Here is a 143419-nt window from a genome sequence, read left to right on the forward strand (position 1 = left end):
ATTTTCTAATGGGGGTCCTTGGTGTATATTTTCTAATGGGGGTCCTTGGTGTATATCTTCTAATGGGGGTCCTTGGTGTATATTTTCTAATGGGGGTCCTTGGTGTATATCTTCTAATGAGGGTCCTTGGTGTATATCTTCTAATGGGGGTCCTTGGTGTATATCTTCTAATGGGGGTCCTTGGTGTATATTTTCTAATGGGGGTCCTTGGTGTATATCTTCTAATGGGGGTCCTTGGTGTATATCTTCTAATGGGGGTCCTTGGTGTATATTTTCTAATGGGGGTCCTTGGTGTATATCTTCTAATGGGGGTCCTTGGTGTATATCTTCTAATGAGGGTCCTTGGTGTATATTTTCTAATGGGGGTCCTTGGTGTATATCTTCTAATGGGGGTCCTTGGTGTATATCTTCTAATGGGGGTCCTTGGTGTATATTTTCTAATGGGGGTCCTTGGTGTATATTTTCTAATGAGGGTCCTTGGTGTATATTTTCTAATGGGGGTCCTTGGTGTATATCTTCTAATGGGGGTCCTTGGTGTATATTTTCTAATGGGGGTCCTTGGTGTATATCTTCTAATGAGGGTCCTTGGTGTATATTTTCTAATGGGGGTCCTTGGTGTATATCTTCTAATGGGGGTCCTTGGTGTATATCTTCTAATGGGGGTCCTTGGTGTATATCTTCTAATGAGGGTCCTTGGTGTATATTTTCTAATGAGGGTCCTTGGTGTATATCTTCTAATGGGGGTCCTTGGTGTATATCTTCTAATGGGGGTCCTTGGTGTATATCTTCTAATGAGGGTCCTTGGTGTATATCTTCTAATGGGGGTCCTTGGTGTATATCTTCTAATGGGGGTCCTTGGTGTATATCTTCTAATGGGGGTCCTTGGTGTATATCTTCTAATGGGGGTCCTTGGTGTATATTTTCTAATGGGGGTCCTTGGTGTATATCTTCTAATGAGGGTCCTTGGTGTATATCTTCTAATGGGGGTCCTTGGTGTATATCTTCTAATGGGGGTCCTTGGTGTATATTTTCTAATAGGGGTCCTTGGTGTATATCTTCTAATGGGGGTCCTTGGTGTATATCTTCTAATGGGGGTCCTTGGTGTATATCTTCTAATGGGGGTCCTTGGTGTATATTTTCTAATGGGGGTCCTTGGTGTATATCTTCTAATGAGGGTCCTTGGTGTATATCTTCTAATGAGGGTCCTTGGTGTATATCTTCTAATGGGGGTCCTTGGTGTATATCTTCTAATGGGGGTCCTTGGTGTATATCTTCTAATGGGGGTCCTTGGTGTATATCTTCTAATGGGGGTCCTTGGTGTATATTTTCTAATGGGGGTCCTTGGTGTATATTTTCTAATGAGGGTCCTTGGTGTATATTTTCTAATGGGGGTCCTTGGTGTATATTTTCTAATGGGGGTCCTTGGTGTATATCTTCTAATAGGGGTCCTTGGTGTATATCTTCTAATGGGGGTCCTTGGTGTATATCTTCTAATGGGGGTCCTTGGTGTATATCTTCTAATGGGGGTCCTTGGTGTATATCTTCTAATGGGGGTCCTTGGTGTATATCTTCTAATGGGGGTCCTTGGTGTATATCTTCTAATGGGGGTCCTTGGTGTATATCTTCTAATGAGGGTCCTTGGTGTATATCTTCTAATGGGGGTCCTTGGTGTATATCTTCTAATGGGGGTCCTTGGTGTATATCTTCTAATGAGGGTCCTTGGTGTATATCTTCTAATGGGGGTCCTTGGTGTATATCTTCTAATGGGGGTCCTTGGTGTATATCTTCTAATGAGGGTCCTTGGTGTATATTTTCTAATGGGGGTCCTTGGTGTATATCTTCTAATGGGGGTCCTTGGTGTATATTTTCTAATGGGGGTCCTTGGTGTATATCTTCTAATGGGGGTCCTTGGTGTATATCTTCTAATGGGGGTCCTTGGTGTATATTTTCTAATGGGGGTCCTTGGTGTATATTTTCTAATGGGGGTCCTTGGTGTATATCTTCTAATGGGGGTCCTTGGTGTATATCTTCTAATGGAGGTCCTTGGTGTATATTTTCTAATGGGGGTCCTTGGTGTATATCTTCTAATGGGGGTCCTTGGTGTATATCTTCTAATGGGGGTCCTTGGTGTATATTTTCTAATGGGGGTCCTTGGTGTATATCTTCTAATGGGGGTCCTTGGTGTATATCTTCTAATGGGGGTCCTTGGTGTATATCTTCTAATGGGGGTCCTTGGTGTATATCTTCTAATGGGGGTCCTTGGTGTATATTTTCTAATGGGGGTCCTTGGTGTATATCTTCTAATGAGGGTCCTTGGTGTATATTTTCTAATGGGGGTCCTTGGTGTATATCTTCTAATGGGGGTCCTTGGTGTATATCTTCTAATGGGGGTCCTTGGTGTATATTTTCTAATGGGGGTCCTTGGTGTATATCTTCTAATGGGGGTCCTTGGTGTATATTTTCTAATGAGGGTCCTTGGTGTATATCTTCTAATGGGGGTCCTTGGTGTATATCTTCTAATGGGGGTCCTTGGTGTATATTTTCTAATGGGGGTCCTTGGTGTATATCTTCTAATGGGGGTCCTTGGTGTATATCTTCTAATGGGGGTCCTTGGTGTATATTTTCTAATGGGGGTCCTTGGTGTATATCTTCTAATGGGGGTCCTTGGTGTATATTTTCTAATGGGGGTCCTTGGTGTATATTTTCTAATAGGGGTCCTTGGTGTATATCTTCTAATGGGGGTCCTTGGTGTATATTTTCTAATGGGGGTCCTTGGTGTATATTTTCTAATGGGGGTCCTTGGTGTATATCTTCTAATGGAGGTCCTTGGTGTATATTTTCTAATGGGGGTCCTTGGTGTATATCTTCTAATGGGGGTCCTTGGTGTATATCTTCTAATGGGGGTCCTTGGTGTATATTTTCTAATGGGGGTCCTTGGTGTATATCTTCTATTGGGGGTCCTTGGTGTATATCTTCTAATGGGGGTCCTTGGTGTATATTTTCTAATGGGGGTCCTTGGTGTATATTTTCTAATGGGGGTCCTTGGTGTATATTTTCTAATGGGGGTCCTTGGTGTATATCTTCTAATGAGGGTCCTTGGTGTATATCTTCTAATGGGGGTCCTTGGTGTATATCTTCTATTGGGGGTCCTTGGTGTATATCTTCTAATGGGGGTCCTTGGTGTATATCTTCTAATGGGGGTCCTTGGTGTATATCTTCTAATGAGGGTCCTTGGTGTATATTTTCTAATGGGGGTCCTTGGTGTATATCTTCTAATGAGGGTCCTTGGTGTATATCTTCTAATGGGGGTCCTTGGTGTATATCTTCTAATGGGGGTCCTTGGTGTATATCTTCTAATGGGGGTCCTTGGTGTATATCTTCTAATGAGGGTCCTTGGTGTATATCTTCTAATGGGGGTCCTTGGTGTATATCTTCTATTGGGGGTCCTTGGTGTATATTTTCTAATGGGGGTCCTTGGTGTATATCTTCTAATGGGGGTCCTTGGTGTATATCTTCTAATGGGGGTCCTTGGTGTATATCTTCTATTGGGGGTCCTTGGTGTATATTTTCTAATGGGGGTCCTTGGTGTATATCTTCTAATGGGGGTCCTTGGTGTATATCTTCTAATGGGGGTCCTTGGTGTATATTTTCTAATGGGGGTCCTTGGTGTATATCTTCTAATGGGGGTCCTTGGTGTATATTTTCTAATGGGGGTCCTTGGTGTATATCTTCTATACTACAACAGGTCATTTCGAGGAAGCAATCTGATTGGTTGAAACTAGGGCCGGGACTAATTGCGATTAATTTAGATTAATTAACTACAGAAAAATTAATCGCGATTAACTACAGATAAATTAATCGCACCTTTTTTTTCACCGCGGAACGTTTCTCACTGGGCGCTTTTCTATAGTACTGAAAACTGGAAATAATAAAAAGTCACCCCATTTTGTGTTGCCTAGAACTGGAGGTCTGACAAAAAACATATGAGTCACTCACTGAGATGTACTTGTTACTGTTACTAATTATTTTTCAGACCTCCAGTTCTAGGCAACACAGAATGGGGTGACTTTTATTATTATTTCCACAACGGGTATATTAATGACAGTAAAATGTTGAAAATGAGTGGTATTCTGTAGTCACTATTCATTGATTCACTGGGATACCAAAAAACATTTAAAAAAAAGGTTTCTCGCTGTTCTCGGGTTGAATATTGATATGCGATTAAAATGCGATTAATCTAGATTAATTAATCGCAAAGCCTCTGATTAATTAGATTTTTTTTTTAATCGAGTCCCAGCTCTAGTTGAAACGGCTTCTAGCCGTGGGTTAAACCAGCACCATTCACCACCTAATCAAAACAAAGAATTCAGCCGCTCTGTTCTCCCAGAGCGCTAGCAAACTCGGTGGCTAGGCTAGCTAGCTTCTTGGGACATGTGTGGTCGTAGTGACTACATCCGTCATTAAAAAAAATTAACTGTTGCAGAATTGCAATATGATCCTTGCGGAACTCGACTTCGTCTCGTTCCTGACCGCATCACTGTCGTGGCAATAATCACGTTAACCCACAACCCTCTTGTGTAATATTGCTTAAATGGGGGTCCTTGGTGTATATCTTCTAATGGGGGTCCTTGGTGTATATCTTCTAATGGGGGTCCTTGGTGTATATCTTCTAATGGGGGTCCTTGGTGTATATCTTCTAATGGGGGTCCTTGGTGTATATCTTCTAATGGGGGGTCCGCAGGCTAATGAGTGTCAATTGGGGTTCCTGGACATGAAAACGTTTGAGAACCAGCCTGCATTAAAGGGATTGTGACATTTAAAAAAAGGTTTTGGAATTGTTCTTATTTTTTTTAGGTTTTCTAATCTCAATTGCACCCAAAAAACATGAACTTTTAACATTCAGTAGATTTTCTGTGATCTGGGGTTTTCTGGCTCAAACAGGTGCTCTGATTTTCCGGCAGATTGTGATGTAAGATCCTGCAAATCCCATATATGTCAATGGGATTTGCCAGCAGATGTCACTGTTTTCACTGTGTTGCCTGTTTTCATTGTAGCTCAAAAGGCTTCCAAACCCCAAAGAAAACTTCAGACCACAGAAAATCCACTGAATGTTCAAAGTTCAGGTTTTTTGGGTGTAATTGAGGTCATAAAACCTAAAAGAAAAAAGAAAAAGAAAAATAAATGAAAATGAATGTCATAAAACCTTTAAACAACACATTATGATATTCACGTCATGCCGACCAACCTGCATGCAGTTGGTGAACATGAAGCAGATGGACATGAGCCTCTGGAAGATCTTCAGCAGCTCAGGGTTGGTCAGCATGCAGTCCTTCAGACAGTTATCCAGGAAGCTGGTGTGGTGGCACAGGACGTCGTCGATGTTGGACGCCTGCAGTGGTGGGGGGAAAAGTACTACTACTTTAAGTTAACCCATTCTGACCTGAGATCAGATTCATACGAGGTTTCCACTGGACACACACTGGTCTGATTAACCCATTCTGACCTGAGATCAGATTCTAAAAAATGTCAGTCGTTCTTCGATAAAAAAAAAAATAGCAGACCTACAAGCTCGTATCGCGCCACTCGGTGGCGCGATATGAGCTTGTAGATCTGCTATTTTTCAATAGCTAAAGCATAACATGATGCTGACACCAAAATGGGTGCCCGGTCAGAATGGGTTAAGTTAAAGTATCAACACTGCAATATAGAATTAGAAGTACTCTGTTACAAGTAAAATAAAAAAAATAAAAATAAAAAGAGTCCAGGATTCAAGATTCAGGATTCAAACCTAACCTAAAACCTTTGAGCTTGTGGTAGATTGGCTATTTTTGCTCATTTTGTGTGACACTGTAATATGACGTTAGGGCATTGATTTACAAAAAAATAAATAAACATAAAAAGTTGAAATGTGGAGATACAAGGATACAATCATTACAATCTAACAATTTCCACTGTATTTAAATGATTTTATTCCTAGTGTTTTTTTTCTTAGAAAAGCGCTATATAAGTCTGAGATATTATTATTATTATTATTATTATTAATAATAATAAATAAATAATAACCCATTTTGGGCGGGAACCCCTTTTGGTGTTAGCATCATGTTATGCTTTAGCTATTGAAAAATAGCAGATCTACCAGCTCATAGCGCGCCACCGAGTGGCGCGCTACGAGCTTGTAGGTCTGCTATTTTTGAAAAATCGTAAAAAATGTGGCGCAAATCTTTGAATATTATTTCAAAGTGAACTCAAAATGGGTTAATCCGGAACTCACCGATTTCAGGTTGTTCTCCATGATGTGCCACGTGGGCTCCATCACCTCAAACATCATGTAGTACTGGATGTTCTGCACAAAGTTCAGCATGCGCTGTCGCAGGGCAAACGCCCCGGCAAACCTACACGCCCCAAAGCGAGGTCAGAATAAAATGGTGCAGAGGTACGATTTGCTCAAATGAACGAACACTCAATAAGAAACTGGGGATGCTAACAAGTAAGACGCGCAAACGCGGGAAGCGAACACAGTGTGTGTGTGTGTGCTACAGCTGCGCCCTCTGGTGTGTGTGTGTGTGTGTGCTACAGCTGCGCCCTCTGGTGGCGGGCGGGTGGTGTCACAGCGGGACAGACAGACAGAGACAGACACACAGACAGACACACAGACAGACATGATCTGCAGGATCTCATAGTTAGTGCTGATTGCATTCGCAATAAAAGGCACAGTTTACTCACCATTTAGCAGAATGTAAGGAGTATTGCTTTGCATCTTTGTTGGTGATCCACACATTACACAGCAGTCTCTCCACATGTTTGCAGTAAAAGATGTGCCTGAACAGCATCTGGTATCTAGTGAGCGCTTTCCTGTGAAGAGGTGAAGGCACAACATGATCACTGATTTGCAGTAAAATACGGTAAAACGGTATCTGGTATTGAGTCAGAACTTTATGTGTTTATAAACAAACGAAATTAAATGAATTCAACAATTTATTCCACTGAATCCCTTCGCGGTTCATACATTTTTATTTATGTTGCGAGCACTTTATGGTGAAACTGATTGACTAAAATTCATGATAACAATTTCGGCGACAACGTAATAGTTTTAACGTGGGTGCGATCCTGTGAAATTGACGCGCACATGCTCGTTTCGTGCACACACACGCACGCGACTGACTAGACCTGGATTGTGTTGATTTTTTTTTTTTTTAAGCTTGCGCTGTCACACTCCTCCTGGAGCAGACCTGCCGTTGATGCAGGCGACAACATCTGCGAAGCGCTGCCAATCTGAAAGGACCTTTACAGTGGCAATCCTGTTTCACTTACTGGTATATAGCTCAGTTGATATTGTCAGTTGCTATTGTCATTGTTTTGTTTTTTGAAAACCACTTGAAAAGCAGGGGAAGAAATCCCCTCGATCCACAAAATGGAACAAATAAACAAACAATGTGGTCACTTGAGAACTATTCCACACAGAAACAAGACTTTAATATGTGGTTATTCTAGCAGTGGTTCCTAAAGCTCTCAGGTCGAGACCCAAAAACAGAGATTAGACAGACTGTGACAGTGGGTTACAGGCTGGCCACAGTGCAGTGCCTTTGCAAAGTGTCAGTGGTGGAAGTACTGTACTTAACTTAAATAAATTATAAGTTAATTGTACTTAAGTTTAATGGGCCTGGGTCCATTAATAAAATGTGCCCATCGTCAGCAAGCGCCTCTAGGCTGTAGAGCGATGCAATGAGTTTTCATTGCACTAATTTGACGGAGATTATGAATCTCCGTCTCGGGCACATGACCGTGCACTTGAAGTTGATGGTGATCTACGTCATGGGCCCCGATGGTGTTAAACAAAGTATTTCTTCTCTTTTCTCATTTCTATATTGCCCTCGGTGCACTGACCAAATACCTGACTAACTACCTCAAAAACGTAAGCGACACCCACAGCCACAATACCAGAGGGTAAAGAAGAGAACAACGATCTGGTACCACCAACTTTCAAAACAAATATGGGTAAATGTTCCTTCTACAACACTGCCACCCAAGCGTGGAATGCCCTGACTCCCTGTGATAATAGTTTCTGTGTTTTTTTTATTATTATTATTTCTGTTTTACCTGTGATCATATTGAATTTTGTTGATATTGTTTATGTCATGTCTATGAATTGATTGCATAGGGCCTAAATGGAAACAAGGAGACCACAAGGACCTTTTTTTTTTGGTGCTATCCCTTTTGGACTGTACTCTGTTGCTGTTTTTACATTTCTGTCTAATAAACTATTTCCAGTCAGGACAACTCAAGAATGGATGGAATACATATTTGTTATGGTTTCCGGTCTCAGCTGCCTGACTCAGACGACACATAGCTGCATAAGCATATTGATAAACATGACATGATGATTGTCTACTACTGTATCAGCGGGACCGACTGCATGTACGATACGATATGAGATGCAAGCGTGGTCCTGCTCATTCTGAAGTATATTACACACACAGAGTAATATATACAGTAGGACAGTAGATCTATGACGTCCCTAGTAGATTATGGAAACTATGATAACAGAAAATATGCTTATGCATCTATGTGTCGTCTGAGTCAGGCAGCTGAGGCCCGGGAAACCATAACAATATTTATGAGCAACATATTTATTATGGTTTGGCGATGAATTGGATCTGCTTTTAGGTACTGGGATCAAGCGCATCAGTCCCAACCATATGGACTCCGAATCCACCGTACCTACAAACAGCAGATCCAAAAAGACAGGTGGTTGCTGGGGTGGAGGAGGGTGAGCAGCAAATGCTTTAAGCAGGCAGCAGCGCAGCAGTAATAGTATCAGTGTGCAGCAGCAAGTAAGCAAGCAGATTGAGCAGTGCAAACTTCCAGTTTAAATAGGGACCAATCAGAAGGCTGACAAAGGGTGAATTACAGGACTGGCAGCAACTGCACTGAGGTTTCCTGACTGAACTTGCTCCGTCTGTGACAACGCTCATTAACCCATTCTGAACGGGAACCCATTTTCGTGTTAGCATCATGCTATGCTTTAGCTATTGAAAAATAGCAGATCTACAAGCTCATAGCGCGCCACCGAGTGGCGCGCTACGAGCTTGTAGGTCTGCTATTTTTTTTTTAAATCGAAGAACGACTGACATTTTTAGAATCTGATCTCAGGTCAGAATGGGTTAATCAGACCAGTGTGTGTCCAGTTGAAACCTCGTATGAATCTGATCTCAGGTCAGAATGGGTTAATCAATCAATCAATCAATATACCTGCTGATGATGAGTGAGAGTGGCCATTTGACGATGTAGTCGAAGGAGAAGGCCTCCAGGCCGCTGAGGGGAGCCTCGGGGGCGTCTGTGTTGATGATGGACTTCTCCTGCTTGGTCTCGATGGCCAGCACCCTCAGCAGCTGGGTGATGACGTCATGAGGCATGAGGTCGATCTGTGGGCAAACGGGCAGTGTTGATTTCGTCGACTAAAAACTAAGACGAAAAATGTACATTTTTTATTAGGATACTTTTTAGGATACTTTTACTTAAGTAAAACCAGTATGACGCCTGCGGAGGAGAAGCGTAAAGGGTGAGGTCTCGTGCACGCATCCACCTGGGTGACAGCAGACTGCTGGGCGAGTGCTGGCACTTTGGCATGGGGGGTAAGATCTTAATTTCCGGGCCTGTTAAGAACTCTAGTTATCGCTGGCTTCCGGGCGCGGCTGCACTAATAACTTTGGTCAGTCAAAAGGGAGACATCGAAGAGGAAGGGCGGGTTGGGAAGGATCAACCTATGGAATGTCAGAACAGGTCAACTCCATATATAGAGATCTATGGGTTTGAGGTCAGATATAGAGTTCCATATATGCAGATCTCTGTGACGATCCAGTCTTCACCATGTATGGCTGTCCAGGGTTTTTAAAATGTTTATCACAAAATTGTTTTGATAAGTAAATAACAATATATACACTCAAAAGGTGATGGGGACATTTGGCAATAGCACCAGTGTTGTACAGAGCTTGTTATAGTCTTATTTCAAATAGCAAATACCATGAACTTGAACTACAACTGGCATTGTATTTCTGACCAGCAGATGGAGCAGTTGAAACAAACACAACAGCAATGACATGCTGTGAGGCATGTACCTTGTACTTTACTTTAGTATGTCCACATTTCTAATACTTTTACTTCTACACCACTACATCTCAGAGGCTAATATTGTACTTTTACTTCACTACATTTATTTGAAAACTTTAGTTACTAGCTACTTTGTAAACTTTTATTATTATTACAAAACATAAACATAAACCACTATAGACATTTCAGCCATCTACAGGATGTATAGATATGCCATTTTCAAAAGATATTTAAACATTTGAAAACTTGAAATGGGACATTCGGTATAATGAGTAATTTCTACTGTTGGTACTTTAACCCATTCTGGGCGGGAACCCCTTTTGGTGTTAGCATTATGTTATGCTTTAGCTATTGAAAAATAGCAGATCTACAAGCTCGTACGAGCTTGTAGGTCTGCTATTTTTTGAGTGGTGCAACCACTCCTACAACCAGCTTGCAATGTCCTCGTACCTGTTTGTTTGTTTGTTTGTTTGTGTGTGTGTCTGTCTGTCTGTGTAAGCATGAGTATGTGACTTAATAATAGCAGTAGGGGGCGCCAGAAACAGTGAGAGGGGTAGTGACTCTAATGAGAGAGAGTGAGAGAGAGAGAGAGAGAGGGGGGGGGGGGGGGGAATTGCACCACTCAGTTCACATGTGTGTGATTTTTTTTAATTGACGAACCACTGACACAAACATAGCTTTTTCAGAAAACTGTCAGGCTGTAGAAGACATTTTTAGAATCTGTTCTCATGTCAAAATGGGTTAAGTACATTTTGATACCAACACTTTTGTACTTTGTAGTATTGATACTTTGACTTAACACAAAAACTGCTCGTGACGGAATGTTCCGCCAATTAGAATCCAACCGGCAACGCTCCATCATATAAGCTTCATTATTGATATCAAACGGGATCACTGATTTTTTTTCTCTTTTTTTTTTACTAGATCGGGTTCGTGCATGTGCAGTTGTGCACTGCCGTTCACTTCTTGTATACTGCGGACTAAAAAGCCATTTTGACTAAATGCGCGACCACCGATCCTGCAGGCCTTCTACAAGTCCTTTGTAGAATCCATAATGACCTTCAACATCACATCATGGTTTGGTGTGATGCGTGCCATCAACCGGAACCCTCTCCACAGGGTGGTTAGGATCAGCAGCGGCAAGATCATTGGGAGGGACCAGGAGTCACTCAGCAGCATCCATAAAAAACGGACAATAAAGAAGGCCTCTAAAATAGTTGAGGACAACACACCCACCCTCCATAACCACTACCAACTAATGCCCTCAGGCCGGCGATACAGAGCATCAAAACTCACTAACAGGGGCTCAGCTAGCTTTGTGCCCACCTCCATCAGACTCTAGGACCTAGGCTGAACCCCCCCTCCTAGTTGGAATCCCTAACAAACAACCCCCCCTTTCCACCTGATGGACTACTATAGTGAACGCATAGGTTGCATACAGTAAATATTTAGATTTTAAAATGATTAGTACTTATAGAACAGATTTTTTATATATTATGCTTTTAAGTAGTCTCTCTTAAAAAGTCGTTTTTATGATCTTTTATATAGTAACTGTTTGTGTGTACTGTGATTCCACTGCACAAAATAAGTTTCCGAAAGGAAAAATAAAGTTCTTTGAAGTGAAGTTCGGAGGTCTGATCCCGATTGGAACATTGGCGTCTTCTAGAGCAAGGATGGCCTGAATTTTAGCTCACTAGAATCGACGCTAATATTTTAGCATCTAAAATGACACACTCACACTAAAAACCAAGTAGATCTTGTTCGGCAGTTAATCAGACCAAGTGTGTGTCCAGTGGAAACCTCGTATGAATCTGATCTCAGGTCAGAATGGGTTAAACATTATGTTATAATTTAGCTATTGAAAAAAAAGCAGATCTACAAGCTCATAGCGCGCCACCGAGTGGCGCGCTACGAGCTTGTAGGTCTGCTATTTTTTTAAAGTCGTGAAAATATTTATTTCAGAAAACTGGAGGATTTAGAAGATTTTCTTTTTTAATTTCGACGTCAGGCCTGAATGGGTTGGCACACAAAGTGTGAGTTTTTTCCCCACCACAGGCCTGACTTGCACCAACCTTCAGGTCGTCTTTGAAGGGGTCGGTGTTGGCCGTGCTCATCCTCAGCGCCAGCTCCAGCAGAGCCTCCAGCCGGGGAGGAACAATGTCGTCCACCGGCTTCTTCAGTTCCTCTTCCGTCAGGTCCATGAAGTGGACGAAGAAATCCCCTTTGTCCATTAGGAAGTAGTGTTTGATTGATCTAGGAGGGAAAGGAGAAAAGAAAAAACACAGCCTAGTAACACATTTGTATGTATTTATTGGAATGTAAACGGCACAAATACAAATAGGGAAAGACTTTCCGATATGTCTATGTATATCGTGTAATCTGTAATGTATTGTACAGTATACTTCCGATTGTATACTTTTATGAACCTGTGCTCCAAACCATGTGATCATGGTCGTGAGTTAACCCATTCTGAACGGGAACCCATTTTGGTGTTAGCATCATGTCGTGCTTTAGCTATTGAAAAATAGCAGATCTACAAGCTCATATCGCGCCACCGAGTGGCGCGATACGAGCTTGTAGGTCTGCTATTTTTGAAAAACCTAAGACACTTTTAGAATCTGATCTCGGGTCAGAATGGGTTAATAATGAAACTGTCAGGATGTAGAGGACATTTTTAGAATCTGATCTCAGGTCAGAATGGGTTAAATAAATGATGATGATGATGATGATGACATAAAATTGTCATTTACGATATATCAGAATTAGTTTAAGTGTAGTTTAAGTGTTAACATCATTCTTCCTCGGTACTAGGGATGTCCTGATCAAGTAATTTCGCTCCTGATCCGCTTCCGATCATTTCATTTTGAGTATCTGCCGATACTGATTTTCCCCGATATTTATATTTTATAGAACACTTATGCCATGATATCACAATAGTACAATATCCAAGATCGCAGACAATATGCAGTCTAATATCATGATATGGATATAATATTCATACTATAGGGATGTCCCGGTCACGTTTTGTTTCTTCCGATCATTTCCACGTGTTCGGGACAACCCTACTCGGTCGGTACGTCTTTCATTCCTCAGATATAAGTCTGTAAAGATGAGAAAGGGGAGAGCTAGGCGAATAACATTAATCTATATAGTTTCTTATAATTAATTCATGATTTACCCAATTTTCCCTTGGGGATCAATCAAATTGAATTCTGTGTTTGCGCTTGCCTATGAACCCAGTTATACCTGAGGCTATATCGGTGTCGACCTTATAGCTTTTAACCACTTTAACCCATTCTGACCTGAGATCAGATTCATACGAGGTTTCCACTGGACACACATTGGTCTGATTAACCATTATTTTAAACTTTAGCTGTTGAAAAATAGCAGATCTACAAGCTCATAGCACGGCACAAAGAAAGCTCGTAGATCTGCTATTTTTTTTTAATCGTGAAAATGTGTGTAAATCTTTGAATATATATTCTTTCACAGTGAACATTTTTTTAGTTCAAATATTTGCTTCTGGGGAGGTCCCTGGAACAACATATTTTCAGATGGCGGTCCGCAGCCAAATACAGATCATTCTGGGGGTCCTTGACGTGTAAAAGGTTGAGAACCACTGACATAAAACATAGGTTTTTCCGAAAACTGTCAAAAAAAACTGTCATTTGTAGAAATCAGTTCCCAGGTCTAAATGGGTCAACAGAGAATGTCTATATTTCAGTATTGATACTTTTACTTAAAGTATATAAAAAAAAGTTTAAAAAGAAAATTCACCACTGTCTGGCAGCCCTACCTGAGACGTGACACCAGCTCCATTTCCTCCATAAGGAAGTCCAGGAGGACCTTGCTGGCATAGTTGTAGGCCTTCTCGATCTGCTCCACGTAGGCTCGCTCCTTCAGCGTGTACAGGACCTCCTTGGCGTCGGGACACGTCACATCGCGGCCACACTCTCGCACCACGTTGAGGTATTTCCCTGCGGAACCACGGAGGATGAAACAGAAAAACAAATCTCGTATTCTCGTATGTATAGAATGGCTGGTTTTGTTCGAGTGCTGAAGAAGCAACAAAAATAATAAGACGATACACACAATAACATAACCATAGACATACAGTATAAAAGGTAGACGCCCTTTCCGGCTCCTGGAGCATATATGTGCTCAAGGGCGGGGGAAATATTCCAGAGACTCCTTGCGAAGCACCGCGGAAGCATGAGCGTACGTCACAGAGCGCATGTTCGGGGTCTGATAAGTCCCGGAAAAGATGTGCTGTGATTGGCCAGTAATCACTTGAGTGACAGCGTGACGTAACGTGCCGTCCACACCTCCGGCGTACTTCCTCCCCCAGTGTGAATTGCTCCGCCCCTCCTTCAACACACATGGCTCCATCGAACAGCAGCGGCCAATGAGGCATCTATTTTTTAAAATATCTATGAACATAACTGCCTGCATCCTGGTGCATGCTGGGAAATCCTCCTTTTTCAAGCCAGAGCCATTAGGGCTTGCGTAGCTAAAATATAACAAGACATTAAACCTAATCTTTGATTTAACCCCAAGGTTAAACCTGCAGAAGACATCACGCAGAGTTGTAACCAAAGACTGGACAAAGCGTTCTCCGGGTCTGATATGGACGTAAGGGCCCAGCTGGCCATTGGCTAATCTGAGTTCCCAGAAGTTTTATTTTTCGGCGGGCGTGAAAGACTTCTGTGAAAAAAGGACTGTATCCCTGTGAGGGAAGTACGTTGCGCTCAGAATCTGAGCGGACACTCCCCTTTACGGTCTGAAGCACTGTGCATACCATGAAAATAGTCCGAAGGGAATCCAATTCCAAATTGAATTGTAGTAGGCCACCACCGCTCAAGGAGCAATTGTTTCCCTTCCGTCTTATTTAGATGTAGCGCCCACTCCATGTGGAACCCGCTCCTGTCTTTTGATTCGCATTTCATTTGAAACGCAACGCACTGGGCCACGCCCCTGCTGCACAGGATCTGAGGCCAATTTTCCTAGACTAGCCATTGGCTGGCCCAGACAACAAGGCGGGACTTCCCCCCTTCTTCTTCGTTGGTTTTTATTTTGACTCGAGCGGGGGGGTGGTCCCGATCATAGACTGCAACGGTAGCCACGCCCCTCAGAACATACTCGACTTTATGGTCATTATTTTAATAAATGGGACCATAATTTTCCAAAAAGAATATTATGACATGTGAAATGAGACCTTAAACTAGTGACTGGAAGCAGAAAGTATTCATGACCATGTTTATTAAGGTAATACAGTCTAGGTGAAGTTGGGCCCAAATACATGGACCTCTATGGAGCTATGGGGTTATTTTGGGGCCAATGACAGCGCCACAACAGGCCATTGAACTTTCAGGAAGTCAGGATTTCCTACTGGCTTTAAACACTATTGGCTTCACTGCCCCCCTGGTTGTAACTTCCAAGGTGAGGATTTTCTTTTTCCTGTGTTAATAAACTGATTAAGAGGTTTATGAATGAATGGGTGTGTATGGGGCGGATGCATGCTGCACGTGAATGTGTGACTGCGGCCTTACAAGAAGTTACCCACCCCTCTTACCTGTGCTTAATATTTTGTCCGCCATTTTCTGCAGATAGGACGGAATGCGATGCTGTACAACGGTGTATCTCTGATCCCAGTACTTGTCATTGTAGTCTTCCTGAATGTTCTCTTTCTGCAGCTCATGTTCCTCCACCATGAACTCACTGCAGGGAAAGGTTATTGAAGCACAACATATTTATGTAGATGCAAATGCATTGCTGGCCGATTAATAATTGACAGCCAAGCAATTGGCAGGTGCAGGTGGTCACACACCCGTAAGTGGAAGCAAACATATGTTTTTTGTCGTTATTCTACACCGTTTTTCTTGTAGTATTATGTATTTACTTTATGCTGTTATTATTTAGTCCTTTAGTTTGGACCAGTGTTGATTTAGTCGACTAATACTAAGACGAAGAATGTTCGTCGACTGCCTTTTTTCACCGACAAAGACTAAATGGAAACTAAATTAAAACTAAGCCATGATGACTATAACTAAGACTAAATATATTTAAAATTTCGTCAACAAATAAAAACTAGACAAAAATGTTAGTGAGGGACTAGTGGACAAGAGATCCAGTATAAGTAATTTTACAGTTGGTTGCATGCTGAAAATAGCAGATCTACAAGCTCACAATGTGTCGCGCTGCGACACGTGAAGCTTGCAGATCGGCTATTTTCAGCAAGTGTAAAATCAGTCATTATGATGGCATCAAGGCCCGCCAAAATACACCAAAATACACAACATTCCAGGTGACTAAAATGTGACTAAAACTAAATTAGGTTTCACTCCAAAGACTATGGACTAAACTAAAATTGAAATGTGCTGCCAAAAAGCAACACTGGTTTGGAGTGGACCACTGTACCTGTATGGGTCCTTGATGATGCCCCTGTAGATCCACTTTTCCAGTATTTCAAAGTAGGGCACGCTGGCTGCTTTGGTGAGGTAGAGACACAGCTCCTGGGCTTGGCTGTCACCGGTGTAGTTGAAGGTGCGGTCGTGGAGAAGGCTCAGTGTTGAGCCTCCCATGCAGTCCCCTTTGTCCACCGAGGACGCTGTGGGGGGGGGGGGGGCATGAACACAGTAAACCGTTTAGACACAACGACGATGAAACCCTTCAAAAACGCCAGCAACTCTTTCCGTATCTCTGCCAACAAATGGCATCACATTTCATTCCTTTTAAGTGATAAGTTGTCTAATTTGGCACAATAGCGGCTCTTAATGGACAGGAACGGTATTTAGTAGGTGCTCTCCATCAGCTTTCAACCCATTTCCCACTTCCTCGGAGGCTAGCACAAATCCCTATCCCTCTAGGGTTGCCGTACCAAATGCCAACCATGGCCCTAAGATAACTATCTCTAACATAAACCTAAAGATAACCATTTGATTAGTGGTGCTTGTTGGGTGGAGCACTCGCAGCCTGGGAGGATATTCTGCCTGGGAGACTAAATAGTCTGGTTGCAAATAATGCATCAGAATTAATTGCCACAGGGATCAATGTGATATGTACAAGTGCTTATTGTGTAGCCTTAAAGGACCACTTCACCACTTTTCAACCTCTCTTCATATAATTGGTCCTCACTAATTTGTAATGTTCATGATAAATTACCACAATTTTTTCCTACACAGTCTGTGTCTCATTATCAGAAACCTGTCCACCAGTGACATCATTGTTTTTTTTCACTACATTTTTATTGAAGGAAGAACAGAAAAGAAAAACACAACTGACAAGACTATACGGAAAGAAAAAGAAAAGAAAAAGACAAAAAGTAAAAGAAAAAAAGGCTGCATTTTTCATATTACAAAAAACATTCAATGAAATCCTATTGCAATATCGCTAGGCTGAGAGAAGAGAGTGACATCATTGTTAAGCAGATATTTTGGCTACCATTAACACATTGCAACTTTTCAAGGAATAGAAAGCCTGCCGTTTATATTGGCTTGGTTTCCCCATCAATGATGTCACTGGTGGACGGGGTTTCTGAACTGCCCACAGCCGTCCCATGAGATACAGACCGAGTAGAAAATAATTGTTTAATAATTTATCATGAACATTAGTGAGGACCGATAATATGAAGAGATGTTGAAAAGTGGTAAAATGGTCCTTTAAGTAGCCGTCTTTTTGACTTGTGCAAACAGTAGAGACTTTACTATATGACCTGTTTGGCCTGCATGTAAAAGAGAATGGTTAGAACTAGGGATGCACCGAAAGGGAAATTCTTGGCTGAAACCGAATATAGGAAACAGTTGGCCGAAAACCGAATATGATTAATATTATACATATTTTTTCCTACCATTGCAGTCATGGCCGTACCTGATTTATGGCAAAATAAATGGTTTTGGCTAAACTTAACTTAAATAATAATCACTATTATGGGTCCATAAAACATTTATTCAGCTCTTTTGAATGCATTAATTGCATACACTATTCGGTGATATATTTTCGGCCTATTCGGGCCGAAACCGAAAAGGCAGAAAATGCATTTTTAGCCATTTTCTGCCGAATATTTTCTGCGGATGAATATTCGGTGCATCACTAGTTAGAACTGCAGTAGAGAGTAGACCAAAACTAAATGAGTCAAAAGTCTAACCTATGGAGGCCAATATCTCCATGGTGCGCATGGTAGGCTGGATGTAGAACCAGAGCTTCTGCAGGGACAGCATCCCCTGCCTGTGGAGATGCTCCAGCTGATTGACCAGGATCAGGTACTCCTTCATCAGGGTCCTCATGGCCGCGGTCAGAGCATGGTTCACCAGGCCGTACTCGAAGGACGATTTCTCCTCTGTGAAACTGTGGGGGGAAAAGATTAAGTCAATTGTGAATTGGGTCATAGTGTGGTGGCTCAGCCTGTTGGCACGTTTAACCACATAATGACATTTGTCTTGAATATAGAATTTGCCATTATTGCCATAAAAGTGTGGCATTTCTCTCCATTAACCCATTTTGGGCGGGAACCCCTTTTGGTATTAGCATTATGTTATGCTTTAGCTATTGAAGAATAGCAGATCTACAAGCTCATAGCGCGCCACCCGGTGGCGCGCTATGAGCTTGTAGGTCTGCTATTTTTGAAAGATCGAAGAACCACTGACATAGAAACATAGCTTTTTCAGAAAACTGAAATCTTTAGAATCTGATCTCAGGTCAAAATGGGGTAATAAACGGTATGAATTCTACTTCAGACCTGGTTGATAGAACTTGCCCATGACTTGAGTGCCACAAAAGGTGGTGACATCCCCTTGCAAGATGAGTCAATGGTAGTTATTTCAGATATTTCAATCATGTCAACCTGTGATACTTTGACTTGAGATGAAGCACAATTTACTCTTCGTTCTCCGCTCACCGTGTTATGGTGGAGTAATAGGAGGCAACTGGTAATATCCGGTTGACCAGCTCCTTGATGGACATGTCGAGTGTGGGGTCGACGATGAAGGAGCGGTTCTGCCTCCCCAGCACGGGCTGGGCTATGACGTCTCTCCCGTCCACTCCGACCAGCACAAACAGCAGGTCCTCCACAAGGGCCTGTTCCTGAGCCGGCAGGGGCATGGTGCCTGGAGAGAGATGTGGGCTACGTCACTGGTGTCAACAGCAATAATGGAGAAGTGAGAACAGTTAGACACTATGGGCTATATCTTGCGCCTTCCCTTACCCCTTATCCCTAGACTTATTTGCCATTCTTTTACTATTTTGAAAAACCTATTAAGAGCCATAAACGTCAAGACGTCTAATTGCCAATTATGTACTGGATGCCACGGACGACAAGACGTGATCGCTTGGGAATTAAAAAAAAGTTTATATATATATATATATATATATATATATATAATGGGAGAATTGGCACTCAAAGCCTAGCCTGAGCTAACGTGTTAGGTTTCTGGTCTAGAGGGGCGGGTCGCGGCTCAGATTTGCGCACGCCCTGATTGGATCTCATCGATCTGTCCGTCACCCCCGGCCCCTCCTCTCCCCCCTAGTGCAGCGCTACGTCACATCATTTGGAGCGACGCCCACCCGGAAGGGTTGACTCCCACTTTTAGACCAGAGCGGCCAATGCGTTCCTCCAGGCTTTACATTTTTGCACCAACAAAAATGAAAGCCTGGTACCAAGGCTACTCAAAGCCTAAACTGGTGACCACCAGGAGGCGCTGAAGGAGTTAAAAAATTGTTCAAATAGCCAATCTACAAGCTCACAACGTGTCGATCTAAAAAGGAAAAAAAGGAAAATAAGTTTAGGAATATGGGGTAAGGGGTGGCGCAAGATAAGATAGGGCCTATGTCACTAAGCATTTCAATACTTGAGTTAAATGGTACACACTTAAATAATTGAAGGAATTCAACTTTTGACAGCATCTAGTCAAATGGAACACCACTTGTGTTATCAAGTTACGATAATGTTTTCATAAAATGTCTTGTCGACACATTTTCATAATTAAGTGAGGCAATAATGAAAATGTGTGAATGGAAGAGTCCTCTCCACATGTGAAGCCTACCGATAGCCACAATGGGGTCTGGCACGGACGTGGAGGTGGTGATGAAATCTCCTATCAGAGCAGGTCGGTCATAGACCCAATTAGGATACACAGGGTTTGGCTGCGTCGGGTTCTTTTTGTTGTGTCTGTCCCTCAGCATCTTCCGTGTGACCTCAGCAGACTGCAAGCAAATTCCAAAAGAGATGTGGATTTCATCACAGTATTCTACATGTTCCCTTTTTAATTAATACACTAGCTTCAAATATGAGACCTATACATAACCAACTTTTAGCATCGCGCAATAATTCAAAATATATTTATATAGGCTGCCATTATGACTCTATTGGTCTATTATATATATATCAGTACAAATTGCCAACCTGAGGAACGTTGGAGCTGGCTGCGACGTTTCCAAGCTTCTTACGCAACTCATCCAGTTCCTGCATGGACATCTTTGTGGTGGTTGTTGGAAGAGTGTAGCTGGTGGTTGTAGTTGAAGTTGTGTTGGCACAGGACTCCGACCTCTCTTTGGCATTCTGCTGCAGACATTGAAGTGTCTAGGGAAATACCACCACCACAAGTAAAAACTATTATGTTTTTTGAGAAAAACATACCTCAAAACACTGTTTTGGGGAGAACCAGTAGCTGACCGGATAGCGGCTCGACCACATAAACCCCATTCATTTCCATTCAATTCCAAAAATATCTCTGGTGATACCTCAAGACAAGGCAATTAGCCCTTTGTTAAGCGATGGCAAGCTGTCCTTCTCACCCATTGAGATGCATGTTAAATTACGGGATTTCTCCATATAAATAATTGATCATTTCAGTATCAAGAGCTTCAAAATGTCTCCTAAATCTAGTCAACTAGCCCAGCAGTAGGAAGGCTCTGCACTGGACAACGTGCATGACATTATTTAAATAAACTAGAAATACGAGGAAATGTTAAGAGGGAGAAACAGCATCCAACTCAATCAACTTACAACACCATCCGAAAGGAGTTTTCATGTAATGCACGGTAAGACTATATGGTGAATAGTATTAGTGCCATCACCTGGGTGGGTCAGTCATGTAACCTTCCCGACGTTAAGCTATGTATGTGTTCAACAACACAGCCATGCAAAATAACACTGACGGCTATGAGGTGACGAAAGCTTGCCATCCTTAGCAACGATTGCTAAACTATTTGGATTGGACAATCACTTTTGGGGTGGGGTTGTGACACTGTGGTCTTGGGAAGCTGAGACAGGCAATATAGGCTTAGAAATAAAATAATAATACCTCTTTGTCCTCACTGAGCTTGGACAGTACATAGACCAGAGGGTCCAGACTGCGGACATTTTTTGACTTGACCTCATCATATTTCCTTAAGAAGTCTTCAGGAGTTTTCGAGAACTCTGCGATTTTCACCTGTAAACAACAACAGTGTCACATCAATCACAGCAACATCTCAAGATTCATCCAAACCCGACATTCTTCAACATTTTCCCACTTGGACCCGAGTTTAGACTTTGCACTGGAAGCAGCCAAGTTCATAAACACAGAGATCACAAAAGTAATAGGAGCAGCAAGCAACCCATTCTAAGTAAGTGTTCCATGATCCATAATTAAGCCATCAAGACCTGGAACGCATCTGTGTCACCTTATAGCTTTTAACCACTTTCAGTGATGTAAATAGGTTTCCAATGTTATGGGTCCAAGGACCCAGCACCAGGGGTGGTCTTTTAGATCGGACATTATATGAGTCCCACTTCAACGACTAGGAGTCATATTTTTATTTCTTTTTTTAATTGCAGCGTTTAACTCTCATTTCATCTTTACGGTTATAATATGGTTATATTCAGAGATGATACTGTGGTGGTGACATAGGGAGTCCTACCGTAGCACTATGAGATAACACCGTTGTGGTGACATAGGGAGTCCTACCTTAGCACTATGAGATGACACCGTTGTGGTGACATAGGGAGTCCTACCTTAGCACTATGAGATGACACCGTGGTGGTGACATAGGGAGTCCTACCTTAGCACTATGAGACGACACCGTTGTGGTGACATAGGGAGTCCTACCTTAGCACTATGAGATGACACCGTGGTGGTGACATAGGGAGTCCTACCGTAGCACTATGAGACGACACCGTTGTGGTGACATAGGGAGTCCTACCTTAGCACTATGAGATGACACCGTGGTGGTGACATAGGGAGTCCTACCTTAGCACTATGAGATGACACCGTTGTGGTGACATAGGGAGTCCTACCTTAGCACAAGTAAGACGCGCAAACGCAGCTCGTAAATTGCAATAACAACTTCTTTTTAGTTAGTAATTTTTTTAAGTTTTCTACTGTGTGTGTGTGTGTGTGTGTGTGTGTGTGTGTGTGTGTGTGTGTGTGTGTGTGTGTGTGTGTGTGTGTGTGTGTGTGTGTGTGCGTGTGCTACAGCTGCGCCCTCTGGTGGCGGGCGGGTGGTGTCACAGCGGGACAGACACAGACACACAGACAGACAGACACGATCTGCAGGGTCTCATAGTTAGTGCTCATTGCATTCGCCTCTATGAGATGACACCGTTGTGGTGACATAGGGAGTCCTACCTTAGCACTATGAGATGACACCGTTGTGGTGACATAGGGAGTCCTACCGTAGCACTATGAGATGACACCGTTGTGGTGACATAGGGAGTCCTACCTTAGCACTATGAGATGACACCGTTGTGGTGACATAGGGAGTCCTACCGTAGCACTATGAGATGACACCGTTGTGGTGACATAGGGAGTCCTACCTTAGCACTATGAGATGACACCGTTGTGGTGACATAGGGAGTCCTACCGTAGCACTATGAGATGACACCGTTGTGGTGACATAGGGAGTCCTACCTTAGCACTATGAGATGACACCGTTGTGGTGACATAGGGAGTCCTACCTTAGCACTATGAGATGACACCGTGGTGGTGACATAGGGAGTCCTACCTTAGCACTATGAGATGACACTGTTGTGGTGACATAGGGGGCTGTATTTTGCGTGTCTTAAGTACCAGGTCTTATTCCCTAACTTGAGTAAACTAAAGACCTGGAGGCGTGATCAATGCCATTTGGCTATTCTGAGTGGTCAAAGAGCATTGATCACGCCTCCAGGTCTTTAGTTTACTCAAGTTTGGGAATAAGACCTGGTACTTAAGACACGCAAAATACAGCCCAGGGAGTCCTACCTTAGCACTATGAGATGACACCGTTGTGGTGACATAGGCAGTCCTACCTTAGCACTATGAGATGACACAGTTGTGGTGACATAGGGAGTCCTACCTTAGCACTATGAGATAACACCGTTGTGGTGACATAGGGAGTCCTACCTTAGCACTATGAGACGACACCGTGGTGGTGACATAGGGAGTCCTACCTTAGCACTATGAGACGACACCGTGGTGGTGACATAGGGAGTCCTGTGCTTCTGCAGCAGGTCTATGTAGCCCTCTGCTCCCTCACCTCCACGGACATGAAGCAAACTGAGGAGCTCATTGACGTCGTGGTGGATCCTGAACTCACTCATGGCTCAGACAGCTGAAAAGACAACGATGCTGCAAACATTATACGGACAAACACATCATCATCATCTCCTGTTTCTCTAGCGTGAGGCAGCTTGATGTACAAGTGCACCCCCTGGACATGTCTCTAGTATGTCGCAGGGACTTACCCCCAATCCAACCCATGATGCTGAGTGCCAAGCAAGGCAGTGCAAAGCATTGCATGGGTCCCATTTTTCGGAGTCTTTGGTATGACCCGGCCAGGGATCGAACCCCGACCTCCCAGTGGACACTCAAACCACAAAGTCCACTGAGCTGGTCATACAAACACATTAGTACATCTCTCTCTCTCTCTCTCTCTCTCTCTCTCACAAGCAAGTCTGAGTATAAGCCCTTATGGCAAATAGGTTGTTGTTTTGTTGGTTCACTTGGTTGTTCATTGTGTTGATGTAAAGCGTGAGTTTGATTGATTGATTGATTGATTGATTGAAATATTTATTAACAGTTTGCAGAATTACAGTACATTTCAAGCACAAACTCAATACAAAGACTGTTAACTGTGAGTGGACGACAATTAAGCATTACACTTGTTTACAAGAGGGTCCACCATGTTCAATTCATCAAAACATTTAAGAGACGTACAAATAGACACTTCTATATAGTTAAAGAACAGAACAAGAATTAATCATAAAGGAAGCAAAAAGGCAAAAGAAACATATACAGTGAGGGGAAAAAAGGGGGGAAAGGGATGTCTGAAGTGGGATTCGAACCCACGCCTCCAGGGGAGACTCAGCGCCTTAGACCAGTGGTTCCCAAAGTGGGGTCCGGGGACCCCCAGGGGTACCTAAGGGAAATGATAGTTTGGAACCAAATGGACCCTTATGGGTCTGGAACTCTCTGAGAGTGTACAAATGGAACCAACCCTTGAAGGGTCCATTAAATGGGGGTCCGTAGCCTAATGCATGTCAAACTGGGGGTCCTTGAAATTATACTGGTTGAGAATCACTGCTAGAGCCGTAAAAATCTTCTCTTATGGGGGTCCCTGGCATATCTTTTCAAATGGGGGTCCGCGGGCTAAGTAGTGTCAATGTGGGGGTCCTTTGACATGAAAAAGTTTGGGAACCCCTGCCTTAGACCGCTCGGCCATCCAGACTTTCAGTGTCATGAAAGACGCTATTCAAGCTATTGTTATCTCAGGAGCTATAATAACTAAGATGATCAAGTAAATCCTACAGAAACATTAGAATGAGGCTAAAAGCATGGAATTGTGGACAAAATTATAAATCTTATCCAACGACGATATTAACGATATTCTAAGTTTTGGGTCTGAGAGGCTAAATCTCCATGACTAAAATGCTGAATAAAATAACGGACCTTGATATGAAAACGGTTGAAAACCACTGGTCTATAGCTAGCCAGTGAGCTAATGTTCACTTGCCAGCTAAAAATGAATGAGACCAAAGACAGCAGATCTGCTGCAGATTCCACCACAATGCAACTATAAACGCTCAAACTCTAGGATAGTAACAAAAGTATTGATATTACATCGGTCGCCGGTCGTATTCCACATCCAGTGTTCGTAACGTAGAGTAGATAGAGAGACACAGGCAAGCGCGCCGCGCATCTGACTGACTAAAGTTACCAATGGATGCGACTGAACGTTACTATAGCAGTAACCTCGCCTCACCAGGCTTTTGCTCTCGGCCTTCAAAATAAAAGTTTATTGACAACGTCTGTTCACTGCATGATAGCCTACTTTCCTGGAAAGTAGGAAGTAGGAAGTACCGTATATAAATACACCATACAGTTGCAGCGTGTAAAGTTTTGCCTTTTTGATTGATTGATTGAAATATTTATTAACAGTTTGTAGAATTTACAGTACATTTTAAGCACAAACTCAATACAAAGACTGTCAACTGTGAGTGGACGACCCAATTAAGCATTACACTTGTTTACAACAGGGTCCACATTGTTCAATTCATCAAAACATTTAAAGACATACAAACATTTAGAGACATACAAATAGACATATCTATGTAGCTAAAGAACAGAACAGGAATTCATCATAATGGGAAGCAAAAAAGGGAAAAGATACAATATACAGTGAGGGAAAATGGGGGGGGGGGGGGGGGGGGATTCAGATTTTACAGAGGCCAGTTTCGAATTGCAGCCATCCGTAGGTGCCCTTTGAGAGTGGTTTTGAAGGAGTCAAGGGATTCACATGTCTTAATGACTGTTGGTAGGGCGTTCCACATTTTGGTGGCATAGGAGCGAAAAGAATTTAGTCCCTTGTTTGTGCCGAATCTGGGTTGTACATGGTTTGTTGCACTCCCTCTGGTGTTGTGGGTGTGGACTTCGTTTACATTAAGGAAGTATTTAGACAGGTACATGGGTATCTTGGTGGTGTATCGAATCTTGTGGACCAGACCCATTGCAAGATGCTGTACTCTGTCGTCGACCCTAAGCCATCCCAGCCTGTCAAAGTGGGCAGGGGTGAGGTGGGTTCGGGGGTGAGGCCAAGTAGGAGCCTTACCAGTTTGTTTTGGGAGGTCTGGAGCCTTGTTTTAAGGGCCTTTGAGGTGCTGTGGTACCAAGAGGTGGATGCATAGTCAAAGAAACCTTGTACGAGGGCTCCTGTTAAGGTCTTCAAGGTGTTTTTGCTGACCAGTGAGGAGATCCTGTAAAGGAATCTTGTTCTTTGATTGACTTTTTTGATTACGTTGGTGGCCATTTTATCACCGGAAAGATTGGCCTCCAGGATGGAACAGGATGGTAATTTGATCTTTTCGTGTGATAATATTGTCACCCACTCTAACCAAGAAGCCATCTGCCTTGCTGAGTTTACTATTTGATCCGAAGAGGATGGATTCAGTTTTTCCCAGGTGTAAGGATAGTTTGTTATCAGCGAGCCAGGTGCAGATTCTACCGAGTTCAGAGCTGAGGGTCTTTTCAACCTGCAGTTTGTTCCTGTCCGAGACCAGCAGTGCTGAGTCATCTGCGAACAGGAACAAGTTGCAGTCACAAGCTGAAGTCATGTCGTTAACATAAATTAGGAACAGTAAAGGCCCTAGTATGCTTCCTTGTGGGACGCCACAGCTCACTGGGAGGGGAGGGGACAGTGTTCCGTTCACCTCCACCATCTGTTCTCTCCCCTCCAGGTAGGATTGCATCCAGCTCACTGATGTGCTATCAAAACCAATAGCTTTAAGCTTGTTAACCAGTATGGAGTGGTTCACGGTGTCAAAAGCCTTTTGGAGGTCCAGCATGACCATGCCGCAGTATTTTCCAGCATCCACCTCGTGTTTGATGTGATCGCTCAAATAGAGGAGGCATGTGTCAGTGGAGTGGGATGTTCTGAAACCATTGTTGTATATTCAATTCCGGACTGGAGGAGCATTGTATGTATATATATATATATATATATATATATATATATATATATATCTGGGACGGTGGGACCCCCAATATAATATATATATATATATATATATATATATATATTTTACAATATTATTGTAAAATCAATGTTGATTTAACTCTGAGAGTGTACAAAAGGAACCTATGGACTCTCTGAGTTACAGACCCATAAGGGTCCATTTGGTTCATATAGCTATCTATCATCTAGCTAGGGAGTGAGGGACCCCCTGAAACTCCCTCAAGGACCCCTAGGGGTCCCCGGACCCCACTTTGGGGGTCAAGTCATATATAGATTATGACTTATTCTGAAAAAGGGGGATGACAACGGAAGTAAATAGCAATCACGTTACAACAACCCGGAAGAATTGCCCCGTCTCTGATTAACGTTTGAATAAACAAGAATGACCAGTTTGTTGTTTTAGGGTGCAGATCAAACGCGATGTGGCTCACACGGTTTACATTTCCTCGGGCATAACCATCGGGTGTCTGTCTTTCTTCTCGGCGGGGTTCGTTCGGGACAGAGGAGATCGAGTGGTGTGTGTGTGTGTTGTGTGTGTAGCAGCAACGCCCTAATGCCAGCCACCTTGTCGAAGAATAATAGCTCTGCTGTGCTCTGTTTACAAATCGGGTAAATAAATCGTTTCGCTGCAGTGTAGCTAATCGTGTGTTGTTTTTTGTTTTTTTTAGACGATCGGGGGGGTGGGTTAAATATGGCCGAACTGCATGTCGTGGAATCGTGTGGCACCACCAGCACTATAGAGAAAACCGAGCAGCACCGTGGTGATGTGCGGGCGTCCGTGCGGCTGGCGTCGCCCACTCTCGTGATCCCGCCGCGGAACAACCAGCCGTCGAGTCCCGGGGCTTCGAGCGGCGTGAGCCGGTCATCGGTGTTCGGTTTCCCGGCGAAGAGCAACCCGAGCTCCCCGTCGGAGCCCGTGGACAAGCCGGGATCTCGCTGGGTTCGCCTGAATGTCGGGGGCACCTATTTCATCACGACCAAACAAACGTTGTGCAGGGACCCCAAATCGTTCCTGTACCGTTTGTGCCAAGAGGACCCTGATTTAGACTCGGACAAAGTGAGCAAAATGCGTTGTCCTCTAATGTATCTTATTAATGTCCCTTTAAATCTCTTTTCCCAGACAAAGCAGATATCACATATATTATATTAAACCACACTTGGTTTATTCAATAAACTTTATTGTGTTTCATAATAGGATGAGACGGGAGCTTACCTGATTGACAGAGACCCCACATACTTTGGCCCCATCCTGAATTATCTTCGGCATGGAAAACTAATCATGGATAAGAATCTGGCAGAGGATGGTAACTAAAAAAAAACATGTCCATATCTTTGAGTACATACTGTGAAATACTATCAATTTAAGGTTTTTTAGAAATAAACATGGCATGCAAGCAGAATTAACAGAGGTTCATTAACACTATACTATTGTAGCTGCACAATTTATTTTTTTTATTTTTAATAGGTGTTCTTGAGGAAGCAGAGTTCTACAACATAGCATCGCTAGTGAGGTTGGTTAAGGAGAGGATCCGGGACAATGAGAACCGAACATCTCAGGTAGGCCTATAATAGGTCTGGGAATAATGTTAGCGTCGCTCAGGTCCATGGCTTTAAAATAGCTCTGTCTAGTGCTATGGACCAGAGCTAATGTTAGTGGATTAATCTGTAATTACAAATGTACATGGTGTCCCAAAATTACTCTAATCTGCTGTGTGTGTGTGTGTGTGTGTGTGTGTGTGTGTGTGTGTGTGTGTGTGTGTGTGTGTGTGTGTGTGTGTGTGTGTGTGTGTGCGCGTCCCACAGGGCCCTGTGAAACATGTGTATCGAGTATTGCAGTGCCAAGAGGAGGAACTCACACAGATGGTCTCAACCATGTCAGATGGCTGGAAGTTTGAGCAGGTGGGGGAAAACGGGCCTTTAAAAAAAAAAAAAAATTGACTTTGCACTTAATGGCTTGTTTACAGGGTTTTATATCAAGCTTGTGTTTTCAGATGGGTTAATACCGTGGTCCTCAAAGTCTGTTTCTCTAATGTCATAGCATTCCTAAAGATATATTCTCTGGTTAACTTCAATATATTATATCTATATATTATATATTTTTAAACATGGTTTATTCCATCACCAGCTTTTTCTACCCTTTCCTTAATCCTTACATTTTTAAGGCAACTAAATACCACTACTGCCACATTTCACAGGAGTATACAACATTGTGAAATGTAGCATACTAGCCAATTCCATGAAATAGTTTGAAGATGGTGAGCTTTAACATTTCTCCAAGGTTGACAGCCTCATAACATCACACCCACCTTTTCTTGTCTGTCTGTCTGTCTCCCCCCCCCCCCCCCCCTTCAGCTCATAAGCATTGGCTCCTCTTATAACTATGGCAACGAGGACCAGGCTGAATTTCTATGTGTGGTTTCCCGGGAGCTTAACAACTCCACCAACGGCATTGTCATCGAGCCCACCGAGAAGGCCAAGGTGAGCTATCCACAATGTGACTCACTGATGTCAGGAGGAGACAGAGGATTTCAGATGGTGTGTATATCCCAGACAATATTGGCTTCTATTCCGACTTTTTTTCTCCCCCCCCTTGTTTCCTTGTAGATCCTCCAGGAGAGAGGTTCACGGATGTGAAGAGATTAGACCAGATCAGACCAGAATCCTGAGCTAAAACAACACTTTACGAAGAAAGAAAAAAAAGAAGAACCCTTGACATTTTCTGCAGTTCCAGCCATGGTCCACATGAGTTCAACCCCAAACCTCCTTTCCTCTTACAAGCCCCAACCCTGCCCGGTCCTCTGGTGTGCCTTTCCACAATGGGGGTTCTCCATCTCCGGCGTCCCCCTTCCCTGCAGTGCTGCAACACAACACCCTGCCTGCATCCTCATTAAGCTATGGAACATTCATGGGGGGGATTTGAAACAAAAAATAGATTATGGTCGTTTTTGGTGTGAGAGCTAGGGCTTCTAAGGGTCATAACCACAGTAATTCAGGCTCATATGATCTTATGATAGTCTTGTGTTGTTATCAGTGGATGGACCCTAGACACAGCTAAATAATCATCATCCTCATCACCACATGCATCATTGCAACCTAACTGGACCACCACCCCCCCCCCCCCATAAGTCTGGATCCATGTGGCAGAAATCTGTGATCGTCTCCTCAGGACTCTGAAAGGGCACAAGAAAAGAACGAATACAACTGCTCTGACTGAGCCACTGTTTTAACCCCCTGACAGTTACCAGCAGGGTGACCCATAACAGCCTCTCACCCCTTTACCCTCCCTCTCCCCCTCTGACCTCCCAAAGACGGGGGAGGAGGACGACAGATGGAGAGGCGAAAGGGAAAGTGTGGCCAGTGGCCACCTCATCACCACGTCACAGAACACCAAGATTAAGGAGACGGGAGGTCCAGCAGCAAAACGGAGGAGCTACAGCAGGCAGGATGATGACTGTCTCTGCATGCTCTCTCTCTCTCTCACGGTATACACTATACAGTGCCACTCCCTCACATTCTTTAAACTGAGGACAGAGGGCCCAATCCTTCATCTTGCAGAGGCTACAACTTTGTTCAGTTCAAAGGAGATTGTGTATCACTCCTCACCATCTAGCTTGATTTGCTCCATTTTCAGACGGAGAGCACTCCTTTTGCTTGTGTTGCAGCCGCAATGAGGATAATTTAAACACAAGAGAAAACAAATGACTCAAAAGACTAAACTACACCTGTGTACAATTTGTCAAGGCATGTGAAGAATCTATATGAATCTATATAGGCTACATGATGAAATTATATGAAAATTTGAATGCAAGTGGTGTAATTATTGACTTTCTGTATCATAGTTGTCATATATTTGTGTATTATGGTGAGTAATTCTATTTAAATGAGGGCAAATTATCAGTCTTCACAAACAGTTTAGCTGAGGGGTTTTCCACCCCTGAATGATAAGGGTGTGTGAGTTTGCTGTATGCACTATGCAGTACCTCTCTGGCATTCTGTCTGTGGCTGAAATATCAGATCTGCTGATCCACCGTGTTTTTCAGGTTTTTCTGTGGTGTTCCTAAAAGAAAAAAAAACAATACATTTATCTTTAGCATCCTATTTTGTTCTGTTGCACATCCTAAAAAATATCTAAAATTGTAACTTGAGCTAAAAGATCTCGAAAGGCCCATTTTCCTTTTGGAAATTGTTGGACCATGGCCAATCGGTACGCTGCCTCAAAACCTGAAATGTCCTTTCTCTCCTTGTCTTAGGCCATTTTCCCAATTTTCATTCGCTCTTGCCTAAACGTGTTCCCGGTTTTAACTCCATCTCACAATCATATGAAGATTGGAAACAAGTGAACTACTGGCAAAAAGTTTCTAACCAAAAGTACAGGATGTACAAGGCGAGATGTCCAGAACTTCCGGTTAGACTTAGGGCAGATTCATACTCTTATTTTAGAGCCGAATAAAAGTCGGTTCGGCTCTGTAGTGCCTACAATGTGACATCATTTGAGGTTCGGGGGGGGTGGGTACTGTCCTAAAGTCGGCTCTTCGGTGCTACTAAAAATTGCTGACGAGCCGAAATCATTTCGGCACTACAGCGGTAAAATAGGAGTATGAATCGGACACTTTTGGCAGTAGTTCTTGTCCAGCTTACTGTAACTCTTGCCTCTATTTCAAATTCATAACAACCAGTTGACTGCATTGTCTGATTTTGCAGTGAAGTGTAGCACTGTGGCATGGGCTGAAAGTACATGTTCACAACTCATGCTCTGATTATGTTATTTCATTCAATGTGTCACATTTTCTGAGCTAAAGTGGAAATTGTAAAAAAAGAAAACATCTTTATTCCAGACTTCACTCAACATCTTTCTTTGTGGCAGTAGATGGGTACCAATTTGTATCTTTCTCTTAGCACGTGTTAACTTGCTATTTTATCTAAACAAAAGTCCTGTTTTTATGCCGTTTTTATTCTCTTAACATAGGACCAACATTCAGTTGCATATCTATTCAAATAATTTGTAAAAGATTTGCAGGAGAATTCAGTAATCTTTATTATATATATATATATAAATAAAATAGCCTTTGGTGCAATGACCAAGATAACAATTCTGTGTTAGCAATAGTACAACATACCACAATATATTCTAAGAACAAGATGCAGCAGAATGTTGTTACTAATGTAATTGAAGGCGTAAGAGTAACTTCATATGTGAAGTTAGAACCACACACATATCAACTGTAGACTATGAAAGATTGAACTTATTCTCTCTTGACTTTGTATTTATATGCTAAGAGGTATATCCTCGTTTATTTCACTGGTGTTGCTTTACTTTGATATACTATCCCCTGTACAAAAAAGTGGTGTAATTGGGTTATATCGGCATGAACAAGAATGCATTTTAACAAAGAAAAAGAAAATACTGTCTTGTACCCTTTGCTGTGTTCAGTCAGGCGTCAGAGCTTAAACTCTCTGTGATTTATTTTCCCCCTCCTAAGTCTGTACTGTGTTAGTGTTGTGTGCCGTTCTATTCTGAAGACAACGCTCCAGCTGCTAAGAATGCCCACCATCTTGACGAGGGGGTACTTTTGAGCTTAAATTATAGTTTGTCATATGCCAGTGTCGCTTGTTGAAAATAATAGACTGTCAAACCCAAAAATAATACCATTTTTGGTAAACAACACTAACGACAGTATAAATTAGGCTTCATTCCTCTCTGGGACCTTTTCAAAGCACCTGAGAGTTTTTGTTTCCCTTTGTCTGTGTCTGTGTCGTGACCTTTGACCTGTGTTGTGCACAGTTGTCCCTTTGTCCTGATAGGCTCCTTTCATAATACCTTTTAAAAAGCCAGGAGACAAACTGAGGTTCCTGTGTAATTTGGCAACAGCTCAGTCTTCATGGTTAAGCCTGATTTATACTCTGTTGCATGCCATGTGTCAGCTGAAAATTGCAGATCTAGAATGGCTATTTTCATGATGCGACACTGCACGTAACAAACTATACGTCAGGCATTAGTGTTTCACTGAGAGGTCAGAGGGATTAGATTTATGCAAGTCTCGTAATGTTTGTTTTTTTTCTTTTGCCCAATGTACTGCTTGATTGAAGACAATTCGGTTTAATTCCTGTTTCCCTGTTGAAAAATCTCTACTGCCATTCCTGATGCTTCAAGTCTGTCTGCATTCCACTGTTTCAGGGTCTTTCGTGTATGCCCATGGTGGTGCTGTTATGTCTACTCTACAGTGCAGTGAAAGAAGCATGAAGCAGTTGATAGCAGGGACATTAAAAAAGAGCAGTTTCACCCTTTGCATATCTTAGTAAAAACTAGCACTTTTTTGTTAGAGAAAAAGACAGCTTTACTTTCTATATTGGGTTTTTGTGGCTGCTTTGAGACAACTACATCTGCAGTGTTCCCTTTCTTAGATGGATTGAATCAACTCTCAAAGCACTTAGTGTATCACATTTGTAAACCTCAATAGACCTTCTGCTGTAGAGTAATTAATATTTGATCTATCGACCTGTTATTTTAAAGCCCAAAACAAGGTAAGCTCAAAACATAGCTTTTCACTGTAACCTACACAATACAATGTACAAAAAAAAAAAAAAAGATTTGGCACGTGAGAACATGTGAGCATGCATTGTTCTAGAGATTCTGATGTTGTATTGCTGGAATTTGTCTGACCTCTGTGTTAGTGCAAAGTGTCTGTGATGCATGGTTGGAAAGGGAGGGAGGCATGGCTCTGTGGTAGGTGTAGATTTCTTGTGTGGGTCTACAACTAGATGTTTTCTGTATTCTCTAATCACATGTTCAGTTTTCTGTGTTCTTTTATGTATCCTGTTAACTTAACAGTAGATAGTTTTGCACTTGACTTAACAAAAATGAATCGGTCATACTGCAGAATCCCGTAAGGCCCTTACAATGGACATAGCATTTATTCAGACCACAGGTTCACACACAAATAAAGAAGGCCTTTAAATTAATTGGCCGCTGTTATCTGTTAGAAAACACCTGCATGCATTTGTGGACATAGCCTACACACTATATACACACGTTTAGACGTAATTGGAGATATCTTCTAATAATTTTGAGTGTATTCATTTATCAACAGTATTGATGTCAAATGTGAATATTCTTGATGGAGATGGCCTGGAGAACTGTTGGGGAGCTGACAAAAAACACCTTTGTCTTATTGTCCTTTCACTTTTATTTATTTCATATTTTGGAATTTTGTCTACCAATGTTGTTTCTTTACATGTAACAACTTTAACAAAACCCAGTCTGGTTTTTAATCATAAAATGTGTATGTGTTTTAAAGTGTGTGTGATTCGTTTGTTAATAGGCTAGACTTTTCTTTCTTTTTTTTTACTTAATAGTCTAGCTAGTACACAGTCAGTATTAACCAGATGCATCATGGTGAGCTACCAAGATCCATCTAATGAATATACAGTATGTTAATGTAACCTTCCTGTTATCACAGGCGTTTCCTGAAATGACCGTGTCCTTGTATAACTTCTGTTTGCTGTTGTAGGCCTAATAATTCACCCACTGGTTCCTCGGGTTCCTCTTGTTTACACGTGGTTAATCTGGCTCATTTAGCTGTTCTTCAGCATACTGGTCCCTCTCGTTACACTGGTCAATTTTGGCTCACATTTGTTCCGTTTTAAGCCATCTGTCCTGTTCCAGACTATAGCCTACTTTTATGTGCCCCATATTTAGAATTCAGAAACACTTTATTGCCTATAGGTATTTATATCTAACAAATAGGTCTACAGGCATTGTCGTTTTGGTCAACGACCGGTGCAAGAATATTCGACAATGAAATAGAAAGGACAACAACAACAACAACAACAATATTAATAAGAAATTGGGGCATTATTACAATTAAGTAAAGCTTGTGTAACGGTTAGTGGGCCTACTTATAGTGTTTGGTTACAAACTGGTATGCTATCCTAATCCTATCCTGTCATATGTTGCAGGGCCACCACGTACAGACCGTATAGTAAAGTAGGCTACAAGCTACATACACCCAGTCCCAGTAGGCTACTGCTTGCCTGGGGCCGGCCCCCTCCTGCACTGCCTGCCGTGGCCATGACCATGGTCCATGACCGACAGACACACACGGGCCTATACACGTAACAAACACACCCCACAAAATACCTAATGTATGCATGCCATCGAGTAGCCTATAGTGCGACGTCGCGCACCGAAAATAGCCGATCTGCAAGCAGCACAGCGCGTCGCATCGCTGTGAGCTTGCAGATCGGCTATTTTCACCCACCACTGAGCAAGGAAAGGATCCGCTTTTAAGCCCTCCGAAGTTCTGCCTCCGCCCACCACCGCGCGAACACGTTATTTATTGTGTCTTGTCTTCGAGGCAAAGAAAAAGGCAAGAACGGACATCATCACAGCCAGTCAGTCACACGACACGGATCGCTTGCTGTGTATAAGCCTAGTAATAATATATGTGTTGACTGAGCTGAGCATGGATGGATGCAGCATGCGGGCGTCGTTGGGGCGGAGGAGACACGTTTAACGACGGAAGACGCGACGCATAATAATTTATGGAAATGGTCACACACAATACATAACGCAAGGTGAGGGAATTTTAACTGTACTACAGTAGTAGTAGTAGTAGCAGCCAGCCAGCCTCATGTGAATGATGGTTTCTGCCGTTTCCTAGCTGTTCGTAATGTTTGAGTGTTTTCCCTCTAGCGCTGATATTTGATCATCACAGTAGTTCAGAATAGATCTTACACACCAGGCTGTTGGTGGTGATATGTTATAACTTATGTTTTACAAAGCTATACGAAAAACAGAAGCAATTAAGTAAAACTATAGCAAACAGAGTGTTCACTATTGTATGTGTATGTAGGCTACTACAGTAGGCTACAAGTACACCGCAGTATACAGTAGATTTTACCGTTTTACTATTTTCCATTCGGGGTCCTCCTGGACCTCCTCCCTCCATACTGTAGGCTACATGTTTTTCCCTTTTTTTCCTTTGTTTTACTTTCATAGAAGTGTATATTTGTACGTCTTTAAATGTTCTGATTAATTGCAAATGGAGTAGCCTACCCTGATGTATAAACAAGTCTTAATTAGTGCTTTTCATGGTTTCGTCCTCCTCGTTTTTGTATTGACTTCATTCATTCAATCAATCCGGGGCTAGTGGGCTTAATTGGTTCTAACCCGGCTTTAACCCATCATGACAATGACAAGTTTATCACTTATCACTTAATATACATTAATTCAAGATACACGTCCACTGACAAGTATAGCCTAAGTCAGTGGTTCCCAAACTTTTTCATGTCAGGGACCCCCAAATTGACACTAATTATCCCTCGGACCCCCATTTGAAAAGATATGCCATGAGGGAGTGATTCTCAACCCGTTTAATTTCAAGGACCACCCAGTTTGACCCCCCGCATGTAATGGCATTTCTATCTCTGGGACCCCAATTTATACTGTAAAATCAATGGTTCTATTTGTACACTCTCAGAGTTACAGACCCATGGCCTGGGCCGTGGCTCAGCGGTCCAGGCACCTTGGCTGCAGGAAATCCAGTCTGGTCAGTGTGCTGTGGGTTCGACTCCAGATTCCGACGGCCTTTACTGCATGTCCCCCCCCCCCGTCTCTCTCCCCATTTCCTGTCAGCCTATCCCTGCATATAAAAAGAAATGGCGAAAGCAAAAAAAAAAAAAAAACTATCATTTAGCTGGGAACTCCCTCAAGGACCCCTGGGGGTCCCCCCAGGAACCCCTGGCCTATAAGTGCTTGTGGTAATGTGGCAACATTTATTTATTGGCAGCTCCAGTGTGGATCTGACAGATGAAAATAGGAGAGTATGACATAAGCCCTAGCGGGCTGTTCTGTTCTGGTCATGTCACTGTGTTGACCAATATATGCTGCTGAAAAGATTCCAGACTCCACACAGAGGGCCATTCATTTCAGGACTTTCCCAAGTACTTGCAAGTTTCATACTAGACAAGTACTGTATTATTATTGCTACACTCCTCTATAGTCTTGGGTCAGAGCCAGGCAGAAACAGACTAAGATATACACCTGTAGGCTATAGTGCTAACCTAAGACCTAAACTCTCATAGATGTATTTACATGTATTAATTCAGGTAGTTTTTTATAAATCAAATTCAAAATAGTTTATATTTGGTAGTTGACAACAAGCAACAAGTATGAGAAATCAGGTGAACTTAAGAAATAGGTTACATGGCACTCGGCTCAGTTAAGTATTAAGGAAGTCATTTATTTCAGATTCAGCTTGGCAAAGAGAGCCTTCATCGGGGTCCAATGACAGGACATTGGACCCTGATGAAAGCTCTTGAAATATGTTGGTCGTTTTTTCTTTTTTTACTTTGCCATGGATAAAAGCCAAGGGCTTTTTAATACTCAACTGAGCCTACCACTACAAAGGAAGGAACTTAAATGTGTTTACTTTTGAACCCTCTACAATGAGCACCTGTTTTTCAGGTTCTGATCACTACGGACCCATGCAGTGATTCCTCAATCCAATGTAAATAATATGCGTTTGGTTACAAGTTGAGTTGACTATGTCCTCTTTTTTTGTCACGTTTTCTTGAAGGTTGCAGAAGTCAATAAGGTGACATGGATATCAGTGACTGTAGTGCCACTACAGGGACTTGAGCAGAAGAATGACTTGTAGGAATGGGCACAGAGGGACAAGTGACCACTGCTTCCAGATGGACCCCACCACCACCAGGGTCCCTGAGCAGGCGAATGGTGTGGAGATGGTGGCAGAAGCCATCAGCTATGACTCTGAGGAGGGGCCAAAGTGCAACCGTGAGACCAGAGACTCCGTGCCCATGCAGGGGGCAGTCACAGCACCCGATGGGGGCTGGGGCTGGGTGGTGCTGGTTGCCACCATCCTTGTCCTGGCTCTGACCCTCGCCTTCCCCTCCTGTGTGGGGATCTTCTACACAGACCTCCAGAACGAATTCCAGGCCACCAATAGCGAGACGTCCTGGGTGCCTTCCATTATGACATCGGTGCTTCATGCTGGAGGTACTGTACTTCCTAAGTGGGTCGCATGAATGAATGAATTTTATTTGTATAGCACCTTTCATATAGTTACAAAGTGCTTTACAGACAGGTTATAAAACAGTAATCATAAAAACATAAAAACAACAAAGCATCAAAACATCAGAGACAATAAAACATGAAGAAAATAACAGGTCAATCTGGCTTACAGATGTGTTTTTCAAAGCGTTTTAAAAGAAGGCACTGATTCTGCTAATCTAAGAGCCTAGGGCAGGGAGTTCCAGAGCAAAGGTGCCCGAGCCGCAAAGGCCCGGCCACCCCGAGTGACCAGACGCGTTGCAGGAGGAACTAGGAGGGCCCTATATCCGATGACCTAAGGCAGCGCACAGGGTTATGGGGTTGCAGCAAAGCTGTTATATAAATGGGAGCTAGACCATGTAGAGCTTTAAAAGTAATCAATCAAATCTAAAAAACAATTCTGTAGCTCACAGGGAGCCAGTGAAGACTAGCTAAAATACAGTAGGTGTGATATGTTCACGTTTTCTCGTGTTGGTGAGAAGGCGAGAGGGCGTGAGCAGCACCACCATTCACTGTGAGGACGTTGTGACACCCCCCCTCTCACAGATAGCTGATTTCATCCCCCCACTTTTGACCACCCGACTGACTTTTGTTCAGTGTTGGTCAGTAACTAGTAATATATTACTGTAATATTATTACTTTTGCCAGTAACGAGTAAAGTAAGGTATTACTCTGACAAAACGGTAATTTATTTACATTGTAAAATTAGCACAATAATACATTTTTTTATTATTACATATTACTTTAATGTTTTTATTGTTTTGTTGGCTGTTGGCTTGAAAACATTTCATTTAAAAGGTCGAGAGAGAGATTGATGCTTTATTTTATAACCTTTTAGGGTGATTTGTGACTCTTCTTCTTAATAGTATTGTTCAAAACAATTGGATTCAGTTCGAAACAGATTGTGTTGTTGTATACATCCCTTTTTTGCGGGTGTGGCGGGCGCAAAAGTAATATATAATATAATATGTAAAATATTAGTCTTGATTCCAAGTAATAAGTAATGTAATATTATAACTTTTTCTAAGGAGTAATTAGTTATAAGTAACGTAATATTGCCCAACACTGTTTTTGTCCACTTGGACGTCAGCAACAACTCCGTTTCCCCATTTTGAACGTTGACTGTGCCATGTTTGGCTGTGGCTTGATGGCCTGTTGCCTAATGCCTCACATACTTGCAGAATGTCTTGAATCAGCCAAATGAGTTCTACCTACAGTATAGGCGCTAAGCAGTAAAGCTGAGACTTTGTCATACAAGATTTATTGGAGAATCAAAATGAGAGTACTAAATGAAAGTTAGAAATCTCCAGGTTTTCATACAGAATAGCATAAAACACCAATGAACAACAGAAAAAAAACTGATTTCTTTTTCTCTTTTCATTTTTTGACCTACTGACCCACAAACACAAACCTTTGTTCAATAACAGCTATACAGCTTTACCTTGAACCTAATTGCGAGTATTTCAAAAGGGGTGTCAGGATAAGAACACACTTTGTGTTACTGTAGTGTGTAGCTCTTTGTCCTCTAATGTGTATTTAACTAAAGCCCATTTCATTATCTACAGGTCCTTTCTGCAGTGTGCTGGTGGCAAGGTTTGGTTGCCGAGCAACAGTTATGATGGGCGGAGTCCTGAGTGGATTTGGAATGATCGCTAGCTCATTCACCCATTCCATCGTTGAGCTCTACGTCACTGCTGGGATCATTACAGGTCAGCCACCTTTGACAGAGATGCCATCAAAACACAGCTGATTGACTTGTTTTAGTTGTTTTCACTAGACTAAACAACAGTTACAGTATACCAGTCTGGTGAATTAGCCATTATTTGACCAGTATCAATCAACCTGGTGTCCCTATTTATGTTTTAAAATAGCAGCTCACAGCACCTTACAACGTGTTTGGGTTGTGACGTGTTGCTATATCTTTGAATAGGGCGTAAGTGGTCAAATAATTTGAAGTTGTTTTATCTATCAAAAAGTTATTTGTGCAGATTTTTATTAGAATCCTTTGCTAATATTGCTCCCAAATACAAACTTTGATGGAGTCTACGTTTTTCAAATTGATTAGAAAAAAACTGCACTTTCATTGGCCAAATCATCAATAATTGGTGGTCAAGGTCTTTCCAAAATCAGCATCAGCATCGGTCGGGCTCTCGGGTTCAATGTTAGAAAGGTCCAACATCTCAAGGAGGTGCTGTATTTTACTCTGGGCCTTTAACCCATTCTGACCTGAGATCAGATTCATACGAGGTTTCCGCCGGACACACACTGGTCTGATGAACCCATTCTGACCTGAGATCAGATTCTAAAAATGTCAGTCGCTCTTCGATTTTTCAAAAATAGCAGACCTACAAGCTCGTATCGCGCCACTCGGTGGCGCGATATGAGCTTGTAGATCTGCTATTTTTAAATAGCTAAAGCATAACATGATGCTGACACCAAAATGGGTGCCCGTTCAGAATGGGTTAAAAGAAGCAAATTATAATTACCACTATTCTGTATGGTATAAACTAATTTTCACAGTATGACGTAAGAGCAAAATGTCCTCCAGGTGAATGTGGTCAATATTGTCCATTGTGTCAGTTAGTTGTCACTCTCATTATTCCAGGTCTGGGGTTCTGCTTCAGCTTCCAGCCCGCTGTGACCATTCTTGGACATTACTTTGTACGTCGGCGCACGTTCGCCAACGCCATGTCCTCCACGGGCACGGCGCTCGGCCTGTGCACGCTGCCAATCCTGGGTAACTACCTCCACGCGGAGCTGGGTTGGCGCGGAAGCTTCCTGGTCCTGGGCGCCCTCCTACTCAACTGCTGCGTCTGTGGAGCCGTGATGAGACCCCTGGCGCCCCCCAAGCGCCGCGGCCAGCCCCTCATGACGAACCACGAGCCCCCTAAGCTCGAGGAGAAGGAGAAGGTCGGAGCGAGGACAATGACGAGCTACGTTCTGACCGTCCTGGGCAAGCACATGGCCTTCGACCTGTTCCGCAATAACCTGCCGTACCGCGCGTTCACCATCGGCATCACCTGGATGATGCTGGGCTTCGTGGTGCCCCTGATCTACCTGGTGCCGTACGCCACGGCCTACGGCATGGAGCAGGGCCGCGCCGCGCTGCTCCTCTCCATCCTGGGCGTGGTCAACATCGTGGTGAGGCCGCCCGTCGGCATCCTCTTCAACCTGCCCGTCTTCAAGGGCTGGCACGTCTACGTGTTCTCCGCGGCCCTGCTGGTGAACGGGCTCAGCAACCTCATCTGCTGCATCGGGCCCAGCTTCCCCGTCCTGCTGGCCTACGTGCTGACGTACGGCCTGTCCATGAGCCTGGTGGGCTCCCTGATGTTCACCGTGCTCATGGACACGGTGGAGATGAGCCGCTTCCCCTCGGCGCTGGGCCTGCTGGCCATCATGGAGAGCGTCACTCTGCTCATCGGCCCCCCACTGGCAGGTACTGTAGACACACAGACTGAGAAGATCTTAGGCCGGGGCTTAACCCATTTTGACCTGAGATCAGATTCTTAAAAATGTCTTCTACATTGATTTTTCAAAAATAGCAGACCTACAAGCTCGTAGCACGCCACTCGGTGGCGCGCTATGACGAGCTTGTAGATCTGCTATTTTTCAATAGCTAAAGCATAACATAACACTAAAAGGGGTTCCCGCCAAAATGGGTTAAATGTACTTCATCGGCTGAAGTTCTATAATTATGAAAATCAAAGCTCTTTTGTAGGCTATATAATGTAATGTATTAAATACAATAAAGCCAGCGGCTTGTTTTGAATCTCTTTAGTTAAATGTAGGTTACTGTGTGAAGCTTCAACAAATGGAGAGAAACCTTGCTTTTCTAGTTTAAAATGGGTTAGTCAAGTGCACAGTCACACACATTTCCCTGAAGAGAGCGGACTTTGAAGTAGCGCTATTTTAAAGTCAAAAGAATGTGTAGACCATTCTCCCTCCAGACCCCCAAATGCCTGAGGAAGGTCCGGAGGGACCGAAACGTTGCTTCATTAAATAAGAGAATACTCATGTACCGAGCAAATACACAGTGTGCGGGTGTACCTTATTGCTTTCATTACAGTCTTCATCAGCAAAATAAAATAAAACCTATGTGCACACTGGACAGAAATTTGCTGTGCACATAAAAGGCTGCACAAGAAGTCTAGAGTGCTCAGCAGTCCGCTCAGGGGAACTACTGAACAGGGTCTGAAGGGGGGGCAGGGCTGGGGCGGTATTAGTTGCATTCAAAAGGGCAGACTCTCCTGTTTCACTGCAAATGTCATCTGTGCTTCCCTCACGTTCACACGGCCCATGAGAGTTCACCTATCGACCGAACGACAGTGCTTCAAGTCAAAGTGTGATATTCACGTATTGTATGTTATTTGAATCATGGCACTTTTTGTTTGAGTATAAGTGGTAAAGGGGAAAATGTTGAAAACGGGTGAGACACAGATGAAGAAGGGAACAAGCGATTCTCCCTTGCGTGTGACTTTCTTTTCTCCTGTTGTTATACTAGTAATATTAATTACTATCCCTGTGGTTGTTTCTTTTAGGTGTCCTGGTGGACAGGACAGGGCAGTACTTCCATATGTTTACTATCCCTCTGGTTGTTTCTTTTAGGTGTCCTGGTGGACAGGACAGGGCAGTACTTCCATATGTTTACTATCCCTGTGGTTGTTTCTTTTAGGTGTCCTGGTGGACAGGACAGGGCAGTACTTCCATATGTTTACTATCCCTGTGGTTGTTTTTCTTTTAGGTGTCCAGGGGCCTATTTCACGAAACTTGGATTAACTAATCCAGGATTTAGGCCAAAGCCAGGCTTTTTAAATCCTGATCTTTACAGCCTGGTTTATTCCGTTCCACTAAAGCCAAGCGAGGCTCAGAATTGGTGGATTTGGCGAGCCGGGATCAGCAAGCCAGGCTTAATAGACAGTCTGGCTTTTTGTCTCTAGACCCCTTATGTGGATCACAGATTTACTGATCCTTCTTCTTCATGGGGTATTAAGGCAGTTTGCATCCTTAATAGTTGCATTATAGCCCCCTTCTGTATATCTCATTATCTTTACTAATCTATTCAAGACTTACTGATACAAGGACTTAAGCTTCTAAAATAAATACTGCTGCTGTAATTAAAGAGAGAACATACTCTCAATAGTGGATAGACTGAATGATTAACTACCCCAAAAATATAGTTTACATTTTACCACTACTATTAACTTAAAACAGAATTCTTAATATTGTAAGCATAATGATATTGTCGCATTGTGATATTTGGCCATAACTCCCTCCTCTGAGGGAGCTACCTTTGGAGAAGGGGGTTGTGGTCCAGACAGGGCCGGGTCATGGTTCATGTAGCATGCCAAAGTTTGTGCTATTGCCATTGAGAATGCATTGGGCGTTTAAGTTAAATAACTCAGAAACTACAAAAAATTTCAAAGTAAAAAGTTCCAGCATGTGTCTCCACAGTAAGCTGAATTTTACAAAGTGTGAATGGAGTTTCTAGGTGAAAGTGATTTTTTTGAAGTGCCACTATCTGCCTATAAATGTCTCAAATTTGAAAGCACTATATTTCTAAAACTATGAAACATTTCAAAGATTCCTTTTCAGGCACACATGTCCACCGTAGGATGAACCTAAATAGGTTTGAATGGGGTTTCTAGGTGTAAGTATGTAGGACTAGTAGTGGGTGAAACGTTACAATGGTAATATGTTGTAAAACAATGAGTAATGGTAATATTTAGTGGTTTTCACTTTTACAAAAAAAATATAATATAATATAATAATTCTTCTTAACCGTGCACTTGCACGACAGCAAACCTATTCATGGGGAACATTCACCAAAAGCAGCTGATCTACAAGCTCACAAGCTGTCATGATGTTGTGCAGCCTGTATATTTTGGTTATTTGATTTTATATAGTGCTTAAATTAGTCCTTTAATGCAGACCGATACAAATAAGGCAACATAAAACCATAATAATTGAATAAATCTGGAAAACATCATTGGTTTGTGATCAGTTTGACTGCTTAATGAACAGTAAAGACATCAGGATTAGGTTAAACCTGGCTGTTAGCCTGGTCCGGAGCAGGCTAAGTCCAAAGCATTAGTTTCCATGGTAACTTATGTAGCATCACTTTCATGAAACCGAATCAAGCCTCAACATATCCAGGTTAACTGGTTGAGTTAATCTGGCAAGATCAACCAGCTTTCATGAAACCGGTTCAGCACTGATCCAGGATATATTAAGCCAGGATATGTGTTAAAGCCCGGCTTAATCTCTAATCCAAGTTTCGTGAAATACCCCCCTGGTGGACAGGACAGGGCAGTACTTCCATATGTTTACTATCCCTGTGGTTGTTTTTCTTTTAGGTGTCCTGGTGGACAGGACAGGGCAGTACTTCCATATGTTTACTATCCCTGTGGTTGTTTCTTTTAGGTGTCCTGGGGCCTATTTCACGAAACTTGGATTAGAGATTAAGCCGGGCTTTAACACATATCCTGGTTTAATATATCCTGGATCAGTGCTTAACCGGTTTCATGAAAGCTGGTTGATCTTGCCAGATTAACTTAACCAGTTAACCTGGATATGTTGAGGCTTGATTCGGTTTCATGAAAGTGATGCTACATAAGTTACCATGGAAACTAATGCTTTGGACTTAGCCTGCTCCGGACCAGGCTAACAGCCTGGTTTAACCTAATCCTGATGTCTTTACTGTTCATTAAGCAGTCAAACTGATCACAAACCAATGATGTTTTCCAGATGTATTCAATTATTATGGGTTTATGTTGCCTTATTTGTATCGGTCTGCATTAAAGGACTAATTTAAGCACTATATAAAATCAAATAACCAAAATATATAGGCTGCACAACATCATGACAGCTTGTGAGCTTGTAGATCAGCTGCTTTTGGTGAATGTTCCCCATGAATAGGTTTGCTGTCGTGCAAGTGCACGGTTAAGAAGAATTATTATATTATATTATATTATTATAATTTTTTTTTGTAAAAGTGAAAACCACTAAATATTACCATTACTCATTGTTTTACAACATATTACCATTGTAACGTTTCACCCACTACTAGTCCTACATACTTACACCTAGAAACCCCATTCAAACCTATTTAGGTTCATCCTACGGTGGACATGTGTGCCTGAAAAGGAATCTTTGAAATGTTTCATCTTTTTAGAAATATAGTGCTTTCAAATTTGAGACATTTATAGGCAGATAGTGGCACTTAAAAAAATCACTTTCACCTAGAAACTCCATTCACACTTTGTAAAATTCAGCTTACTGTGGAGACACATGCTGGAACTTTTTACTTTGAAATGTTTTGTAGTTTCTGAGTTATTTAACTTAAACGCCCAATGCATTCTCAATGGCAATAGCACAAACTTTGGCATGCTACATGAACCCATGACCCGGACCTGTCTGGACAACAACCCCCTTCCCCAAAGGTAGCTCCCTCAGAGGAGGGAGTTATGGCCAAATATCACAATGCGACAATATCATTATGCTTACAATATTAAGAATTCTGTTTTAAGTTAATAGTAGTGGTAAAATGTAAACTATATATTTGGGGTAGTTAATCATTCAGTCTATCCACTATTGAGAGTATGTTCAGCAGCAGTATTTATTTTAGAAGCTTAAGTCCTTGTATCAGTAAGTCTTGAATAGATTAGTAAAGATAATGAGATATACAGAAGGGGGCTGTAATGCAACTATTAAGGATGCAAACTGCCATAATACCGCATGAAGAAGAAGGATCAGTAAATCTGTGATCCACATAAGGGGTCTAGAGACAAAAAGCCAGACTGTCTATTAAGCCAGGCTTGCTGATCCCGGCTCGCCAAATCCACCAATTCTGAGCCTCGCTTGGCTTTAGTGGAACGGAATAAACCAGGCTGTAAAGATCAGGATTTAAAAAGCCTGGCTTTGGCCTAAATCCTGGATTAGTTAATCCAAGTTTCGTGAAATAGGCCCCTGGTGGACAGGACAGGGCAGTACTTCCATATGTTTACTATCCCTGTGGTTGTTTCTTTTAGGTGTCCTGGTGGACAGGACAGGGCAGTACTTCCATATGTTTACTATCCCTGTGGTTGTTTTTCTTTTAGGTGTCCTGGTGGACAGGACAGGGCAGTACTTCCATATGTTTACTATCGCTGGTTGTTTCTTTTAGGTGTCCTGGTGGACAGGACAGGGCAGTACTTCCATATGTTTACTATCCCTGTGGTTGTTTTTCTTTTAGGTGTCCTGGTGGACAGGACAGGGCAGTACTTCCATATGTTCGCAGTCTGCAGTGCCGTCGTGGCCTCGTCTGCCGTGTTCCTCATGGTGTCATTTTACTGTCTGCGCAAGAGGGAAGAGCGGGCTTCGGAGCAGGGCGGGGAGCCCGCGGCCCTGACCGAACCCTCCAAACCAGCAGCCGACAACACTGCTTCACACTGCGAGTATAGCAGTGTTCCCACAGAGGGGGACAAAGAGCAGGACTCTCAAGCGGAGCGCGTCACCACCAGCAGCAGCATCTGAACGTGATCATCTTATATTACCTCACTCCCCCCTACCAGGCTACCACGCAGCATCAAACACTGTTACCAAACTGTTCACTTCATCCGTGTTTCAACTCCCTTCACACACACACACACACACACCATAACAAGGATGGCGCTCGGTACAACGTACGTACACTGTAGTATATGTAGTACTGCACTGTATGCGAGCGTTTGAACGTTTGAGTATCACTTGTGATTAGGGTGACCAGATGTCTCCCTTTGCATGGGACAGACCCTCACGACCAAGACTTTTCAGGTCGGTGTCCCACAAATTGAGCCCCTATCCCACATTGTGACCGGCAGGCATCAGTGTTCAAATAGTGCCCTAATAGTTAGTCCCCTAATAGTCTGTTATTTCTGTTGTAAAGCTCCCTCAATTGTCTCTTTTCCTGCAAGATGTGTTTGTAAGCCTGTTAACATGAGAATAGGCTACAGTACCAAGTTGGCCATACCACCCATGACCAAAATTAATGTTAGATGCCAGAGGGGTTTAATAACAAAATTATAGGCAATACTAGACCCATGGTCGAATATGACATACGGCATTTTTAATAGCAACTTAAGTAATAAGTTATAAGCTATAACCCCGACCTGTCCCACTTGTCCCACACAAGCGATACTTCTGTCCCTCAAATGAACAGTTTGACTCTGGTCACCCTACTTGTGAATGACAACAGAGTACCAGAATAATTGTCCCCCATCCCTGGCCATTTGGTACTCCAAAGATGTTGAAACAAATGCTGCAAGTATAATTATAAATCTGAGCCAACACTACACACCAAAACAAACAGCGCTGTACGTTATAGTATGATATTATATATGTGCTTATAGTACTGTATCATAATATGCTGCTAACCATGTGGATATGATGTCACAGTCCATTATTGAGTGGTGCAACCACTCCTAGAACCAGCAATGTCTGTCTGTCCCTATGTTTAGGGTACCAACAGGGGGCGCTGTTGCACCACTCACTTCAGACAAGGTCTGATCTATACAACACACACTGTATGAAACGAAGCCATATCTTTAATTCAGTCACTCAAGTCAGAGGAAAATAAGTCTACTTTCCTCTGACTTTAACCAATAAGCTGAACATGGCATTGTGTTTACAAGTTTCACCCAGTATAAGTGGGCAGTTTTAACTAACTCATACACTGTAGAGCAGATGATAAAGAAAAGGAATGCTAATACTAAGTAGTAACTAAAAACATACATGTTTATCTATCTGCATGCTTCAAGTTCTCACCCTTCATGACAGTGCCTTTTTCTGTATACGCGCTTATGAGTTGCGTTTATACTTGAAAACAATCATTGGATACTAGGTTTTATTACTCAGAACCTCTGCATTTGTGTTTAAATAAGCATAAATGTCGTCATATTGCAATACAGTTTACATAGGGTTTGACCCATACTTCACGGTATTCTATGCTTGCTTTTTGATGTGACATATGACTGAAATAAAGTGGACATCGCTTAGTTTTTAATGACACAACATAGAAAACTGAACATACAATATACTGTATACCTGTGTTTTAGCTGGTATGCCTGCGTATTCCAGGTAGGCCTAGAAGTGAATATTACAACGTGAATGATTAAAGGACCACTTCACCACTTTTCAAAATCTCTTTATATAATTGGTCCTCACTAATGTTCATGATAAAATACCAAAATTATTTTCTACTCGGTCTGTGTCTCATATAGGAGGGGCTGTGGGAAGTTCAGAAACCCGTCCACCAGTGACATCATTAGGCACAAAAAACAAAAATATTTAGATTTGTATTATCGTGAGAACGTTCGATGGCTTCCATTTTCGCATTGCAACTTTTCAGGAATAGAAAGCCTGCGGTTTCCATTAGCTTGAATTCCCCATCGATGATGTCAGTGGTGGACGGGTTTCTGAACTGCCCACAGCCCTCCCATGAGACACAGACCGAGTAGGAAAAAAGAATCGTGGCATTTGATCATGAACATTAGTGAGGACCAATTATATGAAGGTAGGTTGAAAAGTGGTGAAGTGGTCCTTTAAGGAGGAATACAATTCCTCGTTATGAAGTACATGATGGTGTAACAGTGTCTTCTCTGCAATGAAGTATTTTTGTATGGGCTAATATTACTTGGGCCAAATTATACCTTTCATATGAATGCATTATTTATACACTATGCAAAAATAAAGTACATGCGTTTATAAAAACATGTTTTCTTTGTATCACCAATTCACCATGCATTATGTTATGTGAGCTTTTCATCATTATGACCTATTCTAGTGCATGTCGCCCCCAAGTGGTCATACACAAAGCCTCCAAAGAATTCATAACTATATTTAACTAATATTTCTCAGACCTTTATTCACTGACATTGTTGATCTTGAATTTCCAAAATTTTCCTCCCAGCACTTTAGTTAGTACTCAAAGAATAAAAATAATAATAATAAGGATAAACATTATAAACAACATTCCAAATTAAAATAAAGCATGTTTAAAAATAAGGCATACAATGGTAACCTTAGATGGGAATAAATATTCCTTTTTGGTCTGTATTACAGTAAAGTGACAATTTAACAAATGTTATGACATTCTTTATACCTTGATTTATTACCATTAATGCATCAAAAGTAATCAACAAGCAATACTATAAAAACTGGTCAAACATTGGCCAAATTGTCAAATAATATAAGAAAGAGGCAAGCTAAATGTAATGCCTCAACGCCTATAACTCCAAATGCTTGGCATGGTGGGAGGTCCCCAGTTCAAATATAATTATTTTAGGGCGGTGACGGCCTGAGAAGGTTGAGAACCACTGCCCTGGCCTGACCAACCTGTATTTGTAGCTTGCTCTCACCGCCCTGCACCTTCCCACACGTGAGCAGCACGCTGTTTGTTTGAGGACCAAAACAAGCTAAATGCACGTGGAGGATTCTAACTCCTGGTCTACAGGAGTATTGTATTAGTGCAGTTGACTTTCCCCCAATATGGGGAAAAGTCCACTGCTGCTTGGGAAAAGCTGTGAATATTTTACAGTAAAGTGACAATTTAACGACTTTGAAGACATGTTTAATTCCTTGAAAAATAAATAAATAATAATTAAAATACTCTTATTACTGCAGTTGACTGGGTAATGGCAAAGGCACAGGGGAATAAATCACACCTAGGCCCTATAACCTATACATCTAAAACTTTGATTCCCTGGTGTTACAATGGTTCCGTGACCTGGATCGGATTTCCCCGTGGGAGGAGGTGGGGTGTGTGTGTGTGTCTGTGTGTGTGTGTGTGTGTAGCAGAGTGACTCACAGCCTCAACCTGATAGCCTCAAACGTCTAAATATCTCCCCCGAGTCACAGGAATATCATATCCCTTTGGCTTAGTGGTTTAGTGGTTAAGATGTTGGCTTTCCACACGGGAGACCCGGGTTGGATTCCTGGGTGTTACATAATTATTGCAAACAGGAGGGGTAGACGACGAGGGTCAGATCTTCATCCTTCAGCTGGTATATCCTTCGATGCATTAGTGTATGCATCCTGGGTGGGCATTGCTGCAGCATCCACTACTACTCACTCGGGACAAGCTGTGAATGTCAAACTACACTCGTGCCCGACAGTGATGCCCGTTTGTACCGTAGCTGCCAAACCTGTGCATGGCTGACAGCAGCAGGGAGTGGTTCCCCATCACCATGTCTAAGGTCTTCATCATGTCTAAGGCTCCTCCTTGAAGTTCTTCATTGTTCAGCACTGTTTCCTTAAACTTCTCTATGGTGGAGCAGAACTTTTCTCTGTCAAAAACATCTGGAAAAAAAAGGCGAACAATACATATTATGTCTTTTTTGTAGTCTACATATGTCTAATTAGTTAGGTAGTCATGATAGTTTATTACCTTATAGAGAACCTTTTTTCCTGTACGCTTCTTTGCAGGTGACCCTCCATGTCATGGGGTGCAGTGTGTGCGAATGGTCAGTGTTTTCCATCTCTCTTCAGTTCCCCCAGCCTACACTGAATATCAAAACCATATGAAATGTACATGGCTTAACCTTGATGGAAAGCAAACAGCATTTCTAACTAAAACTACTTGTGCACTAAACCTACCTACAAATAAATCAAATGTAAACGGAAATGAATAAACCCAGTAATGCACACTGTGACTGACCTGTAGGGCAGGACATTGAGAAAGTTCAACATCTCCACATGGACTTCTGAAATGGTACTGTGAAGACAGATGAGAAACACATTGTTATGATGCACTGAACTTTTTTGAACTAAAAAAAGCAAGATTTGTCTCCAGTTGTTGAAGCTTCACACAGTAGCATTTAACTAAAGAGATTCAAGAGACATTTGTGAGACATTTGATTTTCATAATTATAGAACTTCAGCTGATGAAGTACATTTAACTAAAGAGATTCAAAGGACCGCAATGGAAACAAGAACTGCACTCTGTCGAGAGCCTACTTGCACGTTGCACAGAAACTAGTGCGAAATTACTGTCGACCGCTACGAACTTTCAAATCTCAGCCTCTCTGTAAAAGATTGAAATTAAATACTAAAGTCGGGTTAAAACTGGCTGTCAATGGTGAAATAATTACGATACGTTTCAATATTGGTTGGGTAACAGTTGTACAGTTGTAAGTTGAAAGTACTATACTGGGTCGGCTGGCTTTATGATGTGCGTATGCTTGGTAGGTATATATACTGATGTTGACGTAATTAAGATATGTTTCAATGTCGGGTGAATTAAAGGTAATGTCTCTGTATGTATACTATGTATGTAATCTGAAACCTATCTTTATTACGTCACCATCAAAAGCCAGTTATAACCCGGCATTGATACAGATCTTAATTACGTCACCATCAATACCTACCAAGCATACACGTGCAGTCGTACCAGCACGACCACAATACTTGCGCGCTCTGCTTGCACAAGTAACAACAAGACCCCAGCTTTAATGCATTGTATGATATAAACATAATAGTTACATGATATTTGCATACAATACCTCATTGAAGCGGTTGGATTCAGCATCGATTCCTTCGGTTGTGTGCGTTTTGGCAGCGTGAATGAGATTCCTCGGTGGGCGTGATCTTGGCTAGGCCCCAGTATTGTATACGCCGAGTTGGTGGAGCCCGGGATCAAACCCATGACCTTGTCCAAAGGCAAGAGCTCTACCGACTGAGCTATCCGGACACAAACTTGTAGTACCGGTATTTAGTATTATTTTATTTCTTTATTACTTAAGTAAAAATGTAATAATAACTTTCTAATATTTCTTATTTCTATCAAACAAATAATGACAATCAAAACAAATACAATATAGCCGTTCTTAAAGGGATTGTGGCATAATTTATTTAAAAAAAATGTATTTGTTTTTAGGTTTTCTGAGCTCATTGCACCCAAAAAAACAATAAGTTAACATTGAGTAGATTTTCTTGAATTTCCAAAACTTCACTAACGAAAGTGCTGGGAGGAAACAGAAAAGAAAAAAAAGTCTGTATAATCATTATAAACAAAATTACGAAATTAAAATAAAGCATGTTTAAAAATAAAGCACAACTAAAACATTAGAAGGCATGCTCTACTCAGGGGAGTGTAATCTCTGTAGCTGGCTGCAGATTCTTGAAGATACAAATGAAAAACATTAATATCCGCACTCAGTTTGAGTGCCTGTAGTCTCTTATGAGCTTCGGTACGTCGTCCTTCCTCAGCGTTTCAAACTAGAGTATGTCTGACAAATGTGACTAGGAAAAAAAAGCATACAATGATAACCTTAAATGGGAATATTTGGGTCTGGATTACAGTAAAGTGACAAAATAACTTTTATTACTGCAGTTGACTTTCCCCCAATATGGGTTAAAGGCAAAGGCAGACCCGTGTTGGAATCAAAGTCAAAGTCAAAGTAGTACGATTTGTCACACACGTTACCGCAGTGAAATGTTATTCTCCGCATTTGACCCATCTCTTGGAGCGGTGAGCCGCAGCCAAGGAGCGGTGAGCAGCAGCCGTGCCGTGCTCGGGAATCATTTGATTAGTAGATTTGACCCCCCAATCCAACCCATTGATGAGTGTCAAGCAGGGAGGCATTGGGTCCCATTTTTACAGTCGAACCCCGACCTCCCAGTTTCAGGGCGGACACTCTGGAATCCCTAATAGAGGGTATGCGCGTGACATCATCATCATCATACCCGGAAGTTATGCGGGAACGCCTACTGAGTGGCAAAGAAATACTTTGTGGCCTTTACAGCCCCTACATCCAAACAGAAAAGTCCTATCTGATTGTATTAAACAACTTTAACTCACTCACTTTGCCACTCGATTTGCCATTCACTTCATGCATGAGCATGCCCTCTATATGCAAACAGGAGGGGTAGATGACGAGGGTGAAACCTTCGTCATTCAGCTGGTATCCTTCGATACATTATTGAATGCATCCTGGGTGGGCATTGCTGCAGCATCCACTACTACTCGGGACAAGCTGTGAATGTCAGACTACACTCCATTCGGGTAGCTGTTGCGATGGTCCATGCTTGCCACATTGTTCTTTGGCCTCAATGCAGTGAGCCGACCTCTGCCTCCAGGCCTGACCCTTCGGCGGGCAATAGAAGTCAGCTGTGCTGCTTCTATCGTGCCCGACTGTGATGCCCGACTGTTTGTCCCGTAGCTGCCAAACCTGTGCATGGCCGACAGCAGCAGGGAGTGGTTCCCCATCACCATGTCTAAGGTCTTCATCATGTCTAAGGCTCCTCCTTGAAGTGCTTCATTGTTCAGCACTGTTTCCTTAAACTTCTCTATGGTGGAGCAGAACTTTTCTCTGTCAAAAACATCTGGAGAAAAAAGGCAAATAAAAATTGAACAATACATATGTCTTTTTTTTTTGTAGTCTTTTTTTTTTGTAGTTTGTTTATGTTTTTGCTTATAATTAAACTCACCTGATGCTTTAGCACCCTCAAGCCCTTCAGTGGCTGCCTTGGTTGAACTCGACAATGGTTGCAACTGGACTGTCATTCAATTACAAAGAAAGCCATATGCATGTTAAACTTTAGCTCATCCCGGGCTCCAATAAACAAAGCTAAATGAGAATTAAACTGACCCATTGTTTCAGCATCCTCAAACACTTTAGTGTCTCGCTCCAGAGGTTCAAACATGTCAGAGTCACTCTCCAGAGGTGCGAACAACATTCCATTTCCTTCTGCGCTGCCACACTCAGCCTTGGATTCCCGTATGCTCTTATACAAGCTGTGAAAATATGTGATATCAATTAACCACTAAAACCTCAAAACAACCAAACTCAGAATACTGTATGTATGGACTTACTTTCCCAGACATGTTGTAACGCCAAGATATATTGGGTTCAGAGATATTCAAATTATTATCTATATATCTATATTTTGTGTGTGTTCAGCACAAAACTACTTTATTATGATACAACTGTACTTGTTTTGGAAGTTTTTTTTTACTGTTTTTATTATTGTTTTACTGGTGTGCACAAGGGGCCATTTATTCTTTTTGTTTTCGGCTGAGAGGTAGGGCATTCATGAATACAGATTTTTGGTATTCAACGTTAAATACCTAAAAGTAGTCGAATAGTCGATTATTTCCTGGTGAAATAATATGTTTTTCATCCAAATGTAATTCATCATAAAATGCTGTCTTGCAAGCCTTGGACGTCACAACAACGTCTCCAATCCAACTTGTCCTGCTTATGTTCCATGATTTCCATCTTCCTGTCCTGCGTTTACGCTGTACAAACCTCACGACAACTGGACTGGTTATGGCTTGTTGGTGGAGTTGCTACGCTGCAACATCAGTTGCATACAGTATGCCCTTCACAATGGTGAAGAGAGCATTTCTATCCTGCAAGTCAACGTAATGCACTTAGTTCCATAACCACTTCCAAACAGCTTGGAGGACATGACAGGAGCAAAGCAGCCTGGTTGCTCCGTAGAATGCTCTGCACAGTGCCCCTCTCTCCCTCTCTCTCTCTCTCTCTCTCTCTCTCTCTCTCTCTCTCTCTCTCTCTGCTGCACTATCATCACTCGTGCCCCTTTCCGACAAAGGCCTGTTCTGGCAGCAACTCTTTCAACAGCTGCAGACCCTCAAATATGGTGGCTTTATCTTAACTTTGAGTGAGGATGACCCCTCTAATGGCAGACCACCAGCACAGCTGTGTGTGAGAAGCAGAAACAAACACCCTGCAGTTCTCACAGTTCATTATTGCCAGACGAGTCGATGAAATAAAAGTTCACCACTGGGACTCGTCCGATGCACACGCTTCATAAGGGGGTGCAGAGTGACGGCAACCTGCGGCTGATGTCGTCAACTTTGCACAGGTGTCGTTACATGTGCCGTCTTTCCAGGGCAGCAAGCATGACCAATAACATCAATATACAAACGGGCTATAAAAATCATGGATCAAAAACCGATGAGATGGCACCTTTGTGGTATTTAAAAAAAAAAGTAAAACACAACCTTTTTTATTTTTGTGGGGTTTTTTTCTACCATAAAATGTTTCACCTTTGTTCTCTGGACTGGTGTTCCGAGCTCTGGTAGAGAAACTACACAAGCCTCAACAAGTGGTAACTGTATTTCTGTAGACTTAGATAGCATCTGATACAGACTTATAGCATGTTATGTATTTTAGACGGCACTATAATTGCATTGCATGTAGTCATAGCACGCCATAGTACATATGTATAGCATAGTAGTATATATATATAGTTTATATGTATAGTCTCATAATATAGATATTCCACTGTTACTTTCTTAGCTTACGCATGTTTTATGATAAATGCTTTTGTGATGTATTTCCCATGCTTTTGTTCTTGATTATTGTAAGTCGCTCTGGATTAAGAGCGTCTGCTAAATGCCTAAATGCCTAAATTGTAAATTGTATTGTTCCCCAGGTGTAACAATCATTTCGGGACAGTCTGGCTTCCTTGCCTACAGGTGTAAAACCAGAGACGGAGTGTTCTACAGAGGACTCAAAACTATGGTTGAAATCAAATCAACTGTGCTCAGCCTCACATACAAGTGTCTGACAAGTTACCTGAGTGATTATGTTTACTTTTGTTTTATAGGTCAATGTAATGGGTATTTTAGGTTTGTTGTAAAATATTATTAGTATAGTATTTTATTAGATTAGATGCATCTGTTCTGCATGTATTTTTTGTAAACGATTGTTTTCAGTAGAGGTAGTTCAAATTTGTATAGAAAGGCCTAACCAGGGACTGGGGTTGCAAATTAGCCTTGGCTATAAACCCTATGTACAAGGCAACGGTTTCATGATTTTACAACTTTAATACATTGTTTTTTGTATTGTCCCTGTTAAATGAACGTATAAATAAAATAATAAATTACTGGCCCTGCACTCATGCCACACTCCTCTGTGAGTGACTGTTTGTGCCGTCTGTTTAAAAAGACAGTGTACTGATTATCAATGATCTGATATTTACTGCCTTATTCTTCTGTTCAGTGTTAAAGACACTGAAACACTTGACGCCATGGCCTGTACATCAGTACAGTAGTACTGATGAAGCTGTACTACTCATTCACAATTTCACACCAAATGGAGGGCCAAGCAAATATTAGGAATGGATATAATCTTCATCATTTAATGTGCAGTATTGCTTACTTCTGGCAGAACCGAAGGTCAGGGCAGGTGGCTCGGTCAGCAGCAACATGTACGTAGTTGTCACCGTACGTGGCTTGAAGGTCACTTTGGAGGACTGTCAGGGCAGAACGTGGAGTGTGCCCACTTTCAAAGAGTTCCGTTAAAGTCTCAATGGCCTTTTGACCAACGTCTCTGTGTTTCAAAGAGCCAGTGGAATATATGTCATGGTTGTGGATGTTCTGGAGAGTTATCACAGTTGGATACTGTGGCATGTGTAGGTCCTTACTCCTGAGACAAAACAGCACAAAATATGTTAGCCTTAACCCATTTTTTGAGGCGGGAACCCCTTTTGGTGTTAGCATTATGCTATGCTTTAGCTATTGAAAAATAGCAGATCTACAAGCTCATAGCGCGCCACCGAGTGGCGAGCTTACGAGCTTGTAGGTCTGCTATTTTTGAAAAATCGAAGAACGACTGACATAGAAACATAGCTTTTTCAGAAAACTGTCAGGATGTAGAAGACATTTTAAATGTGTGGAATAGTTTTGTTCGAATGGCGGCTCTTATTATGAAAAAACCTCACCTTGACTTTCTGCCCTTTGCCACAGGGATACGATGGACGGTCAGAGTCATTTTCGCTGGACAGTCGGTGTTTTTTGATGACCTTCTGGTGTTCGCTGTGACCGATCGAACATGGTGCTGACATTTGTAGACAATCTGAAACATATTTGCATATTATATTTAACACATTGTACTACAATAATGTACGTGTAAATTGTTGTTTCTCAGCTTTCTGATTGGTCCCTGACTGACTAACCAGCAGGCTCTTTCTGCCTCGTTCCGCCTTGTTTATGTTGAATTTGCTAAAACATCATTTTTGGAAAAAAATAAAAACAAAGATGATATGCCCAGTCACCATGCTGTATCTGTGGTGTTCCTTTTTACTGACACAAAGTTTAAAATAAGAATTGAGTGCACAGAATATCAATAAGGAGCAACTGAAAAACATGTTATTTCAATGGTAGTGGATGGAGAGAGAGGACTTTTGTCCAACCACATAACTGCAACCAATGGGCGCGAAGAGGGGCACAACCAGGGCCGGGACTTGACAAAGGGTGAATTAGTTAAGGGAGTCATGATGGTTTCCTTACATTACAGATGGTCCTTTTTCCTGTCGTTGTCTTCTTGCTGTCCACCCTCCATGTCATGGGGGTGCAGCGTGTCTTCAGAAGCCACTGCTTTGCTTCTTCTTCCGTCTTCAACGTGAGACGTATGGTAGCACTAACGGCATTATGGTCATAGTCTGTCTGCGTCTCCTCAACGGAGCACACGTGATAGTCAAATCCTGGTGGCAAGCATTTCTATCAAATATAAATGGAATGATGTTTGTTATTCAATGTCTAAGCCATGGAACATTAGGAGATGGGCATGGAATGTTCGGTGACAATTGGTCATTATTGGGGCAAAGAACTGTTCCACTGGTCTACAATAAATAAAGGATAGAGTACAAGGTCTGCCTCCTTACCCATTAGTGCAGTGGTTACCAAACTTTTTCATGTCAAGGACCCCCAAATTGACACCACTTAGCCCGCGGACCCCCATTTGAAAAGACATGCCAGAGACCCCCATAACTAAGAGAAGATTTGTACGGCTCTAGCTGCTTTAAAAAGGGGACTAAAGACCTTCCTTTTTAACAAGGCTTTTTGCCTAAATGGACTTATTATAGACGCCCGTGTGCTTTTTTTCCCTTTTGTGTGTATTTAGCCACTGATTAGAATGCATAAATTGTCAACTACCCCCCTCTGCTGGTGAAACTGAAAAACAACATAGCATTTTGGAAATCGCTCCCCGATCGAGTTAATAAAATCAAAATGACGTTTCTTCCCCAACTGTTGTACCTTTTCCAATGCCTCCCTGTGTTTCTACCCAAATCCTTCTTCAAACGCTTAGACTCGATTGTCCTTTTATCTGGTAGTACAAAAAACATAGGATCAAAAAATCCCATCTCTGTAAACCCAAGCAGGTTGGTGGGCTTGCTCTGCCAGATTTTTGCCTGTATTACTGGTCATCCAATGTTAGAGCAATTTCGGCCTGGTTAAACAACACAGCTGAACCTCCTACAATGGGAGCAGGAGAAATGTCGCCCATACTGTTTAGGTTCAATAATATTCTCCCCCGTGACCTTAGATAAATCCATTTACAATGGATGCCTTGTTATTCACAGTATGGCTTGTTATTCACACACAGTACAATCAGGAAACAAATCAAAACATATTTTTAGGAACAACACACTATCTTTTCTGCTCCCTATAGCTGATTACCCCTCATTTCTACCATCCCAACTGGATACACAGTGAGTGTAGGAGTCCTGCTCCTACACTCATCAAGTGCACAGAAATTGAAGTCGTAGAGAGCTACAAATACTTGGGTGTCGTTCTGGACAACAAACTCTCATTTGACTCTCATGTTGCCTCTACTTCTAAAAAAGTCCAGCAGCGTCTTTTCTTTTCCTGAGGAAAATGCGTTCCTTTAATGTCTCATCTGTTATGATGACTTTTTTATAGAAGTTTTATTGAATCTGTACTCATGTTTTGTATGGTTGCCTGGTATGGTAACCTGACCCTAGCAAACAAGAAGAGGCTCAGCAGCCTCGTCAAAGTGGCCAGTAAAATGTCTGGGAGAACCCAAGCCCAACTTATAGATCTGTATAAGAGGCAGATGCTTAAGAGAACCTCCTCCCTCCTGGAGGTATCGGATCACCCACTTCGGTCTGAGTTTGAACTGTTGCCCTCAGGTCGTCGGCTGAGGGTGCCCACTACAAAGACCAATCGGTTTCAAATTATCATTTGTCCCAGCTGCTATTCAACTACTGAACAGCAAATAGCACTTTATTCTTGCCCTTTTGCACATACTGCCCACTAATGCACTTTTGCTGACTTTGCTAGTACTGTATGTTATGAATTTAAGATTAAGATATTTGAGACACTCTGATATTTTGAGTATTCATATTGACCCCGATCCTGTACTAATTATTCTGGGTTTGTCAGACTCCATGCCTATGTTGACGAGAGCACAGAAACAACTCTTCTCATATGGTCTGATTACAGCAAAAAAAAACTAATTTTGACGCACTGGAAAAAGGAGGAGGCTCCTGCATTTAAGCATTGGCTAAATGAAATGACTAGTACGCTTCATCTTGAGAGAATAAGGTATTTCCTGAGAAACAGGGAGACAATTTGATAAGGTTTGGCTGCCCCTTGTATTGTAATGACTTGAGTAGAAACAATTAATAGACAGGATACCACTGATATGGTTGACTGTACACCATTTTCTTTTCAGATGTTTTCTATTTTTCAAATTATTATTACTATTTTATTCTCTATAGTATGCGGCGTCACTGAGCAGTATGGTGGGAGGGTTGAGGGTTTTCTTTCTCTTTTTTGTCCTTGGAACATTAGGGCATGGAATGTAACTATGATCGTTAATAATGATCTTTAATGGCTTTCTTTGTCTCCATCTCACTCCAGTTTTAACCCCCAGTCAATACACTAAATATGAAAACCATGGAATGTGGGCTTGTAGCAAACGGCATTTTTAACGAAAACGACTTCCTACAAATGAATCAAACAAACTGAAATTAATAAGCCAAGTATTACACATTGTGACTTACCTGTAGGGATGGATATCGAGAAAGACCAACATTTCCACATGGAATTAAGGTCGGATGTTGAACAAACGCACGTTGAACAACATCTCCACATGGAGATGTGCTTTCTGCGATGGTACTGTGAAGACAGACGAGAGAAACATTGTCATGATGCTTAATTACCGTACATGGCTTTGGCTAAAACACAGAATTATGAATGGACCGCAATGGAAACAAGCCAGCGGCTGGGCGTATCCCTCTGATAAACAGTGTTGATTTCATCGACTAATACTATGACGACTACATTGTTTCACTGCCGAAAACTAAATGGAAACAAAATGAAAACTGATGACTAAAACTAAAGCCCTATTCGCAGGGGACTAGCATTATCCCAGGTTTAAAAAAGAAACATCACAGAGGACGTCTTTTTTTAATCCCGTGCGACTCATCCATGTCTGTGATTTACTCTGTAATAAATAATAATTACAGTAACAGGCCAAATTACCTACCATATTTCAGCGAACACTGGGGTCCTATGATAATTGTAGTCCCGTGCGAATCGACATCTCAGTAATTTGGGGTAGAATTTAGTTTTCTGATAGTTTTGAGAGCGTCTGGATGCAAATTCAGCTCATAACTGTACCCTGCATGAAAACAGAATGATCAGAGCAATTTGGTCTTATCAGTCAGGTTAGGTTGAGGAGGGTACTTTTAAAAACTTTTATCCTTGACATGAAAAGTTTGGGAACCACTGATCTAGTCAACTAAAACTAGACTAACACTAATACATTCCACAGGACTAAAATGTGACTAAAACTAAATGAAACCTATTCAAAAGACTATATGACTAAAACTAAAATTAGCTGTCGAAATAAACACTGCTGATAAAGTAGGCAAGTACAAAACTACAGAAATACATATACCGCAATGGATTGTACAATTTCATAGCCTAGCCTACACTTAACAAACATAAAACATAATAAACATAATCATACCTCATTGAATTCAGGCTGAATTCAGCGTTGCGAGATACGTTCGTTCTCCTCCTGCAAGTTGTTCTCCTGTACAGGTGTAGAAAAAGTTTTTTTTTTTTACTGAAGTAAAAGTATACTGCAATGTAGAATCTCTGTTATTACAAGTAATTGAAATCTCAATAAAGTAGAGATGCCCCCGATATTAAAATCGAGAAACGGATATTTTACACCATTTAAGTGGTATAACTGTCAATCAGATATATAGTATAATATCCTTTTTCATCTTTGTGATATGCCCTAAACATTCTCCCATTCCTCCCCACACACAGGGACAGTTTTTACATCAAATTTGCCCATAACACACAAGATCGGTATGGGCCTATCATGAGAAAAACTATCTGTGATCGGTACCACAAATCCATAACCTAAAAGTACTAAAAGAAGAATGTACTCATTATGCAGATTGTCCCGTTTAACAAGTTTTCAAAATGTATAAAGAATATTTAAAATGATTTAGAAAATAGATCTACAAGCTCACAATGCGTCAAAATGTGAGCTTGTAGATTGACTCTTTTTCAAATGGCCGAAATGTATAAAGGGCTGAAGTGTTAAATGTTTCGTAATAATCCAAGTAGAAGTAAAAGCAGGCTACTGAAGTCTAGCTTCCTGTCACCAGGGCTGTGTTTCATCTGCCTTTTTCATACATTCTTTATACCAACGGTCGTTTTAGCCATTTTCACAAAAGATACATTATTAAGTATGCCGGCTGACGACTCGGTCATCGTCAGCCGGCATGGCAATGACGAGAATTGCCACGGGCAAGTGCTGGATGACTTCCTATCCTGGTGGGACAACGCCTTCTTGCAGCTTAATATCTCAAAAAACAAAAGAGCTATGCATAGATTTCAGAAAATTCAGACGTTCCCCACAATCCTCCCAGAAGTGTTGTCAATGGACAGACAGTAGATATTGTAAGCTATATCTAGGCACAATAATCAACGACAAGTTGAAATTTGACCTAAACACTGATTTGATGCATAAAAAAGGCCAGCAACGCCTATACTGTTTAAGGAAATAGGCTAAGTTCAATGTCAACAAAACTCTGATGAAACCGTTTTGTGTGTATGTGATGTGAATGTTTGTACAGTATGCCTTTAAACCTGAAAATGTATAAATAACATTGTATTAAAATAATTACAAAAAATGTGTCCAGTCAACTCGACTTGGCTTGCACAGTACTGCTTCCATAAGATTGCATTGGGAAAAAAATCGTAGTAGCTGACAAACTTTTTTGTTTGTGCACGATTTTGCAACCCATGTTTTTCACCCAGTGTCAACTCAATTATCTAATGTGACCCTGGGCGCTACACATCCTCTGCCAACCCGGGGGGCAGTGGACTGACCTCATGCTTCCGTCTATGAATGAGGATTCCAAGCTGCTTCTTTTCACCTGACAGGAGGCCAGGGGGAGGTAGTTTAGAGACCAGGATTACTGCATGTTTGTGTGTGAGGGTCCCTACCCTAGACCTAGAGGACACAGGGTGAACATGCAGACTCCACACAGAAAGGCCCTTTCGCCAAACCCCGCCTCGGGTATGTGCACTGATGACGCGGAGGAGAGAACACGCCGCCAGCGTCCACAGTGTCCCCAGCGGGAATCGAACCCAGGACCGATCTAGCTGTGAGGCGACAGCACTACCGACTGTGCCACCGTAGTTTAAGCAGTTGTTTGATACCTCAGTAAAAATGTTAGGTGCCTATGTTAAGTTTATCAACTGTATCTTGGTTCTGAATCTGATTCTGATACCTTTACTTTTTTTTAATAAATACTGCGAAAGGGGTTACTACTTGTGGATGGGCTCGACCCAGCTAGACTTCATTTCTACCAGCGCAGGGATAGCTTTCCTCGGAACATCATCTCAGAGCTAAAGTGTAGCAGCATAGATAATATAGAGGTTACGTTTCAAGCACAACTCAAAACAAAAACTGTTAACAGTGAGTCAGTGGAAGACCTAATAAAGCACTACACTTGTTTACATGAGGGTCCACCTTGTTCAATTCATCATAAAATTTAGAGACGTACAAATATACACTTCTATATAGCGGCTATAGCCAAAGAACAGGTAAGGAGCTAGGGTCTGGTCAGCAGTCAGCACTAATTAAGTGCTACCCACAACACCAGAGGGAGTTCAACAAACCATGTGCAACCCAGATTCGGCACAAACAAGGGACTAAAGTAATTTCGCTCCTATGCCACCAAAATGTGGAACGCACTATCAACAGTCATTAAGACATGTGAATCCCTTGACTCCTTCAAAACCGCTCTCCAAGGGCACCTACGGACGGCTGCAATTCGAAACTGCATGGCCCCAGTAAAATCTTAATCCCCCACCCACCCACCCACCCCTATTTCCCCTTACTGTATATGTTTTTTCCACCTTTTATGATTTCCTGTTTTTGGCTATATAGAAGTGTATATTTGTACGTCTCTAAATGTTATGAAAAAAATTAAACATGCATGGTGGCCCCTATTGTAAACAAGTGTAATGCTTTATGGTGTCGTCCACTCAGTCACAGTTAGTTAACAGTCTTTGTATTGAGTTGTGCTTTAAATGTACTGTAATTCTGCAAACTGTTAATACATACTTAAATCAATCAATGTTGTTTTCCCCCCCTCTTTACCTCATCTATGGTGATTTCCTGTTTTTTACTTTATAGAAGTGTATATTTGTCGGCCACAGTTAACAGTTTTGCATTGAGTTGTGCTTGAAATGTACTGCAATTCTCCAATATGTTAATAAATACTTCAATCAATCAATCAATCACTGTTTACATGGAACTTTCTAAAGGAGGTTCAACAAAGTTGTCCAGAACTTGAGACCACACCCATCGGAATACACACAAGGTTCTATGGTGTAATGGTTAGCACTCAGGACTCTGAATCCTGCGATCCGAGTTCAAATCTCGGTAGGACCTGAACTTTAGGTAAATTCTACAATGTTGTGAGTTTGACTAGCCCTGGTCCAAGGCTTACAGAGGCTCGCTGTAAGCCTTGGACCAGGGCTAGAGTTTGACGTGTGGTTTGGTTGCGTTAGTGTAGTCCACTGTTGTTGTACCAACCTGGTCTCTGTAGTCTGACCTCGCTGTATTCTGTTATAGCATGTGATTCTTTCTTTCACAATCCCACATTTGATCGATTGAATACTAAAATACTAGTAGAACGCCTGCTGTCTCAGAGGAGAGTCTGCAGAGGAGGAAATGAGGGGAAACAGCTCTGCTAATAGGATTTAAAAGCCCAGAAAGCCTATGTATGGCTTGTTTCCATTGAGGTCCTTCCTTGGGCGTGTAGTCAATCGGAAAAATGACAAATGTGTGTGTCTTCGGCATGCAGACAACTTAGTGAACACAGTCAGAGACGATTTTGAAATAGAAAACACTCTCCAAGTCCAAGGGGAGCGCCATTTTTTCCTTCTTCTTCGTCGTCGTCGTCTTTTGTCTTTTTCTCTCCACCTATTCCACTTCCGGTTATTTTATTTTCTTTACCGCCACCTATTGATGTGGAGCGTGAACCAAAACGTCTGACGTCTGCAGTGCTTTTTTTTTGATTGATTGAAATATTTATTAACAGTTTGTAGAATTTACAGTACATTTTAAGCACAAACTCAATACAAAGACTGTTAACTGTGAGTGGACGACCCAATTAAGCATTACACTTGTTTACAACAGGGTCCACATTGTTCAATTCATCAAACAAACCAATGTCTGCCAACGAATCAACAATAAACACAATGAATACACTAATACAAAAAAATATATATTTACATATTTAGTATTATTATTAGTGGGTTATTTAGTATCCTATATATTTATATTGTTATTATAAGATGTCAGAAAAACAGGCTGGCTTCTACCTTAATGGCACTGGTACATATCTGAACTCATCTTCTCACAGTGCGTGTCAACCACATAGCCGACACTTCTCAGCTTCAATGATGTTTTTCCAATCATTGCATAGAAGCATCATGGTTTTGTTATGCGTACACACCCATGGTACTGTGCCAAGAGAACTCACAAATCAAACGCACGTACAGTACACGCAGTCAAGTTGTCTACAGTCTACCGATGTTAACCATCTCAAACCCTCACCCTAACCTCCCACGGGGAAGCACACCTAAACCTAACCTAAGAGTCTGTTTAATTATTTAATAATTTAGTTTTATGAAGGTTTACATTTTATACTGTGAATTAATTGCACTAGCAAAGTGTAACATGCAGTGAGGACGGAACGTTTGTTCTACCCCATTGGTTCTCTGGGGTCCTAATATAAGGAGTGTTCTACTCCATTGGTTCTCTGGGGTCCTAATATAAGGAGTGTTCTACTCCATTGGTTCTCTGGGGTCCTAATATAAGGAGTCTTCTACCCCATTGGTTCTCTGGGGTCCTAATATAAGGAGTGCCGTAACAGAGGCTTGTCATGTCAGCTGTCATCATGTCATGCTCCGGGGTATGCCCTATGCCCTATAGCAGAGGTGTCGAACTGAACTTGGGGCGAGGGCCGCATTGGTCAAAAGGTGTGAGTTGACCCTGGTAGCCTATACCTATAGGGCCTATAGGTATAGGCTACGTACCAGGGTCAACTCGCATAAGTTACCCGAACCTAAAAGTCTATATGTACGTGACCTGCCTCGTCTAGAGGCGACACCCAGGACTACGTGAGTCATAGCAAGCTCTGCCACGTCCAGGTTATAGAATCTTGCAAAAAGTTGACGGAGATGACCAACTTGCAACCGTACACACGATATGGTGCAAGAGTTATAAGCCAAAACGTAAAGTGGGCTGTTATAGCGCCACCATGAGGCCGACCGATATAATTATAAGTTAATTAATTTTAGTAATTATTATGAACCTATTATTATGAACCTATTATTATGACGAGACGAGACAAGCTGTCAGCCAATTTCATTGGGAAAAAATGCTGTCTGTATTACACTATACACTATTATACTTATTACACTATTACACTATTATACTTATTACACTATTACATTTATTACACTTGCACTTATCGGATTGAGGGAACATAGGGCTGAGGGAACATAGGGTCTGTTTTGGAATGGGAGAACATAGGGCTGAGGGAACATAGGGCTGAGGGAACATAGGGCTGAGGGAACATATAGGGCTGAGGGAACATAGGCCTGAGGGAACATAGGGCTGAGGGAACATAGGGCTGAGGGAACATAGGGCTGAGGGAACATAGGGCTGAGGGAACATAGGGCTGAGGGAACATAGGGCTAAGGGAACTTGGGTACGGTCCCATCGACGGATCACAAGCTCACAATGTCAAAGATTCTAAAACATTTAACAAATAATGAAACCTTGTGAAATGCAACATTCTGCATAATGAGTACTTTTTACTTTTGGTACTTTTAAGTTAATTTTACTTTTGTACTTTTACACAAGTAGGCCATACATTTTGAATTCCAGACTTTTACCTGTATTAATAAGTCAAAATGAGACCTGATGGACACTGAGGTGGAGGAGCGCTACCGTCAGCTCTAGCTACTACTCATACGCTGAGTTAGTGGAGTCCAGGATCGAACCCATGACCTTGTCCAAAGGCAAGAGCTCTACTGACTGAGCCACCCGGACCCAAACCTGTATAGTATTTCTTTACTTATTTGCTTCAACATTGTTGCTCCAGTAACACACAACTTACAAGTTTTACTAATTACCATTAACCGCAATTTAAAACGTCACTCACAATGTTGAATCAACCATAGATGCTCAGTATAACCTGAAAAAAAAATGAAAAAAAAGTTAAAATATTATAGACAGACGTCTTGCAGCTTACGTGAATATTTAAATATATTTTTTATTTATTGTTTTACTTCCAAAGTAGCTTTTATTTATGAGTAAACATTTTGTGTATTTTTATTTATTATGTTTAATGTATTTGACTACTGTATTATTTGATTGGTAAAGAAAAGAAGAGAAATAAATAGCATTTAAGAGGCAACCTTGCCCTTGTGTGCAAACAGTAAGGGAAGATGACATGGCGCAAGATTTCATCCTTTAGCTCGCTGGTTTCCAAACTATTGAGGTCGAGACCCGAAAGAGAGATTAAGACGTTTGCCCGGGACCCAAACTAGTGAAAATAGCAGATCTACAAGGACACACGCAAGCTTGTAGATTGTTTATTTTCACTACTTAAGTTCTTAATTATTATCTTAACTTTATTTTGTATTTATGGACTTACTTAGATTATTTGTTTTAAAATGTATAAAATATATATATAAGTATATAAAAAAAAGAAATACATACATTTTTAAATGTAGGAAAAGAAAATGGGATTTAGTTTACTCGAGTCGTGATCCGTTAAAAATGGTCCGTGTGACCCACAAATGGGTCCCAAGTCCCGACCAACTGTTTGGGAAACTGGTGTACTGTTCCTGGCATATCAAGCCTGCTGCTGCAACCACGAGGACGACCAGTCCCGAGGCCTTATGGCTCGTCTGTCAGCGCGACCTCCATGTTGACCCCTATACATGACCTGCTGTGTGTCAAGATGGGAGGTGATGAATTGTATGTCCAGGGAGCGCCCGTCAAGTGTCAAGTCCTTTAATTCTTTCCTGGCGTCCTCTGCGTCTGCCTTTCTTTCGAAGATGACATCTGCAGTGCACAGACTCCTTCTAGACCGGTCGTAATGAACGGTGGCCTTCTTCAGATAACCAAACCTGGAGAAAAGGCCCCTGAGGTCGTGATCGGATACTCTGAGGTCGAGGTTTGAGACACGGAGGTGGCCTCCAGTTTCCAAACCGGCCCCAACGCTGCCGCCAGCGTTGAAGTCACCGTCGGGACTCTGTTTAGGCCTGCTGTTGTATGACGGCGGTCTGCCGTGACCGCCACCACCGCCGCCATTGTCATGCTGCCGCTTATCCGGAAGCTGTTTAGGCGGCCTGCTGTACGGCGTCGGTCCTCCTCGACCACGGTTGATGATGTTCTTCCTCATGGTTATGGGACCAACGCCGCCTCGGCTGCCTAAACTTCCTCCAAGGCGAACGCCATCACTGCGGATATCGTGGCCTGCATTACGACTATCATGGCCATTACGGCTATGACGGCCGCTGCCCGAGCCCCCGGCCTGACCATGACCTCTTCCGCCTCTCTGGTCCCTCTGCTGCTGTTTGTTCTGTTTGATAATGTCGTCTAAGGACATCTCCATTTTGTCGCCCAAGGACATACCGCCCGTTTTATCGGCCATATTACGCCTGATCCCAATAATGCTAAACGACTAAACGTATGCAAAACAAGTACACCCTGGTGCGCAACCTTTAAGTTAGTAAAGAGCAATCCGCGTCACAAAAAAATAACAAGTATTACACATAAATACCCCAAAAGCACGATACAAACTGCGCTGAACTTGCGATGTGCAAGCTTTTATAGTGGTGGTGTGACATCACACTTTGCTCTCAGGTGTCGTCACGTCACAGCGATTGGGCCGGATTGGCTGAGAGTCACGCTTTTCAAATATAGAAATATAGCACTCAGAGTGCAACTTATTTACCAGAATAACTGTAATCCTAGCAATGGCCGCTGCAGACGCTAGTTGGGCTCAATGGAACCAGCTATAGGCCGGGTGGAACTTCATGTTTGGGCACATCTATAATGTCATTCATCTATGACGTATTACTACATATTTGGGCAAGATTTCAGCCTGATATTGACTGCTCTCTGTCACCATCTGTTTAATTGGGAGAACCCAAGCCCAACTCATAGAACTGTACAAGAGGCAGATGCTTAAGAGAACCTCCTCCCGGATCACCCACTTCGGTCTGAGTTTGAACTGTTGCCCTCAGGTCGTCGGCTGAGGGTGCTCCGCCACAAAGACCAATCGGTTCAAATTATCATTTGTCCCGGCTGCTATTCAACTGCTGAACAGCAAATACTTTATTCTTGCCTCTTTGCACATACATGCCCACTAATGCACTTTTGCTGACTTTGCTACTATTGAATGTCATGAATTCTCTGTCTCTAGTGCCCTGTTCTTAGATCTTAGTCTTGTATTGAATGTTGTTTGTTGTGTGTATTGTTTTACTATGATCTGGCTGCAAACCAATTCCCCGCAAGGGCAATAAAGCTAACCTTGACCTTGACTCTCTCCCACACATCACGTCCACTTGGCGGATGAAGGTGGACTTGCCGCCCATATTTGGACCTGAAGGGCGTGGCCGGAGACCGGGGCGTTAGTGACCACTTCGGAACGGTATGAGTTTCAGTGATGGCTGAAACTCATAGCGTTCCGAAGTGGTCACTAACCGAAACTGAGTTTCAGTGATGGCGTATGACATATTGTGGAAAAAAGTTGCCATTTCTACAATAAAATTATGTTTATTTCCCAATATTTCAAATACAGAGGATCTGTGTATTAGAATGCAGTACACACACACACACACACACACACATATGCACACGCACAAACACGCATGCGCGCACACACACACACACACACACACACACACACAGCATCTTTTTTTTCTTTTTTAGAACCGGCTGGGTAACATTCTATCCAGCCTATCCTCACTAATCCTGTGCCAAGGGCAGGGCTAGACATTAAACCACTACTCCTGTATGCTTGACACAAAAGACACAAAAGAATTCCAAAACACGTGAAGTGTACGAGTTGATGGGGCGTTGTCCCACAGAGGAACGCACTTCACCTTTTGTGACTTTGGGTGTTTTGTTTTTGCGACATGACTCACATGTCCTTTTATGTGACAGGATCGCCACTGATTGACATTTATCCATTGACCTTCAATGCTTTCGGTGTCCCACACCTGCAAAGTCACAATCAAATAAAATCTTTCATTCAACTAAGTAATACACTCAAGTAAAGTGCAAAACTCTGCCAAGGACGAAACATTTCAAACAAAACTCCTAAAGGTAATATCATGATAAGTCAAGATATATATAGGAAGCAAATGTATTCATCCATAAGGGTAAAAGGTGGAGGGTTCAAGCCGGTATCAGCGGAATAAATGTGCCCCACATGTGCTGCAGTAGTTCGTTTTAGTTTCACTTCGTTTTTTCAGTTTGGCATATAGTTTAGTTTTAGTCTTTGTTTTAGGTATTATAAGGACATCCTTAATTTATAGAAGCTGAAAAGGTCAGGGTGAAATATATATTATTTTAGTGTGAGTGTGTGAATTAACTAAATTGCTTATATGACGATATGACACATCTCCAAACAATTGTTTGCACATCAACCTGTCAGGTAGAATATTTAGTGTGGCATGTAGATGCCTGAACTGATACTGGTGTATTCAGAAACAGACTGGCACGTCACTGTGATATGGGCGTGTATTGCCAGCGGGCGATCAGGGGTGTGGGTGATGAGACAAAACACACACACACACACACACACACACACACACACACACACACAGACAGACATTTTCCGACACATAACATTTTCTCGCAGCAGGAAGGCATCAACAATACAAGGCAGCTGAAATGGAAGGTTTACAGTCTGGAGTCAACAGCATGATTGAGAAAGCTGGTGAGATACTGTATTAGCTATTATTCCTTTAATAGTAGATTAAAATAATAATAATAATAGTAGTAGTGACAGTTATGGCTCAGGATCTATAGCTAATGTGGTTTTCCACTCTACACGTCAGTTTAACTCTGAGATCGTAGACATGTGGCCTTAAATAACGTCACAAATTTCATTGTCAGATTAGATGGTGGGTAACAGGACGAATGAGCACTAAGGAAGAGTGGGCAGCTTGATGTAAAAGTGAAAGATTTGGTCCAAAATGTAAAATAAATAAATATATATATAATATTTGGAGTAATGTAAAGTATACAGAACATGATTGAACATTTGACCAAGACCATTAAAGTCAAATATTTCTTCAATTGCTACAAAACCTGTAAATACAATCACTTTGAGCATTCAACAAGAAGTTGAAGTGTAAATTTAGGCTAAGGTCTGGCAATAATATACTGTGCATGTTCAACTTCAAACCATGTAGGCTATACGACCATTCTTCAAATATACTGTATATATATATCTTTTTTATATATATATTTTTTACATTTTGTACAATTTTTTTTTTTTCATTTAGGTGCCCACTTTTCCTTGTGCTCACTCTTCTAGTAATCAGACAGGGTATGCAGTGGTATAAACTAAGTAACTAAGCTGTGTGAGCTTGTAGATCTGCTCTTTTCAAAAGGTTTTAATGCATTTTAGACATTGTCTAACTTGTGAAAGGGTAAATTGTGATTTTTACTAGTCGACTAGTTGTTTTTGGCGGGAACCCCTTTAGGTGTTAGCATTATGTTATGCTTTAGCTATTGAAAAATAGCAGATCTACAAGCTCATAGCGCGCTGAACGACTGACATAGAAACATAGCTTTTTCAGAAAACTGTCAGGATGTAGAAAGACATTTTTAGAATCTGATCTCAGGTCAAAATGGGTTAGAATGACATCCAAGCTATAAGTGTTTCCTTCGCTACAAGGCGAGGGGAAGTTACTTTCTTCTTTATCACGATTCACGCATCACTCGTGGATGGACATAATCGCAGGAAATGACAGAAAGTGCCTCTCATCTGCTTCTGAAATTCCTTGCTGCCATCGGTGAAGACAAGACAGAGCATTTAACCAATGATCTCCGGGAAAACTGTCAGGATGTAGAAGACATTTTTAGAATCTGATCTCAGGTCAAAATGGGTTAACTACCTATTATGTAAAAATAAAAAGTGTATATTGGTGACTATAATCTAGCATTCTATCTGATCTTGAGGCCTACAAAAACAGGGGGAAAAACGATATTAAAAATAAATAAAAAAGTTTTATCAACTAGTCCCAATGGGGTCAACTAGTGGATTTACTAGTCGACTAGTTGAATAGCCGACTAGTTGCTTAAAGCCCTACTCTGTACTCCCCAGCGGACGCAGCACAAGACAAGGTTGGCGAGTTACTCGGAGGAGGAAAGAAGGAAGCAGCAGCAGCAGGAGAAGGTGATTTGATTTGAGGCCGTCCCAAGTTTTTGAGTCATTATTTTAAAGGTATATTCAGTGATTTCACTCAAAAAACCTTAGGTTTCGTTTTTGGCTGTGGGACCCAGCCTTTCGTCCAATCAGGATAGAGAGTCAAAAACGAAACCTAAGGTTTTTTGACCCCCAGGGGTTAACTGGGGACAGGGAGGAACTCCTTATATGGCCAGCACACTCTATAGTAGGGAGGATTATCACAACAAAACAAAAAAATAAGTGATATTTGAATTAAGTGAAATCACTGAATATACCTTTAATAGAAGAAAAGGACTACAGGAGATGGCCTTTAAAACCCATGAAGCACAATGTTGCACTAATATGTAGAATGAACGTACGTGGCACTTGAATTAATATAAGGCTTTCCAACTGGTTTGACATTATGTCCCACAGAAGGTACTTTGGACCCTGTTTTTGTAATTCTAATTTTAAAATCATATACCCGTCTAGTCGGATGTTTTTTTTTACCAACATGGCCAAATACTGTGTTGCTGGTAAATAGTGGACGATGAAGCTTCTTGAATCTGGGAGAGTATAGTGTCATTTCTCCACTGAAATGTGGCTGTTGTCCCGTCGTCGTCCCCCTATAGGTATCGGGGACAAGATCTCTGGGGCCATTGGGGATGCAGTAACCGGTGCGGCAGCGGACAAGGCAGCCGACAGCACGATGGACAGCGTCATGAGCTTCGGGAGTAGCTTGTTTAAATGAATTGATGTCCATCCCTCATCATTACCCGTTACCGGTTGTATGGTTAAAGAAAAAGCTACTGTATGAGAATAAAAAACAAATATGAATAATCACAAGGCTGCATGCGTGGGTTTATTGTAGGTTTCATAGAAGAAAAACAAAAAGGTAATAAAAAATACATTTAAAAAATGTTCCCCTTTCAAAGCAATTTCAATGAGGACAAGGACTCCTTGTACACATTGAGGACCTTCTCCATGGCGTTTACTGCTCTATAAAATAGAGCTTAACCCATTCTGACCTGAGATCAGATTCATACGAGGTTTCCGCCGGACACACACTGGTCTGATGAAGCCATTCTGACCTGAGATCAGATTCTAAAAATGTCAGTCGCTCTTCGATTTTTCTAAAATAGCAGACCTACAAGCTCGTATCGCGCCACTCGGTGGCGCGATATGAGCTTGTAGATCTGCTATTTTTAAATAGCTAAAGCATAACATGATGCTGACACCAAAATGGGTGCCCGGTCAGAATGGGTTTAATGAGAAAATGTCGAAAAGGTGAAAATAAGTGTCTTTGAGGTCTCTTTCAACTGAATAGGCCTACGTTTGTTTGGGGCCGGAACACCTTTTGGTGTTTTAACCCTTCAGGCCGGGAACCCACTTTGGGGTTCTGTATACAGTATTCAAAAATGTTTAAAAAAAAATGGATGCTGCTATATAAATATTTGAAGTTTTTCAGAAAACTTAAATCAGGTTGGAAAACTCCGTGGCGTTCAAAGCCGATTAAGAGTTGCCGTTTGCACGGCATTGTCTTGTCTATGTTCAGTTGCCCCGTTTATCATGTATTGTTGATTTGCCCTTGCTTCTTTTTGTATTATATACTGTATTTATCATCATCCAGCAAAGTACACACAGTAAAAGCTGTGAGAGTAACCTAAGGCCATGCAGGGCTGGGTTCTGACTCTCATCCAACTGCTTGTTAAAACAGGTTTGATAGTTTTGATTCACACACACACACACACACACACGCCCCGACAGATCTTTGTGTGTGTGGTGGTGTGTAGGGCAGATCCAAATTGGATAATCTTGTTTGACAGTTTGAGCATGCAGGGACGGACGGCCCTTTGCAGAGACGGATGAAGCAGGGTCTTGGTCTGCACTTTTTAACATCTAAACCAAAAATAGCCAACAGGCCCGTCCAGAATAATGTCAGAGGGTTTGTCGTTGGCTCAGTAATTAGGTTTAAATGTGTACATACCTTTCTGGTTCCATCTTTTGGGTTCCCTTTGTTACGAGATACCAGGGTTGTGGCTCTTTCGGAGCGGGAACTCTGGGTGGTGGAAGGGGTAAAATACTCATTTTTGTATGATTTGACTCATATGTGACTCAAATTTTAATAAAGAAACTTTGATAAAAAAAAAAAATCCAGCCCAGCCAAATTGTCAATGTCACAGGGTGTCATCTGACCATTGAGGAGGAACAGAGGATGAGAATACCTTCAGATACCAGGAGAGATGTTTTAGGATAGCTAGTTTATGTAAATATGAAGACGGGGGCCACTTTATAAACTGGCTGTAGATTAGATTTCATGTAATATCAATGTGCATTTCAAATGATCCGATAATTATTCATTTATCGGTTTTTTTAACCCATTCTGACCGGGCACCCATTTTGGTGTCGGCATCATGTTATGCTTCAGCTATTTAAAAATAGCAGATCTACAAGCTCGTATCGCGCCACCGAGTGGCGCGCTACGAGCTTGTAGGTCTGCTATTTTTGAAAAATCGAAGAGCGACTGACATTTTTAGAATCTGATCTCAGGTCAGAATGGGTTCATCAGACCAGTGTGTGTCCGGCGGAAACCTCGTATGAATCTGATCTCAGGTCAGAATGGGTTAAATCAGTCTGTCTGCGTGTTTAACATGTATTACAAATGTACAATTAGGCCTGCCCTGAATCTTATTGGACAAATGTTGACTATAGTCGACTGGTGTAGTCAAATCATGCATTATTTAATGTTTTGACTGACATTGCTTAAAATAATAACATGTTATGCAAAAGAGGATCATTCCATTTGGGCTGTGGGGGGTGCATGGTGTCTGACCCAACATATACTTGCTTGGTTTCTATAGTATAAATCCTATTTGGATTTGTTTTCCTCGAGTCGACTAATCGATGTCAGGGCTAATTACAATAAAACAAATAAAATACAAATAAGAGCAATTGGTGAGGAACAACTCAACAGAACATGGACTTGGACATCTGTCTCTTTATTGAATTGGCATCAGTTAGTGAGACGTTGAGAACACAATAGCTGCGGAATTAACGGCTGTTGAAAACCTAATTAAAACAAAGAAAATATGAAACTTAGGCCTGCTTGTTGTATTATATTCTCATCACTAACCTTTTCCTTCCCCAGGTCCTGAAAGGAGGCTTTAACTGCAAACTTAAAGTAAACATACAGTAAAGGTCCAGTATTCAACAATTCAACAAGTATTGTCTTAGTGATCTCTAGTCACACAGATGTTTTGCTGTCCCCTGCTGCTCAAAAGGGTGCATTGCAGGTTATAACTCTCAGAAAAAAATGTTTTCTATGCGTGTCATAGCTTACAACATCGATGAGTACAATGTTGTACTAACAAGGAAAGAGAAATGGAGGACAAGGATAGAGAACGCCATCAGGTCAAAGTTTGTGTGGTTCCTTCCCTTAAACAAGGGGCAGGCCGATATCTCTCCAGGACATTATGTGGGGGGGCCGGACGCGAAACATTAGAGCAATATCTCAATTTAACATTAAGACTGTTTTCACGCCAGCTGCTCTCCCTGCACTAGTGGTCACTCTCAACATGTATCGGTAGATTATAGGTATAATAAACCTTCTTTAGGTGGGGATAGTTCCTCAATTCGGATACAATAGCCTATATGTGAGACTGTCGGTCTGATATTTTATATTAAAAAAAATAGATTTTATAGAAAAAAATCAAATCCAAATGATCTCACGGGACAGATTCTTTCTGGGGGGCCAGTTTTGGCCTGCAGGCCGCCTGTTGCCTACCCCCCGTCTTAAACCCCACATACTTAGTCGACCGGAGTCCCTCAGGGGTTTATACTATCTACCATCAAGCCATGGACCCCTTGGATGAGGGAGAGATGAAGCAGGGACCCCCCCCCCCACTAAGTGTTTTCAGACAGTTAACGACTTAAACTCTCAATACTTTGTAATCTTGACCTTTGGCTCGGTACTGGCTCTGCTCTATTTCCCCCCTCTACATCAAACCTCTTCGTCAAAAATAGCAGATCTACAAATGCTATTTTCGGCTAGTGTCCCCCCCCCCCCAGAATAGGGAAGGGAGGGTATAAGTTGTGGTTAATGTAAAAATGAAAACAAAACGACAACAAAAAATCTCTGACAAAGATTTGGCGGCCCCCCCCCCCTGCAGTATCTTTCTCCCGGACCCTCTGTTGAAGACCTCTGCTCTAGTCTACACCAAATGACTTTGGCGGACATATCCGGATGTTCACCCCAGAATAGGGACACTAGTGTTCAAGAGCGCAGCGCGTCAGCATCTTTGCGATGTAGACGTTGCTTCTGGCATCAAGCTCCGCCTTCATCCTCTTAAGCTCCGCCTTCACCTCGTCGTTAGTCATGGTGTCGGCAGGAAGCAGCTTAACTTCCTCCAGGAAGCGGTGGATCAGCGACTCGCCCTCCTACGCGAAGAGAGAGACGAACGAGAGGATTCAACCATGGCTCAGGGTCGACAGCCTGGGCATTACAACCATGGCTCAGGGTCGACAGCCTGGGCATTACAACCATGGCTCAGGGTCGACAGCCTGGGCATCACTGCCGTGTATTCGCATTCACCAACAGGATGCATCCCTATTCTGGCCATGTCATTACCCGAAAACGATCCAAAACGTTTCAATGTGTTTTTCGAAGATAGTGGATTTACAAGCTCACAATGCATCACAACTAGGCTTGTCCTGATCCCGATCACGTGATTGATTGGATACCAGGGCTTATCATGTCATTTTCAAATGATCAGAATCGGATCTGCTACATTCGTATGCTCTGGCTCATTGGTTCGCAACCTTTTTATACTGAAGTACCACGTAAGAACATATTTGGCTCTCCATGTACCACCATGATAAATAACATTATTTTGTTTATTTTGTTAAAATACAGGAGCGTATACCTGCCCTTTTTGTTCCATTCCTATAAGCCAATAATGCTGCTGCTCTGACAAAACTGTCTAATCACAAATCAGCACAACTGATGATATCTCTAATGTGATTAACCCGTTCTCAAATCTTCTACTAACGGCTAGGTGTGCTGTCGTGCTCATTTCAGCACGGCTGGAGAACATATTTCAACCAATTGCATGTTTCATTCCACTTTTGCTGCTCGCTTTGCCTAAAAAAATGGCAACTAAAAAATACGGGGAAGCAGCTTTTTGCTTCTACGGGCCATCGGCATGGAACAAGCTCCCTCTGTACCTTCGTCAGGCAGCCTCTGTAGACATTTTTAAAGCTCAGCTCAAGACCCACTTCTACAACATTGCCTTTAAGTGATCTTATATTTCTTGTTATTCATGTCCTCACTGTATTGCATTACTGCTTGTTTTTTAATGTCGTTGCCTTGCTTTTCTTTTATGCTTTGCTTTTATTTTATTCTCCATTGTTCTGTAAAGCACTTTGAGCTGCATTTGATGTCATGAAAGGTGCTATACAAATAAAGTTTTATTATTATTATTATTATTATTATTATTTTGTCTTCTTTCTCCTTTTTTGGGGAGTACCAGTAGTGGTCCTAGTACCAGTACCTCTGAGTACCAGTAGTGGTTCCTAGTACCAGTACCTCTGAGTACCAGTAGTGGTCCTAGTACCAGTACCTCTGAGTACCAGTAGTGGTCCTAGTACCAATACCTCTGAGTACCAGTAGTGGTTCCTAGTACCAGTACCTCTGAGTACCAGTAGTGGTTCCTAGTACCAATACCTCTGAGTACCAGTAGTGGTCCTAGTACCAGTACCTCTGAGTACCAGTAGTGGTCCTAGTACCAGTACCTCTGAGTACCAGTAGTGGTCCTAGTACCAATACCTCTGAGTACCAGTAGTGGTTCCTAGTACCAGTACCTCTGAGTACCAGTAGTGGTTCCTAGTACCAATACCTCTGAGTACCAGTAATGGTCCTAGTACCAGTACCTCTGAGTACCAGTAGTGGTCCTAGTACCAATACCTCTGAGTACCAGTAGTGGTTCCTAGTACCAGTACCTCTGAGTACCAGTAATGGTCCTAGTACCAGTACCTCTGAGTACCAGTAGTGGTTCCTAGTACCAGTACCTCTGAGTACCAGTAGTGGTCCTAGTACCAGTACCTCTGAGTACCAGTAATGGTCCTAGTACCAGTACCTCTGAGTACCAGTAGTGGTTCCTAGTACCAGTACCTCTGAGTACCAGTAATGGTCCTAGTACCAGTACCTCTGAGTACCAGTAGTGGTCCTTGTACCAATACCTCTGAGTACCAGTAGTGGTTCCTAGTACCAGTACCTCTGAGTACCAGTAGTGGTCCTAGTACCAGTACCTCTGAGTACCAGTAGTGGTCCTAGTACCAGTACCTCTGAGTACCAGTAGTGGTCCTAGTACCAGTACCTCTGAGTACCAGTAGTGGTCCTAGTACCAGTACCTCTGAGTACCAGTAGTGGTCCTAGTACCAGTACCTCTGAGTACCAGTAGTGGTCCTAGTACCAGTACCTCTGAGTACCAGTAATGGTCCTAGTACCAGTACCTCTGAGTACCAGTAGTGGTCCTAGTACCAATACCTCTGAGTACCAGTAGTGGTTCCTAGTACCAATACCTCTGAGTACCAGTAGTGGTTCCTAGTACCAGTACCTCTGAGTACCAGTAGTGGTTCCTAGTACCAGTACCTCTGAGTACCAGTAGTGGTTCCTAGTACCAATACCTCTGAGTACCAGTAGTGGTTCCTAGTACCAGTACCTCTGAGTACCAGTAGTGGTCCTAGTACCAGTACCTCTGAGTACCAGTAGTGGTTCCTAGTACCAGTACCTCTGAGTACCAGTAGTGGTTCCTAGTACCAGTACCTCTGAGTACCAGTAGTGGTTCCTAGTACCAATACCTCTGAGTACCAGTAGTGGTCCTAGTACCAGTACCTCTGAGTACCAGTAGTGGTCCTAGTACCAGTACCTCTGAGTACCAGTAGTGGTCCTAGTACCAATACCTCTGAGTACCAGTAGTGGTTCCTAGTACCAGTACCTCTGAGTACCAGTAGTGGTCCTAGTACCAATACCTCTGAGTACCAGTAGTGGTTCCTAGTACCAGTACCTCTGAGTACCAGTAGTGGTTCCTAGTACCAATACCTCTGAGTACCAGTAGTGGTCCTAGTACCAATACCTCTGAGTACCAGTAGTGGTTCCTAGTACCAGTACCTCTGAGTACCAGTAATGGTCCTAGTACCAGTACCTCTGAGTACCAGTAGTGGTTCCTAGTACCAGTACCTCTGAGTACCAGTAATGGTCCTAGTACCAGTACCTCTGAGTACCAGTAGTGGTTCCTAGTACCAATACCTCTGAGTACCAGTAGTGGTCCTAGTACCAGTACCTCTGAGTACCAGTAGTGGTCCTAGTACCAGTACCTCTGAGTACCAGTAGTGGTCCTAGTACCAATACCTCTGAGTACCAGTAGTGGTTCCTAGTACCAGTACCTCTGAGTACCAGTAGTGGTTCCTAGTACCAATACCTCTGAGTACCAGTAGTGGTCCTAGTACCAATACCTCTGAGTACCAGTAGTGGTTCCTAGTACCAGTACCTCTGAGTACCAGTAATGGTCCTAGTACCAGTACCTCTGAGTACCAGTAGTGGTTCCTAGTACCAGTACCTCTGAGTACCAGTAGTGGTCCTAGTACCAGTACCTCTGAGTACCAGTAATGGTCCTAGTACCAGTACCTCTGAGTACCAGTAATGGTCCTAGTACCAGTACCTCTGAGTACCAGTAGTGGTCCTAGTACCAGTACCTCTGAGTACCAGTAGTGGTCCTAGTACCAATACCTCTGAGTACCAGTAGTGGTTCCTAGTACCAATACCTCTGAGTACCAGTAGTGGTTCCTAGTACCAGTACCTCTGAGTACCAGTAGTGGTTCCTAGTACCAGTACCTCTGAGTACCAGTAGTGGTCCTAGTACCAGTACCTCTGAGTACCAGTAGTGGTCCTAGTACCAATACCTCTGAGTACCAGTAGTGGTTCCTAGTACCAGTACCTCTGAGTACCAGTAGTGGTTCCTAGTACCAGTACCTCTGAGTACCAGTAGTGGTTCCTAGTACCAATACCTCTGAGTACCAGTAGTGGTTCCTAGTACCAGTACCTCTGAGTACCAGTAGTGGTTCCTAGTACCAGTACCTCTGAGTACCAGTAGTGGTCCTAGTACCAATACCTCTGAGTACCAGTAGTGGTTCCTAGTACCAATACCTCTGAGTACCAGTAGTGGTTCCTAGTACCAGTACCTCTGAGTACCAGTAGTGGTTCCTAGTACCAGTACCTCTGAGTACCAGTAGTGGTCCTAGTACCAGTACCTCTGAGTACCAGTAGTGGTCCTAGTACCAGTACCTCTGAGTACCAGTAGTGGTCCTAGTACCAATACCTCTGAGTACCAGTAGTGGTTCCTAGTACCAGTACCTCTGAGTACCAGTAGTGGTTCCTAGTACCAGTACCTCTGAGTACCAGTAGTGGTCCTAGTACCAGTACCTCTGAGTACCAGTAGTGGTCCTAGTACCAGTACCTCTGAGTACCAGTAGTGGTCCTAGTACCAATACCTCTGAGTAACAGTAGTGGTTCCTAGTACCAATACCTCTGAGTACCAGTAGTGGTTCCTAGTACCAGTACCTCTGAGTACCAGTAGTGGTCCTAGTACCAGTACCTCTGAGTACCAGTAGTGGTCCTAGTACCAATACCTCTGAGTACCAGTAGTGGTTCCTAGTACCAGTACCTCTGAGTACCAGTAGTGGTTCCTAGTACCAATACCTCTGAGTACCAGTAGTGGTTCCTAGTACCAGTACCTCTGAGTACCAGTAGTGGTCCTAGTACCAGTACCTCTGAGTACCAGTAGTGGTCCTAGTACCAGTACCAGTAGTGGTCCTAGTACCAATACCTCTGAGTACCAGTAGTGGTTCCTAGTACCAGTACCTCTGAGTACCAGTAGTGGTTCCTAGTACCAGTACCTCTGAGTACCAGTAATGGTCCTAGTACCAGTACCTCTGAGTACCAGTAGTGGTCCTAGTACCAGTACCTCTGAGTACCAGTAATGGTCCTAGTACCAGTACCTCTGAGTACCAGTAGTGGTTCCTAGTACCAGTACCTCTGAGTACCAGTAGTGGTCCTAGTACCAGTACCTCTGAGTACCAGTAGTGGTTCCTAGTACCAGTACCTCTGAGTACCAGTAATGGTCCTAGTACCAGTACCTCTGAGTACCAGTAGTGGTTCCTAGTACCAGTACCTCTGAGTACCAGTAGTGGTCCTAGTACCAGTACCTCTGAGTACCAGTAATGGTCCTAGTACCAGTACCTCTGAGTACCAGTAGTGGTCCTAGTACCAGTACCTCTGAGTACCAGTAGTGGTTCCTAGTACCAGTACCTCTGAGTACCAGTAGTGGTTCCTAGTACCAGTACCTCTGAGTACCAGTAGTGGTTCCTAGTACCAGTACCTCTGAGTACCAGTAGTGGTCCTAGTACCAGTACCTCTGAGTACCAGTAGTGGTTCCTAGTACCAGTACCTCTGAGTACCAGTAGTGGTTCCTAGTACCAGTACCTCTGAGTACCAGTAGTGGTCCTAGTACCAGTACCTCTGAGTACCAGTAGTGGTTCCTAGTACCAATACCTCTGAGTACCAGTAATGGTCCTAGTACCAGTACCTCTGAGTACCAGTAGTGGTTCCTAGTACCAGTACCTCTGATTACCAGTAGTGGTTCCTAGTACCAGTACCTCTGAGTACCAGTAATGGTCCTAGTACCAGTACCTCTGAGTACCAGTAGTGGTTCCTAGTACCAGTACCTCTGAGTACCAGTAGTGGTTCCTAGTACCAGTAGTTCATGGGAAATTCTGCTCTGGCTCGTCGATCGGCTATTTTCTTCCGAAACTACAGTAACTTTAAGTCCACCAATATACAAATAGCATCTTTCAGTAGTTTATTCGCTTGAATCAACAAAATACTCCCATACAACCGGTGTCACTTAAAAATAAATCACACCCATGTGAAATATGGGTCGCTCTTGTCATCATACTATCAATTTATGTTAGCGGACATTTGACATTGCTACATAAGGTGGTCCCTTATTGGCCAAGCGCTCCCAGCAACATGTGATTGGTTGGCCGATTTGCTCGTTTACATATGGCGTACGTTTTCCCTTCAACGTCAATGGTGTTTAATGTTTCATTTACGTCATATTTAGCAGAAATTTTCAGCTCTTATCATAAATAATCAGAATGCCCGTTGCCTGTGATTGGTTAGCTGATTTGCTCGTTTACATAGGACACATTTTCCCTTCAATGTCAATGGCGTTTAATGTTTTGATGTTTAATTTACGTCATATTTAGCGGAATTCTGACGCCATTTCTTCGTTCATTGTCAGTGGCAAATCTTGAGACGTGTGGGGACAAAATCTTTTTATAGAAGGGGCTAGCACCCCTTAAAAAACAGATTTTGAGGGCAAATCTTTTAGAAGAAAAATATCACACCCGTGTGAAGTGAGGGGCGCCCTTATCATTATACATCTTCTCATGAACAACTGAATTCTATGTAATTGGTTGGTTAAATTTACGTCATATTTGGTGGACACCTAATTTCTCCTTTCATTGTCAATGGCAAATACGAGACGTGTGGGGACAAGATTTAGCGGACATTTGACAGATACTAGGAAGTAAAATTTACGTCATAGTATTGTGTCTATTTGTGTGGGACACAGATAGACACTAAGCCGATTTGCTCAGACACTGACGTAAAATTCTCCATTCATTGTCAATGGGAATTTATTTAGTTTGTGTAAGACGGAAATCTACACAAATAGCTGAATATAGGAGGGGCTAGCACACCTCAAGAAACACTACAGAACTAAATGTCAATGTAACCTTTGTGATTGAGGCATTTGAATACCTTTGCAAGGCACTGTATATGGAACAGAAAACAGCCATATGTTTAGTAAATGGTCCTCAACAAACCGTTCTGTCTGAGCGCCGTTTCTTGGCCTCAGGCTCCTCCCTCTCGTCTGACTCCGCCCCCTCGGGCTCTTGGAACTCCTCCAGCTCGGCGGCCTTCTCCTTCGCCATGGCGACCACGGACGGCGGGAAGCTGGCGAGCTCGGCGACGTGGATTCCAAAGCTCTGATCACACACACCTGTGTGCACGCACGCACGCACAACACAAACACAACACTGAAGAGTCATCGTCATGTTCCTGATCGTTTCCCCTACCCCCTCCGCCCCCATCACTCATCTGTGCACTTCTCACAAATACAGAGTCTGTTTTCAATATTTGTGAGAACCCATATTCTTGGTTATATGATGATAAATAGAGAAAAATAGCCAATCTACAAGCTCACAACACATTGCGATGCATTTGTTGCATTGGTTGAATGTCTACGATATGAGCTAGAACACTGCCATAGATGACACCCCTTAAAAAACATCTTGGTCGATTACACACTTGAGCCCTAATTGACACTTTGTCGCATCTCTTCCCCAAACATAGGGAAATACTACAAAGTTGCGACACGTTGTGAGCTTGTGGATTGGCTATTTGCGGCAAATGTTAACCCCCAGAATTGATGGACTAAATACTTTATCAGAAGTTTTTCTGATTAAGGAAGGACTTGTTTCCATTGGGGTCCTTACTCTTATGTACTCAATTCATCGAATGATTGGGCTATACACAACCTCCGGGCTGCTTGCCTACTTCCTTCAGGTGTTACCGATGATACAAATGAAGGCTCTGTTCCATTTAGTGTGAAGCGGTTGTCAAACCTTTTAATTTCAAGGACCCCCATAACTCTTGAGTGTACAAATGAAACCAAATGGAGCCGTTACGGGTCCATTTGGACTCCATTTGTACTCTCCCAGAGTTACACACCCGTACGGGGGCATTTGGAACACACGCAAGGACCCTTTGATGGTATAGCAGTGTTTCCAGTGAGCCAACACAGCACAATAGCAGCACCCCGACTCTGTTTGACCAGAATGGAACAGAGCCTTCATCAGTATCATCGGTAACACCTGTGAAGGAAGTTGGGAATGGCGTGTGTGTTAGCATTACGCTTTAGCTATTGAAAAATAGCAGATCTACAAGCTCATAGCGCGCCACCGAGTGGAGCGCTACGAGCTTGTAGGTCAGCTATTTTTGAAAAATCGAAGAACGACTGACATAGAAACATAGCTTTTTCAGAAAACTGTCAGGATGTGTAGAAGACATTTATAGAATCTGATCTCAGGTTAAAAGAACGCAGCCGTCACATGGCTCCAGCTCCACACGCACCTGGCCTGACCCTGTACAGCATGGTGATGTTGTCCTTGGTGGTGAGCGCCGTCACGTGCAGGTTGTGCACGCCGGCCTGCTCCTTGGCCAGCGCGGTCAGCTCGTGGAAGTGCGTGGCGAACAGACAGAAGCAGCTGATCTTGGCGGCGATGTGCTCGCTGATGGCCCAGGCCAGGCCGAAGCCGTCGTAGGTGGACGTGCCCCGGCCCAGCTCGTCGATGATGATCAGAGACTTCTCTGTGGCAGACCTGGACGGAAAAGCAGCGGGTTGGTTTTAGTCGGAAATGTGGAGATTTTTAGAGATATATATATAAGTAGTCTTCTTTTCCTTTCTTCTCCTGGACCAGAGCTACCTACCAGTATATCTCACGCCTACTAATATTAACTATGATTTAATATGACCTTAAATCATTTATTTTATGCACGTAAAAATGCGTGACTCTTTTTGAGACAGAGACCGTCATGGCGGCAAGGCTGAGAAAGGCTGAGAAAAACATAAATGCTTAAACATGTAGCTAGGTGTAATGTTAGAGACCACGGAAGTTAACCTATCAGGCCCGTTTAATCAACTCGCCGTTTTCTGCAAGACATTACTCTATAAGCCATATCTCAAATTGGTGGGTGAAACTGAACAACCCAATATGTCAATTTGAATCTATGATTCCCTGCTTTCACATGACATACAAATGTAAAAAAAATTCAATGACTTAGCCTCGGTCAGAAATCAGAATCGGTCACATATGTATACAGACTACAGAGAACGATCTGAGACATAATACTGAACAGTTCCCCCTACTACTAGTAATATACCATCCTCTCCCAGTTCAACACAGAAGCACAAATCTAGGGACATTTGCTTTAAACATGGGCAAAGTGGGCATATTTGTAAAGCCGAATTTTCACAAAAATATATTAAATAGCGTAAAATAGCTGATCTACACTCTCTCATAGATGAGTCGGAGTAATCAATAGAAAAACAAATGATTTTTTTTTTGGAGGGGGATTAAACTATCCATTTAAGTGGATTTAGCTTTTACATTAGACTAAACTGGATTGATGAAATTAGATTAAACACAGATCAATGTTTTATAAGTGTGTGTGTGTGTGTGTGTGTGTGTGTGTGTGTGTGTGTGTGTGTGTGTGTGTGTGTGTGTGTGTGTGTGTGTGTGTATGCGTGAGTGCACACAAATGAATTGCCCAGCTTGGGGACATGTAAATAAACTTGACCTCAGTTGTATACCTCAGAATGGTAGCGGTCTCCAGCATCTCGGACATGAAGGTGGACACTCCTTTCATCTGACTGTCCCCTGCTCCCACCCTGCACAGCACGCTGTCAATCACACTCAGCTCCGCCTTCTCACAGGGCACAAAGCAGCCAATCTGAGCCATCAGGGAGATCACGCCCACTTGGCGGATGAAGGTGGACTTTCCGCCCATATTTGGACCTGAAGGGGCGTGGCCAGGAGACCGGGGCGTTAGTGACGGAGCGGTATGAGTTTCAGTGATGGCGTATTGCAGTGGGAGCACGTTTGACATATTGTGGAAAAAACGTTGCCATTTCTAAAATTAAATTATACTGTACATTTTTCCTAATATTTCAGTAGAATGCAGTGTATATGTATACATACTATATACCAGGGGTATTCAACTGGCGGACCGCGGTCCGCGACCGGACCGCGGACCACCTCTTTGCGGACCACCCAAAAAAAAAAAATTAACTTTTTTTTTTTAAAGTTAATAATATAAATAACATCAGATGGTACATTTCTCATGTGAAATTGCTGCAAAGGCCCCCAAAATGTCCCCCAAGGGCCCCCAAAATTCTGGCGCGCGCTATGCGCGCGCGCAGTGTGATTTGGATTTGGAGTTCCACTCCGGGCCTGCACTCTGCACCCCATTATTGGTTGGTTGGAAGGGGATCTGATTTGTATAAGCTTGGCTTGACCATACTAAATGGGCATAGAGCCCCGCTCTCCGATGGACGCCGCGCATGGGACCGGACCTCAGTCTTATTCAAAAAAATATTTGTGGACCTTCATCATTTCTAGTTGAGGACCCCTGCTATATACAGTATATATATATATATACAAAACATTCCACACACACAGTTTTTCAAATACATGCACGTGTCACACACACACACAGAGCTTGAATCCAACGCGACGTCGGCGCACCTGTGATGATGTAGAAGCTCTTCTCTCCCTGGGTGAAGCTGATGTCGTTGGGAATGAAGGCGGTGTCGGCGTCCGTCTCCATGCAGGGATGTCTGGCCTGGCGGAGCTCCAGGCGCCGGGTGGAGCCGGCGCCGCCCTCCTCCAGCAGCGTGGGCCGGACGTAGGGCACCGGGGCCGAGACCGACGCCACGGCCAGGCTCACCACCGCATCCAGCTGGGCCACCACGTCGCTCAGGGTCTGGAGAGGGTCCACGTAGCCTGGTTGGTTGGTAGGTTTAGAACATGGCATTTAAAAAGAAAGCAGTGGTTTTCAACGCTTTTCATGTCAAGGTCCATTATTTATTCGGGCATTTTTTGAGCCACGGCACGGACCACCATTTGAGGAGGTTTAGCCTCTCAGACCCAAAACGGGTCTTAGAATACTTTGTTGTTGCAGAAGGAGGAGAGGACACTGGAGCAGCATGGACATTTAGAGCCTTTTATTAGGTGCTAGTAGGCATGTAACGATTCACTCAACTCACGATACGATTCGTATCACGATATGAGGTTCACAATACGATTTTTCACAATATTAAAAAATATATTTTAAAGAAAAATTACCATCTTTCCCCCTGAGATTTTTTTTTAACTTGCAACAGAAGTAGCGTTACTTTTGACAGTGCAGAAACATAATTGCCTTCCTTGATGAGCATCAACGACCATCATCACCTGGGCACAGTCACAGACACACACAGCTCCCCTCTACGGTGCTCTACTACTGAAAGTGACTATCATTTCTCTCCAAAAGCACTTGAATATGATGGAATATGACTAAAGCTCACATTTCACATCACACACTAGCCCCCCCAAAAAAGGGGGGGGGGGGGGGGGGGGGGTTGAAAATCGATTTCTTTATTTCAATGAATCGATTCATATCGTCGGGATTAATATCGATATATATCGTTACATGCCTAGGTGCTTGTATACAGGATAACGACTAACGTTCCCACCTATGCGGTCTTCATCAGAGTCATGACTCTGGTGAAGACCGCATAGGTGGAAACGCTCGGTCGATATACAGAGTACCGATCCGATACCAGTGTGTGATTCAAACAAATCTAGGACAGTGGTTCTCAAAGTGAGGTCCATGTAGGTTCCTTGAGGGGGTTCCAAATGGACCCTTACAGTTCTGTAACTCTGAGTGTACAAATGGACCCAAATGGACCCAAATGGACCCTTACAGGTCTGTAACTCTGAGTGTACAAATGGACCCTTACAGGTCTGTAACTCTGAGTGTACAAATGGACCCAAATGGACCCTTACAGGTCTGTAACTCTGAGTGTACAAATGGACCCAAATGGACCCAAATGGACCCTTACAGGTCTGTAACTCTGAGTGTACAAATGGACCCTTACAGGTCTGTAACTCTGAGTGTACAAATGGACCCAAATGGACCTGTCAAGAGTTATTGGGGTCCTTCATTTTGGTTTGAGAAGCACTGATCTCATTTCATTAATTGTTAAAGTGCAGCTCCAATTTGGTAAATTAATAATGTAAATAGTACAGTGAGAGTTTAGAACAGTCATGCAACATCACTTGAAGCATTGAAAATATGACTGTAAATTAAATATCACATGATAAATGACGTGGTATCGGACTGGCATACTCGCCGACACCGATACCAGCATTATTAGCAGTATCGCCAGCTTTTCGCCAGCTTTTCGCCAGCTTTTCCAAACAATGCTTTTGTTTGGTTTGAAGATGACGTTTGAAGATGACGATGAAGATGGCGCGCAGCAGGCGATAAAATAATCTCACCCGAGGCGATGCCGATGATCTCTTTGACGATGGCGTTCTGAGCTTGCTCGTACTCCTCTCTGCTCTTGGTGTACTCCTCGTTCAGAACGCTCAGATTACTGTGGGCACGTGCACGTGCACACACATGAACACACACACACACACACACACACACACACACACAGAAACAGACATGGTCAGAGTGTGCATGGTTGGGCTGTTTTGCAGGAGTGTGTGAGTGATACAGACCATTTCAACACAATGTATCTTGGAGATTGGTAAAATAAAAAATAAAAAAACTGTCAACTATTTACATCATTCAAACAAAGTTACAACAAAGTTACAACAACCTACAAACTCAATTGTAGCTTAGCTAACAATGTCTTCTCTTGCCAGACCAACGGTTACAAACCAGCTAGCTGTTCAACGCTCAGGACATGTCACTGTGTCAAACCAGCTAGCTGTTCAACGCTCAGGACATGTCACTGTGTCAAACCAGCTAGCTGTTCAGCGCTCAGGACATGTCACTGTGTCGAGTATGAACTCGTGTTTCCGTCTGACAGACCTGTTGGTGAAGCGCACTCCGTTCTTCTGCACGTCCAGCGTAGTGAACTTCTTGTTGTTCCTCAGGCCCTTCTCCTCCTTACAGGTCACCCTCAGGTAGAAACCCAGCATGGCGTTGGACTCCAGCTTCACCGTCTTCCCTGCATCCAGTCCTGCACGCACACACACACACACACACACACACACACACACACACACACACACACACACACACACACACACACACACACACACACACACACACACACACACACACACACACACACACACACACACACACACACACACACACACAGGGTTCACATTCTGTTTATTTGCATGATGTACACAGACAAAGCAGCTGGGGGAAGCATTAACAGAAATCATCTTAAGTGAAGAAAAGAATCGATGTTCTCAGATCCTACACAGTGCGATAATAACCACACGACACCCAGCATCCAACGTGCCACGTTGTGAGCTTGTAGAGCTGCTATTTTCTGCAAAGATATTTAGTGCAGAGGGAAACGTGGTGCCAAAGTTTGTGCTATTGCCATTGAGAATGCATTGGGCGTTAAATAACGCCCAATGCAAAATAAAAAGTTAAATAACTGAGAAACTATAAAACATTTCAAAGTAAAAAGTTCCAGCATGTGTCTCCACAGTCAGCTGAATTATAAAAAGTGTGAATGGAGTTTCTAGGTGAAAGTGATTTTTTTAAAGTGTTGCGTGGGCACACAAAGTGTTAAATACAAATATAGGGTTTAAACATGAATTGATTTGATCAATCAATGACATTTTGGTAAATATAAAAAAATCCATGCACATCTAAGCACCTGCATGCAAACCTACCACCCCGCCACAGAATCCCACCAATGGGCTCTACGTACACACGCCATCTTGGAAAGAACTTGGGCCCCTTCCCTTCTTCCTTCACAGGTGACACTAATGAAGGCTCTGTTCCATTCTGGTCAAACAGAGTTAGGGTGTTGCCATTATGCATGTTGGCTCACTGGAAACACTCTGCTACACCAGTGGGTCTCAAAGTGTCCTTGAGTGGGTTCCAAATGGCCCCGTACGGGTGTGTAACTTGGAAAATCTTTTATGTGTACAAATGGAACCAAATGGACCCTTACGGGAAAGGTTCCACTCTCCTTGAAATTAAAAAGTTTGAGAACCACTGCACACAAAATGGAACAGAGCCTTAATTAGTATCATCGGTAACAGCTGTGAAGGAAGTAGGTAAGCGTTAACAGTTATTCTGTGTGCATATCGCCCATTGCTGAGGGATATTACCCATCTGGGCTTCAGGCACGGCTACTCTGCTACACAGTCATAGGGTGCTGCCACACTATCTAAAGAGCCGCGCACGTTCTCGGCTGCGGAGCTCCACTTCCGCGGACGACTTGCGCGACGGCCAGATTCCCAGAAATGCTCTCCTCCGCGTCAGTCGTCCGCGGAGGTGGAGCTTAATTCCCATCCACCAGCTGTCTAAAATCCAACTGCGCACACGCCGCACAGCTTCTTCTGACTCTGCGCAGACAGTGACAAATGCTCAACACCCAATGTGTGTGTCGTACCCAGTTCTCGTGCTGCGCTGTTCAGAACCGCCTTCATGCTCTTCTCCAGGGCGTCCATGTTCTCTCTCAGCTCACTCAGCGCCGGGTCAAAGGAGGCCTTGACCAGGAACTCATGGTGGTCCACCTTCACAGACATTACATCATACAACCATACATCAGTGCTGTAGTCCAGCTTCTTTCAGACAGTATACCCATAATTATTCACTGCGCGACATGCACACGTATAGGCTATACGCTTGTGTGCGGTCAATGGATGAAATGATTAGCAGCTGCCAGACGGTATATGCTTTTTTCCAGCGAAATGAGCTCCCGCACACCGTCTTCACTTATTTAGCAGCCGTTTATTAAGCTGAGTTACAACGTTTCAGTCTCACGACCTTCATCAGGTATCATACGCCTTTTCCCCCAAAAAAACTTTGGCACGACATGCTACATATATAGTGTATAACGGTAGAAAGCACCACTGCCATACATACAGTAACTGCAGCTTCACACCAAATGTTCAGATAACTCATTAAGACTGGACAAAATGCCTTCTGAATCAGTTCTCAAACTTCTTCGTGCCAAGGACCCACATTTTAGTTTGTATATATTTCTTGGCCGTATCTGCATGGTACAGCTGTACAAGATCAATAACAAGGAATCACAACATGGTGGCTCAGTGAGACTGACCTGGTTCATGTCCAGAGTGGTCTCTATCATCTCCTGGTACTTGACAAAGTCATTCAGCAGGTCCCTGAAAGGAGTCAGGAACACTGCCTCCATCAGTGCCCCGTAGCTGCCTGCAAAACACAAATAGAAACACACACACATGGCTTTGTTGTCATAATGGCTTTCCACAATTATGGTCTTATAATGTCGCCGGTGCCGTGATGACCGTGACTGAGTGGATCAGTGTTGATTTCATCGACTAAAACTAAGACGAAAAATGTTCGTCGACTACCTTTTTTCACTGACCAAAACTAAATGGAAACTAAATAAAAACTAAGCTATGATGACTAAAGCTAAGACTAAATATACCGACAATTTCGTCAACAAATAAAAACTAGACTAAAATGTTAGGAAGGGACTAGTGGAAAAGAGATCCAGTATCAGTCATTTTACAATTAGTTGCATGCTGAAAATAGCCGATCTACAAGCTCACAGCGTGTCGCGCTGTGTCAGTTCTACATTCGTTTTATGTAGGCTGGCAGTGACACCATTCACACTGACCATCCCATCTGGCCAGTGACCAGATGGGATCTGTCACAGATCTGCGTGTTCAGACTAGCAAGTGAAATCCAGCCTGAATAAGATCTGCGCCGCATCCAGATTGGAATCCGATTTGTTTAAATAAGTCTAAACACAAACAAGTCACATGGAATCTGATTTAGATCAGGTTGTTGCATAATTTCAGACCGAGACGGATCTCCTCAAATCAGATTTGAAGCAAACTCTGAAATGTGACTCAAGTCACATTTGTAAAAAATATGATTCCATATGACCCGTCTGCATTTAGATTTCAATCTGGATGATGTGGCACAGATCTGCCTCAGGCTAGATTTGGCTGCCAGTGTAAATGGGGCCTTAAGTGAAACGTCTACACGGTGTACCCGAGTATCTCTCCAGGGCCGTGACGAGGCCGGGGATGTGGCCCACGGCCTGGTAGACGTACCCGAGTATCTCTCCAGGGCCGTGACGAGGCCGGGGATGTGGCCCACGGCCTGGTAGACGTACCCGAGTATCTCTCCAGGGCCGTGACGAGGCCGGGGATGTGGCCCACGGCCTGGTAGACGTACCTGAGTATCTCTCCAGGGCCGTGACGAGGCCAGGGATGTGGCCCACAGCCTGGTAGACGCGGTAGCAGTCCTGCAGCGTGGCCGAGCGCCGGTGCAGTTTCTTGGACAGGCGGTGGAGGTCGGGGAAGCGCCTCAGCAGGTCGTCCTGGCACGTCTGCCTCAGCTCAGAGTCGCACACGAAACTCTCCACCAGGTCCAGCCTGCACGCACATTTACACAGATGAAACTCTCCACCAGGTCCAGCCTGAACGCACATTTACACAGATGAAACTCTCCACCAGGTCCAGCCTGCACGCACATTTACACAGATGAAACTCTCCACCAGGTCCAGCCTGCACACACATTTACACAGATGAAACTCTCCACCAGGTCCAGCCTGCACGCACATTTACACAGATGAAACTCTCCACCAGGTCCAGCCTGCACGCACATTTACACAGATGAAACTCTCCACCAGGTCCAGCCTGCACACACATTTACACAGATGAAACTCTCCACCAGGTCCAGCCTGCACACACATTTACACAGATGAAACTCTCCACCAGGTCCAGCCTGCACGCACATTTACACAGATGAAACTCTCCACCAGGTCCAGCCTGCACGCACATTTACACAGATGAAACTCTCCACCAGGTCCAGCCTGCACGCACATTTACACAGATGAAACTCTCCACCAGGTCCAGCCTGCACACACATTTACACAGATGAAACTCTCCACCAGGTCCAGCCTGCACACACATTTACACACAGATCTCTTCCATGAGCCCGAATAAATAAATAAAAACACTGCATCTGCGATTTTGTGAAACGGCGTGAAAGAAGAGCCTCCACACTAGCACCGTTTCCTGAACAATTAGCACAACACAATATGTTGAATTATGATGGTTAGGTATTATCATTTTAACCCATTCTGACCCGAGATCAGATTCTAAAAATGTCTTCTACATCCTGACAGTTTTCTGAAAAAGCTATGTTTCTATGTCAGTCGTTCTTCTTTTCAAAAATATCTCAGACCATTATGTTGTATTGACAATGCTTCTGAACTTCTTCTGAATTCTAATACTTTTTTATCCTAAAAGAAAATAACAAAATAAACCTAAAATAAAAAGAAAATTAGGTTTAATATTTATAAAAAATTAGGACCACAGACACAAGACGACAGACAATTTTTTCAAAAGTAGCAGAAATTGCTCATCTACAAGGCAGCTCTCATTGCGATTAATTTACGATAAAACATAGAAAGTTGAAATATGGAGAGATACAAGGTTTTTTGGCTGACTGCAATGATAAGAGATATAAAGTGGTTTAACCCATTTTGGTGCGTGAACCCCTTTTGGTGTTAGCATTATGTTAAGCTTTAGCTATTGAAAAATAGCAGATCTACGAGCTTGTAGGTCTGCTATTTTTGAAAAACGACTGACATAGAAACATAGCTTTTTCAGAAAACTGTCAGGATGTTGAAGACATTTTTAGATGTCAGGTCAGAATGGGATAATAAAGTTGAGGGGCCTGATTGACTATGTAATCATAATGTATGCACAGCCAAACAAAGCATTATGTCTTACTGTAATTATAATTGCTGCCTCCGTGTAGCAGCAGCATAGGACGTACATTTCGTCACCATCTCAGGCCAGGGGCATGAGTTATTTTTATTTTAGTTTTACGTTTCGGGATGCAATGTCTTTAATATCACGTTACCTTTCCTCTATCTTGGTCTTGTCCATCAGCGGTTGCTTTATCCATTGGTTGACCAGCCGCTGGCCCTGCGGCGTTCGGCACTTGTTCAACAGGCCAGCCAATGAGTGGGCTCCGCTCGTGTCGTCAGGTGAGCCCTGAAGAACGAAGGGGATCCAAAACGTCACGGAGGAAACCAGACGAGGGATTGTTGTTACTATGAGTACTCATTATTCATTCATTTGTACAATCTTAAAAAATGTTGAATCATCTTGAATGTTTTTTTAATACAAATCTTCTCTTCTGGGGATGCCCCTGGCACAAAACATGTTCTGATTTTCAGTACATATGGTTTTGGGGGTCCTTCGCACAAAAAGGTTTGAGAACTACTCATTTAGAAGAAAAGAAAGAAAATGTAGAATCGGCCTCAGGTCTTAATCCATTTAGGCCCAACGTCGAAATAAAAAAAAACCTTCACTCTGAAAGAATATATATTCAAAGATATTTTTCAATAGCTAAAGTATAACATAATGCTTAGTTAAAACACCAAAAGGGATTCCCGCCCAGAATGGGTTAATTGGTCAATTTAATCCTGCCTGAGCAATTATTCATACTGTAACTAAAGACAGCCATGTATTGTATGGCAGGGGTTCTCAAAGTGGGGTCCGGGGACCACCATGGGTCCTTGAGGGAGTCCCCAGCTAAACGATAGTTAGGAACCAAATTGATCCTTATGGGTCCATAACTCAGAGTGTACAAAGAGTATACACTCTCATAGTTAAATTAACATTGATTTTACAATTTACATTGGGGTCCCAGAGAAATAAATGCCATAAATTGGAGTCTGTAGCCAAATGCATATCATCATCTCTCATGAGGGGGTCCCTGGCATGATATCTTTTCAAATGGGGGTCCTTGACATGAAAAAGTTTGAGAAGCACCAATGTACAGGATGTGAGACCTATCATATATATAATGGTATAATGAGACCAGGCTCTGACCTGGAAGAGGTTGAGAGCCAGCACTGCAGCGTTGTCCAGTCTCATGTACTGGCCCAGGTCCAGGGTGGTCAGTCTGAAGGAGTTGAAGTTCGTCTCATCGGACAGCAGGTCCAAGAAACGCACCACGGCCGCCAAGCATGACATAGACGCCTGCACATGACGACACCACAAAACACCACACAAAACGGTGTTCACAACTGAATTTCTGGGCTGCCTTTGACAGTTTTGTTTTCGCGCTCCAGTAGAGGTCAAACAATTCATCGACAGATCAATCAATCAATTTTGACAATATGCTAGATTACATTGCTGATGACCACCACTGTTTTTAACATAGTTTCAGTGCTATAAAGAAATGTATAATCTAGAAGCCCACAACGTACCGTGCTTGCTGTCATCTTGTAGACTGGCTATTTTCGCCGCATGCCGCCATTGGTCACTGAAGTACAGAATAGGGCTTACAGTATACGTGGTTAAATATTGTAGTGGTTTACCTGTTTGTCTAACTCGGGCAGTGTGCTGCTTGCCACGGTCTGCCCTTTCTTGGCTCTGAGCAGCCGGTTCAGGTCCTGCACCATGTCCTTGCTGTTGAACTCTGACTTCTTCCTGTCAGAGACCAGCATACCTCCACGCTGCACCACCTGCGCAGACACACATCGTTATCATTACATTGTAGAAAGATCAGACCCTTGATTGTTCACACTGTACGCAACAGAGACTCAATGAGCCGGTAGTCTCGCGTGGCCAGACAACTATTCCACAATCTCCACATGCTATGGTCTGGAACTACACCTCCTGGAAACTTTTGTTCACGAAAATATATCTTAAAATATCTTTTTGTGTATATATATATTCTTTCCATTTCTGCAAAGCAGCAAGCTATATATGCTTACATGATTTTTATTTAAATTCATATACATTTCTGCGACATGATGGAAGCATTTGAAAATTATGGGAGGCAACAGCCTGGCAGTCTGGCTCACAAAACTAATGGGCTGGCCTGGGTCAACGCAATACTCAAGAAAACACAAAATCGGAGGTGATTCTTCATAACGTTCTGAAATATAGATTCCCATCCATTTTAATTGGGAGGTTATGCATTTGTGTGCCATATGTTCCTGCTAACCTCCCTGACAGAAAGAACACATGCCTTAGATTCAATATTCTCACCTCTCGTAGCTTCGTGCCATCACTGCCCTCTCCCTGGGCTAGCAGACACTCCTTGGGGCTGATCTGCACCAGCAGGGACTCCAGGTTGGAGAAGGTCTCGTTGTCGGGAAACTCACACACTCCCATGGTCCTCTGGGCGGCGTCCACATAACCCACGCCCACCGTGCGGTGTCCGTCTGCCCCGGTGGCCAAGCGCACGGCTACCACACCGGCACAGCCCTCCGCTCCCACTCCGCTCCCGAACAGAATCTCCTCAAACTGAGTCAGGTTCCCCGGAGACGCCTGAGGATTGTTGGGACACACGACATGAGCCCCGGAAAGGAAGCATGCACTACTGTAGGCCCGTCACAATTATTACAAAATTTTGTTCTTGCTAACAACATGAACTCTATAAATGGTAAATGGTGCATTTGCGCTTTACATAGATTGTGCATTACATTCACACACTGATACTTCATACACTGATGGCAGCGGAAACCATGCAAGGCACCAACGTGCACATCAGGAGCAATTAGGGGTTCAGTCAGTGTCTTGCTCAAGGGCACTTTGACACTAACTCTGGGGGAGCCCAGGTTCGAGCTGGCAACCTTGCGGTTACCATCCAGCCACTCTACCCCTGAGCCACCGCCGCTCCCGATAGATCTCATACACATGCTCATACACACCTCAATGGAAACAAACTAACCCATTTTGCGTTGATTATGATGGGTCAGCATATGGTGGGTCAGATGTTTGTTTGACATATAACTACTTTTGTTTATTCATTAACAATACAGACATCAACTAGAACTGCACTCTGTCGAGTGCATACTTGCTTGTTGCACACTAGTAGGCCATAAATGGCCAACAAGTGCGCAAGCAGAGCGCGCAAGTACTTTCGACCGCTGTAAACTGTCAAATCTCAATATCTCTGTGAAGGAACGTTTGAATACAGTTTGAATTGAATAGAATACACAGAACTTTGGTTCACCTTGAACTCAATTCTCCAGTCCTGCTCTTTGCTCTTAATGCTGTGGTTCTTGTAGACCTCCACTCTGTACTGTCTCACCAGCAGGAGGTCTCTCACAAAGGACTCAAAGTTCAGCTTGCTCAGGACTACACCCTCTAGCTTGCGGCTTCCTGTCAAACAAACAAAAAAGACGTGCATGCATGAATGAACACATAAAGACATAATGTACTGTATGCCACAAACCACGAAGCATTGGCTTCCAGTTGTTCCAAAACTGGTGAAGGCCAACTAGTCAACAAAGGTTCTACACTTTCAGGGCAGGGCATGACGATCCAATCCAATTCCTCCCCTTCTCACCGACTGCGTTGCCGACTTCCTTCCACAAAACGCCACGGACAACGCTTTGGCATGTCCTGTACCTAGACTCTTCTCCCTCCTGGCTCCCAAACTGTGGAATAAACTCCCAATTCTAGTCTGAAAACTCAGCTCTCCTTGTATCACTGCTTGTCACCTTCTTTCAACAGATGCTACTTTACCCCTTAAAGGTATATTCAGTGATTTCACTTAATTCAAATATCACTTATTTTTTTGTTTTGTTGTGATAATCCTCCCTACTATAGAGTGTGCTGGCCATATAAGGAGTTCCTCCCTGTCCCCAGTTAACCCCGGTCCCCTGGGGGTCAAAAAACCTTAGGTTTCGTTTTTGACTCTCTATCCTGATTGGACGAAAGGCTGGGTCCCACAGCCAAAAACGAAACCTACGTTTTTTTGAGTGAAATCACTGAATATACCTTTAACCTTTTTTGATAGATGGAATGGAAATGCAACCCGACTCCGCCAGATTGCGGCAGTATTGAGTTCACAAGTTCCCTCCTCCTGCCTGGATCTGGTCTCTCTCAAGCAGAAACGATAAACCGGAAGCAGCGGGACAAAAAATGATGATATCCCCATAATAACTTTGAGTTGTATAGTCTTGTTAGGTTGTGTTTACATTTGCACTGTGGCAGCGCTTCAATACATCAGTATCGCGTTGATCCCGCCTCTGGCGGCCGCATACAGCCACGTCTGTCTCCGGTTAGAAAGTGCATCTTCTGAGAGGGACAGATGGGAGCAGGGTATTCAGGGCGGAGTCCCACCCCCAATTGTTTACATCAGGTCTTGATGATCAGGGTCCTCCATTTTCAATTCATCAAAAAAGATTTGACCCTGACGTGATTTGAACACGCAACCTTCTGATCTGGAGTCAGACGCGCTACCGTTGCGCCACAAAGTCTTGTATAGGCTATATGTGCATTTTACTGGTAGATACTGTGTGTGTGTGTGTGTGTGTGTGTGTGTGTGTGATTTGTTGGTTTGTTTATTTATTTATTTATTTGAGAGTGTGAAGTCAGGGCTGTAAAAATACAAATTTAGACATTGATATTGCACTGCATTTCTATTTTCTTCATCTGTGCCATAGCTAATAGCTATTATCTCAGCAAAAGCAAATGGTTGTCTACAGTTATATCAAAAGTGTTAATAAAGTAATCAATCATAATTATGATAACTGCATGGCAGTATTGATACTTTTACCTAAGTAAACAACTGAGAATGACTATTTCCACTGAACCGGGAACACTGCACCACTCTGATGATCTCATATTTTTAAATCACTCTGGATAAGAGCATCAAGATTGCAATGAAAACATGTACGCAAAGCATGAACACATGGAAATGATCTACGGTATTTGCATGCAAAGCATGAACACTAAAAGTGAACACTAATGTAAAAAATAATTTACTGGCTGCATGCGAAAGCATGGACACATGAACTCATGTCTAGCAAAGCATGAACTTAAACATGTCCCGCAAAGCCACTATGCATAGAATTATTATAATATATCAGCACTGTGCATGTTTGAATGAAATTGTATTCACAGTTTGTGAATGGGTACGATCCAACGGAAGTACAGGTCAATACAAAAACTTCTACGAGGATAAAAAACAAGACTTGTTTACATCAGGTCTTGATGATCAGGGTCCTCCATTTTCAAGTCATCAAAAAAGATTTGACCCTGACGTGATTTGAACACGCAACCTTCTGATCTGGAGTCAGACGCGCTACCGTTGCGCCACAAAGTCTTGTATAGGCTACATGTGCATTTTACTGGTAGATACTAGATAACTATTATGTGGCTCTGGTTCATAGTTCTAATGCCATTGCAACGGTATTAGAGCTATGGTCGGACCAGAGCTAGCCATTATTACACAGTATTAAAAATCGATGTAGTGGATTTATCCGATCGCTTACCCGAGCCCAGGTTTTTGATGACCGCGTTTGTTTTGAAGACCTCCTTGGCCGCGAACACGGCGTCCTTCCCGTGCACAGTGTAGTAGTCGTTGCGGTCGAAGATCCTGAACGTGGTGTCGGGTCTCTCCGGCATGGAGAAGTAGAAGTTGAGGAAGCCATTCTCCGCTGCACTGTCCATGGACAGGTTCTGCTTGGGTTGCACCGCCATGCTGGAAACTCCCGCGTCTGTCAGGGGGAAGCCGGAAATGACGTCTGGGCGCGCGCTCAAGGCACTCTCACTTCCGATCCGAGGGTTTCAAAATAAAGTTCCAACTTCCAAGGACAGTACAGTCATCTTTGGTACAGTACACTACATTGTGTGTGTGTGTGTGTGTGTGTGTGTGTGTGTGTGTGTGTGTGTGTGTGTGTGTGTGTGTGTGTGTGTGTGTGTGTGTGTGTGTGTGTGTGTGTGTGTGTGTGTGTGTGTGTGATTTGTTGGTTTGTTTATTTATTTATTTGAGAGTGTGAAGTCAGGGCTGTAAAAATACAAATTTAGACATTGATATTTCACTGCATTTCTATTTTCTTCATCTGTGCCATAGCTAATAGCTATTATCTCAGCAAAAGCAAATGGTTGTCTACAGTTATATCAATCAAGTATCAACCATAATAACACGCCAGATAGGGTCAACAAATCACATCTGAAGGTCTTCGGCCCCAAGAATGTGAAAGTCTTCAACAAATGTGAGGTCCCACCGAGATTTGAACTCGGATCTCTGGATTCAAAGTCCAATGTGCTAACCATTGCACCATGGGACCGGTTGATCCTGAACGAGCACGGCGAAGACCATTTTAAAGGCAAAGTAGCTACAGTTGATCAAAGACGAATGTAAGTTATGTTTGACAGCGTTTCCCTGAGAACTTAGCAGAATGGAGCTAAAGTCGTTTTTCATACATTATTTGTCCGTTTAATTTAGCTGTATTAATATCACATGCCAGTTATGTTAAAAACGCAACGGTGCTCACTCAAACATAACATACAGAAGGTCATCGCCGGTCAATTAAGGCTATCAAAGTGGGTGACTGACATGCATAACTTTATGGCGGCTAATAAACGGAAACATACACAGTAAATTTCTATAGACATTTCGTGCAACATTGTAGAATTTACCTAAAGTTCAGGTCCTACCGAGATTTGAACTCGGATCGCAGGATTCAGAGTCCTGAGTGCTAACCATTACACCATAGAACCTTGTGTGTATTTCGATGGGTGTGGTCTCAAGTTCTGGACAACTTTGTTGAACCTCCTTTAGAAAGTTGCTAATGCGATGAAGAAAAACATGAATCCATGTAGCAATGCCATATGGCCTGGATATAAATATTCGATTAAATATTAAATAATATAATAAATATATTATTTAATAATAATAAAATCAGCTTTATTATTGCATTGCAACACAAAAGCAAGTGTCAAAAGTCAAAACTCAAAATACAATTAAAACAGTTGAAAATGGGGAGTAGCATGCAGTTGGAGGGGAGTACAGGGGGGTTCCTTGTATTTCTACTAGAAAAAATAAATACAAGGAACACTGACAAATAATACTCTGGGAAATGCCCAGGTTAAAAATCGCGAATAAAAAATTTCCCAGAATGTTGGGCATCATCAGCCCATAGGCCTACATCCAAATACAATCTGATTTTATGAAACGACATTAAACAACGTTAAACTCACTTTGCCACTTGATTCGCCACTCACTTTATCTATGTGCATATACCCCCTCTATTCAGTTATTAAGCTGCAAGCCGTATACAATTTGCTCGTAGGCCGCACTTTGGACAACCCTGAATAGGCTATACAGTAGTCTTCCCTTGGGAGCGGGGTCTGTCTGTGGCGGCCTTTCTCTATTGCAAGGCTGTGTTCACTGTCTGAGTCTGTAGGCTACTACATGTATTCAACTTTCTTCTGTGAATCTGTATCTGTAGATATTGTCATTGTAACTGTGAAAGATCTCAGTCTAGTTGGCTTGTCACTACGGTGCAGGTCAAGTCGTGTGAGATCCTGCGGGCCCCACCACGGGGCACGGGAAGCTATGCCATGGCTGTAGCCTACTTTAGTTTGTACCTATAAATATAAAGAGGACATCCGAAGACATCTCTCTGCCTGCCGTTTAAGTTTGTTCTTCGCTTTTCTCTCAGGTTGTTCGCAGCTTTGTTGAAATGTCCTGTGCTACATTTTTTGATGAATTGAACATGTAAACAAGTGTAATGCTTAATTGGGTCGTCCACTCACAGTTAACAGTCTTTGTATTGAGTTTGTGCTTGAAAAGTACTGTAATTCTGCAAACTGTTAATAAATATTTCAACCAATCAATCAATCAATCAATCAATCAATCAATCAATCAATCAATCAATCAATCAATCAATCAATCTATTCAACCAATCAATCTAGTGCTGTCTTATTTAGAAATATTTTTTGGTTTAGGTGGTTATGTCTTTTTTGGAATATGTCTGAAAATGTGTGCAGGAGGTCAAGGTCCTGTTGTAATCCTTGTATATCACTCTTTGTAAATAACAATTGGGTTGGGTCAAAGTGAGGTATTTGGTAGTTTGGTCATTTTACAGTAATCTGTCTATCTGTAAAAACAAGTGCCCATAGCATGATATCGATATGGCATGTACTTTCAAACCAAATGATGATCTTTCTATTATATTTCTTAATTCACAAGATGCTGTCTGGCAACATATACTGTGATGTCCTATTGTTTTTTGTGTGTTTTTGTTCATGTTCATGAAAAATGAATAAAATTTAAGCTGAAAAGAAAAAGATGAAATAATAATTAGAGTATCACCAGCAGATGGCAGCAGAGTCTGATGTGTATTTGCAACAGCCATGACAAATGTTTTGATTGATTGATTGAAGTATTTATTAACAGTTTGCAGAATGGGTACATTTCACATGAAAAGCACAACTCAATACAAAGACTGTTACTGTGGACGACATTGTTTACAGATCAGGGTCCACCTTTTTCAAGTCATCAGAACATTTAGAGACAAATATACACTTAAAAAAAGGAAATCATGCAAGGAGGTAAAAAGAGAAAAGAAACTTATACAGTAAGGGGAAAAGGGGGTGGGGGGATTCAGATTTTACGGGGTCGCCTGCAGTATATAGTAGAATTAGTATTACTGTATGTAATGTCTGTCTTACGTTATGTGTAAGAGGCCGTGTTGATGTGGACACACGTATATAGCAACTATTCTGAATCCTATATTACCAGGGCTCTGGGCATGTCTGTAAATATAGGCCATGGTTGTCCAAAGTGCGGCCCGCTGGCCAAATGTGGCCCTGGGACAAATTGTATACGGCCCACAGCTTCGTAACTGAATAGATGGTAAGCGCATTGGATAAAGTGAGTGGCAAAATCAAGTGGCAAAGTGAGTTTAATGTTGTTTAACGTCGTTTAGTACAATCAGATAGGACTTTTCTGTTTGGATGTATGGGCTGTCAAGGCCAGAAAGTCGTTTTTTGCAACTTAATAGTAGGTGTTCCCGCATATATAACTTACGGGTACAATGATGATGCCCAACAGTGTGGAACATTTTAACCTGGGCCTTTCCCAGAGTATTATTTGTCTGTGTTGTCTGTGTTCCTTGTATTTCTTAAAAAAGGCTAAGTTACACTCTTTAAAAAAAAGGCTAAATTGCACTTTGTTCACAGCAAACACCTGACAAAAGACCATCTGTTAATGGTGTAATGCCAGTGCCACTCAGGTAGGCTATATGTCAACTGGACATATTTCTGAGTAGCAAAGGACATTACACCATTGCCATTACACCATTAAATTGTCAGCATATCATCAATATCACTTTGCAATATAATGCACAGACCGGGTATGCATGACCTTTTTTAAGACCAGACCTGATAGTGAACCGTTTTCTTTTTTGCACCCAGAGTTAAATTAACCATCTGGATGGTGGATTGCTGTGTGTGTGTGTGTGTGTGTGTGTGTGTGTGTGTGTGTGTGTGTGTGTGTGTGTGTGTGTGTGTGTGTGCGTGCGTGTGTGCGTGTGTCACTACTGTACCTCCAACCGTGGGAAGTGAGACGACGAGATGCGCACACACACACACACACACACACACACACACACACACACACACGGTGACCTGGTTCATTCTGATTTGTGGGTTGTCCACTTGGTCTCATGACTGACATTCCAAAGGAGCTGCACGGAAATCAATCTGTTATGGTTTATTATGACATAACTCTCATGCCCAACTTTCCTTTTTTCTTTTTTAGAAGATGCTTCTCATTTTTACCAAGGATCAGCTACTCATAATGTGCTTTTTTTCATGGGTTTCATGAATGTGAGCGTAAACACCAGTAAAATTGTACTATACCAATATCAATTGCACAATGCTTGAATCCACAACATACTAGTGCACAAAATGTGTTTAAGGTGCATTAATTAGCTATTGTTCATAAGCATGGTGGCCACTGCCAGCCATGTTGTTCGCGAATGTGGCTATTTACATAATACAGTATGAGCTAAACAACATACGAGCCATAACGAGTCACTAGGGCACTTACTAGGCAACACTAATAATGTACAGAAATCACTGTAGTCCATCTAGGTCAGACTCACACCTAAGCATATATAAATTAAATGTGTGATATATTAAATGTAGTGATCACTGATCATGAATGCAATACACTGAACATTTCAGCCCTTTGTGTCCGGGCCAGGCCCAGTGGGGCTGTCACCTGCATGCTTGATCCTTAATCATTTAAGATGAGATCAGATAAGATGAGATAGAGCTTATTTGGGTACAGGTGTCATTGCAGCAGTAAGACTCAGTGAAAGACATCTGCCCCGGCTCTCTGAATGAATAGGTGAATATGTGTGTTCAGGCTATCAATGGATATAAAAATATATATATACTGTAAATGTACATGTATACAGTCTGTGAATGAATCTAATTAATATATGAATGTACAAACTATCAACAGTGAACATGATAATAGAGAATGAATATATTATGTGTACACACAGCATTTACTGTACTGCAGACTGTATTGTACACATCATGCAGGCCATACAGTCAAGTATTATAACTTATTATAACCTTCCCACACAAAGTGGTGCTAACCACTATAGACAGCTATGTGTGTCCCTGGCTGTGTCTGTCTCTGTGTCTGTCTGTCCTTTTTTTAATCATTGAGCTAATAGAGCCTGCCTGCTTGCTCAAGGGATGAATTGAATCTTGAACAGTTTCTGATCATAAATTGAATCTTGATCATCAGATCAAAATTCGTGCCAGATCCGGCATCCAGGTGGGACATGACCTTTGACGCGATCTAACTGTCTCAATAGAAGAGCAGGGAGTCAAAATACAACCACCCCAAGTACATACTGTAAGCCCTTAATTATGAAACGTGGAACATCCTCTGTGGCCAGATCAGATATTGTGCAGCGATAAAGTGAATGTACATTATATGACACAAATGGAACATCCGCTGTATCCAGATCAAATCCTGTGAACTGATATCTGAATATCTGGCAGCACTGTGACCATTGGCCCCTATTGCTGAAATAGGACCGTTTTCTTTATATATTTTTTACCTCTATTTCACAGTGGGTTTTGACCCCTATCGCCGAAATGGGGCAGTGGGTTTGTGTGTGTTAAATTCTAAATACCCTGAATGTGGGCCATCGTTCTATATAATCAGTAGAAGCGATTACAGCTGGCAAATTGTGATTTTTACTCTCATTTTACTAGTCTCAACATGTACCAATACAGAGGAACCTCAGGCCTTCAGAAATGTCATTGTTTTATAGGATATATTTGGATCTAAAATGTGAAATGACTGTTATTGTATTTTTGTTTTACTGGTTGTATGAAATGTATCAGCTAACATTTAATACAAGGCTTCAATAAACTGTCATCCTGTACCAAAATGACCCTTAATTGTGTCATGTACCTGAGCAACATGTTACTAACATAAAATAAACAGGATCTTCTCCAGGCAACGAAACCAGCATCATGGTCTCTGTTAAACCTTTTTAAAAACATGCGTGTTGTGTTTGTCCCTGACCAATAGCCTATAGCAACGTGAACTTTTTACTGCAATGTCCATCGATGAAGAGAAGGCTCAAGGCATGTGCTCTCTCCTTTGCGCCCCAAAGTGTATTGAGTAAATACATAAATAAATAAATGCAAAAATAAATAAATATATGCTCCAGGCAACAAAACCAGCATCATGGTCTCTGTTAAACCTTTTTAAAAACATGCGTGTTGTGTTTGTCCCTGACCAATAGCCTATAGCAACGTGAACTTTTTACTGCAATGCGCCCCAAAGTGTATTGAGTACGAAAGACACCAATGGAAACAAGCCGTAGGCTTTCTTGGGTCTATAATCCTCTTAGAAAACCTTGTATTGAACTGTACTTTCCTGTGCTCTTTTTTAACGCCAACTTTGATGAGGCAGTATTGCTTTGTTTTCAAAATATAAGGTTTTCTCATTTCCTGAAAATTTTATATTTTTCATTTCCTGAAAATTTTGGAGTTGGTGGTTTCTTCCTGACAACAGAGTTATGTAACAAATACATGTTGAAATATGGTATTCATATCATTGATCAACCTGTGAAGTTTCGTGGAAATATCCCTCAGTTAAAAATGTTGCCCTATTCACCCGCATTATAGGCTAATGGGGGCTAATATTGTGGCGGCCATATTGGATTTCCAGAAAATAAATTGATCGGTGTGTCCATATAGGTTGTGATTCTATTGGGTCATAGATATTTCTGGTGGACAACCTTTGATGTTATGGCAAATGAAGGTATCCAAAAAAGGCGTGGTTTGCCCACCTGGGTAATAGATACTGACAGGAAATGTAATGTCTCTTTTCTTTTTCATGTTTGCAGCCATTTTGACAATATGCAAGCTCAAGAATATATGTCCCTTCTGTGCCATGAATCTTAGCCAATGGATTAATATTGCTTGTGTTTGCCAAAACAGTCAACAATCATCGTAGAAATCCATCTTGTAAATATGCACCATAATATGGAGGGCTAAAACTGCCATAACTAAAAATAAATACATAAATAAATAAATGCAAAAATAAATAAATATATGCAAAGAAATGTATAAATCAATGATTAAATGCAGGTCAACCCCCTTTGCCCCCTGGGTAGTAGAGAGTTGTTTGTTATGAATGTTGTTTGCTAAAATGTTGGTAACACTTGTACACCCTGTTCTTTGGCTGATCGATTCTCTGATTGAATACTGCCAAGGGTAAAAGGATAGGTGGACAGTGGACACTATAGGGACATCCGGGCACCTCGATGCAATATGGGTTATTTTCTACTAAATGTAAAAAGAAAAAGGAAAAAAAAGTAATTTACATGCGTAAACATGCAACAATTAAGGTATATTTCTACAATTGCTACAAAATGCTACAGAACCCATATATATATGTCATTTTGGGGCATAAACATCGTAAATTAAAATAAAACTGTCTCAATGCGTGCATACACCAGACTTCACTTTCCAACCTGTATGTGACAATCCTTTATTCCCCTACGAGCATATATGGGCCACTGGCGGCCCAGGGGCCACATGCGGCCCCCATCTTCACTTAATGTGGCCCTCAGGTTAATATCAGAATACTGATATTGTTGATTTGCAAACATAACCCGCTTTAATTACTTATTAAAATGTTATTTTCTTTTTTTTTTACTTTAATTTTTATCCCACAATTTTGTAACCCAGTTTTCTTTTCACCCAGTGCCAATTGTCTAATGTAATTCTGGGCGCTACACTTCCTCTGCCAACCTGGGGGGGCAGCGGACTGACCTCATGCCTCCTTCTATGCATGAGGAGTCCAAGCTGCTTCTTTTCACCTGACAGAGGGGAATTTCCCCGGCCGGACGTAGCGCGTGGAAGGGACACGTTATTCCGACCAGTTCCTTTCCCCTCCATCAGGTGCCCCGGCTGGCCAGGGGGAGGTAGTTTTAGAGACCAGGATTACGGCATGTTTTTGTGAGGGTATCTACCCTAGGGGGACACGGGGAAAACATGCAAACTCCACACAGAAAGGCCCTTTCGCCAACCCCCGCCTCGGGTATGGGCACTGATGACGTGGAGGAGGGAACACGCCGCCAGTGCCCACAGCGTCCCCCGCGGGAATCGAACCCAGGACCTTCTAGCTGTGAGGCGACAGCACTACCACCGTGAAAATGTTATTTTCTTATGTCCAATGCATTTGTATTTAGTTCATAATGTTAACATAACTATAATTGAAAGGCATTGGAAATTAAATAGAAATGTAACTTTTCAGGATTCCAATTCAAAAATAGCAAAAACAATAATCTGGATTTCAATTCAAATAATAGCAAAAATCCCCAGTTCAAATATGATTACTTTGGGGGGTCCCCAGTTCAAATATGACTATTTTGGAGGGGTCCCGAGTTCAAATATGATTATATTTGGAGGTTGCAGCCTGAAAAGGTTGAGAACCACTGCCCTAGACTACAGGAATGTAACATTAGGTTATATTATTTAAAATAAATCATAGTGTTTTGCCAATTATTTGGGAGCCCACTTGCAGTATCCTCACAGCCCACCAGTGGCCCCTGCATGGCAAACATAGTTGCGAACCACAGCTATAAGCACAGAACATAAAACACAAAGTCATGGTGCCCTCACAGTACCACGCCCAAAGCACAATCAAATACATATGCAAACAAAGCGGTATACCACAATACTAAAGCTTGCACTGTATATAAACTAAACACTGAAGTCACACTGAACATACAGTGTCCCGCCCAACGCTTATAGGAAAAGAATGACGTGTGTTATCAATCATGATGAAATCACAGAATCGCTGTGTCATATGACATCACAGAATAATTTGTGACTCATGACTCATATGACGTCACAAGAACCCGCTGTGTCATGACGTCACGAGAACCGCTGTGTCACATGACGTCAGAAAATTGCTGTGCCGTTCGTTATGACGTCACAGAATTGCTGCGCTGCCACAATGACACAGCGATTCTGTGATGTCACGAAAATGTCACTGTGAAAATGACATCACGGAAACCGAACGGCTGAGTCATCGATACAGTGTCGGTTGAGCGACCATTGCGTGCCTCGTTGTACAATGTAAATCCTCATAGCTACCGGCCACACTCGGACACTCCACAGAGTCCACACACTGCACCAACTTCTTCTCCACTGTCGTGCTCCTCAGTGTTGTCACCTGTGAAGCAGCTGGAGGTGTGTGTGTGTGTGTGTGTGTGTGTGTGTGTGTGTGTGTGTGTGTGTGTAGACGTGTCTCTGTCTGTGTGTTTGTGGTGCTTTAGGCCATGTGGAGTTAACACCATTAGTACATGTGCCTGGGGGTTGCAGGTGGTTGTGAGGTGGGTGTGGGGGGGTCTACTCTACTCTACTCTACATGAATGACGCAAAACCACAACCAATCCAGCCTTTGTATTTAGATGTTACATGGGTTTCAAGGTTCACGGTTGTTATTGTGCACCTGAAAGTAAAAGTTATTTTTGGTCGTCTTCCTTTAGACTTTGCCATCGGGGAGGCCCCTAGACTCTGGGACAGCCTCCCATTGGACCTCAGGTTTGCTAGCTCAGAAATGTGCCAACAGCAGAAATCAATGCATCTATTCTCATGGATACTGTTATTGTTTGTTGTTGGGTTTTTTTGGTTGATTTGTTTGGTTTTAAGTTGTTAAAGCACTTTGTAACTATATTGAAAAAGATGCTATATAAATAAAGTGTATTATTATAATGTACCAGTATTATAGCATAGGTCAGAGGTGGGCAACTTTGAAGATGGAGAGGGCCACTAGATTTATACAGTCACAACATTGCATATTACGGTCATAGCAAAAACAGCCGATCTACAAGCTCAAAACGCGTCGCAGTGTGAGCGTTTTGAGTTTGTAGATCAGCTATTTTTGCTATAATTTAATTGAAATCCTGAAATATTTTTTTGCTATTTTGGAATTGGAGTAATTAAAGCCGGTCATGTTTGCATGATTGGAATTATAACAGAAATTAAATAAATATCAGTATTCATCAGTATTCCAATATTAACCTGAGGGCCACATTAAGTGAAGGTGGGGGAGGGGGGGGGGCATGTGGCCCCCGGGCCACCAGTTGCCCATGTATGGCATAGGTAATAGTAATAGTAAAGGAAGAAAAGAGAAAGAGAGAAAAAGAGAAAAACGTACAATTCATATGCATGGCATGGCATATTTACTGTATGAGTAGCTGCACTTGCAAATCTGTCATTTTCAGTGAAGAAATTCGGTGTTTAAATATGTGAATCTCACAGCCTATACAGTATAAGACCCCTCGTATGTGGTCTTCTGACTAAGGGCCGATTCATACTCCTATTTTACCGCTGTAGTGCCGAAATGATTTCGGCTCGTCAGAAATTTTCAGTAGCACCGAAGGGCCGACTTTAGGACGGTATACCCGCCCACCCCTCGAACCGCAAATGACGTAGGCTCTACAGAGCCTACGTCGGCCCTGTAGAGCCGAACCGACTTTTACTCGGCTCTAAAATAGGAGTACTGTATGAATGGCGCCTTACAAGGCCCCCAGGCTCTCTGATCACCAGGAGTTGTAGGTATATTTCCTTGAATAGAGCCAAGTAGTAAATAGTTTAAGCTCCTTCCATAAGCATAGGGACTAGAACACTGCTTATGTTGCTATACACAGTATGATTGTACTAATTGATTCAGGCATAAACTGGTTTTATTTTGCCTCAAATGTTCTGAATAAGTGTAGGGTAAAGAAAAATCTTTCATGCTTTATTTCGGTCAAGATTTTCTTAGATGTTTTACAACTCTCACACATACTGAAACATGGGCCGAGGTGTGTGTGTGTGTGTGTGTGTGTGAGGGAGCCAGGGAGGGAGTAATGATGTTATTACGAACCATAAATCTTCCATAGAAATTGGGATATGATCCATGTCATGCAAGTACTGTGTATATCCTATAAATCCTGTACGATCTCGACCCACACATGCCTTACGGCCAGAGAGCAGTGTGTTTGTACGGTAGGCATACAGTAACTGCCCGCTCTGCCTGGGTGGTAGCAGACTTTCTGGCCTCTGTGCATGAGTTAATCCGTCCCTGATTATTATAGTACGTTTCACTGGAGTTTCAATAGCATATACATAGAAGGTCTCTGCCCATTCATTCAGTTTCAGATGTTAAAAGAGGAGATAAGGGGAATTTAATGCCCAGTGTTGGACCATTGACCTTTCCGCAATTACGGAAAATTACGAAAGCTTTTACGAAAAGTTTTGCAACAACATTCCATTTTACTTAAGGCCTGTAAATCTCAAATCCCATTTGCTCCATAAACAAAATAATAAAAAAAGAGATTTCTGGGAATTGCAGTTACTGCTACAATAGACCACGTTATACAGTATAGTTATTATAGCATGTCTTGAAGCCATTCTCCATGAAATGTTATGTTTTACTTCTTAAAAGCATCTCTATGGAGCCATTAAAAAAAAGAAAAAGCACCACAATGAAGTGATTCATTACCGGTGTAATGTAATTGTGACGTGAACGGTTAGCATACTGTACAGTGTACACGTAGCGAGTCGAAGCCTGGCTGCGTCACAGAACAGAGGAGGACTATTAAGTGACCTGGTCCGATCTCTGGTGTGACACAGTGCTCTGGAGTCTGTGAAAGAGGCCAGCTGGTTCCGCTGCGCATCCTTACACGTCCGCCATCCCTCCTGATGAGACACATGATGCCTCCAGCGTGTCCCCGTCACCCTGGCAACAGTGGAGTAGTCTATGCAACACCGTGGCCACTTCAGCATGTCCGGGAGATTAACCTGGAGAGGGGGCACATGTGTCACAGTGCGATTTCAATCTGAGGCTTATAAGAGACATTCATTAGTATTTTTGTGTGTGTGTGTGTGTGTGTGTGTGTGTGTGTGTGTGTGTGTGTGTGTGTGCGCGTGTGTGTGGTATTGTGTTTAAAAGAGGACTATCAGAGGAATAGAATAAAACAAATACTGTAACAAAAAATATACAAAAGCATCACAAAATGACGAACTCTAGTTCATTCGATCTCATCCATGATCCATCATAGCTAGTCATATTATTATCTAGACAGGAGGAAGCTTAATTTAGGAGAGATAACTAACTTTGTTAAAGTCACCAGGCCTCTAAACATTGTTTTTGAGATTCTTGAGATTGGTCCTTTTCTTTTTTTATTTTTTATTTTACATGTTTATAAGGCACGCACTTCCTCTTTATTCAGACCAGACAGCATAGTAGTAAAAAAAGAGATGGAAAAGCGGTGTTACTGCATTATGATATGTCATATCAGATACAGTCAGATTCGGACTTGAAAAGATATTCACACAACCCATTTAGGCCTGTCGTCAAAAATTTAAAACAAAGTCTACTAAATTCTGAGGTCAGAAGGTCAGAGGTGCTCAATAATTCATGTCAAGGATCCCAAAAATTATCTGTATTTGGCCGCCGACCCCCATCTGAAATATATGTAGTTCCAGGGAAGCAAAGATTTGCTCTGAAAGAATATATATTTGCACCACATTTTCACGATTTTTCAAAAAATAGCAGACCTACAAGCTCGTAGCAGCTTGTAGATCTGCTATTTTTCAATAGCTAAAGTATAACATGATGCATAAAACACCAAAAGGGGTCCCCGCCCAAAATGGGCTAGACAACTAGACCACATACTTGTATAGACTTTTTCAAGAGTATATAGACTCTTGAAAAACCATGAAGTTCAATCACTGCGGGCATGCACATGATATATAACACGAGTCTCATTGACAATACTTCACAATTCATATCTTTCCCCACAAATGAATTTGTTCCCAATTACGCCATTTACACGGACTTAACCCATTCTGACCGGGCACCCATTTTGGTGTCGGCATCATGTTATGCTTTAGCTATTTAAAAATAGCAGATCTACAAGCTCATATCGCGCCACCGAGTGGCGCGATACGAGCTTGTAGGTCTGCTATTTTTTGAAAAATCGAAGAACGACTGACATTTTTTAGAATCTGATCTCAGGTCAGAATGGGTTCATCAGACCAGTGTGTGTCCGGCGGAAAACCTCGTATGAATCTGATCTCAGGTCAGAATGGGTTAAAGGTTTGTGCACTTGGGTTTCAGGAAAGGATGGGCCCCATCACTGTACACTGGATAATCACTGTAATCACTGTACACGCCACGTGAAGAAGTCATGAGTCTCTGCTCTCTGAAGGTATTCTAAGAACAGTAGTGCTTCTGAAAGTGTGATCGGTTACAGGTGTCAAGTGAAAAATGATGAGTCCCATGCACTGTTGTTTTCGTCGACTTTACTACTGTTGTTTTCGTCGAATACTATGATGGAAAATGTTCGTCGAATACTATGATGAAAAGTGTTCGTCGACTGCCTTTTTTCACTGGCGAAAACTAAACGGAAACCACCTGAGAACTAAGCCATGATGACTAAAACTATAAGACTGAATATATTGACAATTTCGTCAGCAAATAAAAAATAGACTAAAATGTTAGGAAGGGTAGTAGACAAGTCATTTTACAATTGGTTTCATGCTGAAAATAGCTGATCTACAAGCTCAAAACGCGTCGCAGCGCGGCGCTTTGTGAACTTGTAGATCGGCAATTTTCAGGCAGTGTAAAATTTACAATTTACAATTCAGGCATTTAGCAGACGCTCTTTTTTTTTCTTTTTTTAGATATTTTTTTTGCGGCTTACGCCTTTTATTGATTTTTGAAGGGACAGACAGTAGGCTGACAGGAAACGGGAGAGAGATGGGGGGATGACATGCAGTAAAGGCCTTGTCGGGTCCGGGAGTCGAACCCGCGGCACACTGCGACTGGATTACCAGTCCGGTGCCCAGACCGTTACGCTACGGCCTGGGCCTAGCAGACGCTCTTGATCCAGAGCGTCATTACGATGGCATCAAGGCCCGCCAAAATACATTTTAGTCGACTAAATCAAGACTAACACTAAACCATTCCAGGTGACTAAAATGTGACTAAAACTAAATTAAGTTTAATTCCAAAGACTGAGACAAAAATAGATTTTTTTTAAACCATATAAATTACTTTCACTTAATTAATTAATTAATTAATTAATTAACAGCAATTTGAATGATTAATTCATGATACATTGATGTATACTAGTGAATCATAAATTAAGCGTTAATTGTGTATGCATTTGGAAATGTTACTCTTTTTAATTTTTTACCAACTTATGACTGAGCTTCAGTTCAGGCAATATTAGGCTACTGCAGCTTGTCAACCAGTACAGCGGAGTAGCCTATACTGTAGGACAGGTGTCCTGTCTGTGACCTGTCCTGTCCTATCCGAGACATGGGTCTAATTCTCAATTTAAGACCTCCACTCCACTCTGCAATGCAGATAACTTCAGATAAAGTTAACCTATTATTGATATTGCATTGAAACCTGCCATAAAGATTGTTAAAATAACGCTTTAAAGAACATACGGATTGTAGCTTTAACTCATTGGTGACGATTCTGACGAAACTAAGTGTTTTGCTTTGGTCATCACGGTCGTGACGAATTGGGAAGTTATGCAAATAGGGCGGGGGAACACAGTGGACACCGCCTGTAATGCAGGACATATAAAAGCCTGCGCGCTTTACCGGCGACATGGCACACTACTAGGCACAGCCGCTCCAAAACATATTCATCACCATTACAAAAAAAGACATATAAATAGTAAATACTACATTATTTACATAGACCCATTTCCTCCCGACAAAAAGAAACGATGAACGGCCACTGCAACGGCAAAGGGAACGACATAGTGGCGGAGTTCCACTGCAACAACGGCGGCGGCTTCGGCGAGCTGTCCATCGAGGCGAAGAAGTCGGCGCTCCAGCGCAAACACGAGACGTCCCGCAAGGTGGCGGAGGACGCGTCGCGGCTGCCCTCCCTGGAGGCGGCGTACAGCAGCATCCTGCGGGAGGTGGGAGAGGACACGGACCGCCAGGGCTTGTTACGCACGCCGCTGCGCGCAGCCAAAGCCATGCAGTTCTTAACCAAGGGCTACCACGAAAACATCTACGGTAATATTAAGAGGAAAAAAACTCTGTTTTAACTACTTTCATTCCTGTTGTTGTAGTCGTGGTCTCTCTTTGTAACGACTTTCATTCCTGTTGTGGGCATGTCATTATATAGGCTATACAGGCGATTAAAAAAGGATTTAATACAACTTTAAACATGTTTAAAAATACCAATTTGTTAAATGGGGCTTAAATGGTTAAAGTCTTAAAGATGTCTCTTTATTGGCTTAAATAAAGGTGTCTCTTTCAAATAGATAGACAGATAGATAAAAAAACAAAAAACAGATATACTTAAAAACAAAAGCTAGCAGTCTATACTGGATTTTAATGTGTTTTGGCTATGGCAGATCTCTCACACACACACACACACACACACACACACACACACACACACACACACACACACACACACACACACACACACACACACACACACACACACACACACACACATCTTTGATTATCTTGTAAGTAGAGGCAAACCCCCCCCCCCCCCCTTCCCAGGGGAGATCATTTGCTCTTAGGAGCTTCAAGGCGTGCTACTCAACCAGTCTTATACCTGACAACAAGGGTCTACATTTCTCAATTTAAGAGTAGGGAGACCACCTCCAACCACTGCGGATCTACTAGTTGTACCATTATTATTATTAAGTCTAACACACTGTTTCCCAAACCAATTTCTATGGGTCAGGACTCAGGACTTGAGTAGCCTCGAAAACCCAGACGTTTGTATTTCCAGGGAGAAAAAATAAAAATCTTTTCCTAAAGAAAAACGCAAAACAACGCGTTGTGCTATTTCCACTAGTTTGGGTCCCAGGCATCTAATTTCTCTTTTTTTGGTCAAAGTAATCTGACATGTCAGGTACATGTCAGTGAACATGTGTGTTATGTGTTTGTGTCCATAGACATCTTGAATGACGCCATATTCGACGAGGACCACGACGAGATGGTAATAGTGAAGGACATAGATATGTTCTCTCTGTGTGAACATCACTTGGTGCCATTTTTTGGCAGGGTAAGTGTGTGTCTCTCTGTCTCTGTGTGTGTGTGTGTGTGTGTGTGTGTGTGTGTACTGCGTGCATGTGTGTGTGTGTGTGTGTGTGTGCGTGGGGGGGGGGGCACAACTGCAGTATAATATCTTAATGGAAGAGCTGGGAGACCACCTGCAACCACTGTTATTTTGTATGAATATACGGATTGGTAACTTAGAACGTTTCATTCTTTAAAACAAGTGGCGGAATGCAGCTTTAACATAGCTCGTGCGCACAGAGATGCATTCGTGACGTCAGTGATGTCATTTTGTATTAGTGAGCCTTTGGTACATGCTGTGCGATCTTTGACCGAATGTCTACCGTTATCGCTTCTCTAGGTACATATTGGGTATCTGCCAAACAAAAAGGTGGTCGGACTAAGCAAGCTGGCAAGGTAAACCACAAACACACACACACACACACACACACACACACACACACACACACACACACACACACACACACACACACAGATGCATGGACGTGTACACTCTCTCTCTCTGTCTCTCTCTCTCTCGCTGTGAAAGTGTGAAAGTGGCCACAATGTCTGTCTGGTTGTACGTTGACGTTATTGCCGACTGGCTGCGTTCTTCTGTTATCTCAGTGCATTTCTCTGGTGGCTTAAACTCTAAGCCCTGTGGCCAATATCACCGTCCTCTCACCAGCCTGGCTGTCAGGCCATGAGAAAATCCCGTCGGACCTGTGGGAATCGCACCGATGTGATCACAGTCTCTGTCTGTCTCCTTCTTGTCCATTTCTAGGTCCACAAAGAGAGAGAGAGAGAGAGAGAGACAGACACATCAAAGCATTGGGCTCTTATGAAAAAAAAAGGGGGGGGGGGGGGGGTAAAAAGACACACTGCTTCGTCAGCTCCTGGAACAAGCTGAACCCCCTGGGGTCATGGGTTCATTATGGGACATTGGCGGAGGGGCATAAGTCGGAAACATCCGACGAATAGTGTACCTTTATTTCTTCACACCCACTTTAGTGAATGATTTATAGATGTTAAGAGGCCGGCCGGGCCCCTGATTTGGATCAACAGAATGTCTGATCCGTGGACTAACTAGCTCTTTCGTTCTGGTTGCAGGATTGTAGAGATCTTTAGCCGAAGGCTTCAAGGTAAGACGCAACATTTTTATTAATATGTTTCGTAGACTTCATGCTTAGGAGTTCATGTGTGATTTAGGACATTGAGGTATTAGTATTAATATTGCAGAGGGATCAGAGGGAATCCCCACTTGGGGGGAGATATTGGTCTCATGAGCTTCGGGCGGGGCTTCATGACAACCAGGGTCTAAATGCCTCAGTGGAAGAGTAGGTACTAGACCTCCTCCAACCACTGCAGAATAGATGTACATATATATATACATATATTGCATTAACATACTCATACTCATTGAAGCTATAAAATGTCATCTATTGCGTTTCGTGGTCTTGACGGCTCAACATTCTTGTCTCCTTCAGTTCAAGAGCGACTCACAAAGCAGATTGCCACGGCAATATCAGAAGCTCTACAGCCAAGGGGGGTTGCTGTGGTGGTGGAGGCAGCGTGAGTCCAACACACACGCGCACACACACACACACACACACACACACACACACACACACACGCACGCACGCACGCACGCACACACACACACACACACGCACGCACGCACGCACGCACACACACACACACACACACACACACACACACACACACACACACACACACACACACACACACGCACACACGCACACACACACACACACACGCACCAGTGTTTACAGTCAAAGCTGGGAATGTGACAAACGTTCTAAAGCTGCTCAAAATATTGCAGCAGTACACAAAGCACTGTATGTTGACCCCATATGAGCGTGTCGACACTCGGCGACCCGTGTTGAAAGACTTGTGTGTTTTGTCTTGCAGGCACATGTGCATGGTGATGCGTGGCGTTCAGAAGATCAATAGCCGTACAGTGACCAGCACCATGTTAGGTTTTTTCAGAGAAGACCCCAAAACCAGGGAAGAGTTCCTCACACTTATAAAGTAGCAACTAGGCATGTGTACGACTGACTCCTTTTTATTTATACTTATCTGTAGTGGCGTGCCCGCGTGTGGTGCACTGAACACATCAGATCTACCAGGACACAAGCAGCTTGTAGATCGGATATTTTCAGCGTGCGTACACGATGCACATAAAAAAGTATAAAATAAGGCATAACTCCACAGCGCTTGTACGTATTTATCATTTCCAAAAGGTCAGGAGTTCTGATGGATCCGCATTTAGCTTAAAGCTGCAATCCATAACTTTATATTTAGTGAGTATAAGATGTTGTTTTGACCAATAATCTGTATGGAATATTATGTTCTCGCTGCCTGGGGGGACCCGGATTTGAAATTCAGGGTTGGTTGTGAAAGTTGTGGATTGCCGGTTTAAAACCCCATGACCAATAATATGCTGTATGAATCTGGATCTATGTAAGCGCTGCCCCTGGCTTATAGAAGGATACACACACACACACACACACAGCCTCATCAGAAACGGTTTCCTGGATTTCCTCTTCATAGATCCGTTATGGTAATCATGGTCTATCTTGTTACTAGGATCACTGACAATCAGACACTGTAATCTCTAAATCCATGGTGCCTTAACTCGTCTCTGTTGGAGACCATGCCGTGCCATATTATAGGAGTATTATATTATCTTTAGTTAGTTAGTTAATTAAATATATAATGTTGCACATGCCTTAGATTGACGGGGATTTTTATATTATATGGATTTTGTTTTTTTTGTTTCCTATGGTGCTCTTTGTATTTAGTGGTCCGTTCACAGAAAGCGACCCACCTCACAGTTCTCGCTGGAAATGAACGGCCATCAAATGACAATAAGCAGACTTGAAATACTTGATAGATCCATTTACACTTGTAAATATTTGTATTGTAACAAATTACGTTTGTTTAAATGACGCATTGTGTGTGGTTAACGTGTTTTATCTGGTTTGTCACCTTTTCAGACAATCTGTCGCTCTCGTCTTGTCTGGCATCATTTTAGTTTTTATCAGTCAGCATTGTATAGTGTTGCTGTTGTATAGTGTTCTCTGGCAAAAATAAACTAATATAAATACAATAATGTGCGTGTGTGAATGTTACTTGAGTAAAACCTGTAAACCGAGGCAAAAGGTCAATCAAGGCCAGTTTGCTTAATGCTAATTTGGAGTGAAACCAAGCAACATAAGCATAAGTGATGGCGGTGTTATCTTCTGTCTCGTTGCCCAGCAACAGGGCACAACAAAAGGTAATACTGGATAATATCGTAATGTAAATTGAACAATCTACCACCAAGGATTCTTGGAACCACATTATTGGCATAATATTCATCAAGCAGCCACAGTAGCTAGTGGCTTGAGCCAGAGACAGAATAATCATTGATTTATATGAATCAATGATAGAAATAATTGAGCACAAAAAAGGCAGCTCTACAAGCTCATAATACAACGTTGCATTGAAAAGTGTTTTGAGCTTGTAGCTAATTTTCACATGATAAGTGGTTAATCAGGCTAATTGATTTATTTGATTGAATTAGTTCATATTGGTTCGTTGATGTATAAAATGTGTATTCAAAAAATGTCCTTCTCAATTAGATTATTGAACGAGTAATCGCTATGAAAAATGATTGATTTGCAGTCCTAATTACCTGCCAAACACACTTGGCTGAAGGCTGATGTCAACTCACTTAAGCGTTATGTTTTGTCATATTATGACAACTACTGAAAATAGCCGATCTACAAGCTCACGTCATCTGCCATTTTAGAAAATGTTCACTGCTCAAAAAGTAGGGACGTTGATTCATGCCGTGCATGCACGAAATATATCACCGTACACACACTTATCCCATTCTGACCGGGCACCCATTTTGGTGTTGGCATCATGTTGTGCTTTAGCTATTGAAAAATAGCAGATCTACAAGCTCATATCGCGCCACCGAGTGGCGCGATACGAGCTTGTAGGTCTGCTATTTTTGAAAAATCGAAGACACTTTTAGAATCTGATCTCAGGTCAGAATGGGTTAATAATGAAACTGTCAGGATGTAATAGACATTTTTAGAATCTGATCTCAGGTCAGAATGGGTTAAACTATAAGAAAAGAAGCGAGGGCCCGAGGGAGAGCAGGGCTTTTAAATGTCAGAAGGAGCTTGCTGCTAAGTGCCACAGACAGTCTCCGATCTACAACATCTGACCCCGAGGGAGGGCGGGTCACAACCGACGCTACAGCCTGCTGAATCATAATCATGGATAAACATAATAACAATAACAAGATTATGTAATGGGATCTATTTATCCTGTGTATTGCCATCGTGACCGGCGTACCAATCACGGAGGCCAAAACGGAACAAATATGGATACTATAGTCTATAGGCCTACGGCTGTGTTTCTGACATTACGAGTACGACCAAAACATCCTTCCCCAACACAGATTTTTGAGAAACACTGCTATAAGCAATAGACTAAGAATTATACACAATGCCTCAAGGCAGACGCAAACATCAAAACAATGGAATGTCAGACCATACTGAATGTTTTAATACACTCGAAATGACAACACAATATATTACATACAGAAAGGGGGTTTGCAAAAAGCTGAGCAGCTGTGTTAAGAACAGGCATTAAGTGAAACTGTGCCACCGATATGGCCTAGGCAGGTAGACAATGAGAGATCTACATGCAGAGAACAGTGCTGGCCTAAGTATTGTCAGAGATAAGGGTGTGGCCACAAGAGTTGCAACACTTAATCTGACTGATCGATTAAATCAATTGGAAAAAATTATAGATTTTGCCCGATTTTGGACGGCTATGGTAGAGGTAAGGATTCCATGCAGCCTGACAGCGCGTCGCAGGTTCTAATCCCGATCCTGACATCCCCCCCATCTCTCTCTCTCTCCATTTCCTATCAGCCTACGGTCCTATCAATAAAAGGCATAAAAGCACCAAACTAAATCTTTAAAAAATAACAATTTAATTAAAAAGATTTTCAAAAATACAGAAAATAGCAAATCCAACAAGCTCACGCTTCTTGAATAATCGGAAAGGTAATCCAAAAGAATAGTAGCTACGGCAATAATCGATAGTTGCAGCCCTGGTGGCCTCACTGAATGATCATGAATGTGGCTGTTGCGGTTCCATTTGGTTTAGAATTCTATTGACTTAACTTGTGTGTAGCCCATTCAAAACACAGCAACATGGATAACAGCAGAAATACACTTTTAGCTATCTTAGTAGACAGTTTCTGCTTAATTTTCATTAGGTCAGACATTGTAGAGAGACAGGAAGCAGAGGGTGGAGAGAGGGAAGAGACATACGACATGTTTCATTGGCAGGAATTGACCCAGTCCCAGAAACCATTCAACCACATAGACCCATTCCCCCCCAACAGCACGCCTCAAACATTTAGCTGCTTAACCACTTATATTTCGCCATGCGATAGCATCTCATTGAGAAACAGACGAACTACAAGCTCACAAGTCACAACACGTCGCACCACAAGCGTTGTAAGGTTGTAGATCAAGTGTTGTGCATGCGACACAGGCATATGCTGTGTGTCTACACTATCATATCTGAAATAAAGCTAAAAACAAAAGGCTAGACAACAGAGGCTCGCTCATCTTTTACACAAGAACGGGCTCCAGAGCAAATTGCAAAGTCCCGTTGCATGACTTGTTATCATTTTTTATTCAGCTTTTACACAAGGACGCTGTGATGAAAATAACGTTGTAATGTCCATGCCATGTCGCTAGGTGGCGGTGACGGACTGCCATGAAATACACCCATCTACAGGAACAACCAATCTGCATCTGTTCTACTTCATTATCACAAGGCTTTTTGTTTACATCATGGTTTTACATTCACCATCACTACATTTGTATTTGTAGGGCTGAGTGGGTCGAGGGAGTGCTTTCCCATTCTAGGAACTCCAAATATCACCTACGGCTCTGTATCAATGTAATAACATGTACATTTTGCGGATTCACCGTTTTGCCCGTTTACATTTAGATGGGAGGAAACAGCGTTTTCAAAGATTTCCACTCTGGAAGGTGTTTTCACTTTGTTGCGTTTTCACCCCGCGAAAATGGCGCTCTCGTCTAAAGCGACCCCAGCAAACGATACTTTATTTAGCTTTTTTTCTATGAACACCTTTCTCGTGTAAAAGGGGCCTTAGTCTATAATAGTGGAGCATTCAATGAATCGATATGGCAATATATCGATCGAAACTCCGGACGATAGGTGAATCGATCGAGAGGCTGCTGTATCGATACGGCAATAAACGGCATGAATTATCTGGGTGACGCAGTGTTGACAAACGTACCTCTGTTCAACGTTATCAAAGCCCCCCTTGCAAGTTGCACTCGCTTCCCAGACCCCTTGTTAGGATGTTTAGACATTCTATTTTAATTTAAAGATCTCTGTGGGCCTGAAAGTGTTTTATTGTATTCATTATTTGGAATAAACGCATAATCGATATATATCGTATCATGGCCTCTGTATCGTGAGATTGCAAGCAATATGCAATAAGAGAAAAAGCAAACCTCATTCCCAGATTTATCTCCATCTCACGAGAAGATGGTGCCTGGAAAATAACTGCCTGTCCTGAAGTAGTTTCACACAGCCAGACGACCAGAGATCTCCACCTAACAATACATCAGGGGACACCTAAACAAAAAAATAACTATCGCAGATCCAATGCAAAGATGGAAGGTATCATGATTGGTATTCAAAACAAAACACAAAATGAAGACTAAAAGGAGATTAACCACTTGAACACAGCATCCCCTATTCTGGGCATTTCATATAATAGGCAAACATTTGGTGAAAATAGGACATTTTCAAAGAGCAAAGAGAAGCAAAGAGATGGTCCTGAACGACTGTGACTCAAACTTCAAAAGCAATAGCAAACTTTTCCCCCCTGCTTAGTCTTGTCACTGTTCTAGCTCCTACATTGAATTTAGATTTCCTCAGATGTATCAGTAGGCGGAGATCTCCGATAACATGGCTAATGGCGAGACTAAACCGTTAAGTATTAAGTACCGGGCTACACGTTGTCTGTCCAGTCTACGGGGAAACTTCTTGAAGCCCTGTGCTTCCTTTTAGACCCTTCCGGCTGTCCAGTTCATGTCCAGCATAGGGAAAATAATCTCCCGGTTAAATCACAAACACGCACACAGAAAACAAAATGCTTGTGTATGTGTGCACAACACACACACACACCTGGAAAGAATGCATGGAGTTCCAGCTGGTTATGTCACTTTTATAATGTCACAAAGGGGAGGAGTAGTACACACACCTCCCACTCCTCCGTTCACCCCTTTCCTTGCGATGATACTTCTGTCCAACATTTCTGTTCTTCTCAAACGCCGTCAGACAGATGTCTGTTTGTAATTCTTGGTGTCCAGAACCTTCCTTCCACACATGGCGCAGATCCCTGGAGCGATAGGGGGCGGTAGCGAGAACAACAGCAAAGTTCATGAGTAGAGAGAATATAAATCAGTCTACAATGCATACAAAATGACAAGCAAAGTTTTATATTCTTTCTTTTTCACCCTGCACTCCTACAGTAACCTCTGACTCTGAGTCTAGACGCAACAAGCGCTATTATATACAACTATACTATACAATGCCTCCCTTCCCAGAGACTAGTAAAGTAACCATTAAACATAATGCTTGGCAAAGGGGGCAGGTCTCCTGCTGCATTCTCATTTGTGTCCTCCCACTTCCTGGTCCATTCTGGTTGTTGTTCACCCTTATGATATTTTCTGACAATCTGAATACAGATTATTAGAATCAAGACACCACTTGGTATTGGACGGTATTTATTGTTTCGAGTACAGCTTGGCTCTATAACACAAGCTCCCCTGTTATCTTTGTGTATGGCAGTGCTCCTATCCCTGCTTTAACCAGAGAATTACTTTGTTTCAACCCACTTATAACCTCGTCCCAATTTGCCATTATAGGCACAAACAAATAAAAACATTACTGATCTACAAGCTCACAACCTTGCAGAGATGAGCTATTTTAAGTGGTCCTTCTCCCCTGAGATCATGAAATAATAAACTTATAATACAGCTCTGTTTGCCTCAACATTCTGATTGATCCATAATTCCTCAATAACACACATTCCTACAGTAAAATGTAAAGCCACTCTGGGGGGAAAGGTTGACTTAGGAGATTACCATGCATTTTCAAACATCGACACGCGTTCTACTGTAGAGCAGCAATTTGAATGTTCGCCCCAGAAAAGGGACGCCATGGTTCAAGTAGTGGTTATAATCAATCAAAACATAATAAGGTGTTTACCTTTCTTATAAGCACATCCCTGGCAGTAGTGTGAGCCAGACTGGTGCACAGAGCTCTTACAGATCCTGCAGATGGCAAAACCAGTCTTGCTGTAAGGGTCAAACCTGAGAGGGACAAAATGCAGGGTCACTCGGAAACATTCCCAATTACAGCGCGGATTTGAGGATTACAATATTGCAGTGTATGCATGTAATTATTATATTACATTTATTGTTTATGTTGCTCTGGCATTGGTCATGAAAATAAATAAAATGAGTTGATCTCATCTCAAATATGTTTTACAGTCTCTAACCCTAACCCTCAAATAAAAGACAATTGATAGAGAGCCAAAAACGAAACCTAAGGTTTTTTGACCCCCAGGGGTTAACTGGGGACAGGGAGGAACTCTTTATATGGTCAGCACACTCTATAGTAGAGAGGATTATCACAACAAAACAAAACAAAAAAGTGATATTTGAATTAAGTGAAATCACTGAATATACCTTTAAATTGTTCTTAATTTCATTATTATGAGAAAAGCCTACCAACAAACAATGTAGTATTCATGAAACATGGCATGCACACTCTTTCATAGGAAAACTGTGGTTTGCAATACACGGTGGTAATGGTAAGTCACCAGTCAACAATGTAAAAGTCACGCGGACAGACGTACTAGCCTGGCTAATAAGCCAGACTCAAATCACACTGTCGTGTGGCAATTTTCTTTATGCCAACGGCTGATTCAGTATTAACCAGGCTACAGACGTACGGCTTATAAACAAAAGCCATGGCAGAAAGCTTTTCATGCTCTGAGACGGATGTTTTATTGTTGTGCAGTGACAGGATATAAATGGCGTGAAAGGCAATGCGTGTGTGCTACTACATTATATTTCAATTAGCATATTTGTCAGGTGTGCACAGAAGCTTTCGGCATGCATTTCAGCACGCTCTGTGACAGAGCACGGTGTAGCTAGCCTGTCTTGGCCAGAATTATATCACTGCTTAGATATATTAGTCTGGAATCTCTGTGTGGAACATGAATTTCCAAGGAGTGAATAAAAAATAAAAAGCCTCTGTGATCATAAACCCGACCCATATTTGTATTCGCATTCTAAATCTAAAATTAAACATTTGGTTGTTAACCCATTCTGAGCGGGAACCCATTTTGGTGTTTTAAGCATTATGTTATACTTTAGCTATTGAAAAATAGCAGATCTACAAGCTCGTACAGCTTGTAGTAATGGGTTAATAATAATATGAGGCTCTGGCAATCCAAAGGTACACCTCTTAGATCAGTAATTCAACAGATCTGTCACAACTCATAAAATACCGTTGCGATGACTCCTCGATTCATACTCCTATTTAGTGCCAAAAAATGTTGTTTGGAGAAAGGTCCCAGACCCGAATTTAGTTACTCTATAAAAGTCAAAATGATTTCGTTTCGTCACATACTTTCAATGGCATGGAAGCGCCGACTTTAGGACAAACCTCAAATGACGTCACATTGTAGTCTCTACACAGAACCGAATAGTTTTTTTCAGCTGTAAAATAGGAGTATGAATCGCCCCCTACATGGGAGGGCATGGGTGGGAATAAAAAACAACTCGCCCCTTTACCAACTCGCCCACTGAAAAGTTCTGACGAGCCGAAATCATTTCGGCACTACAGCGGTAAAATAGGAGTATGAATCGGCCCTTAGGGGCGACCATACCTGATACCATGGATGGGATGTGATCTATGGCTGTGTATATATATATACTGTAATACATCAGTCAGAATTCTCAATAAAGAACAGCTTTCTTATACCTGTGGTGTGCCGGCTCCATCCAATATCTACTATATTGTAATACATGACATGTATGTATTAGGTCTATGCTCCGTACATGTCATATATACAATTGAGAGAGCAATCTGTCAGGCTGTCTGTTCTGCTCACCTGGCTTTCTTGGATGTCAGCATCTTGTTCTCATTCAGCTTCCGCCCACCGCTCTCTATTTAGAGATGCATGCAGAAAACACAGCATGACATAAGGTAACGTAACAATAGTTAGTACTGTACCACATCACAATGTCAACAATAATGTAATCAAATAATAAATAATGAAAAGGTTTTGAGAGTTTAAAACCAGGCCTGTGTGTGATCATGGACACAATCCTCGATGGGACCACATGAACAGACATGACGTGGATTAGAAATGACACAACAGCATTGAGCATTCCACCTTCATCTCAAACAAAGTGAATTAACAAACCTGTCGTGTTTCTGGCTCCATCCTTCCAGGTGTCGGGGGTGATGACTGTACCAAGCTTCTTCTCGCCTGAAACAAAGAAATGGCAGAATGTTTACAAAAACTACGAACTGAACAGCTTTAATTCCTTTACATTAGCCCCATTTCTCTGGGCTACGTTTACATGAACGATATAAAAAATCAATACGAAACGTGTGACTGAAAACTCACATTCATCTATTTTAAGGTTATCACTAAATGTATTCTTTACTTATGTACGTAGTTAGTATGTTTGTTGTGTATTGTAGTTAGCAATAGCCACAGCCTCGACTAACGTTAGTCAGAAAACTACGCAGATTAACGTAAAATAAAAGCAACTCTCTTACACTTTTCGCAAACCATATTTTGTCTTTCTCAAGGCTTTGTGTTGTTTGGTTTGTTTAGTGAAAACACTGGAAGAACATTATTAGCGTGATTAGCGTTAGCGTAGTATCGTAAACTTCCGGGAGCATCTGTCTTTCCGCTTCCTTTCCGAATACTCACGCACGTGATTGGCCAGTTAGTCCAGACTCCAGAGACTCTTAAATCTGATTGGACGGCACCACAATCCTTTGTTGTTGCACGGAAATTAGTAACCTATCAAAGTATGTGTCTCTAGACTAGAGTTTAGACTAGAGGCTTTTTTTTTTTTGATTGATTGAAATATTTATTAACAGTTTGTAGAATTACAGTACAATTCAAGCACAAACTCAATACAAAGACTGTTAACTGTGAGTGGACGACCCAATTAAGCATTACACTTGTTTACAACAGGGTCCACATTGTTCAATTCATCAAAAAGGCTTTTAGCTTGAAATAAATACTATTATTAAATCAATATGAAAATAAAAATCAAGGGAACCCACTGTGTTTAATTAACTATCGGCATTAGATAAACTCCCATAATTGCTCTTTAATGGCAGGAATTATTGTAGCCCATTATTTTGAAAACTGTTAATAAAGTACTCATTCAGTCATTCTCATTCTGTAGGGACTGAGGGTCTCAAAAAAGGTAACACATTTCTGTCTAGAGACTAATTTCCGTATAACACGTGTTTTTGTTGCCTGCCTGCCTGTCTTCCGGCCGGTGGCGCTGTCTGAATGTTGACGGAAGAGAAAGGTCGAATCGAATGCATGGTGTCTCTCCTCTCCTCTCCACTTCAGTCCAGTCCTTTTTTAGAAGAAACAACCAAACCTAAGGCTGTCATATTGTTGTTAGAGTCTAGTTAGTAAGCCCTCGGTGTGTCCACTAGCTCCTCCAGTCCATCATCATGTGGGACCAGGAGATCAGAGCCATGGCCTCCACTCACGCCATCCTCGGCTCCACGGTGTTCGTGGCCACCGTGGCGCCCAAGGTGCTGCTGCGGGGCTTCTCCGTGTACGGCACGCACATGCTGTGGCTGTACTGCGTGGCCGGAGCCGTCGGCATGGTCAACGTGTCCGTCTTCTGGCTGCTGGGCATCAGCCCGCCCACCAAGAAACACACAGTGGGCTACAAGGTGGGTAGTGTACGTGACTCTCACATGTGGGGGTGAACTAGGGGACCCAGGGGTCCCTAGACTTGACTGTCATCAACGTACTAGGGTCAGGACAGGGACCCCCAGGGGTCTTTGATGACATTAATATGAAGGAATGTGTTATAGACGTGGTTGTAGGTCGTTATGCATGATTGCAAAACATTTATAACGAGTGTTATAATGCCTTAAAGGCATCAGGCACATTATAGTGCATTGTAAAGGCGACCTTAATATAAAGTGTTACCGTGTATATTTATAATTCAGTGTGTATTATCGGACTTCAAAGCATGAACAGCATACACAGCCATAGCCCTAGAACGGCTCTTGTTGTTACATACAGTATGTACAGTATTTCACATACAGAGCCATAGAACACAGCCATAGATTTGTGGTAGACCGTTACCATATGCGGCATGAATGTGATAAATGCTCCGTTTGTACTCACCCATTAAATTATTCCAAAGACGTGGAGTGAAAAATGGTCCTCTAGTTTTATATCCATGTGAAAGTTCTGGCACAAAACGCGTATTTAGTGAATTATCTCCACTTTTTCAAGATATGCACACGGACGCCTTTCTCTCCGGCGAGGGGACGATTTTAGATACTTCCTGTTGTCATCACAAATTGACCGGAGAAACACAAAAGTTTGCGGTCACACAATTGGCAGGTGGTGTGATTAATTACCCAGCACCTATCGCAAAGCACCTGCCAATTGTGTGACCCAAACTTTTGTGTTTCCTTGGTCAATTTGTGATGACGTCTTTGGTAAACAACAGGAAATATCTAAAATCGTCCCCTCGCCGGAGAGAAAGGCGTCCGTGTGCATCTCTTGAAAAAGTGGAGATAATTCACTAAATACGCGTTTTGTGCCAGAACTTTCACATGGATATAAAACTAGAGGACCATTTTTCACTCCACGTCTTTGGAATAATTTAATGGGTGAGTACAAACGGAGCATTTATCACATTCATGCCGCATATGGTAACGGTCTACCACAAATCTATGGCTGTGTTCTATGGCTCTGTATGTGAAATACTGTACATACTGTATGTAACAACAAGAGCCGTTCTAGGGCTAACACAGCCAAGTAGAAAAATACACAAAAGCAGCTTGATTAAACAATGTTTTAGTTTAAGGTATAACTGGAAGGCAGCATAGGCTGCTATACAATGATGCAATCGCAACTCTCAGCGCTGCTAGTGCAGTGAGTGCGCACACTGGGAAGTGGGAACAATTACAACCAAACAACACAGGTCAATGTGACTGTGACATGACAGGCCGAGTACCTGCAGTGATTATTAGCTGCTGCCAACTAGGTAAGTGGACATACAGGATGAGGCTGAACTTCCACCGGTACCAGAAAAGGTATAAATATTAGATGTTACTGTTGCGTGCACAGTAATACACACACGCACGCACCCACGCAAAACTATTCTATTTACACACTGAAACACTCTTAAACAGTGCACCCTCATTTAAATAGCACTCAACAGTATCACCACCACTGCTAGATAGATGTCCTGTTGTATAAGATAAATTATCACACCATATCACAACGCTGAAAATGTTTCCTTTCCAAGAGATTAGGCAACTATGCTTGTTGGTCATTTTACTGGAAATAAAGCCGAAACAGAACAGTATTACTTTCCTACACCCCATCACCCCTGTTCCACCGGTACATGGTGTAGTAGTGGAGTCGTTCTACTTTCCTACATGGTTTGTAGACTTTGTTACACCTGTGCATAGTGTATTGGGGTCGTCCTTCATGTACAGTTTGTATTGGCAATCAATCCAATCCAATCGTGCCTCACAATGATCATCAAATCCAGACAGTGTTGCCCTGCAATCACAGAGTTGAAGGTAGGGTAATGTGTTTTGGGTTAAAACAAAATGTTGTTTGTTAAAAAAATAAAAAATAAAATCATCAATAGTGTGTAAACAGAAAATACACTTCAGAATATAACACTTATTTAATTTTACCTTTTAACATTAGAAAATCTAATATAATCTATATATATATATAATTTAATGGCTTCTCACTTCACAAGTGAATCTCAATTGCCTTTAACTGGTGGTACTTACGGGTAACAGCAGGTCATATATTCCTTCCCGCAGTGACAGCCCAGGCACTGATGGTTGAACCACACGGAGCCTCCTGCATGCCATGTTCCATCCACCTCAAAGTAACAATGAGTCTTAGCTAATCCTATGGATACATAATATAGGAAAATGAACTCTCTCTCTAACCTTTTTACTTTGTTACAGAATACAATTGTAGTGGCATCAGTGACTGTTCTGTACCTTCTGTTGGTTTTTGCCATGTTAAATGGCAGACATGCGGTATCACTGAAGGCAGCAGGGCACATAACGGTAAAGCTAGAACCAAGTATTTCTTCACAAGGAAAAAGACAAATAGAGTTTTTAACCCATTCTGACCTGAGATCAGATTCTAAAAATGTCTATTACATCCTGACAGTTTCATTATTAACCCATTCTGACCTGAGATCAGATTCTAAAAGTGTCTTCGATTTTTCAAAAATAGCAGACCTACAAGCTCGTATCGCGCCACTCAGTGGCGCGATATGAGCTTGTAGATCTGCTATTTTTCAATAGCTAAAGCACAACATGATGCCAACACCAAAATGGGTGCCCGGTCAGAATGGGTTAATAAATTGGCTTTGATTAATCAAGATGTACGTATGTATAAATAAATCATAACATAAAACATCTATATCTTTCATCAGATAACTAAACTACAATAAAAAATAATACTATATTTAATATAAGTAAAACAAAACTCACCATGGTGGCAGCAGAGTGGGACCAATATGTTGTACTTGATGTGTGCTTGCCTGAGTGCCTCTGGTTTATATTTATAGCTAGTAGCGAGTCCTTTAGACTTTGGAATTAAATAAACTAAACCTGTATGTGCCCGTCACAGTCGGCAACTGGCCTATTTAGGAACGATGCAACTTGGGAACCTAATGATATGATATATGATAATATATGATATATGTTGTCATAGCACCCGTTTTAACTGTCAGTTTAACAATGATATACCGGTAACCTGATATACGAATGTTTCATCACACTCTTCACGCTTCTTCTGTGTAGCTGTCTAGGTTGGTTCGCTCCTGTCTCTACCTTTTCCTCTCCTGCCTGTTCTACCATACTGTGGTGGTTCTCTACGGAGCGCCGCTTATTGAGTGAGTAAGCTGGTGTCACTGTGTGTGTGTGTGTGTGTGTGTGTGTGTGTGTGTGTGTGTGTGTGTGTGTGTGTGTGTGTGTGTGTGTGTGTGTGTGTGTGTGTGTGTGTGTGTGTGTGTGTGTGTGTGTGTGTGTGTGTGTGTGTGTGTGTGTGTGTGTGTGTGTGTGTGTGTGCAATTGGGTGGATTGCAAAAGACAAATGCTAAAAAGTTGGCTAAATACTGTTCTGTCTCAGATATTATGGGCAGTCTGTCTATCTGGAGAAGGCGTTGTTTGTAATTTATCCCTATGTGGCTTAAAAAAACCCCATCCTGTCTAGTAAGTGTCAAGTAATATTTATGTCATCAATGTGCTATCTTTTTTTCCTCTGTGTTAAGCATGTCCAGCAGTTATTTGGTTGGACCATATAATGTAACCTAATTCTGATCAGTGTTTGGGTCTATTGTATTGCGCCTCTTGTGCAGATCCAAATAAAATAATTAAAATGAGTGTGACAGAGAAACTGAGAAAAGCACATTATCATTGATGGTGCGTTAAAAGGGGAGACAAAAACGCACAGTATTTTGTGTTTGTGTTTTTGTATGTTTATGCAGGTAGGATAGGAAAGAGGGGGGAGGCTTTTGATTGATTGAATACCTTATTAACAGTGTGAAAATAGTACCGGCAGTACAGTGGTACGACAATTGTGCTACAATTGTACACAAAAAGGCCTAAGGGCTTGTTTCCCATTTCCTATGTTTTTAAAAGTCAATCCATCAAGACATTTAAAGACATACAGTACAACAGTACAATAATACAATAACATACAGGAAATCACCAACACTGGTATAACAATAAACTTATATAGCAAACTAGAACCACTTAAAATTACAGGTGTTTCTTTATGTTGGTTTTGAAGTAGGGTAAGGACTCGGAGTCACATTTTTTGATTGCTGTTGTTCCACATGTTGGTGGCATAGCAGTAGAGCTAGTTTAACCCCATGTTTGTGCCGAATCTGGGTTAGAACGAGATCCTCTAACATTGCGTGTATGTTTGTTTTTTAGATCAGCCCTGGAGACGTTCTCCCTGGCCGTGCTGCTGACCTCTCTGACCACACTGCGGTGCCTGTGTGTCCTCGGCCCCAACGTCCAGGCCTGGATACGAGTGTTCAGTAGACATGGGTATATGACCAGTGTTGATTTTGATTTCGTCGTCTAAAACTATGACGAAATATGTACGTCCCCACTGACGAAAACTAAATGGAAACTAAATAAAAACTAAGCTATGATTGACTTGAACTAAGACTAGACTAGACTAAAATGTTAGGAAGGGACTAGTGGACAAGAGATCCAGTATAAGTCATTCAGCTGTATATTATTTTGATCACTTAGGTCTTCATCAGGACAATTCTCTTTTGTAGCTTCTAAGGCCCCACCTCGCTCCTCCATGTAAAATATGGACATGTATTAGTATGTGACAATGGGAAGAACCATTGATCATACAGAAAGCTCTCTATGAATGTATAGGTACTGTATATGCTCAACTCAACTGTACATTCAATATCACTAGACTTGTACGTGCCAGTCGGTCACTGGCCTACAGTACTTGGGAACGATGCAACTTGGGAACTTAATAATACCTATTGTCATGTTTTAACTATCTGCCTGTGTCCCTTTGGTGCCCATACTGTATATGGAGATCTAGTATGCAATTCCCATTGTCCTAGCACCCATTTTAACTGTCTGTCTGTGTCCCACATGCCGTAATATTTATTATCACAGACAACTACATTGTGAATATCTTCGTTGATACATACTAAATACTCAATGGCTGATAAGTCTCTCTCTCTCTCACCCTGTTCAGGGCTATGTCAGTATGGGACACCTCCCTCCAGATTACCGTGACCACCACTGTGATTGGAGCTTGGCTTGGAGCCTTCCCAATACCCCTGGATTGGGACAGACCATGGCAGGTTAGTACATACTAGGGCTGCCTGTCGGGTCTATGATAAATTCTTGCTTTATCGTTTTTTTATTATTCAAGTATTCTTCTTTAATGCTCAATTATTATGATCATATACCTATAAGCCTATAGCAAACAATTCCTACAGGCATACAATTCAATTCAAAGGAAATGTATTGGCATGAGAAAACAAATGTTTACATAATAAAAAACAAAGTATGTACAGTTGGAGGAGGTACAGCATTGTGTTAAACAGAGCTATGTCACAATGCATCGTTATATATATATACTGTACATGTTATACAGGGTTTGAAGCTTTGTTTTTATCCATTTAGACCTGAGACCAGATTCTATGAATGTCTTCTAAATCCTGACAGTTTTCTGAAAAACCCATGTTTCTATGTCAGTGGTTCTCAAACATTTTCATGTCAAGGACCCCCAAAAATATATTTATTTGGTCGCCGACCCCCATCTGAAAATATTTTGTTCCCGCCAGAAGCAAAGATTTGAGTTAAAAACGTCGCTCGGAAAGAATATATATTCAAAGATTTGCACCACATTTTCACGATTTTTCAAAAATAGCAGATCTACAAGCTCGTAGCGCGTCACTCGGTGCCACGATATGAGCTTGCAGATCAGCTATTTTTCAATAGCTAAAGTATAACATAATGCTTAAAACACCAAAAGAGGTTCCCGTCCAGCAGCAATCTTTCCCAGTCACTGTTGGGACAATTAGCAGCATTTTCCTCAAAACTATTTAAATTGTTTACCCCCCAAAAAAGCCCCATATTTAAAATGTGTTTAAAGGTAGCAGCTCTGTTTATATGTAGGTCTGGACAGGTCTACTGGTACAGATGAGGTATGTTGTTGTATGTTCTGACCACTAGAGGGCATTCAAACCACAACTATTGTTTGGTTGAAACAACAGGCGATGCCTTTCTTGCCTAGTTGGGAAGAAGGCTTTGTAACAAAATTGTGTAAAGTTTGGCATCGACCAGGTTAACGGTGCCGGAGATTAGCTGTACGTAGTCGGACGAACAGACGGACGGACGCACGCACACGAGCATACATAAAATACACAAAATGCACGCATAGTTAGTGACATAATCATCAATCAGTCAAACAACATTCACAAACCAATGGTTGTTGGCCCAAAAACACAAGGCCTTCCAATGCTTTACAGCAGGTTTATCTTTTCATTTTTATTTACTATAATCCCAGCCATGGAGAAAAAAAGAAAAACTTTTTCTGCTCTAACCGGATTGCCTGAGATGCTCAAATAGTGCAGTGGCAGCTGGGCAAGGTGGGAGTACTTGGATCTTCGCATCTTTCACCAGAAAAACCGTGTTACTGTCATGGTTAATGGGGGTCTCACTCAGCATTTATCGCTGCATCTCCAATTGCCATACCACCCGACGCCTCTGCGTCCTTGGCAATAAACATTACGCAAAAGGTCCCCCCCATCTCTCTTGCCGTGTCCCCGTAGGCACGGCTGTTCCCTTTTTCTTCCTCGACTAAAACTCTTCCGCAATCACCATCAGCCACCGACGTTCCCCTTTACTTTCTCACGTGCCTCCTGCTTTTGGTCACGTTCCAAATTAATTGGCTGATAGAAACGTGGGTTGAGCTAGCAGTAAACTATTCGGCATGAAGGCATCTTCATCTGTTATATCACTGCATCATTTAGCTCTAGGTTTGTTTTGAGATGTTTGTTTTCATTTCATTGAGTGCTGCCACATCGCCGGTGGATGGCTGGAGTTGTGACCGAATCTCAAACTTCAGAGAGAAGGACTGATGCTGTTTGGAATCGGGTCGGTTGATAATGCCTCAGTGGCCACTTCAAAGGCTTAAAGGACCACTTCACCACTCATCATTGTTTAGATTCAGATTCTTTTTTAAACCAGATTAAAAAAATAGATATATATTATCGTGATTAACGATGGCTTCCATTATCACATTGCAACTTTTCAGGAATAGAAAGCCTGCGGTTTCTATTGGCTTGGATTCCCCAGTGGTGATGTCACTGGTGGACGGGTTTCTGAACCAACAGCCCTCCCATGAGACACTGAGTAGAGAAAATATATGAAGATAAGTTGAAAAGTGGTGAAGTGGTCCTTTAAGCAATGCCTTCACCTACTCCATCAGGGTCCACTCACTGCTACTCAACTGTGTGTAGTCCAGTGGTTCTCAACCTTTTGAGCCCCCAAAAGAATCATTATGTGAACTGGGGACAGACCCCCCCACCCCACCCTGACAAACAGTTGGAATTGTAGGAGTTGAGATATCACATTTAGTTTGACTTTATTCGGTTCCACAGATAAATATTGTTTATCAAGCACACAACGCCTTCTTCAAGTCAACTGCTCAGTTAGTTGTCACACACACCATAACGTAGGTGCTGTTCTGCCCAGTATAGCCCAGTCGCTGAGCGTGGCAGATTCCTGGAGGTAGCTGTAGTGGACTTGTCGAAATGTACCGCTGTGGCCTTTACTTTTAGTCTGCTGACCAGACCTCGCTGCAAGCCCTTTCCTTCACGGCCAGGACCGGTTTAAATTGTGTTGGGCCATGCAGTGGACATTTGATGGCCTGCAGCAGTTGTCTCTCCATGGCGTTAAATATAATTTAGCTGTTTTTGTCCGTGGCGATGGAGCTGCCTCGGGCATATTGTGTTGGTTGAACCAATAGGGAGACGGCCTCCATTTCCAAGCGCTAGTTTGATCTACCGCTCCATGCCAAGAAAAGCTTGGGTACTTTCAGTTCAGGGTAATGGTTATGTGGCTGGAAACCAGCCATATAATCTTGCGGGAACCCCTTTTGGTGTTGGCATTATGTTATGCTTTAGCTATTGAAAAATAGCATATCTATAAGCTCATAGGAGCTACGAGCTTGTAGGTCTGCTATTTTTGAAAAATCAAAGAACGACTGACATGGAAACATACCTTTTTCAGAAAACTGTCAGGATGTAGAACAAGACATTTTTAGAATCTGATCTCGGGCCTAAATGGGTTAAGACATGCTGCAAACCCCCCACACACACCTGGGTCTCATGGTGGCTGCTTTGTAATTGGCCCTTGACGGATCATCCGTCTTTACTTCCTGTAGGTGTGGCCTGTCTCCTGTAGCATGGGCTCCGTGATCGGATTCGTCAGCGGGCTGGTCGCCGCCCCCACCTGGATCCACTATCATCGCAAACAGCTCACCTACAAGTGCAAGTGATGGAACTGTTTGTGTGTGTGTGGGTGAGACTGACTGTGTGTGTGAGACTGACTGTGTGTGGGTGAGACTGACTGTGTGCGTGAGACTGACTGTGTGGGTGAGACTGACTGTGTGTGGGTGAGACTGACTGTGTGTGGGTGAGACTGACTGTGTGGGTGAGACTGACTGTGTGTGGGCCGGGGGTCACATCAACACTACTGTACATCTTGTATTCCTACTGTTTTTCCTTTGGCGTTTTGGGGGATATTTATTGGGAGGCGTCCGACCGTCCCTTTTGCTTTCCAACAGGAGAGAAGATTTTGTAACTACAGACCTTTTTTTTATGGAACATTGTTTCGTGTGCAGAAGAAGGCTAAACATAATTATTCCTTAACGTTTTTGGGGGCAAATAAAATGTTCGTTATGTATTCTGTATTCTTTGTTTTTGGCATGTTGTACATGAATTATCCTGCAATGTTCAAACCTGTAGACGGCACTGTATTACTCTCCTTCTGATCGGTGTGTGTGTGTGTGTGTGTGTGTGTGTGCAACTGTGCATTCATGTGTGTGTCTGTTTAAATTAAAGCGATAGATCAAGTTTTCGCCTCATTTGCAAGTAATAGAAAGTAATCAGTAAGCCGTATATTAACAGTAACTCCATTTACTGAAATACTGTCAGGGGCGACAGAGCAAGAAGACTGACAGAGACATAAGAGTGCATTCTCTCTCTCTCTCTCTCTCTCTCTCTCACACACACACACACACAGTCACACACTATACTTGTGAGGACATCAACATTTGAGAATGCTGATTTTACGAATGTCTTATTTATTTCTAATTTATCAGTCCAAGACTAACCCCTAAACCTAACCTCTATAAGCCTAATCCTACCCATAAGACTAACCCCTAAACCTAACCTCTATAAGCCTAATCCCACCCATGAGCGGAATCTTTTGCAAAGCGTACATTGTCTTCACAATGTCTATTTCTCAAATTCTGCTATAGTATACCTTTTGGCCCTCACAAGTATAGTAATACACACACACACACACACACACACACACACACACACACACACACACACACAGCACCTGAAGCTGACTAGTGATGAATACAGTTCCTGTTCAAACAGCCATTAATCTTTCCTCCTGCTCCATTCCAACGCCATCCTTTTTCCTTCCCCTCGCCTCATTCCTTCTCTTCACCTCGGGCGTCCATATTGATTCGCTTTCATTTTAAGGGACATTAATTCTCTCCCCTTCACAACCTCCCAAGTCCCAACCCATATCCCCTCGTCTTTGCACGTCCAGTGAGTGCCGCCCAAACAAACTATCGTCTCTGCATCACTGTGTCAGAGTCAAAATAAGTGTGAGGGTGACTCTGAAGATGTTTGAATGAATCTGTCTCAACTTATTACATTGGGTGATGGGGGGGCTAGCTGGGAAAAGTGGAAAAGAATCGAATTGCAATCATATTTCCAATTAGATTTTCGCTGAACTGTGTGGAGGTCAAGGATGTCTCTGGCTGTCGTCGCCACAAGGCCAGGAGGGTTTGTAAGAGAGGTGAAAGCCGGCACACGCCTCCCATTCACTTCAATTTGTATAGAGCGTCGCAGGCCCGCCTTTTTCATTTCCTGGGCCACTCGTCGTTCTCGCCCTCCATGTGACCTCTTGTTATGACCTCCATTCCGCCTTGGTCATATTTGTAGTCCAAATTGTAGTAGCCATTGTAGTATTACTGAATTCACACTCGATTCGCCTTCCAGGGGCTATACACACATGTTTTTCACTTAGTGGCAGAACAGAAGCACATCATTTGGATAGACCCGTGTCCCCCCAGGGGGTCTGTACACTACATGGTTGCCTACTTGTTCCCATTACACTCTTTGCCAAAAATAGCTGATCTTAAGGTTGGACATTTATCATCACAAATATGACCCAAATTGTAGAAGGGAGTTCCAACCGCGCCTCTAGCCTATGGCAGGCCAGTCTGGTGCGTCTCAGAAGCCTCTAGCCTATGGCAGGCCAGTCTGGTGCGTCTCAGAAGCCTCTAGCCTATGGCAGGCCAGTCTGGTGCGTCTCAGAGGCCTCTAGCCTATGGCAGGCCAGTCTGGTGCGTCTCAGAAGCCTCTAGCCTATGGCAGGCCAGTCTGGTGCGTCTCAGAAGCCTCTAGCCTATGGCAGGCCAGTCTGGTGCGTCTCAGAAGCCTCTAGCCTATGGCAGGCCAGTCTGGTGCGTCTCAGAAGCCTCTAGCCTATGGCAGGCCAGTCTGGTGCATCTCAGAAGCCTCTAGCCTATGGCAGGCCAGTCTGGTGCGTCTCAGAAGCCTCTAGCCTATGGCAGGCCAGTCTGGTGCGTCTCAGAGGCCTCTAGCCTATGGCAGGCCAGTCTGGTGCGTCTCACAAGCCTCTAGCCTATGGCAGGCCAGTCTGGTGCATCTCAGAAGCAGGACAGGTTACATGCGAAAAAGAAGGCACTGGAACAGCTCAGACAATTCAGGCCCTTAATTTTAGTTTAGTTTAGTTTGGACAAAAATAGAAAAGGGACCACCGCTCATCTGCTGAAAAAAACTTTAGGGAGGTGCTGGAGCCACAAAAGGAATATGAGGGAAAATAAAGGGAAGCACAATCAGTTTATTTTTGGCAAGCTTTCGGTCTACTGACCTTCTTCAGGCATCTTTTTAGTTTAGTTTAGTTTAAAGTTACATCTTTGTCAGGTCACCTAAATAGAGGGCATGCGCGTGACATCATCATCATACCCGGAACTTTTCTGGCCTTGACAGCCCCATACATCCAAACAGAATCTGATTGCATTAAATGACGTTAAACGACATTAAACTCACTTTGCCAAGTCACATTGCCACTCGATTTGCCATTCACGTTATGCATTATGCATTACCCTCTATTGCTGCCAGTCTGGAGCTCTGCATATTGACCTAGATTTGAATCCATTTTCAGCCCACCTTTCATTGAGAGTAAATCAGAGAAGGACACTGTCAATGGAGCATACATAAATTATGATTCATTCATACTTGACCTGATGAATCATACATATGTTTTCAGTCCTTGATCTGATTCCGTCTACGTTGCCATGTTACGTTTAGCTTAGTTTGTCATTTATTTGACGTGAGATGCCAATTGAATCAGCCTCTCAGATAGGCGTCGTGAACATGGACTGTAAAGGTCGTGAATCATTCACAGCACATCATTCACTTGCTCATTTTAAAACAAAAGGATATAAGCATATACTGCACAGATATACAGTATATAAAAAGTTAAATATATATGGTTTGGTTTGTATCTATGAGAGAGGCTAAAGGCCATGCACATATAAAAGCAAACATCTTCACAAATTGCCTCCCTGATTGAATCTCGGTGAACTTTATTCATTATTTGTACTCGGGTACTGCGCTGTATTGTGGCAGGGATATTGTGTTCATTGTGTTGAGAGGTGATTCGTCACCCTCTCCATATTTCCCCTGCAAGACGGGAGCAGCCTGCCTCGTGTTTGCAAAGAGCTTTGCTTTTGTTCCTGAGAGGAGAGTACAGAGTGTCACTAAGTGAGACAGAGAGGGAGAGAGAGAGTTGTGCTCAGAATCGTTGTGCCGTACGTACGTACGTGGCCACTGCTACAGTGTCTTGTTTTTCCAAAATGGGAATTTATTAGTGGAAGATCGGCTGGGGGTTCAAGGCGGTAATAAGACGGATGAGTGCCGCGGCTTGTTAACGCAAACCGGAGCATCTCTCTGCCGCCCTGTTCTTCCTGCCCTAGCTGCCTCCGAGGCGGGAATATGTAAACACCAGCTGTAATAGACGCATTAAAATTTCATGACGATTTATCTTGTGGCCTAGCCGTACGGAGCTGTCCCCCCCCCCCCCCCCCATCCGCAGTCATACATTCTCCATCTCCAACAAAGCACTTCTCGTCACAGCCCCCAGACCCCTTCTGTTGTTTCCACCACTACCACCACCCGCCTACTTAACTCCTCTACACTTCCTGTTTAGTTTTATTTCTCGCCTTTTTGATAATTTCCCCTGCTTTTTTTTCTTCTCAATTTATCCTGTTTCCGTCAACCCCAACCCCCATTGCCCTCACCTCCTCCTCCCTCTCACCTCTTTTGATTGCACTCCATCCGGTGCGATCACGCACACTCCCATTGCAGAGCCACGGGGGCCTTGTTAACAATGAGGTAAACACATCCTCTGAGAGACGAGCAAAAGGGCCCGTTTTTGAGCTCCAGTAGGTTGTCGTCCGTGACTTGATTACCCATTTAGGACAGATTTTTTTTAAAAGGTCTTCTAAATCCTAAATGTTTTCTTCTTTTTTTTTAATACATTTTTTATCCCACGATCCCATTTTTCTCCCCTGTGTCAATCATCTAATGTGATCCTGGGCTCTACACACCCTCCGCCAACCTGGGGAGAGCAACGGACTTAACTCATGCTTCCTTCATGCTTGAGTGTCCAAGTTGCTCCTTTACACCTGACAGGGGGGAGTTTCCCTGGTTGGACGTAGCGCGTGGAAGGAACACGTTATTCCAACCAGTTCCTTTCCCCTCCATCAGGCGCCCCGGCTGGCCAGGGGGAGGCAGTTTAGAGACCAGGATTACTGCATGTTTTTGTGAGGGTACCTACCCTAGGGGACACGGGGAGAACATGCAAACTCCACACAGAAAGGCCCTTTCGTCAACCCCGCCTTCGGGTATGGGCACTGATGACGCGGAGGAGGAAACACGCCGCCAGCACCCACAGCGCCCTGAGCGGGAATCGAACCCAGGACCTTCTAGCTGTGAGGCGACAGCACTACCAACTGTGCCACCGTGCCCCTCCTAAATGTTTTCTAAAATAAATAAAATGTATGTTTCTATGTCAGTGGTTCTCAAACTTTTTCATGTCAAGGACCCCTAGAATTATCTGTATTTGGCCACGGACCCAATAAAATATTTTGTTTTCCGGGGACCTCCCAAAGAAGCAAAGATATAAAGTTAAAAACGTTCACTGTGAAAGAATATATATTCAAAGATTTTCGCACAGGGGCATCCCTTTCGAAAGCAGCTACGTTTATGAAAAACAAGATATTTATCCAATGCACACTCTTGACACTAATGACTGGGTGCGTCCATGCACAAAAACACAACATTCTGATATTACCAGCCACTTAAACTATGTTTAACCTATTCCGTACACAGGCTCTGCTCCAGTGGTGTTTTGTTCTATTTAAAACACCATTAGTTAAGGCACTTAACTAATGGTGTTTTAAATAAAACAAAACACCACTGGAGCAGAGCTCTTTCTTCATTCATGCCTTGATGTAAAGTATGAACGGTGCTTTGTAACATAAATTGTGACATCAATGCCAGGAGTATCCATGGCCTCCACCTCATAGCACACATTAAAAATAGCATCCTATATTGCTTCCCCCCCCCCCCCCCCCCGGCACCGTTATGTGACGACTGCCAGGTGACGGACAGCCCCGGGAGAGACACTAAGATGTCAATCCAATCTGTGGCAGACGAGACAACCCTGATGACCGTCAGGCATTCAGCTGGGGAGAGCTGGGGGGGTCTCGGGGTGCACATTGATCCCATTGATTGACCCAATGAATGAATGCAGTCATCTCGGTGGCTCAGGGGTAGACTAGAGTCTCTGGATGGTAACCGCAAGGTCGCCAGTTCGAACCCTGTGGGCTCCCCCAGAGTTAGTGTCGAAGTGTCCTTGAGCAAGACACCCTTAATTGCTCCTGATGTGCTGGTTGGTTGGTGCCTTGCATGATTTCCGCCACCATCGGTGTATGAATGCGTGTGCATGGGTGAATCATGTAATGCACAATCTATATGTAAAGCGCCTTGGATAAAGGCGCTTTTTAAATGCACCATTTACCGTCTAGAACAGCGATTCCCAACCTGTGGGCCGGGTGCCCACGTTGCGCGGCCTGTGTGTGGGGATGTTGCAAGGGGGCGGCCCGCCCAAATACTTCAATACTTGTCAAAACACTAATAAAGGAGGAACCACTGATCTAGAACTCAAAACTCAACCACAGACAAGAGGAGCATGAATGCCAAGTCCACAGCATAGACTAAACACTAAAACAACAGACTCCAGTACAATAAGGAGGCAGCCATGCAACGATGGCAATGATCAATACGCTTCTTCGTGTCTCAACAGCTGAACTTGCGCTTTCCAGCAGGTCTCTCGAATGATTCGTCTATCGCGCTCTCCCACACGCACAGGATTCAGCGAAGAGCATCTGATATCACACCCCCCCCCCCCCCCCACACACACACACACACACACACACTGAAACAGTATTATATAGCCAATATGAGCAACAGCCACACACCAGACGGGGCTGTTGCCACCAGAGGCTCTCTCCAATAACACACACACAGTCACACACACACACACCCGCTGGCAGCACTGTGCCACAGAAGGCCGTCTGCATGCAACCTGTTCATATAACGGTGGGTAATTGAAAATCTATACCACTCAGTCCTATTTCGACATGTGTAAGAGCTGAGGGAAAAGTATGAAGTTCCTTCCCCTATAGGCGGTTTTACATGTTATGTGAGCCTCCATCATTTTCCTTGGCACCCGTTTCGAATGACGAATGCCATTGATGCATAAAACAAATTAATAAAAAAAGGGGGACAAAATCAGTGCAATTGATTTAGTGAGGCACGTCGGCAGATGAAGGATAAATCAGGACATTAATGTTTGAGTTCAGTTATTTTTTATTTTTCAACAGATAAAAAGACAAACAATTGTTTCTGTGACTCCCTGGCATTGCATATTATATGTATTTCATCTTCATAATTTCATGTTAAATAAAATATTTGGAGAGAAAAAAAAAGGTAAGTAAGGTAATGCAACATGCGAACATGCACACCATCATGTATCAGTATCATTCATTATCCAACTTAATTGTATCCTGCAACGTTTATAACCCAAAATGAGCAGATTTACAGGTTTTGAAGCAATTGTGGGAATATTAAAATGGAAAAAAGAATAGCCAATTTGGTCCTCGGGTAACCCTATTGCTGCATGGTTCCTACCAGGTAGTTAAATTGCATTCACCTGGCATCCCAAATCTAACTTCTAGTCCCCAATTAGGCAGCTATAATGAAAAAGGAAAGGTAAGATGTAAAAGTATATATAATATACTTGTATACTATTAAATAGGTCATAAATAAGCACCATGCATGCTTACAAGTTCATTGGCCACCTACTGTGCTGAGGGGACACACTGCTATGGATACCATAACCGACACATCTTCATATCGAAAACAAAGAACAGCATTTCTATGAATGGACATAATTATATATATCCAGTTAATTCTGAGGGACACCAGGTGAATGCATTTAACTTGGCAGGATAGCAGAGCATCAGTACTCAATGGGAACCTGTGGTGTGGTGTAGAAAACTAAAATAAAAGGTAGCCTTACACTAGCCGATTTTTTTCAAATCTGAAATCTGATAGCACCACACGACATGATAATCGGAGCGGGGCAGAGCAAACATCAAACATTCTTGATGTTGATCAGGCCGATCCCGTTCGCGCTTTGAGCGGCCTCGGTCTGGGCTGTTGTGCCCTTATTGTGTCCACACAGAGCTAGGGGGTGGTGGTGGGGTTAGGGGCTTGGGCTTGGGCAGGGCAGGAGGAGGTCACTTATTGGTGGGTTGGGTTGTTGTGTCCTGGTAGGGTCAGGGGCTTGGGCAGGGCAGGGCAGGTCACTTATTGGTGGGTTGGGTTGTTGTGTCCTGGTAGGGTCAGG

The 143419-nt window shown here is 42.6% G+C and overlaps 9 protein-coding genes and 1 long non-coding RNA gene across 15 annotated transcripts in view; 5 read left to right on the forward strand and 5 right to left on the reverse strand.

The window, feature by feature from the left end:
* Positions 1 to 28959, reverse strand: part of tubgcp2 (tubulin gamma complex component 2) — a 34814-nt gene extending 5855 nt beyond the window's left edge. Inside the window, exons 1-16 of one of the 2 annotated variants that reach the window (XM_083788037.1) lie at positions 28929 to 28959; positions 28286 to 28380; positions 23513 to 23673; positions 21405 to 21533; positions 20504 to 20680; positions 20145 to 20304; positions 19001 to 19208; positions 18251 to 18450; positions 16525 to 16714; positions 15680 to 15825; positions 13904 to 14084; positions 12180 to 12360; positions 9250 to 9422; positions 6724 to 6852; positions 6272 to 6392; positions 5246 to 5389 (exon numbers count right to left, since the gene is read on the reverse strand). In XM_083788037.1, the coding sequence (XP_083644163.1) occupies positions 5246 to 5389; positions 6272 to 6392; positions 6724 to 6852; positions 9250 to 9422; positions 12180 to 12360; positions 13904 to 14084; positions 15680 to 15825; positions 16525 to 16714; positions 18251 to 18450; positions 19001 to 19208; positions 20145 to 20304; positions 20504 to 20680; positions 21405 to 21533; positions 23513 to 23662 (2289 nt within the window). In that variant the 5' untranslated portion in view covers positions 23663 to 23673; positions 28286 to 28380; positions 28929 to 28959. Of the gene's footprint in view, positions 1 to 5245; positions 5390 to 6271; positions 6393 to 6723; positions 6853 to 9249; positions 9423 to 12179; positions 12361 to 13903; positions 14085 to 15679; positions 15826 to 16524; positions 16715 to 18250; positions 18451 to 19000; positions 19209 to 20144; positions 20305 to 20503; positions 20681 to 21404; positions 21534 to 23512; positions 23674 to 25181; positions 25320 to 28285; positions 28381 to 28928 lie in introns of those variants that run through there. The other variant, XM_083788036.1, reaches the window with a different exon arrangement.
* kctd2 (potassium channel tetramerization domain containing 2) overlaps positions 1 to 34354 on the forward strand; it is a 182675-nt gene extending 148321 nt beyond the window's left edge. The window contains exons 2-7 of one of the 2 annotated variants that reach the window (XM_083788049.1): positions 27613 to 28129; positions 28268 to 28376; positions 28538 to 28629; positions 28876 to 28971; positions 29425 to 29550; positions 29677 to 34354. In XM_083788049.1, coding sequence (XP_083644175.1) covers positions 27764 to 28129; positions 28268 to 28376; positions 28538 to 28629; positions 28876 to 28971; positions 29425 to 29550; positions 29677 to 29706 — 819 coding nt within the window. In that variant the 5' untranslated portion in view covers positions 27613 to 27763 and the 3' untranslated portion in view covers positions 29707 to 34354. Of the gene's footprint in view, positions 1 to 27426; positions 28130 to 28267; positions 28377 to 28537; positions 28630 to 28875; positions 28972 to 29424; positions 29551 to 29676 lie in introns of those variants that run through there. The other variant, XM_083788048.1, reaches the window with a different exon arrangement.
* Positions 34355 to 35138: 784 nt separating this feature from the next.
* On the forward strand, positions 35139 to 48860 carry slc16a5a (solute carrier family 16 member 5a). Of its 2 annotated transcripts, none has more exons than XM_083788047.1 (5): positions 35139 to 35184; positions 37650 to 38089; positions 39709 to 39852; positions 40749 to 41579; positions 46374 to 48860. In XM_083788047.1, the coding sequence occupies exons 2-5, from the start codon at positions 37720 to 37722 to the stop codon at positions 46652 to 46654; spliced, it is 1626 nt and encodes a 541-aa protein (XP_083644173.1). In that variant the 5' UTR covers positions 35139 to 35184; positions 37650 to 37719; the 3' UTR covers positions 46655 to 48860. The 2 variants fall into 2 exon arrangements, with proteins under 2 accessions (XP_083644173.1, XP_083644172.1); XM_083788046.1 differs by lacking the exon at positions 35139 to 35184 and adding an exon at positions 35450 to 35646.
* A 4069-nt stretch (positions 48861 to 52929) lies between these two features.
* Positions 52930 to 64114, reverse strand: LOC310874242 (uncharacterized protein). Of its 2 annotated transcripts, XM_083786969.1 has the most exons (9): positions 64006 to 64114; positions 60907 to 60972; positions 59936 to 60050; positions 57417 to 57626; positions 56849 to 56982; positions 56287 to 56553; positions 53746 to 53891; positions 53585 to 53653; positions 52930 to 53479 (listed from the first exon to the last, which is right to left on the reverse strand). In XM_083786969.1, the coding sequence occupies exons 2-9, from the start codon at positions 60909 to 60911 to the stop codon at positions 53145 to 53147; spliced, it is 1281 nt and encodes a 426-aa protein (XP_083643095.1). In that variant the 5' UTR covers positions 60912 to 60972; positions 64006 to 64114; the 3' UTR covers positions 52930 to 53144. The 2 variants fall into 2 exon arrangements, with proteins under 2 accessions (XP_083643095.1, XP_083643096.1); XM_083786970.1 differs by lacking the exons at positions 59936 to 60050; positions 60907 to 60972; positions 64006 to 64114 and adding an exon at positions 58164 to 58227.
* Positions 64115 to 67342: 3228 nt separating this feature from the next.
* LOC310874751 (THO complex subunit 4-B-like) lies at positions 67343 to 68107 on the reverse strand (the record flags this gene model as incomplete). Its single annotated transcript, XM_083787615.1, has 1 exon — positions 67343 to 68107. The coding sequence occupies one exon, from the start codon at positions 68105 to 68107 to the stop codon at positions 67343 to 67345; it is 765 nt and encodes a 254-aa protein (XP_083643741.1).
* Positions 68108 to 70293: 2186 nt separating this feature from the next.
* LOC310874243 lies at positions 70294 to 72745 on the forward strand. The gene is made up of 3 exons (XR_014570546.1): positions 70294 to 70441; positions 71837 to 71908; positions 72532 to 72745. It is a non-coding gene; the product is annotated as an uncharacterized lncRNA (long non-coding RNA).
* Positions 72746 to 75872: 3127 nt separating this feature from the next.
* On the reverse strand, positions 75873 to 99289 carry msh2 (mutS homolog 2 (E. coli); the record flags this gene model as incomplete). The annotated part of the gene is made up of 16 exons (XM_083788030.1): positions 75873 to 76336; positions 82844 to 83019; positions 84153 to 84400; positions 85393 to 85597; positions 86327 to 86584; positions 88124 to 88221; positions 88668 to 88818; positions 90223 to 90346; positions 90895 to 91004; positions 92001 to 92200; positions 93699 to 93832; positions 94676 to 94825; positions 95167 to 95313; positions 95843 to 96124; positions 96813 to 96961; positions 99082 to 99289. The coding sequence occupies 16 exons, from the start codon at positions 99287 to 99289 to the stop codon at positions 76166 to 76168; spliced, it is 2811 nt and encodes a 936-aa protein (XP_083644156.1). The 3' UTR covers positions 75873 to 76165.
* A 14494-nt stretch (positions 99290 to 113783) lies between these two features.
* On the forward strand, positions 113784 to 117881 carry gch2 (GTP cyclohydrolase 2). Its single transcript, XM_083786672.1, has 6 exons — positions 113784 to 114184; positions 115087 to 115196; positions 115551 to 115606; positions 116300 to 116331; positions 116677 to 116761; positions 117122 to 117881. The coding sequence occupies exons 1-6, from the start codon at positions 113887 to 113889 to the stop codon at positions 117243 to 117245; spliced, it is 705 nt and encodes a 234-aa protein (XP_083642798.1). The 5' UTR covers positions 113784 to 113886; the 3' UTR covers positions 117246 to 117881.
* Positions 117882 to 119750: 1869 nt separating this feature from the next.
* Positions 119751 to 126270, reverse strand: cript (cysteine-rich PDZ-binding protein). Of its 2 annotated transcripts, XR_014570532.1 has the most exons (6): positions 126134 to 126270; positions 125772 to 125837; positions 125457 to 125511; positions 123542 to 123645; positions 120425 to 122669; positions 119751 to 120389 (listed from the first exon to the last, which is right to left on the reverse strand). XR_014570532.1 is itself a non-coding variant. In XM_083786674.1 (5 exons), exons 1-5 carry the CDS (start codon positions 126147 to 126149, stop codon positions 122605 to 122607), a joined length of 306 nt encoding a protein of 101 aa, XP_083642800.1. In that variant the 5' UTR covers positions 126150 to 126270; the 3' UTR covers positions 119751 to 122604. The 2 variants fall into 2 exon arrangements, 1 of the variants encoding a protein (XP_083642800.1); XM_083786674.1 differs by having other exon boundaries at positions 119751 to 122669.
* Positions 126271 to 126920: 650 nt separating this feature from the next.
* On the forward strand, positions 126921 to 136073 carry pigf (phosphatidylinositol glycan anchor biosynthesis, class F). The gene is made up of 5 exons (XM_083787818.1): positions 126921 to 127285; positions 130418 to 130509; positions 131555 to 131671; positions 132354 to 132462; positions 135555 to 136073. Exons 1-5 carry the CDS (start codon positions 127058 to 127060, stop codon positions 135666 to 135668), a joined length of 660 nt encoding a protein of 219 aa, XP_083643944.1. The 5' UTR covers positions 126921 to 127057; the 3' UTR covers positions 135669 to 136073.
* Positions 136074 to 143419: the final 7346 nt, after the last annotated feature.

The sequence above is a fragment of the Protomyctophum parallelum genome (assembly GCF_964188405.1).
Source record: "Protomyctophum parallelum genome assembly, chromosome: 17".
Classification (NCBI taxonomy): domain Eukaryota; kingdom Metazoa; phylum Chordata; class Actinopteri; order Myctophiformes; family Myctophidae; genus Protomyctophum; species Protomyctophum parallelum.

What these genes read in the sequence shown, in the direction of transcription:
- LOC310874242 (XM_083786969.1), bottom strand. An exon ending in CTCGATATCCATCCCTACAG is followed by an intron (nt 57,627 to 59,935) that starts GTAAGTCACAAT and finishes TATATTTGATAG; the next exon opens with AAATGCTTGCCACCAGGATT. An exon ending in GCAAAGGGCAGAAAGTCAAG is followed by an intron (nt 56,554 to 56,848) that starts GTGAGGTTTTTT and finishes GTTTTGTCTCAG; the next exon opens with GAGTAAGGACCTACACATGC.
- gch2 (XM_083786672.1), top strand. Translation starts at nt 113,887, where the DNA reads ATGAACGGCCACTGCAACGGCAAAGGGAACGACATAGTGGCGGAGTTC. An exon ending in TGGTGCCATTTTTTGGCAGG is followed by an intron (nt 115,197 to 115,550) that starts GTAAGTGTGTGT and finishes TCGCTTCTCTAG; the next exon opens with GTACATATTGGGTATCTGCC. An exon ending in GCTGTGGTGGTGGAGGCAGC is followed by an intron (nt 116,762 to 117,121) that starts GTGAGTCCAACA and finishes TTTGTCTTGCAG; the next exon opens with GCACATGTGCATGGTGATGC.
- cript (XM_083786674.1), bottom strand. An exon ending in TGGAGCCAGAAACACGACAG is followed by an intron (nt 125,512 to 125,771) that starts GTTTGTTAATTC and finishes ATCTCTAAATAG; the next exon opens with AGAGCGGTGGGCGGAAGCTG. An exon ending in GGGATGTGCTTATAAGAAAG is followed by an intron (nt 122,670 to 123,541) that starts GTAAACACCTTA and finishes CTATCGCTCCAG; the next exon opens with GGATCTGCGCCATGTGTGGA.
- slc16a5a (XM_083788047.1), top strand. Translation starts at nt 37,720, where the DNA reads ATGACTTGTAGGAATGGGCACAGAGGGACAAGTGACCACTGCTTCCAG. An exon ending in ATCGGTGCTTCATGCTGGAG is followed by an intron (nt 38,090 to 39,708) that starts GTACTGTACTTC and finishes CATTATCTACAG; the next exon opens with GTCCTTTCTGCAGTGTGCTG. An exon ending in CATCGGCCCCCCACTGGCAG is followed by an intron (nt 41,580 to 46,373) that starts GTACTGTAGACA and finishes TTTTTCTTTTAG; the next exon opens with GTGTCCTGGTGGACAGGACA.
- pigf (XM_083787818.1), top strand. Translation starts at nt 127,058, where the DNA reads ATGTGGGACCAGGAGATCAGAGCCATGGCCTCCACTCACGCCATCCTC. An exon ending in TACGGAGCGCCGCTTATTGA is followed by an intron (nt 130,510 to 131,554) that starts GTGAGTAAGCTG and finishes TTTGTTTTTTAG; the next exon opens with ATCAGCCCTGGAGACGTTCT. An exon ending in CGAGTGTTCAGTAGACATGG is followed by an intron (nt 131,672 to 132,353) that starts GTATATGACCAG and finishes CACCCTGTTCAG; the next exon opens with GGCTATGTCAGTATGGGACA.